This window comes from Rousettus aegyptiacus, unplaced genomic scaffold (assembly GCF_014176215.1).
Source record: "Rousettus aegyptiacus isolate mRouAeg1 unplaced genomic scaffold, mRouAeg1.p scaffold_m13_p_7, whole genome shotgun sequence".
NCBI lineage: Eukaryota > Metazoa > Chordata > Mammalia > Chiroptera > Pteropodidae > Rousettus > Rousettus aegyptiacus.
Genome location: NW_023416310.1, coordinates 44,061,300 through 44,178,457, shown reverse-complemented (window position 1 = coordinate 44,178,457; position 117,158 = coordinate 44,061,300). Strand labels below are relative to the sequence as shown.

General features: G+C 35.0%; 2 protein-coding genes and 2 pseudogenes across 4 annotated transcripts; 2 read left to right on the top strand and 2 right to left on the bottom strand.

Annotated features, from left to right (window-relative positions):
• Positions 1 to 15,305: 15,305 nt before the first annotated feature.
• Positions 15,306 to 77,680, bottom strand: APLF (aprataxin and PNKP like factor). Of its 2 annotated transcripts, XM_016137871.2 has the most exons (10): positions 77,443 to 77,679; positions 65,314 to 65,385; positions 56,393 to 56,565; positions 53,835 to 53,982; positions 53,371 to 53,503; positions 48,386 to 48,567; positions 40,665 to 41,017; positions 35,420 to 35,545; positions 21,223 to 21,269; positions 15,306 to 17,234 (listed from the first exon to the last, which is right to left on the bottom strand). In XM_016137871.2, the coding sequence occupies exons 1-10, from the start codon at positions 77,536 to 77,538 to the stop codon at positions 17,029 to 17,031; spliced, it is 1,536 nt and encodes a 511-aa protein (XP_015993357.2). In that variant the 5' UTR covers positions 77,539 to 77,679; the 3' UTR covers positions 15,306 to 17,028. The 2 variants fall into 2 exon arrangements, with proteins under 2 accessions (XP_015993357.2, XP_015993358.2); XM_016137872.2 differs by lacking the exon at positions 65,314 to 65,385 and having other exon boundaries at positions 77,443 to 77,680.
• On the bottom strand, positions 75,284 to 75,402 carry LOC118606285 (annotated as a pseudogene).
• Positions 77,681 to 77,987: 307 nt separating the features above from the next.
• FBXO48 (F-box protein 48) lies at positions 77,988 to 81,056 on the top strand. Of its 2 annotated transcripts, none has more exons than XM_036225045.1 (4): positions 77,988 to 78,108; positions 78,789 to 78,884; positions 79,923 to 80,261; positions 80,739 to 81,056. In XM_036225045.1, the coding sequence occupies exons 3-4, from the start codon at positions 79,959 to 79,961 to the stop codon at positions 80,949 to 80,951; spliced, it is 516 nt and encodes a 171-aa protein (XP_036080938.1). In that variant the 5' UTR covers positions 77,988 to 78,108; positions 78,789 to 78,884; positions 79,923 to 79,958; the 3' UTR covers positions 80,952 to 81,056. The 2 variants fall into 2 exon arrangements, with proteins under 2 accessions (XP_036080938.1, XP_036080939.1); XM_036225046.1 differs by having other exon boundaries at positions 77,990 to 78,041.
• A 26,150-nt stretch (positions 81,057 to 107,206) lies between these two features.
• LOC107506917 lies at positions 107,207 to 107,907 on the top strand (annotated as a pseudogene).
• The last annotated feature ends 9,251 nt before the right edge of the window (positions 107,908 to 117,158 follow it).

The window sequence follows — 117,158 nt, the reverse complement described above, 5'->3', positions numbered from 1 at the left end:
TGCTCTCTCTCTTTACTCTCTGTTATCAATCAGATTTTAGAAATGTTTATGCCTTTGAAGAATAACTTTGTCGATTAAAGTGCCTAATAATTGTATTAAACTCTTTAAAGAGGTCCTTTAAAATTTAGCTGCATTTTGAGCATAAATAATTTAAAATATTTAATTAAAGTATTCAATCACCACAACAGAGAAACGATTTAAGCTTTAAAGCTTTTAGAAAATTACAATTATTGAAAACAAAGCTTGTAAACAGAGACATTGAAATTTATCCCTATAAATGCTAGAGGATCTGGAAAAACTAAATGAGAGTTCTAACTGATAGTCTCTATAGTACTTTGGAATATCTCCACTTGTGAGAATAATTCATTTTTTTTTAATTGTGGTATAATACATATACTATTTTTCATCTTAACCATTTTAAGTGTACAGTTCAGTAATATTAAGTATTCACATTGTTTTGCAACCAATCTTCAGAACTTTTTTATCTTGCGAAACTGAAACTCTATACTCATAAAACAACAACTTTCCCTGTCTCCACAGCTGCTGGCAACCACCTTTCTAGTTTCTTTCTCTACAAATTTAACTACTACCCCATACAGTATTATCATACAGTAGAATCATATCGTATTTGTCTTTTTGTGACCGGCTTATTTCTCTTAACACAATGTCTTCAAGGTTCATATATATTGCAGCATGTGTCAGAATTTCCTTCTATTTTACTATTATTATATATAATAATATTTCATCGTGTGTGTGTGTGTGTGTGTGTGTGTGTGTGTGTATAAATTTGCTTATCCATTTTTCTGTCAATGGATATTTGGGTTTCTTCCACCATTTTATTATTGTGAATAATACTGCCATGAACATGGGTAACAAATATCTTTTTGAGACCCAGCTTTCAATTCCTTAGGGTATATGCACAGAAGTAAAATTCCTGGATCACATGGTAATCCTGCTTTTAATTTATTTGAGAAACCATGTAATGTTTTCGACAGTGGCTGCACCATTTTACATTCCCACCATCAGTGCACAGGTTTTGATTTCTCCATTACCTAACCAACACTTTTTGTTTGCTTGTTTGTTTGTTAAAAGTAGCCTATCCTAATAGGTATGAGGTGATATTTCATTGCAATTTTGATTTGCATTTCTCTAATGATTAGTAATGTGCAGCACATATGTCTTCTTTGGAAAAACATCTATTCAAGTCCTTTGCACATATTCCAATTGGATTATTTGGTTCGTTATGGAATTGTAGAGGTTTTTTAAATAATCCTGAGTATTAATTCTTTAGTAGGTATGTGATTAACAAATATTTTTCCCATGTTATAGGTTGCCTTTTTATTCTGCTTATGTCCTTTGATATACAGAAGTTTTAAATTTTAATGTAGACAAATTTATCTATTTTTACTTTCATTTCTTATGCTTTGGTGTCATATCCAAGAAAATATTTTCAAATCCAATGTCATGAAGCTTTCCCCTACATTGCATTCTAAGAGTTTTATAGTTTAGGTTTTACGTTTTTAAGTCTTTAATCTACCTTGAGTTAATTTTTTTTGTATAAAATATAAAGTAAGGGTCCAAATTCATTCCTTTGCATGTGGACATTCAGTTTTCCCAACAGCATTTATTGAAAAGATCATCTTTTTCCCTATTGAGCAATCTTGGCACTCTTGTTGAAAATCAAATGACCATTTTGCAAGGGTTTGTTTCTGGGCTCTCAATTATATTCTTTTTATCTATGTATGTCTTGACTTAAGTACTAAAATTATGATTACTATAGCTTTGTAATAGGTTTTGAAATCAGGAGGGTGAGACTTCCAACTTTGTTCTTTTTCAAGGTCATTTTGGTTATTCACGATTCCTTGAAATTCCATATAAATTTTAGAATGTTTTTTTCTATTTCTGAAAAAAATGACATTGAGTTTTCATGGGGATTGCATTAAATCTGTAGATTGCCTTGGGTAGTATTGACATCTTAAGAACATTAAGTTCTAGTCCATGAACATAGGATGTCTTTCCATTTGTTTGTGTTTTCTTTAATTTTTTTTTTTTTTTAGCAACATTTTGTAATTTTCAGTGTAATAGTCTTTCACCTCTTTGGTTAAGTTTATTTCAAAGTATTTTATTCTTTTTGATGCTATTGTGAATGGAATTGTTTTTAATTTCCTTTTCAGATTGTTCATGATAAGTATATAGAAATGTAACTGATTTTTGTATCCTGCAACTTTACTGAATTTGTTTCATTGTTCTAACAGTTCTTTTTTGTGGAATCTTTAAGGTTTTCTGCCTATTAAATCATGGCATCTGCAGGGGAAATTTTGCTTCTTTCTTTCCAACTTGGATGCTATTTTTTTTGCTTGCCTGATCACTGTATCTAGGACTTGCAATTCTATGTTGAAAAGAATTCATCAGTGAAGCCATCTGGTCCTAGGCTTTTTGTTGTTTTTGAGAAGCTTTTCATTACCGATTCAATTTTCTTACTACTTATAGGTCTGCTCAGATTTTCTATTTCTTCATGATTCACTCTTGATAAGTTCTGTATTTCTAGAAATTTCTGTATTTCATCTAGGTTATTCAATTTGTTGCTGTTCAATTTTTTGTAGTAGTCTATTACAATCTTTTTATTTCTACAAAATCAGTTGTAATGTCTTCTTTTTCCCCTTAGTTTTAGTTTTTTTATTAGTTGAATCTCCTCTTTTTCCTCAGTTAATCTAACTAAAAGTTTGTTAATTTTGTTAATTTTTTTTCAAAGAACCAGTTTTTGGTTTTTCTCTATTGTTTTTCTATTATCCATTTCATTTATCTTTGCTCTAGTTTAATTATTTCCTTCTTTCTGCTAACTTTGGGCTTAGTTTTTTCCTCTATTCTCATTCTTTAAGGTATAAAATTAGATTGTTATTTTGCAATCTTTCTTCTTTTTAAATGTATTAATAGCTATAATTTTTACTCAACATTGCTTTGGCTACATCCTATAAGTATGTTTTGTTTTCATTTTCATTTGTGTCAATATATTTTCTAATTTCTCTTTTGGTTTCTTTTTTATCCCATTGGTTGTTTAAGATTATGTTGATTAATTTCCACATATGTGTAGATTTTTTTTTGTTTTCCTTCTATTAATTTCTAGGGTTTTTTCTATTGTGATCAAAAAAGATATTTTTGTATGATATCAATCTCTTTAAATTTATTAATACTTGTTTTGTGGTCTAATATGTGGTCGATGCTAGAAAATGTCCCATGTGTACCTAAGAAAACATGTGTCCTATTATCATTGGGTAAAGTGTTCTGTATATGTCTGTTAGGTCTAATAGGTCCATAGTGTTCTTCAAGTCTTTTAATTTCTTATTTGTCTTCTATCAAGTTGTTCTATCATTTATTAAAAGTGGGATATTAAAGTCTACTACTATTCTGTAGATTGGTCTATTTCTTCTTTCAATTCTATCAGCATTTGTTATATGTATTTAGAAGGTGATTAGTGGTGCTTATAAATTTATAATTTTTATATCCTCTTGATGAATTTACAATTTTATCATTATATACTGTCATTCTTTGTGTCTTATAACAGTATTAGATTTAAAGTCTAGTTTTTCTAATATCAGTACAGTCACCTTTGCTCTCTTTTGGTTACTATTTGCATGTAATACCTTCTTTCCATTCTTTAACTTTCAAACTATGCATGACCTTAGATCTAAAGTTAGTATCTTATAAATAGCATATGGTTGGACCCTGTTTTCTTATCCATTCAGCCAATCTATGTCTTTCAATTAGGGATTTTAACCCATTTATATTTAACATAATTGCTGATAGAGGACTAAAAATTGCCATTTTTAAATAGTTTTCTATATAACATAACTTTTGATCCCTTAGAGAAGAATCTTTTGAGCAACCTGCTATTTCTAATTGAATAGCTTTATATCACGTACTAGAATGGAATAAAATTGAACAGGCCTACAATTTTTTACAGAATCTGAAACACTTTGCTAAAAGACTCAAGGGCTCATAAATAAAGATAACATATATTTGATAAATTTGTCTTGTAAAAACATTGGTTAAAGAAAGAGACTGTAAGTATTTAGATTGACATACTGTTCTATTTCAATACAAAACAGATTTGGGAATAACCTCCATTTAGTGGAGCAAAGCTTATTGTATAAGTCAGCATCTTTAGCTAGAGTATTTCTCTATTAACAATATATTCTAAAGAGAAGGGACAGATGAAAATACAAATAATTTCAAAGCGATTAACCATAATGGCAATTTTAAAGAAGACTGGAGGTGATTTTATTAAAAAATTAAAAATAAGACTACATTGGAAAAAATGTATTCTTCAATAAATTACTAGTGTCACAGAACAAGGCAAAGATGTGGCTAAGAAATTGATTAAAATACAAAAACATGTTTAAAAAATAAATATTCTGCTTCTGCTATTATTTTTTTAATCTATAATGGAATTTAAATTTTTGATTTATTATTGTACATGTCTATTTAAGATTTTTGAAGAATTTTATTTTCGAAAAAGTTTTGAATAAAACTCTTTTGCAGATCTGCCAATGCAATAAGACCAATTTGTTGATTAATAAATATTTCTAAACTGACTTAATTCTAAAACAATTTTAGTGTCCATTTTCACTTTCAGAAGTGTCCCAGTGTGTTGGTAAATTATATGGTCATCTGGCTATATGTAACATGTCTGAATATCCTGTACCCATGCACACACAGGTCTCTGAGTCTTATGGGTTTGTCCTTACTTGTCCTTAAACTCAGTTTGCAAAAGTTCTTATAGAGTCCAACCTTTTGTTTACAGATGCAGTTGCCTCCTTAAAACTAGCTGAGTTCCTGAAGGTGGCATGCAAGGAGAGGACTGGAGGAATTCCAAGGTAGGTACTAACAAGACAAAGAAAGAATCTCGGCATCTTCTGGAATAGCCAAACTGATGCTGGTGAGGAGGGAAAATTTTCTCTCAAGAAACTGATTTTCTTTGAAGGGTTTGAGAAAAAAATATGCTGGGATTTTTTTTTTTTTTTAATAAGAAGAGGGCAATATGTAAAGCCCACACACCAGGAGAAATGAGGATCATTAAGATTATTTTGGATGTATAAGAAAATAACGACAGCCGTTACATGTTTCCAGTGCCTACCACTTGCTGAGCACATTACATACGTGCCTCGCTTCATCCTTTCAACACATCAACAAGATGGGTATTGTTATCCCCATTTTACAGATGAAAATGTGAAGCTCTCCCGTCTGAGGGCTCTTTACTGCTGCACTACCTTATCACCCCAGTAGAGGGCAGTGAAGATCACGCAAGGAAACAAGGAAGAAGCAGGCAAAGAACCTCAAGAAAATGAAGACTACAGCTTGAGAAAACTATCTGTTCATACAAGCCAGCATGAACAAAGACTTTAACAGAATATGAAAAATCTAGAGGTTCAAAATAAATAAATTTTGGAGACTCTGAGGAGATGTGGCCTTTATTCATTAATCAGAAACATTTCCTCTTTTGGGGTGGGGCGCGTGCAGAGAGCCAGAGCCAGGAATTAATTACAGAGCGGCTGCAACTACCAGCCATCCTCTGAAGTTCGCTGTGAAGTGGAATTAGAAATAATCAGGTAATCAGTTCCGTGGGTTGCTGAGGATGATGCAACCCCATTATTTTCCCCAAATTAAAGCACTCTATTCATGTCCAGAGCTCGAAAAATTCATTTCTCAGTAAAGGTCAAGAAAAGCAAACACTGCCTAAATTTAATTATTAAGCCAGCTGTCAGTCACTGACAGTGACAGAGGCAGGAAGAGATTTTGAGTTAGGAAATCAGCTGAAATTAGCATGGCAGGGTATTTGTGTCTTTAATCAGGAACTCTTTCACTTTTAGTGTCTATCACTAAAAGAATGATGCCAAGTTGGCATTTATTTTATTCCTTCATTGATTTATCTCATTCTTTTAAATAGCAAATCTAGCAAACAAGGCTTTAGTTCACTAAGGTGATGGATTTACATTAAGGCTGCTAATTGTATTAATCTGTCATTGATTGTCCACATTCTAAATTAGTGCCCTGAAGCAAATTCAAAGCATGAGATAAAAGTCAGACCTCTTGACACTTTGTTTTGTTTATAAGTTTAGGTGTGAGAAAGTTAGTCCTGGCTTCAAGCGAATCCACCACTACTAACTAAAGGTGCTTTAAAAGACGGAAGGTTCTTGATAGGTTAGAAGGAAGTACTTGAGCTACTGACATAGAATGAATGAGGAAAAGGCCTATAACACCTGCCACCCCCTTTGAACCGCTGGTGCCACTAATTTTTTTCTCTGTAACTTTGAAGGATTCACTTAAACTCTCTAATCCTTAATTTACCAATTGCAAAATGGGAATAGGATACTCAAAACGAAGTAACTAGTGGTGGGGGTGTTTGTGGGTGATTTTATGTTGCGATTTCTGCTTGTCTTTCACTGGTTTTTTAAAAATGACATTTTAAACATATTATAAAATTTCAGTGCACCAACATTTCTTTAAGATTAAGTTATTGCCTAGCTACTGATGAATGTTCTGGTTTTTTTTTTTTTTTTTGATGATCCTTTACACATGGGCCATAACAGAGAAAGCAACCCAAATTATAGCCAACATTTTTACACAGCCCACATTGCTTCTCAATAAATTCTAAAGTTTCTTCCAGCAATAAAATTAAATGGCAATGATACCTTTACTGCTTTCATCCAATACATATTCTCCCTTCATCATGATGAAAGAAATGCCTCTTGAGGTTAATGTCTGACAGGGAGTTAATGAGCTACCTAGAAAAGTTCAGGAATATTAGCTTACCTGTTATCAATTTGAGAAACTGCTTAAAGGGCTTGATTAATCACATTTTCAATATGTTTGTTGGGGTTTTTTTTTTTTCAGCATAATGATGGCCCCAGAGAAGAAAATGACTTTTCTGAGTTACGTTGAATTAGATAGAAATGACATAATTTAAAAAATAAAAGCAAAGTTTCAAATGCACGTCTAACACCAAAGGTCTTATTTTTAAGTTTAATATCTCTTAGATCCATATCAGCACATATGTAATAACACTTATTTCACTAATTTCATTGATTTTTCAAGGCCTTCATAATTTTAATTTAAAGTTTTTTAACTTTTAATAATTCGAATGTGATTTATAGTTATGATAGAAATATTTATAAGAACCTTTGTGTTATATATTATATTTCAGCTGACATGGACTTGGATTCTGTGGGCTCTAGCGTAAGTCACATTCTCTGCTAGATTACTCATTTTCTCAAAGTTACAAGATCTAAATTCAATTGACTGAAACAAACATTGACTGAGAATCAGCTACTTATATGGCACAGGCTAAGTCTTACATGAGAAACAGAGAACATAGTCCACACCCTCATGGAAACTAGACCCACATGACACACCTAGGATGACCTCCTTTTCTCCACTTGGACAGGGTCCTCAGACATAAAGGAGCCCCCAAAGAGCTCTGAATGCCTCTGGTAATACTTTCTCCTCCCCTCCATCAGGACACCACAAGCTCAGCTGCCCATTGAACAATCCAAGTCAGAGGCTGCAATTAGAGCTAATTATTTTCTATTGGATTTATCCCATCATGCCTCACACCCTTGTTTGCCTCAGTCAAGTCCAAGATGCCAGGTCACTTATTCCTCACCTGGTATCTTACAGCTATGTGTTCAACATATGTACAAACCTGATTCAGTTTCTCAACCCTCCCCAATGCCAGTGTTTGCCCTTTGTAACTCACAGTCTGTTATCTGCAAAATCCCCTACATACTCACTTTTCTATGCGGAATTCCACAATCTAGCCCTAGACAATCTGGCTCCTGCCTGCCTCTCATAAGGGGAGAAGTCTCCTACCCTTCCTGTCTCCTACTTCTCCTCTCCACCTTACTCATTCTACCTTAGGCAATTCTTTCTTGATATTTCTGAAACTCCCCAAGCTTCTTCCTGCCCCATGGCCTTTGTACTTGTTATGTCTGTTGAGAATACACTTTTCCTAGATTATCACATTGCCACTGCCTTGTTCCATTCAGGACTCTACTCAAATATCGCTCCTCAGGGATGACTCCTCCAACCACTGATCTAAAATAGCCACCACCACTCATACCCACCGCAAGCCTCTACTCTACACTCTGTCTCCTTTCCCTGCTTTATTCTTACAGCACTGATTACATTGCTATCATTGTCTCTATTTTGTTGGCTTATTTGCTGTTATCTCAATATAAGCTCCATTTGGGAAAAAAACATCGTCATAGTCATCTCTGCATCTTTAGTGCCAAGAATAATGTCTGCCACAGATAGCTACTAAACTACATTTGTTGAACGAAGGAGTGAATGAATGTTACAGAATTTTTAGTATGCTCCCAGAAAAAAAAAATCATGTTTATATAAGTTTCAGAAACAGTAAATATATAAACCCAGTTTGGAAGATTCAGAGTACAAATTTGCTTATGCAAGACTATGACATGTCTCAGAGTGAGAAACCCATTTAAACCGGCATTTTCCAAACTTACATGGTCACTGTACTCCTTTTTGAGTCTCACCTATAAACATCCTGTAGAATCATTATTCCATTTGGGAGAGGCTGCTGTTGGCTATGGAGATCTGTTGAGGAGATGTTAGAAATGGGATGATATCTTTTGACCCCCAGGCAATCCCCTGGTCCCTTTCTAGACCAGAAATAGAACTCCATCCTCAGTAGTTGGGGTAATTGTCATCTGGCCAGCAGATAGTCTGTTTTCTCACGTGAGTCCCAGATGACCAGCAATATGACTCTAAAGTTCATCTGACACAGGCCACAGGGACCTGCAGTACAACAGTATACAATCTTGCACCAGTGCCCGCCTTCTCCCAATACCAAACTGTCCTCCTCTTCATAGGATGTGTATGGGTTAGGGGACATTATTAGGAGAGTGAGGATATATGCTTGCTAACGCAACTTCCTAGTTTCCACACAAGATCGTAGCAGTGTCTGCCCTTGAGCCTCGGTTCTGGGGAGCACTGCAGCCAGAGCCCGAGGGAGCCCTACTGTAGGAGATATCTCGATCACATTACATAGACTCTGAATTTCCACTATGGCAAAGTGAAAGTCTTTGAAGGCAGAGAAATGCAGTCTAAGAGAGTTCCCTCCAACTTCACTTAATATTGGTGCAGCTGCAATTCCAACTTCCAATGTTTAAGTGAGAGCTGAAGAAAACACTTCTAATCCTGACAGAAGCCCCAGCTAACAAACCCCTCCTAACTGATCATTCTGCTTATGTTCTTTCCGCTCATCAAACCTGCATCTGGGTTATTCCATCTGCCTTAGTAGCAGTTCAAAAGTTGACCTGGAAACATAAGACATTGTAGGCACAGAAGTGGTCTCCAAATATTTTTGATTGCACACTGCAGGAACAAGAAGTTTTGAGCATATATATTTCTTTATATATTTACATGCACCACTATATTAATATATCATATGGACTCTAAAACACAAAATAAAAATTTTAACAGAATAAGATCAGCTTGAAATAGTTAATATTTTTAACAAAAATCCTTTTGTTTTCAGATTAACTAAGCCATGCATCACCTTCTTTTATAATTTAAGAAATCGCCCTATGTTTTCTTTTCCTTTATTTTGTTCTAAAATTTTTAAAGAAAATTTTCAAACACATAAAAAAGTAAAAAATAGTATAGTGAATATCTGGATATTCACTACCTAAATTCAACATTAATTAATATTTTTGCCCCATTTGCATTAGCTGTGGGTATGTGTTTTATATAAATGGAACTATTTGAAAATAGATAAAAATATTATTTTACTTCATCTATAAATACGTCAGCTTGTATCTCCTACAATTAAGAAAATCCTCCCTATGAATCAAAATGCTATTATCACAGCCTAGGAAATTGACAATAACTTCCTAATATCAGCTAATATTCAATTCATATTCAAATTTCTCCAATTGTTCTAAGATATCCTTTATAGCTTTCTTTTCAAGGATCTAATCAAGATTCATGTATTGCAGGTGGTAATTATGACCTATTATTCTTTTTAAGTCTAGAGTGGTCCCCATTTATCTTTTTAGAACATCAAAGCACATAATGTCAGTCCAGCTCACTACTGGTGGGTCACATCTGATCTCTCCATTGTAAAGTTACCTTTTCTCATTTGTAAGTTATCTGTGGGATGACACTTTTCAGGGGCTATTGATGGTTGTTCCATGAATTATTACATTGCAAGGATAGAAAATGCTCCAGCTCCAACTCTCCCTGTCTGTCCTTACATTGTACAGATTCCCCAGAAGGAGCACCTTATGGGTCTGACTGGGGTCCCCGCTCACTCGGAATGAGGTCAGAGAGGTAGAATCACGGAGCTGGGACATGGCCCCAGAGGTCCACTCTTGGGCATGTGCTCAGAGAGAGCAAATCATCGTAAAGGGGCAGCCACCACCAAGGAAACTTCAGTTCTTTAAAATGAACTTAGGGTGTCTGTGTTGAGAGGAGATACGGAATTTCACTAACTTTACACTGTCATTCTGATAGGAGTGATATATATTTTGTTAAAGCAAAATGTCTTAGGTGAAATGCTTCCGATTTTTACTGGTTTAGGGGGACTAGAGGCAGGACGTCAGCTTGAAAATATAAGTTTGGGGAGAACAAACATGTATTCTTGACCAGGGAATGTTTACATAAATATCCAGACTGCTAATTCCAGACACTTGCTTATTTCACAGACCAGTAAACCTGCTAAGTCATAAAAGGCTCATCTCTTTATCAGGCTGGGCATGTTTATTATCTAGGCAAGGATGATAGGTGCCATCTTGAGATGTCAGCCATGAATCAGAAATAAGAAGTGCTATATCTAAGAAGAAACAACAGGCAGATTGATCTGTGGCTATTAATTAGACACACCAAACAACATGACTTTATCTTCTGTCAATTAGCACTGAGTTATCAAACCCATCAAAGGGAGGAGAATTTCTCTGGCAAGAGTACCGGGCACGCAGTTTGCTTAATCTCAGTTTTGGAACAATGAATTTCTCTTTCATAACAAAAGGGATGAATTCCAATGCTACACTTTCATTGAGCTAGCATTGACACAATTAGGGAATATTCTGGACTTCCCATCTGAGCACTAGGGTGGGGTAGGGGTTGATCGGAGTAATAATTAGCTCACAGTCTTCAACCTGCATTTGCTTATTCAGGGGGCAGTACCATTGAGTGAAAACCTCCTGGCTTTTCATCTTGTCCTACTATAATACATAAAAACCAACAATCCAAATGTTCACCTGCTGACTTAATTATACTAACACATTGGAGACCTCCAAGCACCAAGACATCTGGGAGAACTGGACCATAAAAACTCCGTATTTATGATGGAGGCTGAATGTCATAGAATGCCAAGGGACTTCAGGAGAAAATGAGAAGATTCCTTCCTGGTAAAGGGTGAAGGTGCAGCACCAAGCTGGTCCATCCTGTCTCCACCTCCTGCTTCCCTAAACTCGCCACACGACACAGCCTTGCAGGGTTATCGTGGAGAGTGCCTGGAATTTGGAGGCAACTGGGAAAGTTCAGTTTCACATTTTTTTTTCTAAAATGTCTCTCTGCATTGGATCTGGACTAGGGCATATTCACTACTTAACCATTACAGCACAGGCTATGCTTTGAATCCATAAAATCTCCTAAATTTCTACCAGTTAAAAGGACTTTATGTTTTATCAAAACCCCAGGGGCCATGAGCATAGGGGGATTACTCCTGGTCACTGAAATAGTTTTTGTTTACAGATATGCTTTTGATAGCATCAGAAATAGTGCAAAGATTGCTTACCAGGTGTCTGAGTGCTGTCTTTTATTGCCGGCCTCGACTGGTGTCCTCAGCAGTGATTCTTTTTCTTTGTGACACAAGTAGCCCCTGAATATATATGTTCTTGTTATAATATTCAGGCAATACATTAGTATGTGGATTGCATTTGACAATCAGCATTTACTCCCCTCACCCTCCCATACATTTCCATTCTCCTAGATAAGTATGGTGAACAGTTATCTGCATCCTGGTCTCTTTCTATTCATATGTAAATAAATATGCAGTGGTACTTCCTTGTATAAATGGAATCATACTGAGCTCGTTATTCAGAGTTCCTTTTTTAAAAAATAGCATTTCTTGGAAAGCTTGTCAGATTGCTACATAAATCAACCTCACTCCATGATATGGCTGCCACATCACTTACTTAACCACCTCCCCATTGTTGGAAATGTAGGTTCTCTCCCTTTTGATTTTTTTTCTTTTTTCTCTAATTACAGACAATGCTACAGTGGACTTCTTGGTGTAGTCAGTCATCTTTATACTCAGACATAAATGTTTCTGTAGGATAGTTTAACAGTAGGAACAAAGGGCATGTGCTTTAAATACTTACAGTAATGGTAAATTGTCTACCAGAAAGATTTGATTAACACTTCCTTGTTATCACTGGAAGATGTCAATATTTTAGATTTAAAAACTTTGATGGTCAAGGACTATTTCGTCATTTTAATTTATACCTATGTATGAGGCTGAACATATTTTCACATACACAGTGGCAAACTGTTTCTCTTCTGTGAACTGCCTGTTAAGTCTCTTGTTCATTTTCTTTTACGTTGTTTGTAGATTTCTATGTGTATACATTACATGTGCTGAAAATATGTATGTTTCTCAGTCTGTTGCTCTATTAAAAGAGTTTTTAAATTTTTGAGTGAAATATGTCCTTTTTTAATTCTGAGGTGTGGGTTTTGTTTAGAAGGGCTTTCCTCAACGTTAGATTAGGGAAATATTTTATGTTTCCTTCCAATATTTTATTTTCCCCAGGTATGTTCTTTATTCCAATGAAATTTTATTTTTCAGAATCTGAGGCAAGTGTATAATTTCATTATTTTTCAACTTTCCCAATGGGTTTAAAATTTTATATTAATTATCATATATATTAAGTTCATATATATCTGGGTCTGTTACTGGAGTCTCTTTTCTGTTTTATTCATCTATTTGTCTTTTCCTGCAGTGATACCATTATTTTTTAAAAAGCATGTGTAGCTCTATTGTTTCGATATACACATTTCAATGAGGTAACCAAGTCTCTCAACTCTTCTTATTCAAAAATTATTGATTTGCCTAATGTATTTTTCTTTAAACTGACTTTTAGAATTGTAAACTTGAAAACTTTAGATTGTAAAACTCTATATAAAGAATCCATCTGAAATTTTAATTGGGATTGCACTGAATTTATAGATTAATTTAGAGAGAATTTATCTTCCTCTTTCTTTTTTGAGGTATGGTTGATAAATACAATTATATATATTTAAGAAATACATTGTGAAATGATTACCACAATGAAGCTACTTAACACGTATTTCAATATTACATTTTTCTATCTAGAAATATGGTGTATATCTCCATTTATGCCAGTCTCTCATGTCTTTTAAAGTTTTAATATATTATCTGTAATACTCAACATCTAGTGCCATACTAGAAGCATATTTTTGAATACTTTCCATTTCCTCTACAGCTTTGATCTATTTAGATTTTCAAAATATATTTTAAAGTAAATTTTGATAAATTATAGTCATACTTATCTAGATTTATAGTTATTGGCGTAAAGTTATACATACTGCTTTACATCTGCATTGATAGCTCAAACTTTTTCATTTCTAGTATTTGTCTTTTTTTGCCAAGTATCTATTTTCTCAAAGATATCAAAGAATCTATTTTTGTATTTTGTTGATCAAGTCTACTGCTTTTAGTTTATTAATGCTATCCTATTTTCCTTGGGTTTACTTTGATGCTTTTGTCTAGCTTCTTGACTAAAATACTTAGTTCACTTATTTGTAATCTTTTCCCTAATATATATGTTTAAGACTATATAGTATTATCCTCCTTCAAGTACATCTTACTTGATATATAACATAACACTCTCACTGTTGCTTATTTCTAAATATTATTTCAAACATTTTTTTTAAGAAGGCGGCTTTTAGTATGTTCTGGTTTACAATTCCATGTTGGTTAGATTTTTATTTCCTATCCTTTGGTCGTTAATTTCTAATTTCCCTAAACCATAGGAAATCTTCGTTTTGGGCTCCAAATACACAATGCTACCCATGGCACCTCATCCGAGAATGTTCCCTGACAGTATATTGTTGGCGCCCTTGTGAGCTGTTAAGCCCACACCTAATGAAGCTTCAAATCTCAAAAATAATGTATGATGCTGGTGGAAGTACTGCACTTATAATTTTATGGTTTCAGAGTGCCAGCTAGTTCCATTTATGAAATTCCATCTTGTGTGCTTCATGAGAAATGGAAGTCTCAGTTTAATCCCAATCTGAATGACTAATTTTCCTTTGGGATGCCTCACATTCTATTTGATTTTCAGTGTTGAAGTTGGACCAACTGCTCATCAGAAATGCATGAAAAGTGGCTATACACTGCCTGCTTTCCCAGAAGCTCTCCTTCAGTAGTATCTCTTCCTCGATACCAGAAAACATAGTGTTTGGGAAGTAGGCAAAGTGGTACCTTTGTTTATTTAAATTGTTTAAATAAACAAAACCACTGTTTTGTTGGTGACAGTCACTCATTTCCAAATAGTCATTTACTCATTCAACAAATATGTATTGTGCACCAGTTATGTTCCAGACACTGTTCACGACACTGAAGATTTAGTAATGACAGAAATGGACCAAAATCCCTGCCCTGATTGAGGTTACATTCTAATGGAATGAGGAGCGGGGGGGGGGGGGGGAATATATATTAAGTATGTTAAGAAACAAGTGTTTCAGAAAAAAAAAATAGAGCTGTGTATGCAAGATCAGGAGTGCATATTTGGAGGGGAGAGGATGGGAGCTGAAATCTTAAATCGGGTGACAGGCCTTAGCTATGTGCTAAAGACTTGAAGGAGGCGAGGGTCTGACCCATGCCAACATCATGGGAAAGAACACCCCAGACAGAGCGGATGGCCAGGGCACAGGCCACAGACAGGAGTGTATGTGAGGAGACCAACAGGGCTGGAGCACAGAAGGTGAGAGGAAGAGTAACGGGATGAGAGACCCTGTTCATGCAGGTCCTGGAAAGGACTTAATAAAGACTCTGATTCCTCTGAGTGACACTGAGGATCACTGGACGGTCTGGGGCAAGGATGTAACATGATTTGACTTAAGTTTTAATAGGATCGCACAAAAATGTCTTCGGGATGATTATCCTTAAAAACCAGCTCCCATGAGCTACCACATTACTACCAAGAATACATTGATATTAAATGCTGTTTTCTTTCTAAAAGACTCATCTCACCTTTTGTATTCTTTTTTGTAAGAGCTTTATTGAAATATATAATTCACATATCATAAAATTCACCGTTTCAAAGTTTACAATTCATTGGGTTTTAGTATATTTACAGAGTTGTGCAACCATTACCACTAATTTTAGAAAACTTGTATCACTTCCTAAAGAAACCCTATACCCATTAGCAGTCACTCTCTGCCTCTGCTTCCTCCAGCTCTCAGCAACCAGTAATCTACTTTCTATCTCTATGGATATGTCTATTATGGATATTTCATATAAATGAGTTCATACAGTATGTGGCTTTCTGTGTCCGACTTCTTTTACTTAGCATATGTTTTCAAGGTTTATCCAAACTATAGCACCTTTCAATTCTTCAGTGGTTGCTTATGGCCAAAATAAGTACTGAAAAGATATACCTTTTTTCAATCCATTTATCAGCTGATGGACATTTAAGTGTTTCTACTTTTTGACTATTATGAATGCTTCTATGACCACTGTGTACAAGTTTTTTATGTGGACACATGTTTTCATTTCCTTTGAGATTTATCAATGAGTTGATTAAGGAAGACTTCAAAGATTAAGTCGGTGCAAAGATGAGAATAAGTTCAAAATTTTTTTCCACTTGTTTGTCAAGCCCCCAAAATTAAAGGGAGACTAGAAGGAAAAAAAGAGTTCCCAAATAACAACAGAGGCAAAGTAAGAATGACAGGTAATGCTACTCTAGGAAAATATTTATCCCATCCTGCTGTAGTTTTTAAGTAAATTTTATTATTATGCAATTACATGAAAATATATTTAAAAACACTAAGAAAACAATTATAAATCTGTGCTCTTTAAGATATAAATGTTGGGGTTCTCCTAGAATAGAAAATATTAGTTTTTAACAAGGACACTTTTGGTTTAGTGATTTATTATTTCAGTACTATACCTACTACAGTGTGTACACACACCCGATTATTAAAGATTCTAAACTATATTTCAAAAATTCTAAGTCACTTAAAATAGTATAACAGGGTCTAAAGTAGTTTAAGAACAGAGATACAGAGATATAGTTCATAAAACTGAATAGGGGTTTCTTCTTGAAATAAAAGGCTAGAATCTTGAATACTGGCACACAACTTGTCACTTTCATCTGAGGACAAAAGAACTAAGGTCATTTTAGAAAATTATGGTTAAAAATCACTTATTCCTAAGGTAAAGACAACACATTGAGAGTTAAAATAAGCAGGGAGGACTTACCTTTGAAAAAGAAACTGTTAAATTCTCTCAGTTTTTCTGCCTTTAATCTCAGACATACAGTAAATTACAGACATGGGTCACAAAATAACATTCCCTGCATGAACATTTCTCTTCTGTAGTCTTATTGAATCTATTTTCAGTATTCCCTTGGAACTAATTTCTCCGAGTTTCAAAGAATAAAAGTAATAAAATTGTAAAGCTTACATCTAGGGTACTAGAAAAATAATAGCTATTATATGATAGCTATCATTTTTTAAAGCCAAATTCTGCTTGAAGAATTACTTCAATAGCAATGAAGAGGTATGCTTTTCTACCCATGACATAATTTACCTGATCATACTTGCCTAGTATTCTATAAAGACAGAATCATTGGAAAAAAGAAAAAAAAAAAGACCAAAGTTTTATGCAACCTATGGCTTTTTACTTTTTATAACCATCACACAATTTTTTCCCATAAAGAAAGAGTAAATGTGAGCCACATATTATTGCAGAAAAAACAGTTACTTTTTTCTTTTCATAAACTTTTTTGCTTCTTTCAAAAGTTCTTCCATATCTTCCTTCTCTTGGTCTTCCTTTCCGGGTTCCCAGTCAGAATCTTCATCTGTTGGCTCATATTCTTCTTCCTCATCATCTAGAGAGCTGTCATTCACATCATGCTCACTGGGTTGCTCAATGTTATCACTGTCTTCATCTGAAATGCTTCTCACTGAAAAACAGACGTTTGATACACAACACATTAGCGGCCACTCGACCTGGGATTACAGATGTCTAACTAAAATTTCTTCATCCATCAAGAAGAATCAGTTTCACTTAAAGCATAAGTAACCACTATAAATTTCTAGAAAGGGGATGAAAATGATCATTTATTTATTATTCTAACTTCTCCTACCATGATAATGAAAAATAACAGCCTTTATTTAGAAAATGAAGCAAACTCTTTAACATGTTTAAAGCATGTTATTAACTATTCGGTATTAAAATGTGGTAATTTCTGACTTTTCTATTTATGCAGAGGAATTTGTAATATCAGAAAGAGAATTCCAAAATTTGTATCTAACATTTCCTTTACAATTTAAAATCTCACTGTCAATTCTTATCCTAAGAACGAAGTCTGAAGAATTACTGATGAGTACACTGCATCACATGCGTGTTGAAAGAAATGCTGATTTTTACATGGAGAAAAGATCTTTCTAAATTACTAGGCTTTCCAGAGAGTTTTCTGATGTTAAGGTCTAAGATGACAGCTGCCTCAGGCAGATTTACAGCTTAACATCGACGATTCCTCAAGTTTTATTTTCCTTTCTTTTCCAGTAAATCTTAGGACTAATTAGGGTATTAATTTTCATTAAGTAAAAAAAAAATTAGCCCAATTTTCTCAAAATGAAAATTTATTATACACTACTAAAATAAACATTTTTTAATGCTTCATAATGCTTCGTTTTACTACTAAAGACTCACTTTCTAGTGTACCAATATATTCATATTTTAGCTTTGGAAAAACAGTTTGTGTAATTCTGATCTACTGTATTATACATGAAGTTTATTTTGTTTTGAAAATACTATTGCACTAGCCTTTTTCAAATTCTAAAATCTGTTTCCCCATGCTAAGCATCAGTTTACAGAATTTCATTTACGTGCCACTAACCTTCCTTAATAGCTTTTTTCTAGATCTTTTGATTTCTTCATCTGAAGAAAAAAATGTATATACATACATATATATGCACATGTGTGCATGCACATAATTGAATAACTAGAGAAATATTAAAATAGCTATCAGTGTAATAATATTCTAAATTTTCAGCCATGAATGGTACTGATCACCTAGAATATGAATATCATATAATAATAACAGCAAGAAGAAATGACTCCAATAATCAGGTGATAATTTCTTTTAAATGCTGTCAACAGATAAGGTAGCTAAGAAAGTACAAAATAAAATTTTCCTGGTGCTAATTATTCTTATGTTCAATACTTTGTGCCAAAACCACAGCACTCAGAAAATGTGTGGAAAGTTAATGAAATTTTAAACTGAGGTATACAAGAAGCTTAACAGATGACAGAAGCCAAACCTACAAAACCAGAACAAACTACATAAATTGTTATATATGTGGAAGAACCTTACAGACTAAAGTGTTTTAGGAGTGCTACAAGTCAGAAATTAAATAATAAAAGTTTAATGCAGTTATTTTATACTATAAAATACTACAGTATTTTGCATATATGGTATATGGTACTAATTATATTGTATTGTCTCATTATGTAATTACGATACCTCACTTTGAATTCAATATTTAAATTAAAATTTAAAAAAACCTACACAGTCCTTCCTTCTGATCTCTATTATGTGTAACTGTCATCACCAGTCTCTTCAAAATACTATATTTCTGAGTCATCCCTATTTGCTTTACCTCATCCCAGCCTTACACCATAACCAACCAGTTGGCAAACCTTACCGATTCTTGCTTCAAAATTCACTTGTACCTAGCTCTGACCCTTCATTCAACTATCTAACTAACCTCCACAAGGCTCCCCCCACTTCCAATTCAGACTGCTCATCCTCACCAGTTTCATTTGGGTAAAATACTAGCTCACCATTATTGGTCAGTGCATCCATACCTTCGGTCTAGGTTTTGAAAGCGTCTATAATCTGGCCTCAACACATCCTTTTGGTATCATCCACAGTAACTACAGAGACTCCGTGCCAGTTAAATATATCCACCTGCTAACTCCAAACACAACTTACCATTTTCTACCTTGATGTCCCCTACTGATCTATTATTCACTTTGTTTGGTATGTCCTATACGCACCCACCACACGCTAAGAAACTAGCAAAAATGACTGAAATCCTACCACTTTAAAGACTAACTTAACTTAAAACTCCCACATCAAGTCTACCCTGATAACCTCCAGGAGGAAGTGCTTCTTCTCTTTCTTGCGAGTTTTAGAGCATCTCACCACAAACATATAGAGCCAAAGCTGGGTCTCACGTCTCTCTGTAACTTTCTGCACTTGTTAGACATATAATAAATGAATAAAGGAGCTTGTGAGTAAATGAATAGTTACATAAATGAGATTAAGATCTTAGGTAATGTTAAACTAAGAATTTGGGTAATAAGAAAAACGAGTATGTCAGAATTCTGTGTCAGATATCATTAAGTTAAAAAATATAATGAAAACCTTAACATTTAATATTTGAAATACTCCAGGTACCTTAATTTAAAGGTTTTAGAGTAGGAAGACATGTTCTGATTATATTGCCACATAACAACCCTTGAAAGTACATTAAAAATATAAAGCAGTTTTAACTGTTGCTTAAAAATATCTATACTTTTTAAAAAACTGTCTTTCCAATGAAAAAAGTTTTTCTTAAAAAAAGCTAATTGTTTTAAAAATATATTCTTCATTCAGAAGATACTTTAATGATAATTCAAAAAGACTTCAAAGAAAATTCAGATATTTTTAACTATACCATATGAGGCATATTGATAGTGTTTAGGAAAACGGTTCCTATTTCAGATATGTCAAATGCTCTTTTATAGAACAATGTTAAATTCAGTCAAGAAAATATAGTCTTAATAAATATTATTGCTTTATTGCTGGAAAAGAAGTTAATTTAGCAACATAAATGCAACATCATTAGACACAGTGCTAGTAAAGAAAGTATAATATGTAACACATAACCTTCATGCCATATTAGCTCAGACAAAATGAATACACTGGTGTGTGAAGTACTAAGGCATTAAAGTGTGTTTCAATCAGAACTATGAAATGAAACTGCCAATGGTAAAATTCATTATTTTTATCACTTGGTTACAAGTTGGTTGTGTTTGTACATATACAAAGCATGTGGGCATAGCCTGAATGGTATGCATTTTATTCTCTCTGTGGGCAAAAATATTGAATGTTGAATTGGCCTCTGCATTACATAAATGATACAAAGAAGCCAGGATTTGTAAAGGGTAAAAGTATCAGAGTTTGTAAGCAGGTAAAACAGATTAATGCAAATAGGACCGATGGACATTTGATAGTTGCTTCTCTGGTGTTTATTTTCCCTCCTTCTCCTTCCCCCATAAAAAAAAATTTAAAAAAGTAAATTTCATGATTTTTTTCTAGGAATAGTGAGAGTTGAAATTGTTCATTCTCTTTCTCTCCTTAGATGTAAACACGGGAGCTTATCATCTCAGATGAACAAGGATGCATATAGTTTCCTGATGGAGACAGAAGCCAGTCTTAGGATAATAAGACTCCTCTAAAGGTAAAATGACAGAAGGAAATTGGGTCACTGGTGGCCTTACTGACATTAATGGGCCAAAGCATAAATCTTATCTAAATCCAGCCCAACTTCTGGACTTTTCAATTATAGAAATCAGTAAGTTCTCTTTACCGTCTGGACCAATCTAAATTTTGTTTTCAGGTGCCTACAAAGAAAAGAATCATAACAGATATAAGAACAAATATATATCATTAGATAATGACTGTAGAAAACATTTGCAGTATAAAAATTTACATTTTTTTAATCTACGAAAAAGCGTCAAAATCAAAATTCAAAAAATTCACAGAGGAGATTTGGGGAACAACACAAAATAACAGCAAACTGTACCTAGGTTTAATAAGAGAGTCATTTGAAGGTTTCATTTTGAGTTTCCTTTTCATTTTGAGTTTTATTTTTGCTTCCTGAAGTAAAATTACTTACCTGGAAGTGTACTGTGTCTATATTCTATCTTGTGCTGGGGATTCTTCCTGAAAAAGAAAAAGAAAAAGAAAAAGAAAAAGAAAAAGAAAGGAAAACAAGAATGAGATCTAGTTTTCCAATCATAAAAAATTAATGAGACTATTTTAATTAAACTAGAACATTCACTATCTTACACATAAAATTAGCTTCTTATTAAGAAGCATCTGCTGTTTTTGTCAACTATAGTCGCCATGCTGTACAAAGTATTTCCTTTTTAATTTCAACATTAACTGGTCACCCTCTCTATTCTAGACATATTTCTAGATGCAAAGATAGAGTGGTGAACCAGACAAAGTTCTTTCCTCAGGATTTATACTCTAGAGAAAGCCAGTAAGAGATAAATAAAATATATTCATTAAAAAAATTTATTTCTTAAATGTCTATATCATATATTACATATATAAAAATATGTAAAATACAGCATAAAATATATAACAAAATACATCTGTTTGTGTATGTCTAAAATGATGCTTTTAAGGCTCTTCTTGAATCCAAAGTTAAAAGCATTTAAGTCATGCCTCTTCAAAGAACACCAATTGTTATGCAAAAACAGAAAAGGTGGTTTGTGTTGAGAAATTTATATAACATATTCCCGTCAAACAAACTGCTGTTTGAATATTTTGAATATATGCACTTATTCATGATCCCTTCTATTATTTAATTATTAAACAAATATTTGGGTACACTGTATATACAAGACATTCTACAGATAATGCAAAACTGCCTAGGTAGCAAAATTCCAAAGCAGTAACTGGTTGATCATGATGGGTCTCTCTCTTAGGATACTGACGAAGGAGTATCCTAATACCGACACCAGATAGCTGCTAAGGTATACAACACACATGAAGCTGTTGTGAGGACGCATGAGGAACACACAATACGTCCTTAGTCTAAGGGCATGGTAAGTGGTAAGTAATTCATGTTAGCCAATGATTCATTAATCACTGATTCAAGAAATAAGTCACGGGGCACTTATTATACGCCAGGCCCTGTGTCAGGTTATCAGTGACATCTCTTACTGCTAATATCTCCTTTTTTATTGGTAACTTTCTCTACAAGATGAGCATTAAATGCAGTACAAGAGTGCAACCACACAGTTAATTAAGGTCATAACTCAACAGTTTTGTAAAGTGGAAAAAAGATTCTATAAAAGATTGTATGTTGGGGTAATTAACCCAAATTGGACCTTTTGATGGAAAAGAAACTTCAAAGTTGAGAGAAATGAACAGGACAACTTAAATGTGATGAAGAGAGGTGCAAATGAACAAAGCTGCAGTGATGACTCAGGGGATGATCCTTCCCTAATGAACATGCTGGCGCGGGTCAGTGGCTTGTTTAGTTCAGTCTTTATTAAAGTACGGTCAGTGCTGGACATTGGAAAAATGAGGAACATTAATACCAAAGGTATTCTTCATTGATAATTTATAAAAGGTTGCTGGGGATTTGAGATTATTTTTGGTGAATTTTTTAAAATCCTTTCCTTTTTTATTGTGGTAAAGTACACTGTTAACCTTTTATTTTGAGAACAATTCAAACCTACTGAAAAGTGACGATAGTACACTGAAATTCCCTACTCCCTCGCAGAGATTCTGCAAGTGCTACCATTCTACACAGATGCTTCATGATGATTACTATATATCTGCATTGGTCATTGTATACCTACATTCACTTGAGATTTAAAGGCTTTTTTTCTCCTTTTTAACATATGTTTGCTTCAGCTACCAAGCAGTCTTATATTTTCCTGCTTTACCCTTAACAGAGCAGAATTCTTGAAAAGTTAAATATGGCCTCGTTTGCTACTGCAATCTCTTTCAAAAGCTGCTTTAGAAACTCTCAGGCAACTAAATGTCAGGCTTTAAAAACAAGTACAGAAATCGAACCATGGCACCTAACGGAGACAAGTACAGTTTATGTACCAAGCAGCAGTTAAATGACTGCTGGCAGTTGCCAGGCTAGAAAGATTAAAAGAGAGAGAAACTTTTTAAAAAGCTGAAATGAAAGATGTGGTAGAAGAAAACAGGGTGAGGGTTGTGAAGGCACAGGTTCAACCTCAAAGTTGCAGAAGGTGTCTCCCTGTTCTCAGTCATCTTGGAACACAACACAACTGCAGTCATCTGCCCCGCTGACATAATCTAACCTCACATACTACCTAGGAAAAGGCAAGCCATTTTGGAATACATAAATGGGAAAGGTTTACATTTGTATGTTCCCTAAAGGAAGAGCAGAAAAGTATATTATGAACTTTTGTCCTCAGAAAAGATTTTTAGATCCATGTGCACATTTTCCTCCACCTTATATGGGGGACATTTACTTCTTTGAGGGTCTGCTAATAGTTTCTATCCTTTCCTTGGAGAACTTGCTAATTTCACAAAAAGGCAAGTGTAAGACTACAATGTGGACCTCAAGAAACTAGTTGAATTGGTGCTTTTCTACATTTAACTCCAAGACCCAGCTTTCAATTTAAAATGATAGTATAAATATCAATAAAATTTTTACTATCTCACTGAAAATGAAGAGAAAATATCCTCTGTGACAGCTTCAAAAGTTTCCTGTTTCATGTATTTTCAAATATATTTTATTTTTTGTTGTTGATAATAAATATTAACACAATAAAAGGACTTTAAAAAATGAGCTGAAACATAAAAGTTAATATTACAACACACAAAAGCCCACACTCAAAATAAAAACAAATTTTGGACATATTTTGTTGACACAGCAATTTAAATGTGAAAGAAATTAAGTATTTTGAATGTTAAATTCTTAAATTATCCTCTCCCTCAGGGTTCCACATAATTTTAGTCCCAACCTTTATTTTCAACCCAATCCTTCATTTCTACTCTCAGGGAGTAGTTTTTGTTTCCTTCTCATTGACAGGTACTTGCTCATACATAGCCTTTTTGCCAAGAATATTATTCTTAATCTACACTGCTCCCTCAGGAAGGCAACTCAGATCATCACTGGGAAAAATCTCCAGAACGTATTGTATTTATCTACTATTTGGTACTTACCACAGAATTTCTAATATTGTCATCTAAATTTCCAACATAAATGTGTGTGTGTGTGTATTATCTCTATCATCTATCAAATGAGCTGCTAGAGGGCATGGGATTTTTCTTAACACTTTTTAATATATTTTATAGCATCTATAAGAGTACCTTTCACAAGGTGGCATTCAACTATATTTTTCATAAATTAATCTATCTACTATATGTAATCATCATTTTCCTTTAAAAAACTTTTCTAAATTAAACTCACACAAATTCTCAAAATGATGAAATACTTTACATTTTTCTACTTAATAGGGAAAAATGATACTTGTTTTTGCTACCTATCATTTCTTAAGAAAATGATTATTGAAAAGAACTGGCAAGAATCATTTGCAATACAAACAAAAGTTTAAAATTCTCATTGGCTGGAGTACAGAGAACAGTTTCTACTTATTTCCAGACTAATAATGAGTTTTCTTGAATTAACATTAAACTTAACCTTTTTTTAGTAAATAGTAATCCATAGATACTGACGTTTCCAGAAGTCTATTCTTTGAAAGGCAGTTTTTCTATTGAAAATATGCAGAGAACACCTTTATCATTAGGTTGAAAAGAATGTCAATTGCCAAAATTGCCTTTGCACTCACACCTATAAATTTAATAATCAAAGTATTCACTGAATCTTTTTACACAGACCTAAGATTAAAATAAATTAAAATTTCCTGCCATTAACAATTCATATTACTTCCCCAGGAAACAATGAAAAACTGAGTCACATTAAGCAGACTCCACTGCAATCAGGTTCCTGAGATACTGACTGCTCAGCATCATAAGACACTTAGCTCCAGTCAATCAGTCACTCGAGTGATTGGAAGGAACACAGAGTCCTTCGCAAATGCTTAAGAGATAGATGCCACTGTGTCTTGGACCTGTTCTTATCCGGCTTGTTAAAATTTAGATCACCGGCATTCAGTTGTGGAAGGGGCTCTGGTTTCCAGACCAGAAGAGCTAAGTCTGAATTCAAAAGACACCATTTACTGATTCTGTGATTCAGGGCAAGTCCTATGAGCCCAGTCTCCATTTCCTCATCTGTAAAGAGAAATAATACTGCCTGCTTCACAGAGGACTATTCCAAGGGGCAAATGAAATAATGTGTATAAACGTTTGTGGTTTATTAAGCATTTTACAAGTGTCAGCCATTTTTATAGAAACAGAAATCAATTTTACTTTAAGATAGCCAACAATGTCTGGGATCTGTGCCCGTAAAAGTAATTGCCAATTAATACTGAATCACTGAATTTGCCTTCAATAATATATACAATTATTATGGTTGAATATTTTCCCAATCATACTTCACACAATTATAGAATATTTTCTAACATTTGCCTATGCATATCCCATTTTCAAAAATCAGTTTTTTCATAACAAGGCAAAATGTCTTTTTCATATAACCCTGGGTTAAGGCTAAGTGGCAATCCTGGATGGATCTTTGGGGGGATATGAGTATTTGAAATAACTTTCAAGGACAATGCCAAATTCCACCCAGGACTTTTTCCAAATAATGAATGGAAATACTCAAAGTTCATTCATAAAAGATTTATATCAACCTCTTTCACAAATGACATTTTCTGTACCTTAGCAAGCCTCAAAATCTTTTCTGGTTTTGGGTTTTTTTGTTTGTTTGTTTGTTTGCATTGTTGTAAATTATTAACAGTTATCTTTGGGTTCTAAACATAGAGCTATACATCCATAACTATGCCAAGTTTGTATGAGCTGTTATATTTTAAAATATTCAATTTCAAAAACATGTCTGATTTTAACGATATAGATATATGAAAAACAATACATATCTGAAGAAAGAACACGTCAAGAAGAGGAAATTTAAAATGTCTCTAAATTTGCTAAGGCACAGGTAGAAATGAGCTAATGTATTTGGAAAACCACTGAAAAGACTTGTATAGCTCATGGGGAATGAGTGAGAAGGAAAGCAGTAAAAAATTAAGTCAGGGAACAACTTGTAAGACAGGGTAAAGAGTTTTATGAGAAGCTATTGGAAGATTATGAGTAAGAAAACAACATGATATCACTTATTTTTAGAGAATTACTATGATTGCTGTGTGGCAAATAAACTACAGAAGGGCAAGAGAAGAAAAAGGGATATCAGTTAAGAAACTGTTGCAGGACTCCAAGAAAGAGATGATGGTGCTTATAAGTAAGGTGAGAGGGGTAGAGGCAGTAAGAAGTGGTTAGGTTCCTAACATAATTTAAAGGATGAAATGGCAAGAACTGCCAATGGATTGAATGAGTGATGCGAAGAAAAGAGAAGAATCAAGCATATGTCTTGGTCTGCTGCCTCAACACTATGAATAAGGTGAGGTCATTGACAAAGGAGGAGAATACTTGGGAAAGAGTTGTTTTCCTGATAAAATTCAATAGTTTTGTTTCAGATGTAATAAATCTCAACTACCGATTTTATAACCAAGTGGAGGCATTTAAACATGTGAGTCTGGAGCCACTAAAGTGAATTAGCTCACCCAGGGATTAAGAACAGAAGAGAGAAGGGAAGAGATCAGAGAGAACTGAGCTCTGTGGCTCTGCGATAACTACAGGCAGGGAAAAAGAAAAGGAGACAGCAGCGAAGGCTAAGGAAGAGTAGCCAGGAATCCAACTGCTCTGACTATGAATATGAACAGATTTCACTCTGCTCTAGATTTCTCCACTACTGGGTGGAGGTCCTTGAGCACAAATGATCCAACCTCTGTTTTCCATGTTTTCATGAGGAACTGAAGCTCAGGAAAATCTAATGACATCCAAAGTAATGCTACATAATTAGCATAATATAACTCGAACTTAAATCTGCTGATTTAAAAACCCATTATCTCTCCACCATAAAGACTTATCTAAAGATTAAGTAGGCAACAGTGTGGGAACAGAATAATTTTTATTTTTGTTTACTTCCAAATATTTGGTAACTTAATACAAAAATTTAACATTAAAAGTTTTAAATGAACCTGAAGTACTGTTTTACATCAGCTTCTAAAATAGTGATTGGCATGTTAGATGTTCAATATTTGCTCAATGAATGAATATGTGATCATACTATATTTTTGTTTTCATTTCAAAATAATTAATCTTGCATTTTTTGAAATTCAATACTTATTTTAAAACTTAAAGCAAAAACATGAATCCTCTGCTACCTAATACCCAAGTCTCAAAATTTAGAAGGAATAAAAAGATATGGTCTTTATTAAATAATGAAAGAGTAAACCAGCATAAAGTAATGGAAAATAGTCAATGTGTTAATTACAAATCATTACAATTTACTACCTATGCCAAAAGACATCTGAAAATTCTTACATATGTGTAATTAACACTAAATATAACAAATAAAAACAAATCTATTATTAAAATGAAGCCATATTCATCAAATAAAGGAGAAAGAAAAACAAAACCACAGAAGGCATCCCAGTATATTTTGTCAACTCTACATGAATATAATTGATGTTGTTACTGCTATTTCTAAATGAAGTCTTAAAAAAAATTATAGCCAATGGGTCAAAAAAGCAAAGGAATTAAGAAGGAAAAAAGAGTAGTAACAAAATAGTCACGGGATAGAGAACATAGTCAATGACACTGTAATAACCATGTATAGTGCCGGGTAGGTACTAGACTAGTCAATCGAAGGGATCACTTTGTAAATTATATAAATGTCTAACCACGATGCTGTGCTAACTTTGTATTACCTGAAACTAACATGAAATAACATTGAATGTCAACAGTAATTGAAAAATAAATAAATTAATTTAATATAGCCAAATCTTACGTAAAACTGTGTAGCAAATGATTGACATTTAGTCTAAGATACTTCCTTCTAAGACCACACTCTTAAACAAGCTTTAAGAGCTGTAAGCATGGCAAGTGATGATAGGTTACTTCCTCTATATGCAGATCCTGTAAAATGCAGTAGGATACTATCAACTTTAATTATTCTTAATTACAAATAAAATCATTGATAGCCTCACATGACTGATTCTGGAAATCGCAACTACTGGACAACTAGGGTTTTTCTATTAAAACTTATTCATTTTCCTCAAAATAATGTAATACGAATTTACACTAAATACGTATTCTTATTATTAAACAGCTTTTAAAAATCAGTATCTTGTAGTTTGAAGTGTATACCTACATATATTATCAATTAAGGTATCGATAACTTGGAACACTTTTCAAAAATAAAAGAGAAAAATAGCAAAAAAAATTAGATCATAGCTATTAATCTGAATCAGCAAATAACAAAAAATAATGAATTTACTTACTATGAAATATACATTTAAAAAATGAATTATGCTTGTGTCAAAACACTGTTTTTTCATACTATACAGATCATGTTGCAGATTCATTACAATGAGAGCACTTAGAGTTGATGACTGACACACTTCTTTACCTCATTCCTCTTAGGTATTATAATTAAAAAAAAAAAAACGAGCATATTGGCTTCTGAAAAAAAAAAGGCATCAATATTTTCATTAACATAATACATGTCTGCCTAAGGTTTTATAAATCCAAGGCAATGTATGAGCTCGACTTTACATTTTTGCACTAAACTTGTTGGAAAGAGAGTCCATTCATTTTAGTGTATATGCATTCTTAGTTTAGTGCTTAATTTAACAAGCACTGCATAAAATCCTATTATGCACAAGAGGAAGCAAATGAGTCAGAAGCAGGCACAGCTATCACTAGGTTATACTGGACATTAAGTATCTAATGTTCTAATTCAGACAAGTACCTTAAGCTAATCAAATGCATTAAATTGAGCTAGTCTTCTGACAGACTGTGGTCAGAAGAATTAAATGAGCAAGATACTTAAAATGACAACATCAACCAGTTTGTTTAAATTAACATTTTTTTCAAGGAGGTTTAATTTTATTAGATTTGAAAAAATATTAATGTCAGAGAAAAGGTTAATAATGCCTGTAGTCTAGAAATAAAATAAAATTTAATAATTAAATATCCTTCTCTAAATATCAACCTCCTATATTATATGGGCTGTGGAAATCTTTAATTTTACTATAGTATGTATTTAATGTGATCCATATCTATTTTTTTCTATGTTACTCATGTTTTACTATGTTTTACTCATGGGATGGAATGGCAAGAAATGAAATATACCCACATATGCACAGTTTTATGTTTTCACAGTTGCTCTACAATAAAAAAACTGACCACAGATGGCGATACTTAGAAATACAATGTCATATAAATTTAGGTAGCTGACATAGTATAAAACTAAGATTATTTAATGTTATACAACATTTAAGATTGCCTAGACATATCAGAAAGATAACCTGACTTGCATACATTTAAGGGATTAGGAGGTAAGAACAGGAAGCAAAAAGATTAAAAATCAACATAGTATTTCACTTGAGAAAATAATTTTTTCACTTGAGAATAATTCTTACCCTGTTTTGTGAAGGGACATTTTTAAAGATAAAAAGCAAACTAAAATGTTTTCATTCATAAATTTCATCTCCCTTCCAAATATGTCAACCATCTTAGAAAACAGGCTTATCATAACTCTACTTCTAGAAAATATATATATATATATAATTTTTTCTGAATATAATAATTTCTAATTTCTGTGCGCTATCTTATGATCTGTGAGACTTCAATATCGTTTTCAGTAGCTATAGAAAAATCCGGCATGCACTTACATAAAAACTTTCTTTTAGGCAAACTATACTAAAGCATTTTATTATTCTGATATAGGAGGCTGATATTCAAACACCTTTGAAATAAATATCTAGGCCCAAGATGGAGCCACTACTGTCTGAGCTGCCACATCAGCAACCAAAAAAAGCCTTCGTGTCCCTGTAAATGCTCTGCTTAACCAGAGAAATACAGTGCATCCACTGTATTTCTATACTTACCTCCCTGGCCCTTCTCACTCAACAAGGTTGACTACTTGGCCCATGCCTATTAGAAATCTTTGGTTTTTCTTTTCTGTTTTTTTATTCCTTATCCTATAGAAGCTTCCTGCCTTCTGCCTCATTTTGCAAATTTCTGAATGAGACTGTCTACTTCATGAAGTGTTAAATAAAATTTGCTTCTATCACTTAGTTTTCTTTAATCATTTTTAATAGCACTGAACAAAATATGGTTAAAAAATAATATATTCTTACAAATCAAGACAGTTAAAGAATAAATTGGTCATAATATAATATCAGTTTTTAGCAATGATACAAAAAAAAATCTACTAGATCATACTTTTTGCCTAACTCAAAATTATAATGCAACAAGAAAGGGCATATAAATATACATTACACTTTTGAAACTAGAGTTTCCATGATCATGTTCATTTGAAAAATTCATGAATTCTTCAGCCAAAGTGCCATATCTGGAGATCTTTTAAACTCTAAAATATTATTTTGCTATTTGGCTAAAAAGACAACCACTATCAGTATGTTAGAAAGCCATGAGTAACAAGATGCAATCAGGCCATTCCACAGAAAAATGCTCCATTGCAGGAAAGAGGAGACTGGGTTTTGATCTCACTAGCTTTGGGGTCCTAGGAAACTCATTTAACTTTTCTTAGTTTCCATTCCCTTATTTGTAAAACAGTAGTCAGAGTAAGTGATCATATCTAACATTCTCTAAGAGTTTTTCTGAACTGTAATTAAAATTAATAAGAAAAAAAATCTTAAAATTATCTCTAAGTAGAACCAGGACACTAAGGAGCTCAACTGATAAATTAGGAAAATATGCAATATGTACATATAAATATATTTAGATATCTATTTGAAAGTTTCTATTACTACATGTGAGTCACTAGCCTTGAAGTAATTTCTCTTCACTACTACCTACTCTGACCTCTTTTAAAGAGATTAATGAAATAAAGGTAGTAATTTTCGACGTTATTCTCAGCAAGGCTTTGTATTTCATTTTTATTGTTCTCAAGAACAGATATATTTGGATTTTGGTTCTAAAAAATGTAGGACATCATGGCAGATCATGGAAGTCTTGTTGTAATAACTAGAAAAATACCTGATAAATTATAAAAATTATTTTTATGAGAGAATTGTGGGAACATGAAAATTTTAGATTGTCTAAAATTCCATAGAGGAAAAATCCCTTCTTAGGTGAGCTGAAAATCACTGGCTCTTTTATTCCTTAGAGGTCTTTGCCAATTTTTGGTATGGGCAGAAGATACAATCTGGACCAAGTTTGAAAAAAGAGAAACTAGTAAAGCTTTTCATGGTCTCATGGGATTGTCATAACAGTTTAGAAACTAAATGAACCCCAATTCAAGGCTGATTTTTCCCAAGAAATATTTGCTGAGTTCTGGAAGGTGTGAGAAGCTTAAGGTCTGGGTCTAAAACTTCAAAATGGCAGAGTGAAACCTCCAATTCATGTACTGTTTTAGAGATAAAGTCACACTACAGGAAAGAGATCTATAACAAATATGTAACTGATTCCCCCTCAAGAAATGTGTCAGAATTTAAGATGCCTGGGTGGTAGACTAATGGGCTGATAAGCTCAAAATCTCTAGAGAGAAGTTTCACAGCTAAGAAGACAGAGACCAGCCTTTCAATCAGAAGTCTAGACATGCCATGTCAAAAGAACAGAGACAAACCAAAGGTAGACCAAGTTTAATTAAAACATCAACCTAGCTATTATCTATCTAAATCTGACTAGACAGAGATGACTATCTCCTCTCTGCCAAAGAGCAGTCACCCTCACTGAGGGAAGCGAATATCTATAATCCTTACAGGTTTTTTTTTTTATTAACTATGTTAGTATTTCAAAAAATTACTTAGACATGAAGAGGCAGAAAAATATGACCAATAACCAAAAGAAACTGATCCAGAAATGTTGGTTAGCAAATAAAAATACCTAAAACAAATATGTTAAAGAATATGTTTTTTTTAAAAAAAAGTGAGAAAAAGGGGAATGTGAGTGAAAAGATAGAGAAAATTGCCAAATTTAGAATCTATAAAAAATGAATATTCTAGAATTGAAAAATGCATTTTCTGAGATTATGAATTCTTTAGATAAATTTAAGAGCAGACTACCCACAAGAGAAGAGAGGATTAGTAAACTCCAAGATAAGTCAATAACAAATATCCATTTTGAAGCATGGGGGGTGGGGCAGTCTGAAAGAACAAAAGAATGTAGAAAAGACATGGGGGACATGGCCAAACGTTCGACATATGTTTAACTGGAGTAAAAAAGAGAAGAGATGGAATGGGGAAGAAGCAATATCCGATGAGATAATAACCAAGCAATTTCCCTAAACTAACAAGAAAACCAACCACCTGCAAAAAACCTCAGCAAACCCAAAATGAAAGGAATACAAAGAAAAAAATACCTGAACACATGTTAAACTACTGAAAGTAAAAGCAATGATAAAATTCTTAAAAGTGGCCAGAGGCAAGGCACATTAGTTACAAAAGCACAATAAGGCAGATAATGTACTTCCAACATAAACTAGGAAGGCAAGAGTCAGTGAAATGACATCTTTAAAGTGATGAAAGGAAACAAGACTTGTCAAGCTAGAATTCTACACTGAATTAAAATATCGTTAAAAAAAAAAATCTACGAAGACCATTTTCAGACACACAAAAGCTAAAAGAACTTTTTTCCAGCAAATTTTCATAACATGAAATACTAAAAGAAGATGTAACTAAAAGAAAATGATCCCAGATGAAAGAATAAAATTGCGGGGGAAAATGACAGATACCCAAAATGATAAATATTCTAGTTAAAAATAAAAGAATGCTGATGATTAACATTTAAGAAATTAATAATAATGCCTTATAAGTTAACATGTGTAGAGGTCAAAATATATAATGACAATAGTGTTTTAAAAAGGCAGAATAAGTAAATGGAGTTAAATTGATATAAGATTATCACACTAGGAAATGGTAAAAGCAGTAACTGTAAGGTAGATCGTAATAAGTCAGTGATGCCTATTAAAATCTAATATAACTAATGAAAAAATACATATAACTAAAATGTTAATGAAGGAGAAAACAGTAGAATGAAAAACAGTTGGCTAATTCAAAAAAAGTCAGGAAAAGAAAAATACAGGAACAAAGAACGTGTGGGACAAATAGAAAATAAATAACAAAAGGCAAAATTAAACTCAAATATATCAGTAACTATATTAAATGTAATCAGATTAAGCACTCCACCTAAAAGGCAGAGACTGTCTGACTGGATTAAAACTAAGACCAAGGAACCAATTACATGCTATTTGTAAGAGACATGCTTTAAATTTAAGGACAAAGGTTAAAAGCTTAAGGATGAAAAATGTAACACAAACACTAACCAACAAAAGCTGGAGCAGCTATATTATATGACACAAAGTAAGAGTTCTGCTTCTAGTAATGACAGGAGACATTGTATCAGACCAAACATCCCATAGGTAACAACTATACCCTGGAAAAAAATATTAAAACAATAATCTTAAGGCAATGGATAAGCTACCAAAAGCAGGCAGAAGCCAGAGCAAAGCCAACATGTGAAAAAGGGGAACAGCTCTGAATGAGTTTCCCATTTCTATAGCTTTTCCACGGAGGACAGACTGCAGTGAGTTCATTAAGAAAAACTGACAGGATTAAGGGAAGAAATATTACTGTCTCATTTCTGATATCAGAAAGAAAAATTTTAATATCTTACTTTTAATATGATGTTTGCTATAAGCTTTTGCAGATATTCTGTATGATATTTAAAAAGTTTCCTTCTATTCCCACTTTGAAATGAGTTTTGATCATAAATTCATAAATGAATGAATTTTGCCAGTTTTTTAATCATTTATTGAAATGATTATATAATTTTCTACTTATTCTGATACATGGTGAATTATATTATTTTTAAATACTAAACAAAATAGCATTCCTTGAACAAACCTAATTTGGTCATGTTATATTTTCCTTTTTTAATTGCTTGATTCACTTAACCTTTTTTTTTTTTTTTAAAGAATATTCACAGCTAAGTTCAAAAGTAATTTGTCTTAGATTTTTCATTCTTGTATTATTCTTGCTGGGTTTTAGTATCGAGGCTATTCTGGTCTCATAAAATGAATTAAGGAATATATCCCCTTTTGCTTTTTTTTATATAAAAATTGAGTGTTTCTTCTTTAAGTATTTGGTAGAATTAGCTGATAAAGCCAAAAAGAATTCAAATTTCTTTGATGGAAGGCTTTTATTTATGCATTCAATTTCATTACTGTAGGATTGTTTCATTTTCAATTTTTTTTTGTTTCTAAAAGTTATATTTTGTAGAAATTTATTCATTTGTCCTAAATATTCAAGTTTATTGACATAGCTGATGAAAATATCTTCTAATTAATATTGGCATGATGTTGCACTGGAATAGAACACTTATTTTTCAAATAATAAGGCATAATAAGTTTTTTAATTTTTCTTTCTCACTTAAGAAGCTTATTATGCCTCTTTATTAAAAACCACAATTATAGGAACAAAAAGTCCAGAAGGTTCAGGAAATTGTATCACAAATTATATCTGAAAGATGGCTCTCTGGAATTAAAGCTAAGACTAGAATCACTACTTCTTTCTTTGGTGGTTTGACTTATTTCAAATTCATTATTTTATTAAATGAAGCTGCAGATAGAGGATAAAAATGTCCATGCAGTCTAGAAACTTGCTGCCTGAAGGAGGAGACATTCCAGTAAAGAAACAAACATAACCTCACAAGGTAAATTCAACTCTGCATGATACAGACAGGCACAACATGCTAAAGAAGCAGAGAGAAGTACTTTTACTTTTCTTTTAGGATTCAGTATGTGTTGGCAAGAATGGTAGGAGTTGCAGGAGGCAGAGATAAATAACATCCTGATGTGAAATATGTCATACTAAGGAGTCTGGATAAAGTATATGATATGGTGCATTGACAGCTTTTAAATTGTATGATTTGCATTTTAGAAAGTTAGAAATAAGGAACAATTTCAGGTTTTTATAAGGTTAATAATGTCAACAATTTAGAATTATCTAAAAGAATAGAATCCTACCTATTAACAAAATGAAAACCTATTATCTAGAGGTTTAAAACTAGATGTTAAAGGCTTGAGATGAGAAACTGCAGGCATAAATGAATAAATAACAGAAATTAAGGAGGAAAGAAGCACAACCAAATGTTTCAGATTTACATACCTATAACAAGATGATCCATAAGGACATTCAGGCCGGTCATCAGCCTCATCTTGACACATAACTTGTACACATCCATAATCACTATCGCCAGGGTGACTGAAATGTTGAAAATGGACAGGATTCTTCCTATAAGGGTGACAAATGTACTGTCAGATAAAACAATTAATAGGATACATAAGATTTCTAGATATACTAAAAAAATAATTAATAGGATTCGGCAGGAAACCAAGAAAACATACCTGATTATTCCAGAATGTGAACTAATGTGATACATTGTTAAAAACAAAGTTCACAGCATTGTAAAGAATTCTCATGGTAACAAAATTAATTTTTGGTGATATATATGGTAGGTCATGAATGTCAATGGATAATTTGCAACAAATAGTTTATATATAAAAGCATACATAGCTTTTAAAGACTTTTAATAACATGAACCTATGTATCCTCTACTAAGATAAAAAACAGGCCATTACGAACATTCTAGAGTCTCCACAGGTCTCCTTCCAATCATTAAAGCCATTTTACTACACAAACGTCCCCACTATCCTGTCATAGAAAATAATGTTTCTCAGACTTTCTGACCTCTCGAAAAAATTACTAAAACTCCAGAGAGCTTTTGTCTATATGCATTATTTAATCTATTAGAAATGAAAAATGAGAAAATTTAAAAATTTACATATTATCATAAATAACATGTCTTAACACAAATAACTTCATCTTCCAAAAAATTTACAGAGACATTGTTTTAAACTTTGGAAATTTCTTTAATATCTGGCTTAAGAGAGGATATGTGGATTCTCATATCTGCTTCTGCATTCAATCATTAACAATAATGCAGATCATATAGCCTCTGGGAAACTCTACTGTACACTTGTGAGAGAATAAGAGTGAAAATAGCACATAAAGTCTTAGTAGTATTATGAAAATAGTTTTGACTTAACAGATTTTCTAAAAGCTTCCTGGGGACCTGAACTTCTCAGGGGTCTCTGGACTATACTTTGCAAAGCAAATGTTATAAAGCAACATATTAGTTTTGTTTGGAAATATATAGGATTCTTTGAGAATAATTTTTTATGTTTGTATGATTAGCCCATATTGTTATATGTAGCAACAGTATATCTTCATTACTGTGTAACATTCCATTGTATGAAACTGTTACAATTTGTTCCATCCATTCTTCTATTCATAGACCTTTGGGTTCATTCAGATTATTGGCTTTTGTAAATAATACTGCTAAGAACATTCTACTTTTGATGTACATGTCGATGTATTTTCTACATATGCAGAAAACTAAAGGTTCCACACAAAAAAAGCCAAAAGTAATACACTAATTCAGCAAAGTTGCATTTTACAAAATTAAAATGCAAAAAGCAGTTGTTTCTATACACGTAAAATAAAAAAATGCCAAAAGAAAAAAATTTTAAATATAATTCCATTTAAAATAACATTTAGAGGGTGGTTCCACAGAGTAGTGATTAGCACATCTGCTTTACATGCAGAAGGTCCTGGGTTCAAGCCTCAGTGGAACCATGGCCTATATCCCAGGTGCACCAGACCCCTCTGGTACGCCAGGCCCTGGGTACACCAGTCCCCAGGTGTGCACCGTGAGCGTGTAGGAGGACACACCCCTTCTTCGGAGATCCAGTTCTTAAGGCGATATGGCAATATCCGTAGGTAAGAGGTAGAAGTTGTGGGGGGCGGGGATTTAAAAAAATAAAAATAAAATAAAATAACTTAGAAAATAAAATATTTGGGAATAAACGTAATCAAGGAGGTGAAAGATGTGTACACTGGTTTAAGTCCTATTAAAGAAGATACCAATAAATGGAAAGATATGCTATGTTCATGAAATGGAAGACTTAAGATTATTAAGATGTCAATACTACGCAAAGCAAGCTAAAGATTTAATGCAATCCCTATCAAGATGCTAATGGCATTTTTTGCAGAAATAAAAAAAAATCCATAATAAAATTCATATGGAATCTCAAGGGACCCCAAATAGCCAAAACAATCTTGAAAAAAAACAAAAACAAAATTGAAGGTCCCACACTTCCTGATTTCAAAACCTATTACAAAACTGCAGTTAACAAAATAATGAGGTACACATAAAGACAAGCATATGGACAAATGGAAAAGAATAGAGAGCCCAGAAATAAACTCTCACCTACATGGTCAAATGATTTTCAACAATGGTGCCAAGACCATTCAATGACAGAAAGGACAGATTTTTTCCAACAAATAGTGTTGGGAAAATTAGACGTTTACATAAAAAGAATAAGGCTGGAGCCTTCCCCTTCACTGTATTCAAAATTAACTCAAATGGATTTCACAAAAATTCTTTCCAAATGCAAAGGCAACAAAAGTAAAAATAGATAAATTGGACTACATCAGAATTAAAGTGACCAAGATATGGAAACAGCCAAAGTTTCCTTTGACAGATAACTAAATAAGGAAGGTATGGTACAAATATACAATGGAATACTACTCAGCCATGAGAAAAGATCCATTTGTGACAACATGAATGGATCTTGAGAATATCATACTAAGTAAAATCAGATGGAAAAGTCAAGAACCATATGATTTCACTCATATGTGAAATATAAAATTTGTATAACAAGTGAACAAATAAGACAAACAAATAAACAAAACCTCATAGACACAGACAACAGTACAGTGGTTACCAAAAGGAAATGGGGATTTTGGGGAAATAGAAGAGGGTAAAAGGGATCAAATATATGGTGACATAAGGAGACCTGACTTTGAGTGGTGGACACACAATGCAATATGCAGGTGATGTATTATAGAACTGTACATTTGAAACCTATATGATTTTATTAAATAATTATCACATCGATAAATTTAATAAAGTTTATTTTTTTAAAAACTTTAAATTTCTATGCATCGACGCCACAATTAACAGAGCGGAAAGGTAATCTAAAGAATAGGAGAAAACATCTGTAAATCGTGTATCGAATAAGGGGTTTATATCAGAATTCCTCCAACTCAATGACCAGAAAACAAATAACACAATTCGAGAATGAGAACAGAGCTTGAAAAGACAATTTTCCAAAGAAAATATACAAATGGCCAACAATCACATGAAAGACGCTCAACATTACAAATCATAAGAGAAATGCAAATCAAAACCACAATAATATATCATACTTCATATTAATTAAGATGGCTACCACTAAAAAACAAACAAAAAACGGAAAATAACAAGTCTGGTGAGGATGTGGAGAAATTGGAACCTTTGTACATGTTGGCAGATATGTAAAATAGTGCAGACACAATGGAAAACAATAAGGTGGTTCCTCAAAAAAGTTAATAATAGAATTACCATATTATCTAGCAATTCTACTTCTCCATATATGGCTAAAAAATTTCAAAGCAAGATCTCAAAGAGTTATTTGCACACCCATGTCATAGTAGCATTATTCATAATACCCAAGAGACAGAAGAAACCTAAGTGTCCACTGACAGATGAATGGATAAACAAAATGTAGTATATACATATGATGGAATATTTTTCAGCCTTAAAAAGGAAGGAAATCCTGACACATGCTACAATATGAATGAACCTTGAGGACATTTTGCTAAGTGAAATCAGTCACAAAATAACAAATACTGTATGAATCAATTTACATAATGTTATCCAAAGTAGTCAAAATTTTACTTGCTTTAATCCCCAAATACCTCTGTGCTATTTTCATATATTTTAATTTTGCATGTATTTTATATAACACAAAAATTATTATTGCTTTACATAGTCAATATTCATTTGTACTTATGCTTATACTTTCCATCTTGAATGTCTATATAGGCCTGCTGGCAAACATTGAACCCCATTTTTGTTGCTTAACTCCCATGAGACTGCTCAAAATTCTTTTTGGCCTCTTAGCCCTCAGCCTGAAACACAAAAAAAACTGACAAATGTTACAAAGCAAAAAAAAAAAAAAAAGCTCTAATTTCTAATGCGACTATATTTAGAGACAGGGCCTTTAGAGATAATTCAGATTAAATAAGGTCATAAGGGCAGGACCTTAATTCAATATGACTGGTGCCTTTATAAAATGATGAGACACCAGAGATGTGCATGTACAGAGAAAAGGCCATGTGAGGACACACTGAGGAGGAGGCCATCTGCAAGCCAAGGAGAGAGGGCTCGGGAGAAACTAAACCTGCCAACCCTCTGATCTTTGATTTTCAGCCTCCAGAACTGAGAAATAATAAATTTCTGTTATTTAAGCCACCCAATCCATGGTATTGTGTTATGGCAGCCCTAACAGGATTTTTCAAAAATCCAAACTCAAAGGTTTATATACTCTTATTCTACAAGTTTACAAATTATGTTCCACATGTGGAACTAAGCCCATTGTAAATAGATAAAATTGTGAGTAAATGCATACATCATAACTGTTGAAACTGAAAAATATTGTTATTCAAGTGCTAAAATAGCAAGGCATTTTAAAAAGAGATAATATGAATGTGAAGTTAACAGAATATGTGATATAAATACGCTATTGCATAGAAGACTACAAACTCCACTGGGATGTATTAGTAAGATATTTGGTTTCGAAAGTCAGAACAGCAAAGAACTAGGACTGCGTAATTATAAACATTCTAGTTTATTTATAATTTATATTATAAATAAAACAATAGCCTAAAACTGAAGGATTATAATTTGAATTCACAAAATATGAAATTAGAATATATAGTACAATGTAATCAAATGAAGTAAGTACAGAAGTAACCAATCAAGCCAGGAAATAAACATTCAGTTGTTTTAGAAGGCACCATGGTGATTCAAAAGCACCATTACAAAAATATAAAGGAAAATGCACAAGTATAATAAGATGCCTAAATAGAACCTAAAATTCTCTTGATAATTATAATCTATACAACAATAATTTATGAACTTTTCTAATATCTAAATAAGACATTAAATAAGCAGGTATTTAGGTCTGAGTGATTAAATTTTCAAGTCTGGAATCCCAAATTCAGATCCTTGCATTAATCAGCATGTCTACATATAAAACATTGAAGTCTTATAAGCCTCTAGCAGTATTTGCAGGAATGCATACCTAGAGGGTGCAAATCAGCAGACACATGATAAAGCTCCTAACCTTTAGGCTAATGTGTTTTATTAGGCTTTTTACCCACCATAGGATCTATCTACATAGCTATGTGCTATTGAAATAATGTAAATAATGTAAAAAATAGGCTACCTGTAATTTTATTTTACCTGTAGCAGTTTGCCCCATACATGCAGGATGTCCTCTTGACCTTGTTTTCTTCAGAACCTTGTAGAACTGAATGAGTGGCCTTTGCATGCAAAGCTCCAGGACTGGAGGAAGCAGAACTGGACTCAGGTTGAGATCCCTGAGGCTTATCATGGAAAGATTTGCCTTGGGTGCTTGAACAACTCTCAGAATGGCTCACTGCCTCGTCTTTATTTGGAGTTCCTTTAGTGATGGTTTGAAGTTCAGAAAATTCACCGAGTTCCTCTATTGGGATTTCATTTCTCTGTGCATTAGTCTTCATACTGTTCACCTCTGTGTTACTTAATGTAAATGCAGAATATGATTGTGGCACTTCCTGTAAGACAAATCAGAAGAAAAAAATAGAAATAAATGAAATGTGTTTTGAAAGAAATATGTACATTTAAGTATAAAAGCATGAAAACTATAAGATTTGTATAATATGCATATTTTTAAAACTTTAATATTTACATTTTACTTATTAAATATCATTTTAATGTCTCTAGTTTAATAACTTTAAAACAATATATAGTTACTATAAAAGGAACTTACAATCATATCAAACCTTTATAATCATGTCAAACATTCAGTGAAAAATAACCAGAGAAATACAAATAAAACATAACACAACATTTGCTTTCATTTGAATATAATCTTTCCCCCAAAACCTACTCAGCTCTTAAATTTCCTGTTCAACAATGTGCACGCTCTTAACATGTGCTGTCCTTATAACTCATTAGAAGTTACTGCCATACTTTATTTCTATCTTCTAAATTTAATCATGACTTTTTTCCTATAGCTGAATGGTAAAATTGCTCGTCGCTCACATTTACATGAAGCTATGTTATGACCAATTCAGAAAATAAACATGATTCCTTTCACATGGTCTGAATAAAGTTTCAGTTTAACTAATTAGAGGTGTTTTGAACCAAGTAAATATGCTCACTAGCTGTGCAGAACCTTTTAGTTTGTATTTATCACCAGCACAAAGAGTACCCCTTGTTTTATTCTATTAAGAATGACCTCTTAATTATTTATACTTTCTGTGGAATGGAAACGTTGCTCAGATAAACCCCAGTTCTCGTGGTAACCATTTCTAGGAAGTGAGGACAACATACCAGATCCATGTGAATGCTCACCATTTATAACTAAGGACTCGGATGGCTGCCTGCCGACTGAGAAAAGCTGATTTTAATATTACTTAATATTCAAGAGCTGTAATTTCTTGAGCAGGTATTAACATGACCTCTTTTGAATTAATTACTTAAGTGTTTTGATATTTTTTTCTTAAGAACACAGTATGTAACTTTAAAATACTATCCAAGCTGACTAAAGACCTTACAAAAGACACCCGGGTCTTAGGGTATTTCTTGTATAGTAATAAATAACCTAGAGGAAAAGCAATCATTAGGCTGCCTCTTGGAGCTGACCCTCAGCTGGTAACATTTATGCTGCATTCCTCTAAGACAGCGGTCCCCACCCTTTTTGGCACCAGGGGCCGATGCTCCTATGAGAATCTAATGCCTGATGATCTGAGGTGGAGCCGAGGCAGTGATGCTAGTGCTGGGGAGCAGCTGCAAATACAGATGAAGCTTCTCTCTCTGGCCTGCCACTTACCTTCTTTCTGCTGTGTGGCCCGGATCCTAACATGCCATGGACAGTACCAGTCCATGGCTGGGGAACTGGGGATCCCTGCTCTACAATACACTCTTTTCTCTCAAGCTGCTCAACCACACCCCAATCTCATCTCCCTCTGCAACGGGACCAACTGGCACATACCAGAGATGGGAACTCTGGGGTGGGAATGGGGCAATCTTGACCCACCTCCCCACTTGGCAGTCCCCAACTGGGTCAACTCTCACCAGTTTTTTTTTTTTTCCTCTGTTTAGATACTAACAGAGTAGGTCAGCAAATCCACTGGCTAAGCAGATGTCCAAATAAATGCCAGTCTCACAAGTAATTCTCTTAGAATCCGTCTCTTCTCTTGATTTGAGAAAGGGAGAAAATAACTTCAACCCACAAACATAGCACTCCCTCACATCTTAAAACCCTCCTGTCCCTCAGCTCTCTCTGTATAAATTCTGGGGGTGGGACACTGAACACTTCTCATACGTTTTGATAAGCACTACAGGACAAGGTCTGGCTCTCACTGGTGGGGCTCCTTTTAAACATGACATTTATGCATAGTACTTTTTTCCCCTGTTTTGGGCCTTAGCAACAGTTTGGAGACAAAAGAGCCCACTCGACATGGCTAGGGAAGTAGTTAAATAAATTAGAATATATTCTTACCATGAAACACCATGCAGAGGTTGAAAGGAAAGAAGTAGATCTCTCTATATATATCTAAGGATTTTTTAAATTAAATAAGAACAATATACATAATATAATTCCATTTATTTTTTAAAGAAAATGTCCTAAGTGGGAACTTACTCGTGTAAATCCAAATGAAAAGGTTTAGAAGGGTGCGAATCTAAGTATTGGTAGGACGACGGGGCTGAAGGACGAGGGAAATTAAGATTTTCATTTTTTACTCCACATGCTTCTGAATATTTCTGACAATAAGCATGCATTATTTGCCACTTAAAATAAAAACAAACCAAAGAAAATGAGATGAAATATAAGATATGAAACACTTGATACCTTATTTCAACTCCCTCTACTTCCATGAAATGCAAAGGATTTGGGTTTTTTTTTTTTAATATCATCACAAAGAGTACGTTTAACATGCTAATTTATTCTAAAAAAGAATGATAAAGTCACAAATATCAATATATGGATCAGGAGCGCTCAAATATATTTTAAGAGTCACAAAAGCTGGAATTCATAATGCTCTTTATGGAACTCCATGAAATATTGATATTCAGTAGACCCTTGGCATTCAAGAATCTAACATTCGTGGTTTCAATTATTTATAAATGATCCCAAAATCCATTACATGCAGTAATTTGTAAGTTTGCTGAGATATAAATTTGTACTGTGCCAATTACAAAGCTCAAGAGCCAGAGCAAGTCACTGAACTGGCAAGAGAGGGGACGGGAAAGATGAAAGGTGCACTGTACTTGGAAGAAGTACGGGAAAGGCAAGAGTTTCATATTTTATGAGTACCTACATTGCTTAGATTAGATGAAAACGTGAAGAAAGAAGTGTCGGAGGCTAGAGATTCATTATAGAGAGACCAGATCCCCTACACTGTAGAAATACATGTAAGAGACCTCAGGGATCGAGGAGCATGAATCTAGTGGAAGGTGACCTTGGTGCTTCGAAGTGGCTAGAATGTACCATTATTAAAGCTATTGAAATAGCCCAACGCTAGCCCTTCCCCATCTTTCAACCATCTGAGGTTTACATGTACTACAAGGGACAGGATAAAGAACTTCCCTGAATATGAGTCAACGAGGTCATGTGTTGTTTCCAACCTGTCCTTGGAATGGATATCTTGTGTTAATAAGACACCTTAGAAGCCCTGCATCAATCCTATGACCACCTGCATGCTAAAGACCAAAATATCCTAAACTCCACCTTCAAATACACTCTTGAAATTCAAACTCATATATTCAACCACTAGCTAGATATTTCTTCCCAAATACCCCATGAACCTCAACTCAAAATGTCAAACCTGAAATCCTTCTTCTGTGTTCTGAACCATAGTTTCGGCCAACATGATTTATCCATTCATTCTAGCCGGAACCTTGGAGGTCTATCTTCCCTCATTCTTTCCCTCCTTTCCCTCACCTTCCCCATATCCAAGCAACAAGTCCTACAGCTTTGCTTCCTAAATATTTCTCTAACCCAATGCCTTTGCATCACCCTTAATGTCACTGCCCTGAGTCAAATTTTCTCTATTTCTTGGCTATGTTGATGCCTCAATCTCCTCCCTCATCCCTCTGTCCTTTATCTTGTTCTCTTTCAATCTGTCCTCTGAAGAGCTGCTGGGATTCTCTCTGTGGCTGAAAACATTTCAAGGTTCTCCCTCTAGGAACCAGTTCCCAATGCTGGCTCCCCCTCATCTCACACTGCCGCCTACTCCATGCCAAGACTTCTAAGAACAGTAGTTCCTGGCCCACTATTTGTATTCCCTTTGCTCTTATACCAGCTGTGCCACCTACCTGGGATGGACTCCTAGCTCTACCTCTTCTGCACCTAGGCCATGCCTACGATTCTTCTTTTGAGATTCAGCTCAGATCACTTCTTTTAGAAACCCTTCCCTAGGGATCCTCACAGCTTCCAAAAAAGTCAGTGTGGTCACATTATTTTATGATTTGAATCATGTCTCCCACAAGACTATGAAATCCTTATTAACAAGACAATGAGCTCGTTATTATCTTATAATCCCAGACCTTAGCACACTGCTTTATATATAACAGAAAGACTGTTTAGTGTAATGATTACTAGAATAATCTTTGAAGTAAAAATTAGCATTGCCATCTCTTAACCTTCGACCTTAAACAAGTTGATTTAAATTCTCAGAACCTCAGGTTTCCTGATCTATGAACCAGGATATTATCAACATACTTCCCAAGATTTTCTAAAAATTAAATGAAATAATTATATCTAAGTGCTGGGTCTAGCCCAGAATAAGAATTCACTAAATGGTCATTTTTTTTTTAGTTGTTACTATTAATAGCATAATTAATGTCACTATATTGCTATTTGCTTATTGACTGAATGAGTGAATAACAAATAAAAAAATGTTTCTATGGGACTGATGAGAGCTATGCTATAAATGGTACTAACTCAAATATCCAATCAGGAAGGAGCAAAGGGTATAAGATTCCTTGAGATAGTAAACTAATACTGAGGAGCCCTGGAGGATACAGTCTTTCTTAAGAAATAGCTGTGTAGAGTTATAGTCTTCATCTCCACTGTTATGTCCATGATGAAAAATGACTAAGATTCCACAGGAGGCATCTGTATGCAGAGAAATTAGATACCTAATAGCCAGCTTATTTGCTTCAGCAATTACCTCCACAGGACAGAGCTGACAGTGTAACTGGAAATGGCTCTCACTGCCAAAGCATCCAACTGAATATACTCTCCTACACTCTGAATGAAATGTTTGCAAGTTTGCTTCCAAATTATATGGCTACAACAGAACTCTCTAGCCATGATTTTTATCTTCCATGTGAGACCAACTTTCATCTCTATTAGACAGCTTTCACAGATATGCCTCCATTGCCTCAAACCAAACAAGCCCTCCCCTTCCCTTTCCCAACTGCCACATCTACTGCTTCCCTACTCCACCCACCCTCGCCGAGGCACCACTCATGTGTATGAAGCCACCTTGGGTGCTCCAGCCTCAGCTAAGTTCCCAGCTGAATACAGCCCAGCTGACACAAAACTGTCACAAAAGAAGTGCCTAGCTGAGCCCAGCCAGCCCACAGAATTATAAGAAATAATAAATCATTGATTTCTATGTGGAGTCACTAAGTGTTAGGGTAGCCTGTTTCCCAGCAATGGCCTGTCGATACACTTCATGATGCTATTTTGCTTAAGTTATTTCAGTTAGATTTCCTTCTCTCATTTACAACTGAGTCCTAATTAGATTGTGTACAGGACAGAGCATCCTTTTCTTTAAAGTTAACAGATTCAAACACTCTCACTTTCACTCTCAAATTAGACAATTACATAATTGGTAAGGAGCTGCAGAAAGACAAAAGAGAACTGATGAAAAATGGACTCTTTTAGAGCAATTATCTGCATTATCAGAAGTTACCAGAGACAAAATTCTTGAAGAGTCTAATACGTACGGTAAAAAAATCCATTGTGCCCAAATGAGAAGCTCTACGTTTGAGGCCCAAGGTCTTTAGCAATGTGATCTAGGCCTCAGTTTCCTCTAAAGTGTTGAACAATGGTCTATTAGCAGCTCTCAATTTTGAGGGCATATTGAGAGAATTTATTTAAAATCATACTAATGAACTGGCTGCACAGACCAAATGAGTCAGAATCTCAAGAGCAGGGCCCTGTAGGGGGAAGGTGATTTCTGCCCATTCTATCCACTTCTTTTCTTACTCTTTCCCAGGAGAATGTGATTTGACCCTTTCCAAGTAAACTGACCCCAGCCTATTCTGCAGGCCTGGCCAAACTGTTCTTAGTCCCTTATAACTGCCAATCTCCCACCATTAGGCTAAATAGGTGGGCCTAGCTTATTGTTGTCACTCATTTTTAACTTTCCCTCCCACCTGCTCCGCACTTAGATACCCCTTCAGGACCAGCTGCAAGACAGTGTTAAGACAAACTGGGCAGGGACAGAGGGTGGGGCTTGGAAAGGCCTGCTGGGTCTCAGCCTAAGTCATCTTCTCTGGCCCAGCTTTACCTGAGAGCCCTGCATAAAGGGTTATGAAAAAGTTATGAAATCTTGAGCTGTTTCTCCTGTGCTGTGAGAGGCAAACCTCCCTTGGAAACCTTAAGATACAGAGTGACTGCCGAAGCAGAGCTCAGGCATTCCTGGGACCTGGCTGAATACTCCCTTGATGTCTTCAAAATCTCTAAATACCTCGAATATTTTGGATCTGTTTACTGCTCCTCTCTATACTCTTATCAATCATGAAAATGTTTCTGAAAGTTTTACTTGTGATTACCAAACTTTATGGGTTGACATTAACATAGTAAAACATGTATACTAGATTTCCTTCTGAAAAAAATAAGAAAAAAATAATTTCTTGGAAAAAGAGGCAGTCATATTAACATGTTCAGAGAGTAGGACATGTTAGCACTCAAAGAAAACAAGTTTTATTTTAATAAGGTTTTATGGCCACTATATGTGAGTCAGAAAACGTTTTGTTTTCAGTTATTAAATTTGACTCTATATGTAAGCAAAGGAGTTGAGCCCATGGTGATTAGACCCCACTTCTCTAGCTGGAAGAAAGAATCCAGTGAGAAGCTAGATCTGCTCTAATGGGAGAGGCAGCAAGAGAGAGGGGAGGATGGTAAACAGCCTGACCCTCTGAAATGCTGCTGGCCTTTCTACCATTCCAGGGCACACTATTCTAAAAGCAATCCTACTCCTTTGGCTCTCATTGAGACTAAAAAGATGGGGACACAGATTGCTCGGCCACAGGTCTACTCGATCACCTAAAGCAACCCCTCTACTGAAAGGAAGAATACCTGACCTTTCTGCCCAGGGGCCATCTCTTTTATTTTCTTTTCTCTCTCTTTTTAAATGCATTCGACATAGGTTACATTTTCTGTAAGTACCCAGTGTTAAAAGAATACTTAAGTCAGCCAAACCATTTTAGTGAGTTAGTAAAAACTAAAAGAGAAGGTTTATAAAGACTGTAAGTTAGCCCAGAAGTAATCCTTCAACGGGCTCATAAGAATGAGCCCATTAGTTGTTCTCCTCTTCACAATTATCTTATAAGTTGGTTACATGCATTTGAGAATGACCAATAAAATAGGAGAAACCAGGTTTTCAGAATAGAGGTACCAACTGTAACTAGAGTCAAGTGGTCTCTACTTGTTTCCCAGTCTGAAAATTTCTAAATTAAATGGCTTTGTTTTCAACAATGCAAATTCTCTTATTAAAGATTAGTTTCAATAAACAGACCCCCCCAAAAAAAAAAATCTGGGCTAGTTTTTGTCTTTACAAATGTCACAAATTCATTAATTAAAAAAGCAATCTTGGTTTTTCCTTGCTATATACAACATACAATCCATTCCTCTCTTGATAAAGAAAACAATTGAACAATAAATTCTTTAAAAAAATCACCTTGGGTGAAATGATAGATTTTTCCTGATCGGCATTTTTGCACTTTTTTCCTGTGTCTTGCTCTGGTGATGTACTTTCTGAGGGTCCTGGTGAACTCAATCGCTTTCTTCCTTGGTGTGTTATGTTTACTTGGGTTTCATCTTTGCAGGTTCCTTCTCCTGGACTTTCCTGGGTTACATTATCTTAAACACACAAAAGCACACAAACATAAAGAAAAAGGAGAAGAAAATTATCTCCTACATCTTCAAATACCAATAATCCACACCAAAAAAAAAAAAAAAGGAAAAAGATAAATGGGCAAGTAAATCAGAGTTCCATTTATATTAACACAAACTTGAAAACACTTATTTGCAAATCTCAAAATGCGTTAAGTAGAACAACGGCCAAGAGCTTCCGCCCTGGTGGCAGCCAGGCCAAGATGCCAGTGTGGGCAGGCTCCACCCTTTAACCATTTCACCTCTGTGAACTTTGGTTTCATCATCTGGAAAAAGGGAATTATAATTATAAACTGTCTAGGAGAGCACCTGCTATATGTTAACCATCATAGTATATTTTTTATTTTAGCACTGAATTTTTCTAACAGAAAATCTGACATATAGCTATCTGATGAATTTTACATGTACTTATTGAGCCCCTAACTTCCACAGTGAGGAATTCAACTTAAGTTATATGAAATACATATTAAGAACCCAAAATGACCCAAAAGGGAGAGTGACCTCTACGAACTTCACCAATGAAGAAAATCAGTATAAATAACAATGAACACTGTATCCTATGTCACACTTCCCAAGGTTCAGTCCGGTCAGGAACTATCTAATCAGTTAACAAATTCATGAACTATCTAATCAGAAAAGAAGAAAGATCTACCTCTTTTAAGAGGAAAATCTTCATGGTTAGTTGTTATCTTCTCTACCCTCAAATGATAGATAGCTTCATAAGGACAGGGACTTTGTGTACCTTGTTCACTGTTTCACCTCTGTGTCTCCAGTACCCAGAACCGTGCCCAGAACGAAAGTGGTGCTCAGTAAACATGTTTGACTAAATAAATTTTGAACATAAACAGAATCTGTCCAAAGATTCCCCCTGAGAACCTGGATATAGGTATGTAAGGCCATCCATAGTCTAATGTTGTAAAGTAAAAGTTTTCTGCAAAACGCCAGAGAGTAAATATTTTAAGTTCTGTGGGCCAGATGGTATCTTTTACAACTACCTAACTCTGCCTTTGTAGGGTGAAAGTAGCCGCAGATAATACATACATGCATGAGCATGGCTGTATTATAATAAAATTTTATTTACAGAAACAGGCAGTGGGCTAGATTTGGCTCATGGGCTATAGTTTGCTCAGAGCTGTTCTAAAGGATATTCAAGTAGCCTGAAAAAATACTCCATTAAGTTCAGAAAATAAATATTAATCGAGTATGTACTGTCCATATTATTAAACAGCTAAATCAGTTAAACCAAAATAAAAAAAATGCATTTACCAAAAGAAACTTATGAATAAATTAATAACTAAACTTTACCTAAATTATTTAAATATTTGTTTTGAATCTAAATTAGGAAGCATTCCACATCATTTTAGAAACTGTCAGAAATAGGACAGGACTGTACAGCTTGGTGAAATGAATGATAGGTCAAAAGAGTCAAAAGTATCATAATTCTGTAGATATGATTATACAGCTAGAAAATCCAAGAGGCTAAAAACCTATTGATTAAATCTTTTAGTAGCATTGCTGGAAATAAATATATAGAATAACTAGCATTTTAAGTAAATTTTGAATTACACTTAAACAAAGTCAGTTCAATATTTATAATCTACACTGAGTTGTCATACAAAAAATATTCAGAATACAAAATGAAATGCAAACTGAATGGTCTGGGGACTATTTACTACTTCGATCTTTATCAGCACATGCTACTTTTCATGACTCCAGGTTGGAGAGTTAGAAGATGGGGAAAGAAAAGTACTACGGAGTAACATAATACCAGTGAAAATATAAAAGCTCCTTTTTCAATCTAGCAAGAATGTCATAACCTAGGAGTTATGATTTGTCCTGGGGCCTAATAGCGGAGGCTCTGACAGCCTTTGCCCAAACATATTCACTTCCCAATCTCAGGCCTGAGAAACTCATGATAACGTCCAAAAGCTGAGGACTCGGAAAATAAAATGAACTACACCAGTTGAAACTGAAAGGATAGCCTGATCACAGCAAACGTGTACATACATATCAGGACTAAACCAGGAGTTAAACTGAGAAAAGATCCAGGTGAGAACACAAGAGCATATTCCAAAAGAAGAAAAAAAGAACATAGAGAAGGGTAAATTTAGGTGGCTGTATAGTGACGCAGTTCAGAGCATGCATGGGCTTTCGAGTCAGGCAGAGCTAGGTCTCAATTACAGCTCTGGCATTTGTTAAGTGATCTTGGATAAGTCGTTTAACATCAATTAACATTATCTGACCTACATACTGAATGACCCAGAAGATTCCAAAAAAAAATATCAAGATGGTTTCAGATCATCTAAATAAATATTAATGAACACAGTACAGTACAAAGGCTGCAAAAGACAGAAGTAACCTACATCTAAAGGATGCTAAAATGCATCCCAGAAATTGATTTTTAAAAATCACTAGCATTGGTCTATTGAGCTAGGTGATATTTAAACAAATAAAATAACAATAAAATAAGAACTACATAGCAGAAAAAGTCCAATTATTCCAATTTTTAATTAGCTGGTTTCAAGTACTAATTTACTTCTAAATCTTCCTGTCTTTAAAGAAATTAAGCAACCTACCTTTGCTTAATTACAAGTACTCCTCCAAAGTCTAACTTTATAATAAGATATATCTGAATCCAAAAGCTTTTCTATCTTATTTTGAAGCTTTTGCATGTTAAGTACATTTTTACTATATAATATTCCTGTCCAAATCAATGTCAAATTACTCTCTTTTGTATGTTCAAAGTGAAGGCCCAAAAAATGTGTTTCATATTTTATGTAGTATATCGATCAAGGGAAAGTTATTAGCTATTTATAATTTGAAGCAAAATATATTTTGGATTGTTGTAAGTAACATAGTGGTAGCATAGAGGCAATTACAGTTTAAAACAACTGCGAAAGAAAGGACTTTTTTGTAGGGAGGCAGTTTACATTGGTCCAATTTTGGTCAAGTTATTCTTTCTATACTAAAGAAATCATTCCACTGAGGAAAAGTGGCTTCCCCCACCCCACTACCATCCTCATTCACCATTATCTTCAGGCAAGTTAAGAATTTGCACATTTCATGAGAAATATTACTAATAAAAATATATAGGTAATGATGAGGGAGGAAATTAAAAACTCTATAATGGAAAAAAACTCTTTCTAGAAAATTTTAGGTTTAGATACAAAAAAATCTCCAGATTAAATCACGTTTACTTCAACATATAATATACAACCTATTTTTCCCATGAGATCATTCTTATCCCGCTATAATCCAAACTAGCATTACATGAGGACTATCCAGTCCATAACATCCTTGATCAAAAACTTTAGATGGGAGACCACCTAGGAAGACCAGGTGCTGTAGGCATAAAAAATTTAAAAATAATAATAAGGGATTGTAAGCTGACAAGGTCTTTGCAATCTGTGAGGTCTCCTAAAAAAATAAAAATCAATCAATCAATCAACCAATCAAACTTTAGAAGACTTCTGTGACCGCTATGCTGAATATTAGAAACGATAAGAGTAGTAATATCAACTAAAATATATATTCAATTGTGCTGTTAATTTATAAAAGATAATGTTCAGGGTAAAATGAAAGAGTAGCTTGAATAAACTAATCATCCTAAAGAAAACCATTATAAATTTTGGGGAAAAAAAAAAACTTGCAGGCACTGGAGAATGACCCAAAAGGCAGAACTAGAGAAGAGTCTAAGCTTGAAAAACTAACTACGACCTGTGAGGTTTGTAAATTTGTGGCTTTTTTCCTGAAGGCATCCCCCAAATCACAGGTAACAGAAAGCTGCAGCCTACTGGCTTAACTGGACAGGGGACAGAATTTGAGGTCCATGGAGTAGGTAGAACGTTAGGAATAAAATCCTGGAAGAAAGAAAGATTCAGAGAGCCAAGAACCAAAATTTTTCCATAAAATCAATACAACTCTTTGGCTGATGACTGGCGTGGGAGAAGCCCCAGAATCCAGAGAAAAGAATAAGCTGAAAGAAATAAGCAGAGACTGCAGCTGCCATCCACACAGGGGAAACAGAGTTTAGGCCTGAATTATTTGTCTATTAGAAGAAAATCACCTATAGGCTAAAGTAATTACTTATTAGAACAAAAATATGTATTCAGAAGAGCATAAAATCAAGAGTCTCTACAATATATCACTTATGGCATCCAGCATCCAATAGAAAGTCACTAAATAAGAGCATAAACAGGAAACTGTAACACCTAGAAAACAAGCAGTCAATAGAAACTGAACCTGAGATGACTGAAAAGTTGCAAATAAAACGCTGAGTAAACAAGACAATGCATAAAACATTTTAATATAATCTTGAACCAATGGGAATGTCCAGAAGATGAAATAAGTCATTGTCAAATCTGCCATGACAGAGAGCTATACTAGCACGGGGGTCACCTCTTCTTTAAATTCTCCAGCACATAATGTTGAGTGCCTGGTACTTTTTTATTTTATTAAATTAATTTATAAAGCCCTACTGTGCTGGCCTTTTATCTTAGACACGACACCAACAGGTTTGTTTGAAAAGCTATGGTAATATGATTAAGTCTAGCACATAAGATAAAAAGGATGTGTTAAATCAAAAAATAATAGCAGGATGTTTGATAAGTGGCATAGAATAATAGCTTTTGTTTTAAATAAGACTTCATGTACATATCTAAAAAAATGGTAGGCTAAGTTATACACTTAAATATTTACTATCTACGCTATCTCCTTTTGTTCAGAAAAACTTTCAAATTCCGCTTAATGTTTCCTTGAAATAAAACCTACTTCCACTGATGACGGGTGCTGAAAGGTTTCGATCGCTAAGATTTCCTCTTAACATCCACGCTGGAAGGATTCTTTTCCTCTCAGCAGTGTTGGACTGCTGCTTACTGAAGTCTGTACATTCACCTAGGAAAGACTACAAAGGCACCTAATTTTATTATTTATTAAAAATAATCATGCATCCTTAACGAAATTTAAAATTATTTACTTTGCAGCAAACCACCATGAAAAAAATCTATCTGCAACTGTGGACCAAGTTAGTCAAAGTTCTCAAAGAAAGAAATTTATTATCTTTGTTAGCTGAAGTGTTGGTCTAGTGTGATATTCTCTAGAACTTCACTTAAAAACGGCAAAAGCAGATCGGTGCTAGAGGTATTGTCATGATATGTCTAATTTCAGTTGTCTTTTTTCTCCTCGAAATAACTGAAGGAACATGTTACAAATGGATGAGATTTTAAATTTCTCACCACACTATTTGAGGGAAAAGTCTGAGCCGTCGCTATTTCTCTACTTCTTTCCAGCTGTGGGGCACCAGTTGCCTCGTCAGGCAAATTAGCCAAGGAAGATTTTGGTGTCCCATTCAGTATATCATCTTCATCAAACGTTTGACTATTTCTATAAAATAAAATCAAAATTTGTTTATTAATCATTTACATTTAAAATACTTTTGTTGCCTACAATGTTATTATAAATGTGATTCTCTCAATTGCATCTAATGAGTTATGTTCCTCTTTTCATACTTAGAACAAAAAATAGCATAATAGAATAAAACATGTTCTTCATCTTCTGCCCATGGTATCATAAAATACATTAATATTTCCAAATTGTAGGCCTAAAAACCACAGCTATTTATGAGATGAGGAGCAACTATCTCTCTCAAGGCATAAGAGATATTTACTTATTCAGTATTTGTCCAGATAGTCCATAAAAGTGAAGATCACCACTCAGCATCCAAAGAGAAAATGCAAACTGCAAGAACACCAGTTAAACTAGTCAGGCTCCTGAAGAAAAACAAAATCCTGATGTCAAGTTCACACATAGCTGCTACTGGGGTTCTGGCCAGTACAGTCACTTGTAAAATCTCCCCAAACTTGTGAATGGAAGCTAAATGTTCTGACACAGAAGCATTCATGGTCACATGTGGAGCAAACTAAAACACACAATCATATCATCTGCAAATAAAGTTTTACTTTTTTTCCAATATGATCCATTTTATTTATTTTTCTTGCTTTACTGGACTGGCTAGGACCTCCAATAAATGATGAATAAAAGTTGTGCAAACAGGTATCTTTGTTTTGTTCCCAATCTTAGGGGGAGAAGTTTCAATATTTTACTATTAATTATGCTTTTTTTATAGGAGGGAAGTTTCCTTCTTTTCCTGGTTTTCTCAAAGGTGTATTTAAATCATAAACAGGTGTTGAATTTTGTCAAAGTTATTATTATACATCTACTAAAGTGATAATTCTTTAATCTGTTAGAGTGAATTGCATTGATTGATTTTTATGTCATAAATTGACCTTGCATTTTTTGGACAGATTCCACTTGGTCAAAGCATATTATCCTTTCCACATATTGCTGGATTTGACATGTAAATATTTTGTTATAAGGAATATGGGTCTGTATTTTCTTTTCTTGCAATATTCTTGTCTGATTTTGGTACCAGGATTATGAAAGCTTCATAAATGAGTAAGGAAGTATAGCCTCTTCTATTTTGGGCAAAAACATCTAATACTGATAGTCTTCCTTGAAAGTTTAAGAGAATTCACTAGTGAAGTTCTTTGTGGAAAATTCTTAAATTGTGAACTCAATTTCTTTAATAGATATAGGACTCACCAGATTTTTCTTTCTCCCTGAATCAGATTTATTAAGCTGTATTTTTCAAGAAATGTATGTATTTATTTAGGTTGCCAAATTTACTGGCATTCAGTTTTAAATATTTCTCATTATTCTTTTAAGGCTGCAGGTTCAGTAGTGATAGTCCCTCTTCCATTCCAGATACTGATAATTTGTGTTTTCTAGCTTTCTTTTTCCTCGGTAAGCCTTGATAAGGTTTTCCCAATTTTATTAATCTTTTCAAAGAACTAACTTTTGGTTTTGTTAATCTTATTTGTCTATTTTATACTTCATTGATTTCTAGTCTCATTCTTATTATTTCCTTTATTCTATCTACTATAAGATTAATTTGCTCCAGTTTGTCTATCTTCTTAAGGTAGAAGCATAGATCACTGGTTTTATAGCTTTCTTACTTTCGAATACAGTCATGTATTATAAATTATCCTCTAAGGAAAATTTGCATCTCACAAATTTTTATGTTGTTTTTTCAGTATCATTCTCTTCAAAATGTTTTCTAATTGTTCTTGTGATTTCCCTTGGGCCCATAGTTACTTATGAATGTGTTTTTAACTTCAAAATATTTGAAGATTTTTCTACTTTATTATTATTGATTTTTAATTTAACATAATATCAGTGCAATTAGAGAACATATGTATAATTTTGTCTATCTACTTCTACAGGTCCAGTTTATGTATTCTATAGTTTAAAAGCTGAAATGAAGGCAAATAATCTGCTAATGACTGCCTCAACAGAACTAACATATTACTTTTAACTTTACTCCAGATGCTTATTGTAATAATTCATTTTCTCAGTTTCCCTATTCTATATTTTCTGTTATTTTTATGAGAAGTTATACAACTGTAGTCTAAGCCAGAGGTTAATATCTTAATAGAATTTTAAAAACTAAAGAGAAGATTAAGAAAATATCAGTTTCAAATGAACTATTCTGGTTATTTTTAGATGGAAAATATATTCTGAGCACAATGAAAAGACACCACATGTGGGAACAATCACTACTGAGGCATAAGTTTCCAAAGTCAAATGTTTTTTTAGAAACACACATACACCATGTAACTCCTATATCACCAATACAGTTTAACACTAAAATGGTTTCTACTGAAACATTTGTGGATGCCTGAGGCATTAGATTATAAATATCATTATTTAATCTTGTTTCATCAGGCACTCTTACCTTAAGGTACATTCCAATTCCATTTCAGAATACGTAGAGAAAACATGGAAAATGTATTTGTCAACTAACAAAGAAAAACTATCTCCAGGATTCAACCAATGCCATACATTTGTCTTCAATGGTAAGAGCTGGTTCTTCTCAGAAGACTGATAAAAACATGGATTTGTGTGTATCTAAAATAAAGGAAGAATACAGTGATGTTGTAACTCGAAATTATGACAAAAATCAACTAAATATGAACTGATACAAAATTTTAATATAAAAATAACAGGTATAAATGAGACTTGAAATAATAACTACTGTAATTATTACCAGTACATAAAAAAAGGGAAAATGCTGTAATATACCTCCCATTTCTCTAGGAATCGAAGAAAAGAGCAAAATTATCAATTACCTGGTTAAAAGATAGTTCTGTTTTACTTGAGATGACTGGACTTTATAAAGAGAAATGTAAAAAATAATTCTCTGTATGGAAACTAAGTCCCCAACGTGAATATCCAAAATTCACTAATCCCCTGGAAATGGCTAGCTTCTTTTCCACTTATTTCCCCCTAATAATTTCTTACTATGATGAAAAAATGAAAAACTATAAGAAGGGAGATTTTGATCTAATCTCTCCAGCAAACAACATAGTTTTTTTTTCACAGTGCCTCACAGAGGAATCTTATTTTGTCTGAATGAAAACTCCCACTATGACGATCATCATCCATATTCAAACTGCAAGTAGTAAACATATCAACCTCAAAACTGTTACAATATCCACTATTTTGCATTATGTTTGCCACCGACTGCTTCCATGTTAAAGATAATGAAGGTGCCTCCATAACTAAGAGCTATTGAAAGACACCTTAAAAATTCCAACTAAGATCAAGCAGAAAGTGGCCACTTCCAAAGATGAAATTTTTGTCCTCAACATGATAGTTAAAATAAATAAGCTTTAGTGTACAACAAAGCAACCTACATTAATACAGCTCTTGGGTTTTTAACAGAATCTTACATGCCGCGACTCCCGCAACCACCGGCCCATCTACTTCATCAGTTTAAATAAGACTTTCTAGAAACATCAACAACCTCCATGGCACAGCAAGGTAATTACCACCCTGGGACTGGACAGCTGCTGCACACCTGCAGTTTTCCTATTTACATTTCATTAAAATGTCTTAAGATATAACTATATTTTCATACATTAAAACTTTTTCTCCTCTCAACCACTGAAAATAACTGTTAGGTGTTAAGGTATGTTTTATTCACCTTGAGTTTAAACAGACTGGAATTCAGTATAAATACAGTAGGTAAAAACTTCTATTCCTACTGTAAAAAAAATTCATTAGGGATAAATTAAGGATATTTATATAACCCTATTTTTAATGTATTTTGAAATTCTAAAAATGTATCAGCACTTTTTTTCTTTTTAACCCTCAACAAATTTCTCTTAATTAGGAAACTTGGTTAAAATTTGTATTAAATACACTCACTTTCATTTTTAAAAAATCATAAGCTTTTATATAACTAAACTAAGTAAAATATGAACAAGTCTAGAATATTGTTATAAAACATGAAGAAAATAATATTATTAATTTTGGTAGGCTACGTTGCATTATATTTTTCAGTTGTTTTTATTAGTTTTAGAAGATGAAAGTGATTGTTGTTAAAAAATTTAGTTTGTTTACATTTTACAAAAGCATTTCTACAGAAAAACAAACAGGGTTTTCAGGGGTAAATACAAAATATTTTCTGATTTAATTTCTATTACATATTAAAACACACCGAAATATTCACAAACCCTTACTGAATATCTACAATGTTCTCCCACTCTATCCGAAAGTCAAGTCCCAGATCATTTATTTACCTCTGAACTATCTCTACCATTTGCACAGTCACTCCCTAGTGACTTATATCCACCAACTGCATCTCTTGCTTGGCCTAACATCACATCAAGGCTTCCGGTCATTCACCTCATTGCTTCCCAAGGTATTCTTTACATTTTTCTGTGTAAGCCGCTATTGAGTCCCCAATATAAACAAAGCACAGTGGTGAAGGCTCTTCATAAACCTACAGTGGTTTCCAACCTCATCTCTCACCTTCATACTCCCAAATCTTCACACATACAACTTTTGATTGAATCATGAAGGTCTACTCAAAATACTCTTTGATTTACTTCCATCTGAGATGTATGATCCCACCACACTTCTGTTTGAACTGGTGTATCTGCAATTGAACCAGTCCCTATCAGTTCAAAGATTACCTATAATTATCCAATAAATCACCACTAAACTGTCAGGTCCGTGGGTACAGATAACTGTACCTAATGCAGAAGCCTCCAATAGCAGGAAGAATCAATGATATTTCAACTGTTAGTCAATAGTGAATAATCTCAGGAATGGTTCCAAACAGTTTACTGTAAGAAGTGGGGCTTAAAATTTAATGCATTTACTAAAAATGCTACCTGTTGAGTGACTTAAATAGATTCACCCCCAAAATCATTTCAATTCCATTCTCTATAAGATATGGGTTGCACAATTCTTTAAATATTATGTATATAATCTATACAAGTAAGCAAACTAAATTTTTAAACAACTACTTTCATCTTCTAAAACTCTCCTGATAGCAAGGAGCTTGGTACAAGAGCTTACTGGCTTTCAAAATTCACCCCTCCCACCCCCCCCCCCCAAAATTACACAAGTAACTTTGTCACTTATCATGACTTCATTTCATCAAATATCATAACATTAGACTTTTAAACTTTCCAAAGAACCATGAATTTGGGGAAGGGAACCTAGAAACTATTTGGCTCAATTTGTAAAGACAATAACTACATTTTAGAAGCCAAATTGTCCAAACCATGTTTAACCAAATAGTGGGGGAGAGGGAATATTAATACAGAATGCAGGCATTAAAGCCAAGGCTGCCAGAAAAATAAGCATTGTTACCTACGTGCCCTTTTGACTGTTTGTTTTTAAAGACAACTTTAAAAGCTGGAATGAATATAATCTGCCCAGTCCTGGCAATTTAATTTCACGAGGATCTGGCCACAAGTCCTTCCTGAGGTATCTGCAATTGAAAACATTTCTATTTCTTTTAAATCTGTATTAAAAGAAAACAGTAAACTTGGGAGATAAAGGTAGAAGTAAAAATTTAAAAGAGGCTATACAACTTTGGTAGGCAATTATTTTATTCGTCAATCATTTTACAAATTATATGCAAAGCTACATGAGAATAGAGATGTAGTGCCACATATTCTAAAAAGAGTTGTGAATGTTTGATTTTTTTTAAATCAAGTTATACTCTAAACTTAGTGTTTAGAAACCTTTCGTCATGCTATCAGTCACCCCTCATCTATCTCCCAAAGTGGTTCTCTGGCTCAGGTCTAGAGCTTTTGAGTGCAACAAAGCATGACGAACCACCAGGTTCTGAGCTTAAGCACACTGCTGGGCTTGGAAATCTTACTCCTCAGCCTTTCCAGTGAGGCCTCCCCCTTCCTTGAGTATTCATTCCACAGTCACCAGAGTCAGGAATGTTGAGTAGTGGGAGGGACAAGAATCAAAACAGGAATGTACATTAACTTCTGCCAGAACCCTGAATAGTCTTTAAATGAGATTTGCTTCTTATAAACTAATATAAGACCATGTTCTTATTCATGAGCATTTTGAAATTCAGATGAATCTCTAAACAACATTAAATAATGGTATAGTCCTAAATTTACAAAGGCTAAGACGTAAAATATAAGACATTAAACTCTAAGAGTAGAAAAAGTAAAATACTTTTAAAAAGGAAATTAACTATATTTCTTTAAAAAGGCATCACCAAGTGAAACATTTAAAAAGGTAAACCCAAGTCAAACATTCAAGTATATTTTCTTCAGGTGAAAGCACTTAACATTTAAATTTTGGGTGGTTAAACATCAAGCTTAGCAAATCCAGCCACAAAGAAAGCAGACCAATGTGTGTGGCCTATGATCATTTTTTTTTTCTTTTCCTAAAATTATTCATAGTGGAGATCCAAGAACTACGAGCAAAAATGATATTCTAAGAAATCTAATGTTTGATCCTATAACTTATACCTAAATATTACTTATTGAACCAGTATTTTTTTTTAATTATGAGAATGTGTTAAAGTTTTTTTTTTATTAGTTTCAAGTATACAGTATATTGCATAGACATTAACATAGTTTATAAAATGATCCCCCTAATTGCTCTCTTTCTCCTCTGGCTCTCCACCTGGCCATTACATTAATGCTGAATGCATTCCCTATGTCATGCTCTCCATCTCCATGATCATCTATCAACTACTAACTTGTAATCTGTACATCTTTAACCTTCACCTCATTTTCCCAGCTCACCAACTAGCCCTCCCGTCTGGCCATCACCAGATTGTCCTCTATATTTGAGTCTGTTTTTGATTAGTTTCTTCTTTTTGTGCCTTGCTTCCACATATAAGTGAAGTCATATGGTATTTATCTTTCTTTATCTGACTTAGTTCATTCAGCATAATAACCTCTAGGTCCATCCATGTCATTGCAAATGGTAGGATTTCATTTTCTTGATGGCTGAGTAATATTCCATTGTATATATGAACCATAACTTCTTTATCCAATCGTCCATTGATGGGCATTTAGGTTGTGAATCAGTTTTTTAAAATCTATGCCAAACTATATACACTCCAACTGAAAAGCCACACACACACAAAGTTTTTTTTTTTAATTATAAAGTAGACCAAAATCTAGCAATATTAATAAACAAAAAGGGAGAAGACATGTACACAAAAAAATTTTAGAATAAAAATAGTGGCATAATTACACATAAAACAGAACTTATGGAAAGTAGTAGAATACCATAAATACTTCATGCAAATAGACTTGTATAGTCAAAACTGAAAATAATGCACATAAACATTTGTGGCTTGCTTAAAAAGTATTTAATTATAAAAAGAAGATTGAATTTGACCTATATTTTAAAAATATAATCAATAATTAAAAATCTTTCTAATCTCTCCCCAAACCAGAATCAAATGGATTTAAAGATTTTCCTAAATATTCAAACTCTTCTGAGATGAAAATGATGGAAGTCTGTCTCTCAAATTCCTTCAATGAGACTAGTTTAACTTTGACTCTAAAAAGCAGACAAGGGCAGGCAAAATACTGGCAAATGCGAACCAGAGCGAATAAAAGATATGAACTGCCCATATGAGAGACATATCACTGGTGTGTGCCTTTTAACATATCTATGGGATTATAAATGTAAATCTAAATAGATTGTGCTATTATTTTAGAAATAGTGCAAAGAAAGCATTATCCCTGAAGAAGTGGAACTAAAATACGAATCAATTTTCTATAGCTTTCTCTTGGAATTATCATTAAATATTAAAGAAAGATGATGTGTACCCAAAAAAAGAGATTGCTCAGATTTTCAGTTTTTTTTTTTTTAAATTTAGAAAGCATTCTCTCTCTCTCTCTCTTTTTTACAAAAGTTGTAGAAAAGCTATTGTAGTTTATAACTATTATACAAGTACACTCATAATTTCATGGGAAGAAAAACCATTGCAATTCAGGAATTTTATTGTGCAATAGAAAAAACACAATCATCTAAAGACATATATTTTGAGGATCAATACCAAATGAATTAAAAAAATCTTTTACGATCTATATGGATTTATAGAACTGCTCCATCACCAAGAACCAAAAAGAATAAGATTTTATTAAAATTAAATAAAAGTACTGATAGTTATGAATTTAACCTTAGGACGTAACTAACCACTGGAGATACAGTCATTTGCAGAGAATATTATCATTTCCCTTCAAAATGCATTTTCTCCCTGCTGATACCAGACTGCAGATTAAATTTAAATGACACAAAAAAGCTAACATTATCTCCTCATGCAACATTTCCAAGAACTACTAAAAGCTAGAGACTTTTTAAAGGGAAATATTAGAGGAAAAAAAGACAAATTCATCCATTTTTAAAGTACAAATTAGTAACTGCCCTAATTGCATTCGTCTATCACAGTCAAAGCTACTTTTTTATTTGATTAGCTTTCTAAATTGAAGCAGAAAAAATATTTAATGACTTAAACATAATTTGGCGTGTATAGCATACAGAAGGGATCATCGTAATAAAACATTTACTCTATTCATTTATATAATTTTACACGTCTAAGCTAAAATGTCTCTTGACACTTTATTACAGTTGTATATATAACTTCAGCACATCAAATAAATTGTTCATCCCACTCTCATTATTTTCAAGATCTTAAAACTTCTATTAACAATTAGTCAGTTTTAGAAGTTCTCTAAATTTCTCTAAATTGTATTTTGTAGGTGCAGGTGATAAATAAATCTATTTCAAGGGAACAGGTATTTTATTGAACCTATATTAATATAAACAAGAACTCAAGCATTACAAGGAACAAGAGACCTGTATATACACCAACCCCAAGAAGCAGCTTTCCTTCAACTAGTATAATGTAAATGTAATAATTATTGAAATAAAATTCAAAACCCAATTAAATATTTTCTAAAACAGCATACAAATTCTAGTACTAGGGTTGTACATTTCCTTAAAAGAAAATACAGTTTCCATTTCTTCCAACGTTTGGTAATTTGGCATTACAGAAGTAACTGCTGTACACTTTTTCACGTCATAAATGTCCTATAATAATTTTTGTAAGACATAATACATGTCACATATTATATATGATCCCTCTGCCTAATTTAAGGAAAAGAATATTACCACTGCCTTTGATGTCACCTGTGAGTCTTTCACTATCCTATTCTCTTCTCAGTCCCCTCAGAGGTAATTATTACCTTGATTTTTGTGTTTATCACTTCCTTTTTTTTTATGGTTTTACCATTCATGTTTATAACCCTGAATATACTATTTATTTTGTAAGTAGAACCATATTGTATGTATTCTGCCAGTGCTTGCTTGCATCATTCAGTATTATGTTTCTGATTTTAAGCCATGTTTTTACATGCTTTCACTATAATTTAGCTTCACTGTTGTAGTATATTTCATTAAATAAATACATCACAATATATTTATCAATTCTACTGTTGATGAAAATTTATTTTGCTTTTGGTTTTTTGCTATTATGTAAACAATTTTGCATTTCATGTTCTTGTACAAATTTCTTGGGAGTGTGTGTTTGGTCTGTCTTGTAGGGAATGCATGCCTTCATCTTTAGGAAATAATGTCAAGTTATTTCCAAAAGCGACAGTATCATTTGCTCCCACCCAGAGTTTATAACTATTTTCTGTGATAACTGCAAATACACAGGATCTGAATACTAACAATACAAATCTAGAAAAGTCTATAAACCTATTGCAGGAGCTGACACGCTCTGCTTAGGTATAAAAAATAACTAGAAAACAAGTACTACTTAAATGTTATACTTGTCAAAAAATTAAGTACTCACTATAAGCTCTTCACTTCATTAACATGAATTACATAGCAGTAAATCTAAATAATGTAGAAAGGAAGTATTAAGTCATGAGTCTTCCACTTAAGGAGCCAGGTGTACTATTTGCCATAACTGTTATTTTGAAAAAAAGGTAAATATATACTAATGATATGCTCAATCAGAAAAGGCAGGATAAAAATTTAGGGATCCCTATATTCTTTACTTTTATGTGCTTCAGTAACCATGAAATCAAACTTCTTTATTTTAGGCTATAGTAGTTCATTGAAAAGATGTTAACAATTACGTATTGGAAAATATAATAATTTTGTAATAATCTATGATATCCCCACTCCCAGAAATGCCACAAATAGTTCTCACTGCAGCATTTACTCAAGCATTCTACAAATGTTAATTAAGTATCTACTGTGTGCCAGGCATTACACTAGATACTAGAGATCTGAAGATGAGTCAGTGTTTCTATGATGGATGAGCTTATTACAGTCTAGCCTCATCATGAAAAATAAGATTGTTGGAGAGGATTCAGAGATGAATAACTGATGGTAAAGAGACTCCCACAGGAGTGCTACAAATATTAGTACTTTTCAAGACACCAAGACAATGCAGTATGAGATACAAACCTTTTTAAAAAGTATTTACGGAAGGCTGAGATGGTATGAATTCAGCTTTAGTAAAAAATTTTCCCAATACTAGAATTAAAAGGCATACATCTCAAATTTGGAAACTATTCAACACAGGATAATACAAGTACTATCTATATAAAAGAAAGAACTAATAATACAACAAGAAGTTGCACATTCAAGCTGAAAATACATATAGGTTTTAAAATATGTTAAAAATTAATGAATTTCATTCCATAATAATTTTACCACCACAGTATCAAGTCCAAAATAAATGGACTCTCATATACATATTTCATTCTCTCACACACTAGATTCTACAAATGAAAATTATAATCACATAGCATATTCTCAGACACTAATGTCCCTACGATACATAAGTGCTTAAACTACAAAGAGAACAAATGACATCCTAGCCCTTAACAGGAACTTTCACATTAAAATTATTTTTAAAATCCTCAAGTTGAACAAGGTCTATATTTTAGAAATATTCAACTCTACACACAGAAGTATAGAAATCTGTTAAAATACAACTTTATAACACTTAAATGACTTTAGTCACTACCCCAGAAAAATAGCCATTACAAAGTTATAGGCTTTTTACAGGATCTTATTTATAATATCCAATCATGAACAAAATCATAAGGTATACAGGAACTGGCAGTCATTTTGCACTGAAATTCTAACTATATAAATATAACATTGCCTCATGGAAAAAAAGTAGTTTAAATAGTTTGATCTTTAACTCCCAATCATCCTCTAGCAATAAGAAGGATACGTTTTCACATTAATTCCCTATTTCCATAACCTCAGAAAATAAGCCCCTCTAATCAGGAGCTGGAAAAAGGTGAGAGACAAAAAGTTAAAATAAATCATTAACATATTTACCGGTTTGATTCGAAGCTGACCACCCACCACCTCAAGAATGGCATGTTTTCTGGACACTCTCTTGTCTGTTATCTATAGTGGAAAAAAATAAAAATTTCAAACAGCCATTCCACTAAAAAAATAACAATAACAACCGCCCTCCCTCAAAACCATAACAATGTTTCCAAAATTCCTAGGCTAGATATCAAATATATTATGCATTCACCAATTGCATATTAAAATGACTGTCCTCCAAATAAAGAGACTCATGGAACATTGGACTATAGACTAGTGGTTACCAGAGAGTAGGGGTAGCAGGGAGGTAGATGGGGTAAAAGGGGTCAAATATGTGGTGAAAGCAAGAAACTTAACTATGGGTGGTGAACACACAATACTAGATAGATAGATAGATAGATAGATAGATAGATAGATAGATAGATAGATATGCCTTCTGTTGAATTGTACACCTGAAACTCACTGGATTTCATTAACTAATGTCACCAAAGTCATAGAAAAATAAATGGCAGAACAGAGATTCAAGCTTGGAATCTAACAGATCCCAAACCTTACATGATGGTTTCCATTCAAGACATATTTAGTGGCGATTCTTAACAATAAAATTCATAAAATTAAAAAAAAAACCTATATAATATGTTCTTACTAGAAAACATTTAGGTTATAATGACAAAAGAGTTTAAAAAGCAACAGTGTGGTAAATGTAAAGCTTTAGGGTCAGGCAGACCTAGGTCAGGAAGACACACATTTGAGCTCTGGATCCATCAGCACTACTTAAGACAACAGGAAGGTAGGAGAGATAGTAGTGAAAATCAAATATTTACAGTGAAGAAGAGATGATCATCTATTATATATATTATATGTATACATTAGCTTCCTGTGTTTGAGCCAACAGTGTTCTACTTATGCTCACAACTATTTCTACATATAAGTTAAAACATTGTTTGCACTTTAAATGCTAAAAATGCCAATCGGGCCCTCAGTGCATGGCTATAAAGACAAGAGTTAAGATTACCTTCATAATTTGTATCTGATACATAACACAAACGTTTTGAGCATCAATTTAACACCAAAATTATTTGGTCTATCTTATGGTTACGTTAGTATCTATCGCTTCAACTTTGATATTACCAAAATTATAAATAAAAGCAGACTACAGCAATGCCTAAATTCAAACCCATTAGTTATGCAAAACCATGCAAAAATGTTAAGCTGCCAAAAATCAATACTCATTTTTTTAAAATCAGAGAGCAGTTCCACACTTAAGGCTGTGACTAAATAAAAACAGTAACATCGAGCATCACAGTGGAATGAACTTTCCACACAGCTACAGGTTATTATTTGGGATATTTTCTAAAATAAAATATCTTAAAGGTAGCCATTTAAAATATATCCACTATTAATTAGCCACAATGGCAACTTCAGAAAAGTAAATATAAACTCACCATCTATTCTATCAGAAAAGAGGAGAGACACTTAGAGGTTCCAAAAATCTTTCCCATAATGTGCCTTAGTGGACCCAAATCAATAGCTATTATTTCATAACCTACCTCATCATTTGTGTAGATATAATCGTTTGCACAGAATTCTCACTTAAATGTTGAGATTTACCATGATACCGTTACAGCTATTATTCACATTTTACATATTTGGAGATTGAAAGTCCAGAGAATTTAAGCAACCTGTGCAAGCTACTCTTTGAATAGGTAGTACTCCAAATCTATTCTTTTATTAATAAAAACAAATGTGTGAAAAATATTCATATGACTCTACACCTACATGTAATCATTCAATTGTAGTTTCAAGATATGCAAATTATTTTATTGCGGGAGTAAGAAGTTTCTATTCCTAACTTGGGTGCTAAGATCTCATTGTTAACTTCAATAATACAAAATGATTTTCTAACCAACAGAGTAATAAACTGCCAAATCTAAATCCATGACCTATTATGATGGTTCCTGTAATAGTCCAGTGTGGTTTTTTTTTTTTTCAAGCTATATTTTTGCAGGAAGCAATAATGGATTACTCTTTCTTTGAAGTAAGCTTCACAGGCACTAGCAAGAAAAAGATTTTTAAATAATATAAAAGTATAATGTGACCTCTAGTGGTCACACGATTCCACAGCAGTATAATTGCATAGAAAGCGACGTATCTCTAGAGTACCAAAAAAGTGTTTTTAAGCGTCTTTGAAATTAACATCACTCAGGTACTTAGCTATAACTATCCCTTTTCCATACCTCTAAATAATGAGTAAGCTAACAAATAAAATAAAATAATTTATGCTCTCAATGGAAAGCTTAAATTTTTAACAAATATTTTCATTTTAACATGGGTTGAGGAGGGTGGGTGGTAAGTGGAAGGTAGGTCACAAATAGATTATCCTAAAGATCTCATGACTTAGTCCATATAACAGCTGATCACTGATTACTGCTCCTTGTACAAAGTATCCATACATCCTTAATAACAAGTAACTGTAAGAGCAATTCTTTATCAAGACCAAGGTACTGTTCTACACTTATGTAATTCTTTTTTAAACTTCGCAAAATCTATTAGGAAGATACTATTATCTTCACTTTTATAGGTAAGAAATAGCAGTGCAAAGAGGTTAAGCAACTACCTGAAGTTACAGAGCCAATTAGCAGCAGAACCAGATTTGAATCCACAGGATCTGATTCCAGAGACACCTTTGCTCTTAATACTGCACTGCTTCCCTCGTTATCAATATGTAAAACATTATCTTTTGGAATATTTGCCAGCAGCTTAATTGTCCAAACTAGAACATACTAAAGAACTGGAAATAAAGCAGAATGGCTATTTAATAAGCAAGCAGACATTCTGAGAAAATTCAAGCTCTAAGTAAAGCTCCAAGAGGCCCTCAGACTTTCACTTGGTCCTGTTTACTCTAACATCATACCCAAGTCTAACAAGATGTGTTACCTAAATTTCCAATTCTGTATTCACAGTAGAGAATGAAGTGGACAGGGTTTAGTAAGCAATGCATTGTCAATGGGGGCTGGGCAGAAATGACTGATGTTGGTCTGTTAGCGGAAAGAGAAAGGCTATAGAAAAGAGGTAACAGAAAAGCAAAGGAATCCAAGGATCTGAAAAGAGCATATCAACTGAGGCTAATGAGAGTAGGGACAAATGACATAACATCCTTCAAAAGATAAGAAAGGCTTACCCAAGTTTGCTTATTGATTACCATGAGTCAACAGGTTTAAATGAAAACGTCATTTGAAAATCAGACATGTTGCATCTTAGCCATAAAAACAGTTAAAATCGAGGAATTTGTTTCATACAGAATAACCGTAGCCACCAAAATCCTAATCACACCACACATCATCCAAAAATTCAGAGATCGATAAATTCAGCAAATAACACCACCTATACCCTACATCTAAAGCACTAGGAAATGGAGATTACCACAAATCTTAGATGTAAAAGGAGAAAGAAACATCAAATGCAGATGAAGCTTCAGGACCTATGCTGGAACAGAAAGTCAAGTGGCAACAGGGAGGAAAAGGAGAGAGGGAGGAAGAACCTAGCGGTGGTGGGACACAGACACTACCACTGCCAGAGAAAAAAGCCGTACCTTGAGTGGGAAATGCTGAAAACATGTCTCACAACCAGCAGTTCAAAGGTCCAGCAAAACTGGGAACAATTTGGGCATCAACATGAATCATGGTAACGGAATACGGAACACCGAATACAAACATAACCCATGAGTTGACACTGAACTCAAGCAAGGGGCTGGGGGGATGAGACTAGACTTTCTTTATAAAACAATGCCAGCTAACATAGAGGAAATGATGGAACCAGAACATCACTATTTTGTGACTACCAAAGTAATAACTGACTCAGTAAAGGCTCAACGGGTGTTAACTTTCAGGTGAAAACTTGATGGGAAACAATATTCGTGAAGTTTCAAACCATTCCACAGATCACTCACAAAAGAAATGACATCTTCACTGGAAGAGGTCTGGCCAACATCACCTTCCCCAAACAATCATACTAATAACATCACCAGCAACAGGACAAACTGATAACTGGGCCTCCTGATATGCTGCTCTGGTTCACATCACCTATAGAATACTCTTGTCCAAAATGTTTAACCTGAATCTAATTATACAGAAGCAATCAGGCAAATCAAAATTATGGGCATTCTATGAAACGGGCCTGGATCCCTGAAAGCATTAGCTCCATGAAAGATAGAACAGGTCCAGATTTAAAGATAATATTTGATTGGATCCTAATTTTTTTTAAATGCTGAAAAGAACACTGTTGGAAAAGTTGGGTAAAACTGAGTAAGAAATACTAAAATTTACTGCAGTTACAAATTTCTCAAGAGCGATGAGTATTTTGTGTGCATGTCTGTACTTATTTACTATTTATGCAGAAACGTCCTTGTTCTTAGGTGATATGTGTTGACATATTTAGGAATAAAGTGCCATAATGCATGCTGTATACTTTCAAATGAGTGTGGGGGGGGGGAGAGAAAATATGGTAAAATTCTAACTATCAGTTAATCTAAGTTAAGGATATATATATATATGTTTATTGTACTATTCTTTGAACTTTTCTGCAAGTCTGAAATCTTTCAAAATGAAAAGTTCAGGGGGGAAAATTTAAAATTTCAAAAATATTGGTACTTTAAAAAGTTATCATCAAGTTATCTAGAAAACATAGTATACATGATTACTAAGTGACACGATAAATGAAGTATAATTCTATTTATAGTCTCTTCAATTAAACCTCTATTTAGTTATATATAATTTTTAAAATTTTTTTCCTTGATTTAGACTAGGCAGCACAAACTAATAGCTAACAGGCCACAAATACTGTGTTTTAATTTTACTTTGATCGGTGTATAGGCCCTCCACCTCACCCAGCATTCCCAACTATCTTCCACTGAGCCATTTCACCCTTTATTGAACACCTGGTCTCTACAGGCATTTGAATTTGCAACTCATGATTAAACTACACGTATACTTTTTAGATGCTAATTATTCACATGTGACACTGTACTAAATACTACTCATTGCTTAATATCTACTTATTTCTTCTTCAGTACCAATCGTATTCCAATTTGTTAGGGTAACAATGTGCTCAGTTTAAAAATATCCAAATGCCTATAATTCCTTTACTATGGATGGACAAGTAACATAGTTCTGGCAAAATACATAAGAAGGACTGTAACCATATTTTCTAGTGTCTGTATCTGCTGCTTTGGAATCTGGGGCATTGCACACTAGGAAATGACTACCCTTCCCAGGGCTATTAGTTTCCTGGAGACAGTAAATCACTTACCAGCAAGTGCACCTTTCACATGCAAACTAACCAGTCCCAGACCTTACTCCCAATCTCCAGACTTTACCTGACTCTGACACTGCCTTAATCACCCAAGGGCGAGGCATCAGCCAACTAGGACAGCCCCTAGGACCAAAGCCCAATAAAATTATTCAAATTAGACCAAACTAAACCTGCTTACCCTGCCTTGCCAGAGGGTAAGAGCAAACCACAGTAAAGGCTTTTCCACCAGTTTCCCTACATAGGTTGAAGGATGGTGCAGAAATCACTCTTTGTTAGTTAGCAACAGCTAAAATAGCAGGGTTTTTTTTTTTTTTCAGATAGTATAGAAAAATATCTTTTTACTTGAATTCACATTGTTTTCTGAATGGGAACAGGACTCTGTTTTTATATCACTTTTGTATTGATACAATGTAGGCCCCTTATCATTGATTTTCTGGTGTTGAATTGAATGTTTCACACATTATGATATATGTACCAATCCTTTCTCCATTTTTTAAGACCTGATGTTTGTGTCCAAAGATAAAGACATGAAAATATAAAAAAACTGTTTGTGATTTGTTTGGCAATTTTGGGGTTTTTTGTTTTGGGGTTTTTGTTTGTTTGTTTGTTTGTTTTTCGGCATTTACTGAAGTAAAACAAAATGAAGATTTTATTCTGCTACCAGCAGAAATGCTTAGAGGTTTTGGATCAAGGTCTCTAACCTGTTTATTTCCAAAATTCTAAAAATAAAAAACTTGAATAAAGTAAAAGAAGAAGAGCTACTAGATCCTAAAATAGAATAGAATGGTACTTTTCACTTTTGCCTATATATATTTACTGAAAAACCAATACCATTTAATTTTTCTTAAGATCTTTTCCTAGAAAAATTTCTGAATATCATAGATAGGTATAATATATCTCATGAATTTAATGTTCCCTACTGCAGAGAAGAATTAAGATTTGTTTGTTTTTAAATATAAACTATATGACACATCAAGGGCTAAGATAATACAAATTTTCTTGTACAATACTTGGTAATTTACAATGCTTTCACACAAGAGTATCTAGTTTGCTCTATTGACAGCAAATAAAAATAAACAAATTTCAACTTTCACAGTAGAGACAAAAATAAAATGATCTGGTATGGGATTTGAGGCTATATTATGAGAAAATGCACAACCTGAAGAAGCATGGGATCTACTTTAGGCATCATTTGCATAAAATTCTTCCCTCCAACTCTGTGTGTGCAAGTGTGTAAAGCAAATAAAATCTAAAATTAAGACCTGCTAACCAGTAGACAAACCATAAAATACATTTTTTAATTTTCTTATTTAGAGTGCTTCCCAATATCAAGTCCAGCATATACTCCAAAGCTCAATCACCAACACTGAGAATCTGCCATAACATTAGATATTATGAGGATCTTATTCCTCAACAGAGCAAAACTCAGTTGATACAAGATGTTTATTATTAAACATGGAATAGTCTAACTTCTGATATTAAGAAAAAATAAAGTTGAGGAAATAGACTTTATTTTGGCCAGAGGCTCTCTAGACAGACTCCAATTTACAAATAAGCTCTCTTTAAAAGATTATTAATATACTGGATGTGAAGTAGTTTTTGAAATTTGTGAATATACTTTCCCACAAGAATGACAGTGTAAATGATACTAAGATTATAAGGCTACCTCACAGACACCTATTTAATCCACCATACTGATGAAATATGGATTATTTAGATTTTTAAAAGTAAAACTCAGTACTTTCTCAGCTCCTAATTCAAGGTTGCTGAACTGTTAGGCTGTATGATGGACCTGTGCTGACTTGATGTCACTGAAATTTCAACTCACTCAACCTGTTTTTGGCTCTCAGTGCTGCTTGCGAGCCAAACACCACCAAATGAGAACACCCTATCATTAATATATTATGATTGGCCCAAACCCAAAACACTGACAATACCAAATACTGACAAAGATTTGGAGCAGGAACTCTCATTCGTTGAGGTGGGAATACAAAATGGTACAGACACTTTGGAAGGCAGTTGACGGTTTTTATAAAACTAAACAAATTCTTGTCATACAGTCCAACAATTGAGTTCTGTATTTACCCAAACCGAAAATTTATGTCCACAAAAAAACCTGCACATGGATGTATATAACAGCTTTATTCATAACTGCCAAACTTGGAAGTAACCAAGATGTCCTTCAGTAGGTAAATAAACTGTGGAATATCCAGACAATGGAACATCATTAAAAAGCCATGAAAAGACATGGAAACTTAAGTACATATTACTAAGTGCATGTAGCTAATCTGAAAAGTCTACATATGCATACTGTATGAGTCCCACTATATATTATTCTGGAAAAGGTAGAACTATGGAGACAGTAAAAAGTTCAGCAGTTGCCAGGGGTTGGAAGGGAAAGGAAGGATGAATAGAGCACAGAGGATTTTTAGGGCAGTGAAACTATTCTGTGTGATACTACAGTGGGGGGTATATGTCATTATACATTTGTCAAAACCCATAGAATGTACACCAAGAGTAAACGCTGGAATAAACTATGGACTTTGGGCAATAATGACATGATAATAGAAATTCATAGCATATACCACTGTGGTACGGGATGTCGACGATGGAGGAGGTTGCACATGTGTAAGGGTAGATGGGTATATAGAGTATGCTCTCTGTACTTTCCACTCAATTCTGCTATGAAGCTAAAACTGCTCAATAAAATTAAGCCTATTTTTAAAAAACTAATAAATACTGTAAAAGCAATGTCTGTAAAAGTTAAACAGGACCACTGATGTAATGTGATCATCCCACACGTCTAGTGATCACTTATCCAATTATCCAATATACCTATATTTTCAAATCTTAGATCTTAAATCATACATTCATTTAGTCTGAAAGGACCTTTCCTTCCTACCACCCACTCTCCACCAACCTAACTTCTAACTTTTAACATTTCATAGCTCAACACATCACTGACATATCGAAGCAGTTATCATTTATGACAATGCTATCATTTATCATTGTCTTTTTGTGTTGTTTTTCTTACTCCTTCCCACTTCACTCACTCAAGCTGCCTGCCTGCCTCCAGTCCCACTTGAGGCTATAACCCATTTAGTCACCTGCTTCTATGTCTCTCATAGCTACTGAACTATAAATTTCGCAAGAACAAGGAGTTGTTTCTTTCATTCCTCCCATCTGACTACAGTATTTATTCATCAACTATTCTCTAAATTTATTAAAATATTAGTCAACAAAATAGAAAAAATGTTAACATTTAATCCATAAAAAATGTTGTTCCTTAAGCTTTAGCGGTAGGTAGTACTGCTTTTTACTCTCAAAATTCACTTCCAAACTCTATATCCTTTTTACACTGAAATCACAAGTAGATTCTTTTTGAGGACTGGAAGAGTAAGAGGCTGAAATGCAAAAAAGGAAGGAAAGGCCTATTATGTGCCAGGCATTATACTGGGCTCAATAATTAAGTGAGAGAGGGGCAAAACCCAGCAGCTAAGAGTGCCTGGCACATCCCTAGGGACAAACATTGTTGGACCAAGGACTAGTACTCTGGGACAGCCTGTGAGATTCTGCAACAAGCAGGAATAATACAGAGTTGCCAGAATGGAGAGCAGTTACTTTGTGTAAACTTTGTGAGATACTTACAGCATTCTTAGAAGTAGTGACCTGATGCCACCTGAAGAGTCTATATAAAAGCCCATGACATCTGGCCAATTACATCTGCTTTTAGGAAGTCTCACTAGATAGATACCTGGTACTGTTCAATTTCCTTAGAAAAAAATAAATCATAAGGGAATGTTCTATAATCCCTGCTATCAAAACAGAATAAGGAAGATATGAAATCAGAAACAGCAGTTTTCATTTAACAGTGTAATGACAGCTCTAATTAAAGAAAAACCACAAAGCAAATAGTTTGGCCTAAAGGTATTCTGTTGCTTGAGATGCTATACTGTAAAACCTTTTTTTTAATTAATTTTTTTATTTAAGATAATGGTAGATTCACATGTGGTTGATATATATATATATAATACAGAAAGATCTCTCATACCATTCACCCAGTTTACCCCAGCAGTAACATCTTGGAAAACTATAGTCACTATCACAATCAGATTTTGATACTGATAAGGTTTTGATATAAACGTTTCCATTACCACCAACATCCCTCCTGCTGCTGTTCATACCCACCAAATTCCCTCCTGTTGTCCTACCCCTTTCTTTATCCCTGGCAACTACTAACCTGTCCTCAAATTTAATAAGTTTGTCATTTCAATAATGTTGTATAAATGAAATAATATACAACCTTTGGGATTGGCTATTGTCACCCAGGATAAATCCCTAGAAATTCACGTTGCTGTAAACCACTTTTATTTGTACAGATAATGAAACAATTACAACCTAGTAAGTAAACAAAGACTTTGGGTTTGCTGATGACTCACACTAAAGCAAAGAGCACAATAAAATTAACTTTCACTCTGCTCTGTTCTCTGTTCTTGCCACTCTAAAGACAAAAAGAAATTCTCGTTTTCAAATAGTTGCACCACAAAGACTGTTTTACAAGTTGAAATTATTTATTTATTTTTATTTTTTAGGTGAGGCAACCCTTGGCTGACTTCACACATTGCAAGGACCTTTTCAGTTTATAATCTCTTATTTTTATTTTTTACACCTATAGCACCTGGTCTTCCTAGGTGGTCTCCCATCTGAGCACTAACCAGGCCCGACCCTGCTTAGCTTCCAACATCAGACAGGATAAGGCTTGTTCAGGGTGGCATGGCTGTAGGTTACAAGTTAAAATTATAAACCTTTATGCTTGTATGCCCATAAAGTTTTGTGAAATTTGTCTCCAAAGAACATGGCTAGTTAAGTAAGGGAGTTCAAAAATCATTCTTATTATTAATCATTTCAGATGGATATGAATTTACAACGAATTCCCAGAGTTTTCCCACTTAGAACCAAGTCTGCTCTCTCACATTACCAAAACAAAACAAAACACACCTGACTAAATTTCGTGTCATTTGAAAAAGTAGCACTCATGTTGCATTTTCACCACTGCAGATGCATCTGTCAGCATCAAAACCTTAAAAACCACAAGATAATCTGTGTTCCTCAAATTTTTCCTTTCATGCATTTAGGATATTGTTCATAACCACTTCTAATACCTGCCAACCTTGGCAATAGAATCTCATTGCTGAATGATTATTTGAAAAAGAAAAGCAATAGTCAATCCAGATAATTGACTTTCTACACCTTACCATTTTCAAAAACAGAAACCAAATAGGCTCATCTCACAAGAACAAACCTGTAACACAAAAGATCAAGCTCTAAATAATAAAAGGGTCTGCAACCTCTTGGCATGTTTAAAAGAACACAGGCCTAAAATTCACCCATCTTTTAATCAGGTCTGCAGTACTCCACTGGTGATACAATTTGTTATGAAAATCGAAATTCTTCAGTTACCAGTCAAAAGACTTCTAGATGAAGCACATATTCTTTTACGTTTCTAACTTATAAACAGATATAGAGATAGAGATGGAGATGGAGATGGAGATAGAGATGGAGATATGAGGAAGAGGGAGAGGGAGAGGAAGAGGGAGTAAAGGAGTGGGATAGAAGGACAGAGATGGGAAAGGGAGGAGAGAAAAGGGGAGCGAGAAGGCAAACGTCCCAGGCAGTGCCTTCGAATGTTTGTATACCTGAATAAACTGTGGAGAAAAGTAACAATGTTATTGAAACATTTAAGTAATTACTTTCCCAATAAAAAAATAAACAGCAGGTGCACTTCAACTTTAATTAACTTTACTACACACACATATGTACACACCCCTTTAGGACGGACTTCCTTATTACAACTTTGAATTATTACTCCTTTTCCTGCTTGGAGAAGGGTCCATTTAGACAATGTAGGTTAACCAGGATAACAGTCCACACTCCTTATTCTCTGATATTAACTCACTGACACCCGTTTGTCCACAGAGTCCAAGAGAAAAGTCCTATCATGTAGCAACCTGTCCCTCGTTCATATTTGTATGACCTACAGTGCTAGGGTCTACAAAATGTGCTGCACAAAGTGAGCACTAAAAAGGAAATGCTAACTGTTAAGAAAACCATATAAATGTACATATTTAGAGAGAGATCTACAAAATCTCAGAATGCAGCAGGCCACTATGTATCCAAAAGCTTATGTGTACCCTTTAAATAACAAATTTGTAGCTCATTTTTCTCATCTGAACACTGAGGATAATAAGAGCACCTAACTCATGGTTTTTACCACACACTACACAAAGGTTAACCATTGATATTACTGAAAAAGATTGTTACAGTTAAAGTAAGGCCACAGTCCCACAAAAGAGGCCGAGAGTTTATAAGAAATTATTCTAGAAGAGATAAAAGCAGAGGTTGGCAAACGTTTTCTGTAAATATTGAACCTGTCAAACCAAGGGGCAGTATCCACAACCCTTGAAACAATTATTATCCCAGGAAGGCTAATAGGGTTTTTGTTTGTTTACACTTCACATTTTAAAACTCCAGAACCATTGTTTGTACAGGCTGTACAGGCTGGATTTGGACCCAGAGCCAGTTTGCCGACTCCTGCATAAGATTACAAAGATGGTAAGACAAATCGGTGCTTTTTAAAGGCAACCAAAGGAAACGTTTGTGAGTTGATTAAAGTAGAGTGAATAACGTGCTGCCCCCAAACTTCTAAACACTAGACAGGGCTGGCGTGGTGGAGGGAATCGGGCCAGGACGCGGAGCGAGGCCTTAAGAGCCAGCGAGGACCCTGCACGGCTCTCCGGGGCCAGCCGAGCCCCCCGCCACACTTACTCCCAGCAGCGGCCCGCGGCCGATCACCGTCTCCCCGGGCGCCAGGGCCACCCGGGGGCCGCCGTCCTGAGGCTGCAGCTCAAAGCCCCCGGACATGGCGGCGAGGATCAGGCCCCTTCAAAGGAGACGGTCCCCGCAGCCGTTTCCGCCTTTCAGGGACACGCGCGGGGCCTGCGGAGGCCGCGGCAAAGCGCGGGGGGAGGGGCGCATCGGCTCCGCTCGGGCGCGTCTAGTTCTAGTGCGGCGGGAGCCCAGCGACGGGTCCCGAGCCCCGCCCCGCCCTCGGGTCAGTGACGCACACAGGGATTCCCTCCCGTCACACAACCTCAAACTGTTTAAAAACCCCGGTTTAACTCACTCCCCCACCCCTTCTCACCGCCCCCCCGTCTTGGGGGACGCCGGACCTTGTAGTCCGCGGCAGCTTCGCTGCCCTGCCTTGCAGAGCCGAGACGCGCCGGGAAAACTACCAATCCCCAGAGAAAATGCGCGCCCCCTCTGCGCCTGCGCGAACCCCGAGTGGGCAGAGCCAGAGGGATTTCTGGAAGGATTCAAAGCCCGGGGATTTCAATCTTAGGAAGAGATCGCGCCGCGCAGGGCAGGTGAGGCGTTTTCCCACGGACAGCGGTCAGCGGCTCAGCAGCTCAGCGGCGCGTGGCTGCAGTGACAGTCGGTGTTCGGAGTTGTTATTGTCCATTTGTCGGTGCCCTGGCTTCTTCGAGCTCCGACAGCTGCGATCTGCTTGGGACCCTCAAGGAGGGTGACTCAGATGGGACGGAGAGTCATTCCTTCCGACCTGCGGGGTCTGGGCAGGTGGGGGCTCCCCGAAAGCCAGGAGGTGCCCGTCACCTGATGTGCGCTGCCTCCGGATCCCTCCCTCTGTGTGACACTTGAAAGGGGGCGAGCTCTTCTCTAACTAGAAAAGTAATTTGGCAAAGTTTGATTTGTAAAAAAGATGCAGAAGAGCGTAAGTTTGCAGGCATCCAGGCAAAACTGGATTTAGAAGAGGAAAGATGCCTGGTGGAATTTTAGGAACCTCGCCAAGGCACCCGTCACCCTCACCGCCCCCTACCCCGACTGTTGAATTCAAAAGCTTTCCTCTGCCTCCTGTGGAGTAACTAGCGGGAGGACGCAATTTATTCCTCAGTGAGATCTTGGGAGTAGAAACAAACAGTAACGTTCTCCTCATATGAGATTCTTTTCAAGAATATAGTAGTTTGGCTTTGGTTTGTATTGATGGTGAGAGGATGGAGGTGTGTGGCAATACTTGCGACACGCCTTGCGATAAACTTGGTTGAGTCATGACCTCCTTGTTTTTACCAGTTTGTTTTCTTTCCCAAACCCTCAAGAGGAAGTCCTCCGTTGAACACGGACATTAAAATTCTAAGCAGCACAATTAATTTGGATCATAAACAACCAAGTGACTGGGAACAACTGTGGTTTCGGTAAGTCCAGGAACGTTTGGTGAGTAGCTCATCTAGAAAGGGGACTTGTCATAAGCTAAGTTAAAAGAAGTATTTGGCTGTACTTCAAACCGCTCCTCCAACGCCACCGATTGAAAGGGAAGTGCAAAATGTAATAAACTGATTTTAAATAGAAGCTGTCTTCATATACAATAATAGCTTCTTGCTTTTCAGCTGATTTCAGAAGTCTACACCAGGTACCTTTGGTAAATTAGCTGAAACTAGACTTTAAAATCTTTAATCACATGCTATACTTAGCTAAATTATAAATATTGTTTATAGTGGTGAGCACCACTGTTGTTTGATGGCCTCAGTGACTATTATCCTTGGTTCGTAATTAATTATGATGTAGGATAGCTTCAAGAGGCCATCTATAAAACTTTATCTTATAAACTGAATTGAATATTTGAGACTTTGTGTCATTATAATCCTAACCTCAACCTCTTGTCTATTGTCAAATATGAGCACCTACCCATTAGATACAAATAGATAAACAATTCTTATATAAACTACTAAATATCCATCAGGTTTGTGATAGAGTCACAAATTCTAGATGGAGAAGTTAATGACAAGGCATCAGTTCCCACAGACAACAAGTATCCAGGAGTCGAATAGCATTGAGTCATACAAATTTTCAAAGATGTTTTTAATAAATATTTTGGAATTAAATGTGTTCTCACAATAGTTATTTCTACTAAATGCAATAAATTTTAGTCTGTGAAGACTCATCTTTTTTAGATAATGTTCTTTGGTAGCAGAAAGACATGTTTAGAAACAACTGCATTTACTAAAAATATTAAAAAGAAGTAATATTTGTTGAGTGCCTCCAATGTGCAATTCAGATGTGAAGCTAGATGATTTACACATCATCCCTGTTAATCCTTGCAAGAACGCACACAAGAGGAGTTTTACAAACTGAGAAGCTCAAGTAGAGAAAGTTAAAGTTCTTTAAATCATTCCCCAGAAAGGATCTATAGTTTGATCTGAAGAGACTGAATATGTTTAAACTCTGCCTTTTAGATTACCTGCGAGCTTAAGTTACTAAAACATCAAGCTATGCAGGAAGACTCTGAGAAGAGCAGTACAAGAGTTTCTGACACAGAATTGAACTCTTTGGATGCTGAGAAGGAAAACAAGGAGAGTCAAAATAACTTTTTGGAACTGCTGCCTATAGAAATTTCTTTACAAATTTTCAGTCAGCTGGATGTTCAGAGTCTGTGCCGGGCTTCAATGACATGCAGGAGCTGGAATCACATAATAAAAGAAAGTGACTCATTATGGGAACCTCATTGCTTGGCTCTAAAAGATGTGTTCAAGAGAGAAGTAGATAATGATCGAAAAAGTGGTTATTCCTGGATGGTAAGTTTAATTTTGGGGGTCTGCAGTGTTCTGAAAATATGGTGGTAGGTTTGAACTAATTCTACCTTCTGCTTGAAGGAGGTAGGATTTTATATACAGAGTGACATAAAGAGTGTGTTGGCTTTTGGGCTTAAAGCTGAATTTTTATTCTTGCAGACCGTACTGTCTCCCATCCCTTCTTACATTTTTAAAATCCTAAATTCGGGCATTTTCTTCTGTTAACTGAAAAGAAAGTGGCTACTTCTTTTCACTCCGCATTATTCAAAACTCCCAGCAAACTCTATGGTTTGCCAGGCTAGCTCGCTTGCTCCCTCCCTCCCTCTCTGCGGGGTCTCTTCCCTCTCTTCCTCCACACACCCACTTATTAGCATATGTAAATACTTATCTTTTCAGCACTGTCAATCAGTTTCTCTGGTTTCAGACAAATTCACTAACCAACCAACTTCTACATTGATGATGTTGATTTACTTCTTTCAGGACACGCTACAGAGGAATTACCAGAAGAGTAAAATGAAACGAGATTGGCTAAGTGGCAGATACAGCAACTTAAGTTCTCCTCTTAGCCTGCCAGAAAAAATGTACTCGATGGATGCAGACACATGGGGAGAAATTCTAGAAGAAGAGCTGAAAAGAGATGCAAAAAAAATCACAAACAGATCTCATAACTTGGAGAAGTTAAAATTAAAATGACTCTTAGAGTACAAAAGGTATAGTTTTACTTACTTTTTATTCACCTTTTTGAATATTTCATATCTAAACTAAGTAGAAAATATTATAAAAGTAAAGCTTTGTTTTTATTTGGCACTTTAGTAAAAAAAAATATTTTTCTAATTTTACTGTAATGTGAAAAAATCGTGAAATGTTATTTATATAAGAAATACTGTACTAATAGTGATACTAACATGAATTGTTTCATATATTTGTGTTAATATAGTACTTTAATAAGAGAGTTTGATTGATAGTTTCTGCTTAATCGATAACTCAAAAGTATTATAAAAGTAAAGCTTTGTTTTTATTTGTCACTTTAGTAAAAAAAATATTTTTCTAATTTTACTGTACTGTGAAAAAATCGTGAAATGTTATTTATATAAGAAATACTGTACTAATAGAGTGATACTAACATGTATTGTTTCATATATTAGTGTTAATATAGTATAGTACTTTAATAAGAGAGTTTGATTGATAGTTTCTGCTTAATTGATAACCCAAAAATTCAGGAAACCATTTGAAGAGATTGACTTAGAGATTTATTAAGTGGTAGGCATAACTAGGTTCATGAGAAGACTCCTAAATGAAATTAATAGCAATATGTTTAAATATATAATACATTTATATTTCAATAACTAAAATTTCAATTTTAGTAGAATCAGATTGAATTATCAAATATTAAAACCATTTTAAAATGTGCTAAATTTGTGGCTTACCTTCAAATTTATCTGACCATAGGACTAAAACCTATGAGGCTAAGGCTCTCATTACTTGCCTACATATCTGGAATTCCTCTCAGGGACTGAAAATATATGGAAAGTTTTCAGAACACTTAACTACCATCAGAATTGCCTTAGTATTTTTTCTACTAAAACTTTTTCTTTCTGACAGCTTTATAGCACCATCTAGTGTACTACTCATAGATTACCAAGATAACCAAGATAAACTTTTTGTTTTTTACACATTTAAAAGAAAGAAAAATATCATTTTAGAGAACCCTAAATACCTGACTGTGTTAAAGTTTATCGCTTTCCAGGAAGCTTTAACTTTTGTTCTCTTTTTCTTAAAAGTAGATGATATAGTATTTACTATACCAAATTGTTCATTCTGAATCTGTGGTCAGAAATAGAAAATGTCTACAAAACATTTTAGTTAGGATGGGGTTTTCTTAAATTGTGCTCTATAGCACAAAATAAGAATCTAGGAAACCAGTGTTTAACGAATAGGCAAATGTCAGAAAGGTGCCTCGCTCTCTACAAATTCCCGTTGTTGGATCAAGCAGGTGATTGATTGCCTCACTATTTTAGAGTTGGAAGGAGCCTTAAAGTTCAGACAGTCCAGTCTTTAGGACTGTTCCGCAGTCCCCTCTATAAGAACTCTCGTCCTCTCACCCACCATTAATTCTTTTCTTGGTAATCTCTTTCGTAAATCTTGACCTGGAAACCATATCTAACTAACATGGTTCTCAAAGCTGTCATACTACATTAAATTGACTATTTTATTTATCTGTATGCCCCTTTAGACTGTGAGCTTCTTACTGACAGGGACCATTTATTTGTTTTTGTGTTTATGGAATAGTAGGTATTCCATAAAGATTTATTAAATTATATCAGCATTATTTATTTTAGTTCTATGTAGAAAATATAATAAGAAATAATTTATAGTAAATGGACAGGTTGTAATGAAGTGCAATGTAAGATATATGAGATACTTAATGCTAATGTATGAATAATTGTTCTAATCTTTTCAAAAACTGTAAGAGGAAAATAGAAATGTTTTGTTTTATATTTTGAATAAGCACTTGAAAATACACTTGATCCTAAAGTATCACTTATTGCTTGGAATCACTAAGGTCTAAAGTTGTTAAGAATTACTTTTGCAAGTTATATAAATAATCTTTAGTTTGGTTTTTGTGGTACTATTGCATTAAAATAATTCTTTGTATAAGTTATGAACAGTGATCACAGTCTAAACTGAAAAGAAAGTTTTGGAACTCAATGATAAATTTTATGGTATGGGCTTCGAATGAACTACACATTTATCAGACCGAGCCATTAGCATCTGAGACCATGAATTGGTGGCGTAACATGGAAGGAGTGCTCTTACTCATAGATAAAATAGCATGTTAAATATACACAGTTCGTAAAAGAGGAAGGATATTAAGATAGAGCATTAGGGAATTTCCAGTGTTTTTAAATATTTAATCAGTTCAAGATCTTATATTTTAAAAAATAAATTTAGAAACTTGTAAAAATTGCTTTAGTTTATAATCCAATCTTAGACCAGGACATAATCACAATAAAATCTATCTGAATATGTACTCTTGATCTTAGAATAGTCACATCTATACATACCTAATTTGAAAAAATATAACATTCTTCTAACCACTTTCATATCATCTCTTTAAAACTTCAAATGCCCTAATAATATTAACAAAAACAAGGTGAGTAGTAACATCAGGATATGGACTGGAAAGAATACATAAGATGGAAGATCACACATCTTTATTTAAAGTAGAGTTGAAAGACCAAAAACATCAAATGGATGGAAGTAGATCAACAATAGACAAAGTTGATTTATTATAATAGCCAGCATTTATTGAGTGCCTACTCTGCACCAAGCACTAGCTTATGTGTAGGTGCTATTATTCTATCTCCATGTTATGAATGAGGAAGCAAAGTTAGAAGATGTGCTTATCTAATTCATCACTACTCCCCAGTATATACTACTTAGTAATTGGTAAGTAAATTTTTACTGAATGAAAAATTTAACCTGAGAATGAATAACTCAAATGGAAGAGCCAAGAGTGTTCCTCCAACTTTTTATTTTGAAAATTTCAAACCCACATAAAAGTAAAATTATATAACAAAAATTCTTTTACATATACCCTTCACCTAAGTATACCAGTTGTTAACATTTCCACATTTGTTTATTTATTTTTGCTGAAGAGTTTGAAAATAAGTTGTAGAATGATATTTCACCCCCAGGTATTTCAGCATGCATCTTCTAAGAATAAGTACATCCTATTTGCAATATCATTATCACATCTAAAATTTTACAATAATTCAATAATATCTAATTCACAACCCATATTTAAATTTCTTCAGTGGCTCCAAAGCCATTTTTTATAGATTTTTTTTCCAATTCAGGATCCAAACAAGGTTTATACATGCATATTTTTTATGCCCCTTTAATCTCTTTTAACCAAAAGCATCCCTGCCTTTGGTTTTCTTTTTCAGGATATTGACTTGTTGTTTTTTTTTTTTTTTTTTTTAAGAATTCAGGCTAGTTATCTTGTACAATGTTCTGTAATTGATTTGTCTGATTGTCTCTTCATGATTTGATTCAATTATAATTAGCAATTATATATGTGATATAATATACTTCTTACTGCATCACATTAAGAAGCACAAAATGTCTGACCTACTGTGTTGGAGGGTAAATCTGATCATTTGATTGAGGTGGCAATCATCAACTCCACTAAAAAGGATATTTTTTCCATATAGCCAAGATTTTTTTTCAACAACCTATTTCTAGAGTACTCCCCTATGGCTAATCTGGTGCTAAATGCTTTATAAACATTATCTTATTTCTCTTCACAATTAATTATACTTTCAAAGAACAAAGAATTTGGAGATGATTTTCTCCAAATTCTATTCCAGACTATGTAAAAAGTAAAAAGATGTTAAGCCACAATTTAAACCCAAATCTCTTTGGCTTCAGAAACCAAGCTTTTAACCAGTATAGTGCTATTTATAATTTAAATGGTCAGTCCTTACATTGAGGCAACATGAAGGACTAAGACTAACTCGGTACATCTCCCATTACAAATATCTAGAAAATCTGAGGGAATTAATATTAAATACTTAGAACTTAACATTTCTGCTAATGGCAGAGCAGATAATTCTCACAGCCTTCCTTCTTAGGACAACTTGAATACCCTCAGAAAAATAATCTTAAAAGTATCAGAGGGCTAACAAGATAGTCGAGAAATATTGGACCAGGTTCTGGGGAAAGAAAGAGAACCAGAGAGGTAAGCCTATGACTGAAGTTAACTGTGCCATGGAGGCATTTGCCAGTTTCTATGAGAGAGTAAATAGATGTCGAAACCCTCTCAAGGCTACAAGGACAGGGAGTGGAATCTAGGACCCACTAAAATAAGGGGAATTAGTAACCTTAGCCATCTCTTTTTTTGTGGTTTGGGACCCAGACTGCAACCTAGGAATTGGAGTGACCTAGAAAAACATAGGACCTCACAAAAAAAAAAAAAAAAAAAAAAAAAGACCACTTCAAAATATCTCAGTCTTTGATATTGGATTGAAAGGATCCCAGAATAATAATGCCCTAGACATCTGCCAGAAGCAAAAAAAAACAAAGTCCTTCCTGAGGAAAAATATCAACATTTTAGGCTTTACATTATCTCTGCGAACATACTTTAAAATCAATGTCTGAAATACACACACACACAAAGGAGGTATGATAATATGAATAAAAACAAACAGAAAAACAGATGATAGAAAAGATCCACAATTTGAGTTATTAGATCAAGCCTCCAAAATAACAAAGTTTAAGGTAATCAATGCAATGAAAGGCATGTTGAGAACTTCAACAGAGAACTGAAATAATAAAGAGCCAAATGGAAATTTTACAACTAAAAAATAAAATGAGAAGGTCTGATGTATGAGTAATTAGAGTAAGAAGACAAGGAGGGACACAATGAGGCAAAAGCAATTGTGAAGCAATAGTGATTAAAATTTTCCAAAACTGATAAAAGAACTCAAGTTACAGATTGAAGAAGCCACACAATCTGCAAACATGATAAATAAAGATATGCTCACACCTCCACCAACAATTAATCTTCAAAAAGACCAAAAATAAGATAGCAAGGATATATAAGAGAAATGCTACTGCTTCAAACAAATAGAAAAAGAAAAACATAAAACAAAATATCTGCTTAAGGGCAGTGGACAGCTGCCGAGGCAACCATGGCCAGAGGGACCAAGGTTCTGAGAAAGATGGACCTGGAGAGGTGAGCTGATATTCTGTAGTTTTCAACTATGGTGAACAAATCTCTCCACCTCACAGAGGGCAGAGGCTTTATCACCTCTAGAGGGAGATAACACCACCTGGAGCCTCTGCAGTTTTTCATATACGATGTCTGCATGCAATAAAAAATCACCAGGCATGCTAAAAGACAGAATTAAATGATCGAAAGTCAAAAGAAAAAATAAGTCCATAGATATTTCGTTAGTGGAGTTTTGCCGATGACTTCAAAATAACTATGATTAATATGTCCAAGTACATGGAGGAAAAGATAAGGAAAAAATTAAAATGGAGAGTTTTACCAGAAAATTAGAGAATAAAAATTAACTATGTGGAATTCTAGAACTGAAAGGTGCAATAACAGGAACGAAAACTCAATACAGAGGTTTAAGCAGATCAGAACACTACAGAAAAGAGTATTCGTGAGCTGGGAAATAGAAAAATGCTTGAGCTGCAGCACAGAAAAAAAAAGAATCTTTAAAAAAGGTTTTAGAGACTACTACACAGAATACAGACATACCTTGAAGATATTGCAGGTTTTGTTCCAGATCACGGGTGGAGGGTCCTGCCTTCAATTTGTAAAAAAAATGCAACATCTGTGAAGCATGATAAAGCAAAGTACAATAAAACTGCCTGTGTGAAGGTTTAATATATTTATATTTATAACTGGACTTCTAGAAGGGATGGAAAGAGAGGTAACCTTCAAGCTCCCCTCAGCTTGGTGAGACATGAAGGCGATCTGAAAAAATTTCCATGCCCTTTGAGAGAGCTATAGAAGAAGTTGAGACATAAGGTAACAGGACCTCAAAGCAGAAGCCATGAGATCAACAGCCAAAACCAGGAGAGATGCAGAGGATGCCGCAGTGTCCTCAGAGCAATCCAGTCAGTGAGACTTGAGGTGGGCCAGAGCCCTCAGTGGAAGCTCCCCATCCCCTGAGTTCTGATCTTGCCAAGAGAACAGATTGCAGATTACAGGGACAAAGGACGCAGTGAGAGAAGAGGCTACTGCCAGAAGTGGAAAGAGGCCTCTCAGGAAAGCCTGACAGGAGTAAAAGACAGCGTACAGATTTCAGGCTTCTCCTGTGATGCCACACTCACTTAAGCTTCCTGCTCTCCCTACTCTGCCAGGAAAGGGGAAGGAAAGAGGAAAAAGGAGGAAGAAACTCCAAATAGAATTGTCAGATTTAGCAAATAAAAATACAGGATACCCACTTAAATTTGAATTTTAGATAAACAATAAATCATAGTTTTTGTATAAGTATGTCCCAAATATTGCAGGGGACATACTTATACTACAAAAAAAAAAAGTTTATTTTTTTATCTGAAATTCAAATTTACATAGCAACCCTAACCCCAAAAGACCAAGTAATGGGCTGAGCCTGAGTTGATCTGAGAGCTACCGGAGTGCTTTTAATGGGCAAGATTAAGTCTTACAGTATGTCCCATTCCCCCTCCTAACTCCACACTCCTCATGGACCAGAAGGTGGTTGCTGACTGAGTGGTGACCTTGTGAGGTAACTCAGTCTCTTCTTGGGACCACTGCACATCCATTTCTACTCTGCTGCAATTACCTCGTGCTGTTTTAGGGCTTCCTTCTCCCAGATTCCAGGAGGAACAAAAAATGTTTTGCCACAAAACCCTCCCAGGTGTCTGGAGTGCGGGTGGGGGTGTGGTTTCAACTCTCAAGGAAGGTAAGGGCAGAACCCTCTCAGAGGCGCCGTATGTAACCCTCCCTTAGTCTTCTTTGATTCTCTTTTTTCCATCAAGTGGCAAGCATCTCTCTCCCTTTTTGGGTGGGAATGGTGTACTTTAGTCACATCTTGCATCCTTTCTAGATTACTAAAGTGAATCTTCAGGAATTCAGAAGACCTGTTTCTTTCTCAGGTGCTTAGATCTTTGCATTGAAAGCCTTCCTGTGAAAACTTGTTTCTTCTAAGTCTTTTAAAATTGAAAGCTGAGCTCTGATTCCTTTATTCTTAGCTGTATTCATCCTCCCCACAGAGCTCTGGATGCCTGCTTTCACAGGTGCAGTTTCAGAGAAACAAAAATTGCTGGGGATGGCAAGTACAGTGAAAAGTGTTTCAAAAATATCAACCCATTCAATTATCGCTCTGCACAATAAAACAGTGCTGGAAAAAGAAGAAAAATGAGGACTATAAAGTAGCAGAAACTGAATGAGTCCAAAGGAGATCATAGTGCAAAGCAAGGGCTGCAAGTCAGGTCTGGTAAAAGCAAGCATCCTTATCATTTAACTTTACCTTAATAAAACCCACTTTCTTAGTAAACCTATTTTGCCTTTTCTAACACCTCCTAGTCCCTGACTAGTCAGGACATGATGGATGATAAAATAAGATAAAACTGGAGCTTTGCAAACCATACCAGTTGTGTTATGTTACCATAATCATTAACTTAAGAAAAATTTTTTAGTAACCACTTTCTGAGGCCTCATTCTCAGGTATGGGTCTGCTGAGCCCTGTAGGGAAGAAACCAACTGCTGGTTCCCAGTTTTCTCATTTTGCTTCAGTTTTAATATGAATTTATTTAGTATGAAGTATTTAGTTTTAATATAAAATTATCTGTCTGATCATCACACAGTGCAAGCCAGGGAGAAAGTATATAAGATTATAAAAGAAGCTATCTAAAAATTACATTTGAAAATCTCTCACCTTAATGTGGTGGCTGTGTTTTTGTTGCCAATAAACAGACTAGGTAGAATTTTCTATCTTTTCTTTATTCCCATAAGTTAATAATAATTTTTTTAAAAGACCTTCCATTATTGTTTTTTCCAGGCATGGCATATTGTTTTATCAATTTATCTTCTTTTGTCTCTCCTAGGCTCCTTTTATTATATATTTTTAATTTGCTTCTTTGCTAAATGTTTTGTCTTGAAAAATTTCAAACATATAGAAAAGTTGAAAGAATAGTATAATTATATAATCACCTAGATTACCCAATTGTTGACTTTAGCCATGTTTGCTCTTTTGCTATCTGTTTATATCAGATTTTTAAACCTTGGCACTACTGACATTTTGAGTTGTCTAAGGGGCTGCTCTGTACTTTGTAGGATACTTAAAAGCATCTCTGACCTCTACTAATTAGATGCCAATAGCACCCCATCCCAAGTTGTGACAACCAAAAATGTCTCTAGACACTGACAAATGTCTTCAATTAAAAAACACTGATCTAAAGGATGCCCACTTTCACCACTCCTCTTCAACATTGTATTGGAAGTTTTAGCTACAGAAATATAAGAACGAGAAATAAAAGGCATCTGAATTGGAAAGGAAGAAATAAAACTCTTGTTATTTGTCGATGATATGATACTATATATAGAGAACCCTAAAGATTCCACAAAAAAACTGTTAGAACTGATTGATGAATTCAGTAAAGTAGCAGTTTACAAAATAAATATTCAGAAGTCAGTGGCATTTTTATATAACAATGATGAACTTTTATAAAGAGAAATTAAGAAAACAATCCCATTTACAGTTGCATCAAAAACTTTAAAATATCTAGGAATCAACCAAGAAGGTAAAAGACCTATTTTCAGAAAATTATGTCATTGAAAAAGAAATTGAGGAAGATACAAATAAATGGAAGCTTATACCATGTTCATGGGCAGGAAGAATCAACATTGTTAAAATGGCCATACTACCCAAAGCAATCTATAGAATCAATGCAATCCCTAGCAAAATACCAATGACATTTTTCAGAGAGCTAGAACAAATAATCCTAAAATTTATATGGAACCATAAAAAACCCCAAATAGCCATGGCAATCTTAAGAAAGAAGAACAAAGTTGAAGGTATCACACTACCTGATATCAAACTATACTACAAGTCTAAGGTAATCAAAACAGCATGGTACTGGCATAAAAACAGATACACTGATCAATGGGACAGAATAGAGAGCCCGGAAATAAATCCACGCCTATACGCTCACTTAATATATAACAAAGAGTTAAGAATATACAATGGGGTAAAGACAGCCTCTTCAATAAATGGTGTTGGAAAATTAGACGGATATATGCAAAAAAAAAAAAAAAAAAGCTGGAACACCTCACACCATATACAAGAATGGACTCAAAATGGATTAAAGACTTAAATGTAAGACCCAAAGCCATAAAACTTCTAGAAGAACACATAGGCGGCAACTCTCTAATATTACTAACAGGATTTTATTTTCAGATATATCACCTCGGGCAAGGGAAACAAAAGAAGAAATAAACAAATGGAACTACATCAAACTAAAAAGTTTGTACAGCAAAGGAAACCATCAACAAAACAAAAAGACAACTGACTGAGAGAAACTATTGAAAATATTCGCTAATAATACATCTGATAAGGGGGCTAATATCCAAAATTTATAAAGAACTTATATGACTCAACAACAAAAAACCAATCCCATTAAAAAATGGCATAAGAGCTGAACAGATACTTCTCCAAAGAGGAAATACAGATGGCTAATAGACATATGAAAAGATGCTCAAGGTCGCTAATCATCAGAGAAATGCAAATTGAAATGACAATGAGACGACACCTCATACCTGTCAGAATGGCTATCATCAATAAATCAAAAAACAACAAGTTTTGGCGAGGATGCAGAGAAAAGGGAACCCTCATACATTGTTGGTGGGATTGCAAATTGGTACAGCTGCTATGGAAAATTGTATGGAGGTTTCTCAAAAAATTAAAAATGGATATACCTTTTGACCTAGCAATTGCACTTCTGCATATTTATCCAAAGAAAACCAAAATAATAATTCATAAAGATCTATGCACTCCAATATTCATGGCAGCACAATTTACAATAGCCAAGATATGGAAGTAACCTAAATGCCCATCAACAGACAATTGGATAAATTATGGTTCATATATATGATGGAATATTACTCAGCCATTAAAAAAAATGAAATCCTACCATTTGCAATGACATAGATGGGCCTAGAGGTTATTATGCTGAGTGAAATAAGTCAGATAGAGAAAGATAAATACCATGTGATTTCACATATATGCAGAATCTTAGGAACAAAAAGAAGAAACTAATCAGAAACAGACTCACAAATATAGTGGACAATTTGGTTATGGGCAGAGGGGAGGGGTGTTGGGGAGCTGGGAGAATGGGGTGAAAGGTTAAAGAAATACGAATTAGTAGTTGATAGATGGTCGTGGGGATGGGGAGCATGATGGAATGCAGTTAGCAAGTTATTTTTAGGTGAGACAACCCTTGGTTGACCTCACAGATTGCAAGAACCTTGTCATCTTACAATCCTTAATTTATTATTATTATTATTATTATTATTATTATTATTATTATTATTACTTTTACACCTACAGCACCTGGTCTTTCTAAATGGTCTCCCATCCAAGTACTAACCAGAATCGACCCTGCTTAGCTTCTGAGATCAGAAAGGATTGGGCTTGTTCAGGGTATAGCCACAGACTGCAGTTAACATTAATATGATGGCTAGGTGGAGGGCCAGGGGAAAGAGAGAGAAACTGAAGGGATTGTTTTATGAACTATATAGATGTCTAACCAATGTACCGTATATGTGAAACTAATTTAAATAAATAAATAAATAAATAAACAAACAAACAAACAAACAAACAAATAAATAAATAAAACAGTGGTCTAGGCCTTTTGAGCCATGCTTCTCTTGCTCAAGCCCAGTTTCATGTCTGGAAGTATAGTTTTTCTTCTAATAAAGCTTTTCTTTTCTACTGTTAAAAAAAAATTACTGATCTATAATAAAAATACACACCGCTTTTGTTGAGTTGAAGTATTTGAAAGTAGGTTTCCAGGCCTCATGATATTTTACCCATAAATACCATAGTATATATATTTCATAAGGACATGCACACACTTCTACATAATCACAACCCCACAATCACACCGAAGAAATTTATCTTTAATTACAATAATAATATGGCCTATTACCCAACTCAGATTCAAATTCCAGTTAGTTGATCACAGACAAATGTATTTTCATATTTTTGAATGCTTGCCAATCTGATAGTGAGAAATATCATAATGGAGCGTTTCCCAATGATTTATTATGAACTTTTCAAATATATAGTAAAGTGAAAGAACTTTCTCATTGTAGATTTAATCTGCATTTCTCTTGACAATGACGTATTTCTTACGTTTAAAGGTACTTATAGTTTTGGTGTGTACGAATCTTTGCTTTTCTTAATTTTTGAGTGATTTGTAAATAGTCGAGTCTATCTACAACATATGTTGCAATTATATTTCTCCCAGTTTGTCACTGGTCTTTTAAGTTTACTTATAACGTTTTTTGTGCAAAGATTGTTTTTATTAATATAGCCAAATTCATTGATCTTTTTTGTTATTGCTTCTGGATGATGAACATATTTTAAAAGGTCTCCCACAGAAAGATTATAAACAAATTCACTTAGGTTTTCTTCTAGCACTTGTGTAGCTCATTTTTTTTCCATTTGGAGTTTCTCCTAGAGTATCATGTATGTTATGGATCCCAAATTATTGTTTTCAAATAGCCGTGCAGTTGTACTAACACCATTTATTAACATGTTTGTCTTTGCCCAGTGAATTGAGATACCACTTTATTCATTAATACATTTTCTTTTTACATAGTCCTATTTCTGAATATTCTGTTATGTTTTAGATCTGTTCATCTATTCAAACCACACTGTTTTAATTGTAGAGGATTTAAAGTTTAGTGGTACTTAATAGGATTATCTCTCCTCAATGATCCTCTTTCATCCCAGATTTTCCTAAATATGCCTGTATGATTATTTTCCCATGTGCACTTTAGAATGAATTTGTCTGGTTTCAGAAAAAATACCCATTGAAATTCTATTAGAGTACTGTTAAGTTGGGGATAATATACATCTTTATGAAGTCAAGTTATTGCATCTAAGACCAAGGAATATTTCCATTTGTCTTTGAATATTGCTTTATAGTATGCTCTATAACAATAGCTTCTTAGATTGACATAATGTATGTATGTTTTCTCAGATCTAGAAAACCAACAATATTGAAGATCATATTTTACAACCTTGAAAATTTGAACACACTAGCTTTCTTTCTCAAAAGTGTCTTATAATAATAATATCTTCAATTGATTAAGTACCTTTTATGTAATCATTTAACTCATCAAGCGGTCTCAAAAGGTAGTTTTTTAACATTAATATTTTATAGATGCAAAAACAGAGACTCACAGAAACAAAATAACCTGAGCAAGGTCAAACAGTTTGTACCTTGAGGAGACTCTGACTCTCAACAGAAAGCGGTTTCTGCCACACTATCCTTAAGACCTGATGAATGCTAACCAGCTGCCAGCAGAGGGAGCAATATTTCTGTTGAAACCCAGATCTGTCCAAGAGCTTGAGGGTGAGACAGTCCTCAGTCCAGTCCCCTTTGCTGATTGGAAAAACTCAGAAGTCAGAATTTGCCTGAACTCTTTTAGTTGCAAATGACAGAACTGAAATTAGTCAGCTTTACTTCCAGGTGAGAGGGTTGGACTGAGAGTGGGGTGGGCTTTCCCATAAAAGAACATAGGATATAACCCCAAAATGACAAGCACTCTACACCTAGCAGTTTAAAATGTCAGGGGACATAACATTCCAATGCAGAAAATTCCTATCCCACAATGCCCATCAGTCCTGACCTGACTGCCCAATAGGTTTCTACCTTAATGTCCAAAGGCGCAATTAGAAATGTGTGAATTCAATCTTGCACCTTTGTCCAAAAACAATTCAATTTTTCACCTTTGTCCAATCATTCTGTGTAGGTGTTTTTCCATAGGGACATTATTTCATTTTCCATGGATTTGTCCTCTAAATCTTTATCCTGATGTCTCTGCTGATTCTGTAGTTCTATTATATTGGGCTCTAAGTGTGAGTATATTGTACTGAAGTAACGGATGTGAGCCCCAAGTTTGTTGTTTCCAAAAGCTTAGAATAAGGCATTTATGGTTTAACAGTTTTTACATGAAAAGAAATTTCTCACCCTTTTACTAACATTGTGAATAAATTCTATTTCCTGATATGAAAAGACTATAAAAGGAATTCACCCAGGGGTGAAAACACTTCTAGAATTATGTTTTTATTCTTTCCCTTTGAAACATGGTTAAGCAGAAAGAGTGAGCCAGGGGTCTTAAGAGTTGAGCAGGGTAATCAAAATTCACATGCAAGATTCCATTTCATTTAAAAATAAACCTGTCACATGTAAATTTTGAAATCCATCTCTTAGGTTACGCACTTTATTATGTGTACAATATCCACATCTCAAAGTGGAAAACAAACTGTGCCCAAGTATGATGTATAGTTTTATCTCAATATGACTTAATTTTTTATTCTTCTGTCATGACCCTGCCTAAAGCACAGCATATTGTGATAAGAAAGTTACTACTCAAGATCTATGTCTCTAGATAATAATAGCAACCATAATGTAAGTGCTAACTATGTAAAAGGTATCCTACCAGCAACACTTAGAAATATCCCATTCCTGCAACTTCCCCTTATTAACTGTGGGGGCTTGTTATCTGTGACTCGAATTTTCATCTGCAAAATGATTACAAAAGAATGTACCTTATGGAACTGTTATTAGTAGTCATATCCCATCTCCCCATCACCCTACCACTGCCTCGGCCATTATTAACCTACTTTCTATCTCCATAGATTTACCTATTTTGAACATTTTGAGTTAAGTTTTGCATTCGGTGTGAGGTAGGAACCTTCATTCTTTTGCATGTGACTCTCCAATTGTCCCAGAACCATTTATTGAAAAAACTGTTCTTTCTGCAGTGAATGATCTTGGCACCCTTGTTAAAAATCACTTAACCATAGATATATGGGTTCATTTCTGGCTTCTCAATGCTATTTCATTGATCTATCTATCCTTATGGCAGTACTCCCATGTCTTGATCACTGTAGCTTAAATCAAGTGTTGAAATCAGGAAGTGAGAGTCCTCCAACTTGTTCTTTTTAAAACATTTTTTTGACTATTTTGAGTCCCAAGAGGATGATTTATTAACCTTACCATAGCTCGGGAAGTGTTTCATAAGAGAGAGAAAACTATCCCAGAGGAAGCTTTCTGAGTGATTGGGCTGTCTTCTCTACCAATCTCAGCCTCAAGTATATATCTCTCTGGTAGCTAAGGTTGCAGGAGGCAATAATGATATATTCATACTCAAGAAATACAATTCCTTAGGTATTTTCTGCATTACACAGTTTTCTGCAGTAACAAATAGGAACAGAGGTTGGGCTGTAGAATTATTAGCACTAGTTAGCAGTGATGCTCCAAGCTAATTACTTGCTGTTAACCCATAAGCCTGCTACTGGCATTAAAAAGTACTTGAGACACTATACCCTGATAGTTCAGGCCATCTCTGACCTCAAGAAGTTCTCTGGAGACCTCCAACCCATGGGAATTACTTCAGTCCAGGAGTTGCTCTTAGTAATTCATTTGACTTGTCAGCTTTATTTCTTTTTGAATTAGAGCTTATTTTTCCAGACCCTCATTCCACAAATACTTGAAGATTTGGAGTTTAATTTTAACAGATTTTAACATTTTGATTTCGTACACTTCCTCCTTTGTCTTTTGTCACCTCTCTATTTTTGTTCTCTATATTTATCTTTTAACTTATTTTAGCTTTACCAGATTTTACTCTTTTAAATCTTGGGGTCTAGAGTTTTTCACCCTATCTATTCTTGACTTTACAATGTATATTTTATTCTTTTTATATCCTTTTTTATTTAGCCCTAATTTTTCCCTTAATCCACGTGTCTTTAACTTTTTAGTTATGTCTCTTTTAAACTTCTCTTTTTTTTTTTTTAACCAAATCTATAACTTTAATTTTGGGGATCATTTTTGGCTCAGTCCTTTTATTTACAGTTCCTTTTCAATTTTTTTAACTTAAATTTCTGTTCACAGTTTTCTTTTTAAATATATAATTTTTGGTCCATTATAATTTTAAAAAAAGAAATTTTTTTAAATGCCCAGGCTATAATGGTAGGCAGGATTTATGGGTCCGGAAGTAACACAGCTGTGGGGAGGCCCATACCACAAACAAGAACGCTGGATACTGTTTCCCTCCTAGCCATCTCTGTGCTCACCTTTCTGGCTCTGCTTGGTGGATCATCTATCTCCATCAGTGTTTTTCTCTAAAACTAAATATTAACTGGGTCATATCAGAGACTCAGGAATGACAACTCTTTTGCATAGCTCTAAGCTTCTTACTTATGTAGCTGCATATTTGAAATTCTGGAATGAGTGCCCTTTATAAGAAATTACTTGTTCTAAAATTTTTGGTCTCTGACATATATCACTAGTCTATTTAAGGGGTGGAGATTTCGGCAGAAAGTACCTCTCCTTCCTTCGGTTTCCTCCACTGCAGTAAACCATGTATCCAGCTGCTTAAACCAGAACCTTGTGAAACATTCATCAGCAAGCTCTGTCCTTTCTGCTTCCATATTTGACCCCTTCGTTGCTCACCTGGGCTACTGTCCTATCATTCCAACTTTGCTTCTAATCTTGACCCTCTCTCTTCTTTTTCCATATAGCAGCCAAACTGATATTAAAATGTCAAATCGTATCACACCCTACACAAAACCTGTAAATATCTTTCCATTGCACCTCAAATAAATCAGAACTTTACCAGAGCCTCCACTTAATGACTGCTCCCTGTCTAACTCTTGTTCCTCACCTGTTCCTGGAGCTTCCTTTTGGACTGCCCTCGACCACGGCAAGCTCCTTCCCACCTCAGAGCCTTTCCACATGAATTCCGTCTCCCAGAGGTACCCAATCGCAAAGCTGGTTCTTTCTCATTATTCAAGTAGGGTGACCAACCATCATGGCTTCCTTGGGACTGAAGGGTTTTCAGGGTGGCAGGACTTTTGGTTTTAAAACAAGGAAATTCCTGAGCAAACTGGGTCAAACTGATTACCTACTTTCAAGTCTTGGATTTCAAGTATCCTCAGTAAAGCTTTTCTTGCCCGTGATATCCAAAGCAAGTTCCCCACCCAATTGTCCATTTGTCCTCATTTTAACATCATGTATCTTTAATAAAGAGGACTGACTGCACTTTGCAATTATTTTACCTTATCTGTGTCTTTACCTCTGTTTTCCTTTGTGTCTTTGTCTCTTTCGCTAAGTCTAAGCATCATGGATACCATCATGCCTGTCTTATTTCCTGTCATATCCCCACTGCCTAGCACTGAACCTGGCACACATCTGTTGAACAAAGAAAAGAAAAAGGAAGGATCAAAGGTTTTTTTAGAAAGAAAGAAAGAAAGAAAGAAAGAAAGAAAGAAAGAAAGAAAGAAAGAAAGAAAGAAAGAAAGGAAGGAAGGAAGAAAGAAAAGAAGAAAGCAAAGAGAGGAAGAAAAAGGGAGTACCCTTAACTTTAACATTTAGCCTTTTATAAGGAACCACAAAGGGTTTAATCTTCCCCCAAACTCCTGTGGAATGAAACAAACCTATTCTTTACAAACATACTTTCATGTTTTTAAATTTGAATTTGTGTCCATTTTTCATGGATACCAGAAGATCCTTTTAGTGTGTGATTTAGTGTGTGAGTTTTCTTTACTCTCCTCCCTTTGTGTTCTCCTTGGAGCTCCTGAAGAGTCATTTAATTTCCTTAATACAGAAATGCATAAACCCCAAATGCCTTCAGGGGCCAAGTCAGCAATGCACAGGAATGAAGCAAGCTGAATATAAGAAAAGTCAACTGAGGAAAACATAATCAAACTTGCCTTATTTTTACTAAACTATGGCTTAAACACATCTATATAATGTTGGAAGTTTTATTTTAAATATGAAATGGCCTACAAATTGAAAAATAAACATTTAATTATCTTGAATGTTGTCACATGTTTTGTACACAGTTAACTTATATACACATAGAAAAGTATTTTTCCTCTGTTTAGCTGATTTAACTAATCAAGTGTTCCTTGCAAGTCCCCAACCTCTGGGTTCCAGCAGGAAAAAAGATTTAATGTTCAATCCATTGTAAACCTTAGACCAATCCAATAATATATTATTGAATATTGGATTTTTAAGAAAAATGCTTATTACCTTGTATTTCTGCTGCTTGATACCGTATTCTCATTCAAAATGGTGAAGAGCACCTGGAGGCAGTGGGATTCACATGACTTTGCACCAGAGGAAGTCATATGACATCTATTTTTTTTTTTTTTATCATCATCTGGTTTTATGGCTGCTGAAGCATAGTTGGCTGCTTCCGTCCTGGGACTTTCAACTAGCATCGACTTCTGACTTACATCTGATGTATACATGATCTTTTCCATGCTAATCAAGCTGACCCTTAGCTAGTACTTGGCTGTAGACCTGAATCTCTTCCAGGTCCTCCTTGCAGTCTCATAGCCAGTCAGTCTCAACGTCTGCTGTGGGGCAACCTGCTCCTACCAACAGCAGGCATGAGGACGAGCCCTGTGGCTCTCGGTATGCAAAGGTATGCAACCGAGAGAGGCTTGGTGTCTAAATTAAAGCCGCTCGCTTCCTGGCCATGCCCCAACGGTTCTCTAATCTGTATTGGTGCACTACATACTGACACGAAGCCTCTAAACAGGAGTCTCCTCCAGAATCTCAAACTGAGAAAGCTAGCATCCCTTCAGTGTATCTGACACTTCCCACTCTTCACGCCAAGACCCAAAGATGGAAAATGATGACACACTTCTATCCCTCCTGATTCTTTTTCTCTGCCTTTCCCCACAACCCTATAACTCAAATGGGGAGGCGGGAGGTTCCGTCGCCATCGCTGCCATCCCAGCAGGGGTCTTTTCTTTACATTATCTCTATGATCTCAGTTTTCAGAACTTAAACAAAAAAAAACCTTTCTCTTTCACCATTAACTGGATTTTAAGCCTATTGTCTTGCTGAAAATCTCGAAAAATGTCAAAAAAGAAATATTACCTGATTCTCACTCTCACATTGCTTTTGTAACATCCAAATCTCCCCAAGGGCTACCTAACCAGAGAGATGGTCATATACTCAGAAAGGCACAATTATACTTTTCTCTAAATATCACTTCTGTTAAATTATAGTTTTATTTTTTAATTGTTTCTCCTTTAATTTGGAACTAAAATCTCATGCATTTTCTTCCTCACTAAGCTGTCACTGTCATGTTGTGTTTCTCACTATCGTGCGCAATGCAAAATTAAGCCTTAAATTTTTAAAGTAAGAGAAGTATTTATTTTTATTCAAGTGAAACCAGCTGCTCAGAAATACAAGTACTTCTGAATATGGATACAATCTTTACACCCTGGTTTTTATATCAACTAATCACTCTTACAATATTTGTAAAATTCTGCTCTTCTGAAAGCACTTTCTTTGTTATGGTTTTGTTTAACTGCAGTTTAGTGACTTCCCTTGATAGCAATTTTCCACACTATCAATATTCAGTTAGATGGTAAAAATAATAATCTTAGCTCATTTCCATAAAGTCCGAAATCAGGAAACTTTTTGAAATTTACTTCTTAGCTTCACAATTACACTTCATGTCATAATTTCTATTTTTGGAAACTGACTTCAGTGTAGCAAAGTGGGTCAGATTATATTTGCAGTTGAATTTCCTCAAGACACAATTTCACTAGAAAGGAATAGATTACATAATATATTTATGTCACAAGTAGGGTTATGTTCAGTGTGATGAGTTGAAATGTTAAACAAATGACCAAGTCTTTGATCCAATCTTGTGGTTATCTAAAGCAGGGATTTTTTTTTAATGACTTAAAACAAGTTGGTTGTTTTGTTTTGCTTCGTTTTATTTTTACATTTCAAGCAATCTCAAAGATTTTGCAGAACTAAGTCATTAAATTGCTGCTAGCACACTGCAGCCAGTATTAAGCATAGAATAATCTGTGTATTAAGCAGTGGAACCATATTTAGTTCATCATAATACATCCATAGGGTTTTCCATACTTTATTTTAAGAATATTCTTGGTAACTCTATAATGAACACTTGCGTGTATTTTAACCTTACGAAATATTTTCTCTTTGAATTTAAGTTTTGTAACAAGTCCAGCTTTAACATCAGTTATCACAACACAATGTTAAGTAGATAAAGAGTTCCCAGGGTTGAGACCTAAGACACTACATCATTCAGAAGAAGAAGATAAAGAGAAGCCAGCCAAAGAAACTGAGACATGAAGTAGAGGGAAAACTAGGAAGTAAGTGAAACGCTTTGAGGCAAGAGGGATTAATGATGTCAGGAGCCACCGATAGATCAAATATTAGGACTACTGGGGCCATTGGTTTTAACAATGTGGAGATTATTTATGTGTCTAGTAAATTGACAGGTACAGTTTATTGCATATATAAAACTAATTGGAAAAATTTTTGCTCAGGAGTTGAGAAAATGCCTGAGAACTTATAGGACACATTGCACAGAGATTTTTACTTATTTGTGGCATTTCCTTAAATGAACCTATGGGATCTGGACTTCACTGCTGCGTGGGTCTTACCTTCAGGACCTTCCCCCGCGCCCCCTACTTCCCACTCATGTTTTGCTTTTGCCGTGCTGACATCCTCGATGTTCCTCAAGCACACACTCACCTCAGGGCCTGTGCACGTGTTGTTTTCTCTCTCTGCTTTTCTCCCAAGATATCCATAAAGCTCACTCTCTTCCTTTAGATGTCTGCTCCAATGTCACCTTATTGGGGAGGACTTCCCTGACTACCCTTGCTAAAAAACACCACTAGCCTCGACTTTTTCTTCCTATTATCATTTATTATTATTATTATTACTATTTTTTAGGCAAGGCAACCCTTGGTTGACATCACAGATTGTAAGGGCCTTGTCAGCTTACAATCCCTTACTTTTTTATTTTTTTACACCTACGGTACCTGGTCTTCCTAGGTGGTCTTCCATCCGAGTACTAACCAGGCCCGACCCTGCTTAGCTTCCGAGATCAGACAGGATCAGCTTGTTCAGGGTATCATAGCCATAAACTTTATTATCTAACTTTTTATGTAATAATTATCACTACATTATAAGTTATCCATTTAACAAGAATATAAATTCGACAAGGTCAGCAGCTAAAACAATGCCTGCAACATAGTGATAAATCAATAAGTATTTTGATTAAGTATTAAATAAACAAATGAAATGAACAAAAAACAACTGGTCAGGATATTTTCACAGTAACTAGAAACAGCATGATTATTAATCTCCTAAGAAGGATGAAAACCCCAACTTAGACGAAAGGACATAGTTTTCGAATCTATAAGGTAAATGTCTTGAAAACAACCCCCATACACACACTTTTACCTAACAAGACATAAAAGACTATCTGTTCTTCAAAGCTCTAGTGTAAATTCTTTCCTAGTCTCTAAATACCCTACAGTAACAAATGTTCCTGGAGTTTCTGACTTTATTTGAATGAATTAAAAAATACATGTCGTATAAGCTTTTGTCTGCACACTAATAGAAGACTCACAATAATAACAATGCCAATATATTACTTTAAATTTTTTCCATTTTAAATAATAATTTGTCTAAGTTAATTCTTTAATAAACTATATATTCCAAATTTTGAAGCTTCACTTTTTAACTAACCCTTTTATTGATTTTAGAAATTTCAGCTTTAAAAATCCCTCAGGCTTTGTAAGAGGAAATGTACAAAGCATTTAACCAATTAGCATTTGTAGCTCACATCTGGATGTCCAGATGGAGCAGAGAAGATAGATGCCTTTACATGTAGGCACCATATGCACAGACACCATGGACTTTAGAACAGCCTCCCGGCACCTTTTTTCAGTGTGACATTGAAACACATGAAACAAGTTAAATAGGGAACAGTTACATCTTTGCTGACTCACTTGACAAAGACAAGAAATTCATAGGCAAATGCAAATAAAGAGTGGGGATAGAATGTGGGGAGGAATTGATTGCAAAGGTATTTTTCAATTTCTGATGCCCTGAAGAAGCATCTCTAAGAGAGAGAACACTTAGAACAGATGAACGCATAATGCTTTCAGTGAATGTATAATGGTAGCCACATGAATGTGTGTAAAATGTAGAGGTAACAGGATAGTGTTAACAATCCTAATGTGCCTTATTCTTTTGCTTTCCTGAGAATAAAAACCTAACTTTATCATCTACCTGCACAGAAAGAATAAGATGGAGTTAGAACTGCCAATAAGTTGTAATAAAGACCTTTAGAGGCTCACTTTTGTTTTACTGTCTTAGCCTTGCTGGGAGTAGACAATAAGTAGCTATTGAAAGACTAAATTAATGAATAAAACATGGAAAAATACTTTCATTTTAAGGGAGCAGGGAAAAGGCCTTTATATATCTAATTGCAGATTACCCCAAAACAATGAGAAGAAAAAAAAACCCAGCAATGTAAATTGTATATTCAATATGACTAGGAGATATGTAACTAAAACACAGTATGAAAATAGAAAGTGGATGGAGGAGTGGGGAATCGTTTAGTAGAGGAAGAGGAAGATCAATTATAGTGCATGCAGGGGAAGATATCAAAAATATTCCAAGTGAAGCATATTGTGGAAACCCAGAATGGTCAGGAATTGAAGGAGCAATACCTTAAGGAAGACAAATATAGAATTCCAGATCAAGAATATTACCCAGTTTTGAAGGTATTGATCTATTATCTTCTAGTTTTGATGCTGCTATTGAAGAGTCCAACTTTCTCATTTCTAGTTCCCTATGTGAGCCCCATTTTTGTTTCTCTTTTTTCTCTGATGTTCTTAAATCTCATGATAATATGCCTGGACAAATCAATATTACATTCTGTGCTTGAAAGCCTCCATTTGTATATCATAAGCGCTTTTCCTTTTTAAAGAAGTCAAATCCAAGCTTATTATTTTTTCACCCTTCATCCGACTTCCTTATTCGTAATAAAACTTCAGGTTGGTTTTCTACCCATAATTTGCATAGGATTACAAAATTACCAGGTAGTTTAATGCTCTATCAACTCCAGTGTCAAAATTGCAGTGCTTCACCTAGGGCACATAAGGGAACATACCTCACAGTTAACAGAATGAGGATTTACCAAGCAACCTTGTTTAAAATTAAAAGCAGTATAAACCACCTTAATTGTGTGCCTTGTCCTATCCAGAAATGGTTTTTTACAAGTGTTGTCTAGAAATTTGGGATACATCCAGGATACACTGGGTCATTAACACTGAATAATACTTGCTGAACTATCTCACCAGGAGAATGACATAACAGGCAAAGTGCAGAATCTACTAACAATAGAGCCAGCCTTTGGGATTGGTCAAGTAGGCCAATGTGGAGGAAGTGTGTGCTTGTTGCTCCTTCTCCATCAAAGAGAAACTATGTGAGGGGTGAGCTGACTTACTTTTTCCTGAGAAGATAGTTACAACTGGTCTTTTTTCTCCCCTCATTTGCTGTGCATTTTGATATTTTTTTTTTCTACAAAAATCTGTTTCATATCCCTTATAGCTAAATTATCCTTTGTATTTTAGAGAATGGCCAGCATAGGAGGTTGGATCATAAATATGTGAGCATTAGAATAACAGGTAAAGGATCCTTTTATCCAGGAACAATTGGTACTAGGGAAAGCCCATTATGGGAGATGCTGCTTGAAAATGGGATCAAAATTTTATTATTAATCATTTTTTAAAAATTTGGTTGAGACTTTATCTTGAAAACTTTAATTATAAATTAAGAACTATAACAGAATAAAAAATTGTGGTATGCAGAATAATGCCCTTTCACCCCCTTCCATCCTCCCCCCAAAAAAGATGATAAGGATTACATACATCCTAATCCCTGTAGCCTGTAAATATGTTAGATAAGAGGGAATAAAGGCTGCTAATCACAGAGTTTAAAATAGGGAGATTACACTGGGTTATTCAGGTGAGCCCAGTGCAAACACCAGGGTACTGAAATGGGGGAGAAGAAAGTAGAGGAGTCAGAACCAGAGATATGGCATCAACAGGTTGGCCACTGTTAACTTTGCAAATGCAAGGGTATCTAGGCCAAAGAATGCGGGAAAATCTCTAGAAGCTCAAAAAGCAAAACAAAACAAAACACTGGTTTTCCTCTCTCAAGCTTCCAGCAAAGAATACCACCCTTCCAATACCTTGATTTTAGCACAAAAGAATGAGACCCATTTTGGACTTCTAACCTCCAGAATTATAAGATAATAAATATGTGCTGTTTTAAGCCACCGAATTTATGGCAATTAATTACAATAGCAATAGGAAACTAACAATAAAATTTTGTTGAAAGACAATATACAATTAAATTCAAAAAGCACATTAATCTTAAATGTACAGATCAAAAATTTGTCTTCCATATAACACACAACTCCCGAATCGAGTTGTAGAACATTCCAGCGTCCTGTAAGATTCCCTCCTGCAATTTCCCATATTCTATAACATACCCCCAAAAGTAATCAATATTCTGACTTTATAAACATTAATTTTGCCTGATCTTAAACTGCACACAAATGGAATCATACAGTATATTCTTTAGGGGCTGGTTTCTTTCATTCAATATAATATCTATGAAATTAATCCAGGCAGGGTAATAATTTGAAACATGATCAGAAGTACTTTTTATTCCAAGCAATTTTCATTACTCCTTTAGCCTCTCCAGCAGGGTGAGTAGAACTCAAATACAAAAAAAAAGAAAGAAAGAAAAAAGGAGGAAAATAAATTGTTCAGTTTTTAGTTCCAAATGAGGCTTTTGATACCCATTTTAGAGATAACAGTTATGAAAGCTAATGTTTCCATTAACAAGTACTAAGTTTTATTGGGAGAAGAAAGAATTTTTATGTTCGATTGAACTAAAGACGCAGGACTAGGTAGAGTTCATTTAAAAGTTAACTAGACACTAAGGAAATATAAGGGTACACATATAAGGACATTTTCTAAAGTAGAAAAAAAGCTTTTTCGAAAATCCATACAGACCAAATATTTCCCCCCAACTGTTATGATGTTACATAAACACCGCATTCTCCTTCCACAATCAGATATCACCTTGGGGAGGAGGCAGAAGAACAGCCCTGAGTTTGAACCTTGAATACTGACGAAAATCACTCATGTGACATGAGGCCATTGACACTGGTATTAAGGGAGGGATGTTTGAGAAGGGCATAATTTACTAAACAATCTTCTCTTCAGTAAAATGTGTGTGCTTTATTGGTTCTGTTTCCAACACAACCTTCTGGATTTAGGGATTGAAATAACCAGGGTTTGACTAACGAGGACAGCATATGGTTCACTAGTGTTTATCACAGAGTTTAGTTACAGGAACAGTTAGGCTGAGATTTGGAAGACAGGCAGAATTAAATCTTCAAGAGTCCTTCATCCCACGTGGAGACGTTTAGAGTTACAACAATTGATTCTGTGGATACAGAAAATAGTTTGAAGGGGCTAATAATTAGATAGAAAAACCAGTTAGGAAGCTCTTGAAAGATTATTATTAGGCAAGCTAAGGACAGAATTATGAAGATGGAAAAAGGAGAATGGCTTCATTACGGACTTGGTGACTAATTGGACTAGAGACAGGCTCAAGAAAGACAAAAGGGATTGAGGGATATGTCAATTATCAGTTTGTTCCCTCAGCTCCAAATTCACCTTTTATTGCCTTCTCTGTGAATATGGAATGGTCCCTTTAAATACTTTTTCTATGCCAGCTGGTATGATGCTAAGCTGGGGACTTAAGAGTCCTTTGTGCTCCCTCTGCAGATTCCTGCGTCATGTGCCCTGTCTCCAGCACCAGTCTCCTGAACGGCATGACAATCAGCAGTACCCTATGGCCAGCATCTTCCCCTGATTATCACCCCGTGGTCTTTCCCTAGCGAAATCCTTCCTCCCTATGAGCAGCTTTCCCCAGCACCCTGGAAGATGGATTTCCAGAAAGTTCCACTAATGGAGCACTTAAGTGACTCCATCCAATGAATCACAGCCACGACCTCCCAAACAAGGTCTGGATCTCAGCCCTGAGGGTGTTCTAGCTCAGCCTCAGGGATAGTGGCTGCTCCTTATCCATACTATTCCCGTTGGCATTATGCATAGCCTCTGTCTCTGCCACTGTGACACTCTATTCATGTGCCTGTTGTTCTGTAGTGACTACAGACAAGGACTAACATTAACTGGGTAACTAATATGAGGATGAATGCTTTTGGAGGGTGTTAACATATGATACAGACATCTTCAAACTTAGGTCTACTTCTCTATATGACTATATACTACCATCCCAGACCTGGTCTGATCTTCCCTTACAGGACCCTGACTACTTATACAGGCCATTTGGCAGTGTATGAGTCTCTCTGTCTCTCTCTTTACACACACACACACACACACACACACACACACATTAAAATTTATATACATAAAATTTATATATGTAAAATATATAAAATTTATAGATATGCGAAATGTGTGTGTGTGTGTGTGTGTGTGTGTGTGTGTGTGTGTGTGTGTGTAAAATTACTTTGGGCCACTTATTGTTCCACACAGATCTCAAAGCTCTGTCCATTGGGAAGATTACCCTTTGCCCTTGTCAGATTCGCATTGCAGTCTAAAGGCTTTCTCTGTCCTATTCAGCTCCCTTCTTATTCTATCTTTCATGAGATTACCCCCTACCCTTTCTAATAAATCTCTTCAACTCCTAATTCTGTCTCCATATCTGCTTTCCAGAGAACCCAGCAGTTGTAGTATGCCTTCAGAAGAGTAGTATGTGGGGTAAAGGAGGAGGAGGAGCTGTGTGTATGTGCAGGATGAGGCTGTATGTAGAGAGTGAACAGTAACTGCTTTATGTTACGGGGACAACTAAGATAGGTGAAAGGATTCAAAATGAGAAAGGATGGAAGAAAGTAAGTCTTCTATCCTTCAGAATTTTTTGGAAACATTGTGATGTTTCTAGATTTCTCACAGAAAATAACACAGGATTGAAGTTATTTTAATTGGATCCTAAAAGAAAGGGTAACCTGTCTTCCACTGCTATTTTAAATTCAGCTCCATACAACGCTCTGCCTCACACCTGTAAGAATAGCTATTATCAACAAGACAAGTAATAACAAGTGTTGGAGAGGTTGTGGATAAAAAGGAACCCTCATACACTGCCGGTGGGGATGGAAATTGGTACAGCCACTACGGAAAACCATACGGAGGTTCCTCAAAAAACTAAGAATAGAATTACCCTATTACCCAGCAATCCCCTTTCTGAGTATCTACCCAAAAAACTTAAACCAGCAGAATAACGGTAAAATGTTTATTGGAGACTTGAGATGGGATACAAGCAAGAAAGATCTGACTGAATAGCTCGATTTGTGAATGTCTTAGACTGCATAATTAAAACAGATCCAGTCACCAGAAGATCAAGTGGATTTGGATTTGTGCTTTTCAAAGATGTTGTTAATGTTGATAATGTTTGGGAGCTAAGGAACACAAAGCAGATGGCAAATTGATAGACTTCAAAAAAGCCAAAGCTTTAAATGCGAAGGAACCTCCAAAAAGGTTTTTGTGGGTGGATTGAGCCCAGATACTACTGAAGAACAAATTAAAGAATATTTCGGAGCCTTTGGAGACAGAAAATACTGAACTTCCCATGGATACAAAAACAAATAAAAGAAAAGAGTTTTTGTTTTATCACATATACAGACGAAGAGCCAGTAAAGAAATTTTTAGAAAGCAAATATTATCATATCGGTTCTGGGAAGTGTGAAATCAAAGTTGCACAACTCAGAGAAGTGTATAGACAGCAACAGCAACAACGAAAAGGAGGAAGAGGTGCTGGAGCTGGTGGACAAGGTGGTACTGGGGGTCATGGCCGAGGTCAGGGCCAAAATTGGGACCAATAATTTAATAACTATTATGATCGAGGCTATGGAAATTATAATAGTGCCTCTGGTATGATCAAAACTATAGTGGCTATGGCAGCTATGATTACATAGGGTGTAACTATGGCAACTGTGGATATGGACAAGAATATGCAGACTGCAATAGCCCACACAGCACTTAACTGGCAAGGCCACACTCTAGGGGGTAGCAATCACCAAAACAATTATCTGCCATGTTAAAGAAGGACATCGAGGAGAAAACAGGAGGAGAAGGCTGAAGCAACCCATCTCAGCAGAACACTGAAGACTGGTCTTCCACTGATCTAAGATGATTATTTAGTATAAGACTTTTTACTGTACAAAACTGTGTCCAACTATATATAGCCACCAACTAGTCTTCTTTGTTTATATTTTGTCTTTTGCTCTTTTGCTCAATGTGGATTTGTGTTGACATAAATTTTATCTGTACGATTTCATGTTAAACCTGAAGTAAATGCTTTCTTATGTTATTGCTGGAAGGAAGAGAGAGAGAGAGAGAGAGACAGACAGAGACAGAGACAGAGACAGAGAGACAGAGAGAGAGAGAGAGAGAGAGAGAGAAATCCTAGAAGGCTGGAGAATTTCTGCTATAATAGATACTAAATATAGCAATGGATTTGGATGACACACTCAGGAAGAGTGTCAGAATCAAGAAGAGAAAAGGTAACATTGGTTAAAAATGCCAAATATGGGTTTAAAGTCCATCTCTGCTATCTAGTGATGTAACCTTGGCCAATTTACTTCACCCTTCTGAGCCTGTGTCCTCAACTGTAAAATGGGGATAATAAAAGAAACTACATCAGACAGGTAGGGCGAGGCTGAAATAAAATAACGCTTACTGGCCCAGGCCATATATTCTGTAAATGATTGTTATTTTATTAAATCCTAAGAAATTCCAATATTACTTGTGTCACTCTTCAAGGAATAAATGATAATGTGTATTTTTCCTCAGAACTGTAAATATGTGGTTAAAACCATGCCCAACTGAATTATATCATCTTTGCACTTGCAAACAAATCTACCAGTCCACAAATTTCAATTCCCATTCATCCCCAAAGGAAGACAAAGGCTATTAAAGAAGGAAAACCAGGGTTTTTCATTACTCTCTCAGATACCGCAGATACAGTATTACTATATAGTTCAAGCAGAACCTGTAGTGAGAGGAATTTTCAAAGAGCACACTTAATAAATGCATTAGGAATTATGGATTCTTTCTACCCTACATGTAGCACATGGCAAATTAAACACTGCATATAACCTTACACATTGTTAAGCTGAACACTTATAGTGTTTCATCAGTGCTCATTTAAATTTACTGACAAGCCACAATCAGAAAGTGGGAGATTCCCACATTGCTTAACCCCTAGCCGGCGGCACTCGAAGGCAGCTCACATGTTTATTTCCTGGCTTTTATGGTTTCAGCTTGCGGCTGCATTACTGCAAAAGCAATTGCATTGCTGCTGTGGACTTACATAACAAAGAAAAAAAGTATAACACCAAAAGTGGAAGAGGAGACTTGTACTCCATCTCAGGACCTGGGCTTTTGCTCTGTTGCTTCTAATTGCCCTTGTCAAAGTCTCCACCTCTTGTGTCCCTTAGCCTAGACCTTAGCTTCCATTTCCTGACCAGATTAGGGGTGTATCTTGCCTCCTCAGTCCTCCAGGGTTCTCCCCTCTGAACTGTCATGCCTGGTGAGTACCTTCAACACAATAGTTTATACCTGAAGAGGCTCAAAAACCTCCAAGCTGGAGCAGCTGTGACATTGTGTTAAGTTTGCTTTGCTTAGTGATTTCTTACCCTGATACAGCCATACTATATAATAATAATAATTTTTGAGCTTTTATTATGTGCCAGAAACTGCTCTAAGTTATTTATATAAACTTTTAATGTGACTCTAACATTAGACCTATATACTATTATTTGCACATCCATTTTGCTGATAAGAAAACGGAGGCGAGGTGAAATAACTGGCTGAAGTTCATCTCACCAGGAAGTAACTGCTCTGCTGCTGAGCTGCTTCCCAGTGGTCTGTCCCTGGAAGAAGCTAAACTTCTGGGACACTCACATAGTCATTACTTTGTTCCTTCTGATATTGTAAGAGGCCTTAAGAACGTGGCTGGACAGTAGTTTCTTCTTCATACATGTCCTTATTTTCCACTTCTAAAACCAGTGTACCTTCTTTCTTTAAATCAGGAAAACATAAAGATATATCAAAAAGATATATTAAACCAGTCTATAAGTAAAATCCTCTGATCTTCAGCAGAAATACACAGTTTTCATTTTTTAAAGTTCTAACTTTTGAAAGCCTCATTCCCTATAGCCATTCATTACAAATTTTAACATGCATAGCACATCACTTGGGGTTCTAATTAAAATGCACACCCTGATCAGAGATTTGGGTTGGAACCCCAGCTTCTGTATTTCGAACAGACTCCTAAGGGACTGATGCTGCTGGGCTGGGACCACACTTTAAGCAGCACCTTCATATCTCTGTGCTGCAGCAGACACACCCAGCATCTTGCCTACCCAAGAACCTAACTTCTTAGCCCCACTCAGTACACTAAGGCCCTTCCGTATCCCACACATGCCCTTAACCTCATCTAACAACACAACCTTAACCTTAATCTACTGCTAGTCTTCATCCAACCTGTGTGCCCAAGACATTCCCATTGGATTCTTCGTTCTTGCTTTTGAACACTAAGGAATTCTAAAGATGTCAAGGGCTTTTCTCACTCCTTGCACTATATTGAGATTGATGCTCTCTACTCTCAACTGAGTCTCCAAAACATCTATCCCTCTCTCCTTAAGCTCCCAATTATTCCTCTCACTCAAATCTCCATCAGCAGGTGACTTTATCTCTTACTTTAGTTGGCAGAGGGTATTCAGCATGAGCTCTACCCTCTTTTCTCCTCTCAACATCTAAGCAATTCTATTTCTACATCTGTCTTTATTGTTATTTTCCATCAGTAGAGTCCCTCCTGCTTTCCATACCAATCCTCTGGATCCAATCCTTTATTTCCCTCATACCCTCCTTCCACTATTTTCTCCTTTCTTCTATTCCTATGCTCAATCTTCAATTCACAAATATTCAGTTGCCATTACGAGAAAAATATTTCACTGGTTCTGACTACTCCTCTGAATGCCTCCCGCACCCCCGCCACTTGGATGACTCAAAACATGTCAAGCATGAGCAAAATGAAACCCCTGGTTGCTACCACCCTACCACACCCCACATCTGTATCTCCCTCAGTCTTATAGCAGCAAATGGTGTCAGTGTTTATCCTGGCACTTAGATCAAAAACCTGAGTCATCCTTCACTAGTCTTTCTCCCTTATCCCCAACATCGTTCAGCAGGTCCTAATTGATGATTCTATCACCAAAACAAATCTTAAGTCTGACCCTTTCTCTCCATTTTCAGTGCTACCAGTCTGGTCTAAGCCACCCTATCCCTCACATGAATTATTCAGCAACTTCTCACCATGTGTCCAAGCTTCAGCCCTTGCCCTCTGTAATCCATTCTTCACAATGAAGCCAAAGAGAATTCAGAAGTTGTAAATCCAATCATGTTACTTCTCTAAAATCCACCAGCGGTGTCCTCTTACCCTTGGAAGAAAACCCAGACTCCTCTGTCTCTCTGTCATCTTCTATCACTATCCCTTTAGTTTGTCAAGCACCAGACACAACAGTCTTTTTTGTTCCTTGCACATGAGTCACTCAGTCCTATCTCAGGATCTATGTGCTTTCTCTTTCCATCCACAGACCAGAATGTGTTCATTTTGTGCCTTACCTTATTTTTATCAATAGCACTTTCAACATCTGAAGTTGTCTTCACGGTTTACTGACTGTCCCGCCACACTAGAAAGCAAACTCCAGAACAGTGGGGGTCTGGCCTGCCTTTTCCCACCAGCAGTGAACAAGCACCTAGTGGGCTGATAAATATGGGTCTACCGAACAAGTAAATGAGTGAGTTACCTTATTATTCCTGGAAGCTATACACAAATCCTCTGTAATTCACTGTAACAAACTTCTAGAATAAATCGTCTACAACCACTATAAGCCCTTTTCACTGCACCTATCATTTTCTCTGTGATGTGACTTTTCCTCTCGCCATCCTACTGATACTCCCTTGAAAGTCACCATGGTCATTTAATGACCAAACCCAACTGCTTTTCTAAGGCCTCAGCCTCCTAATATCTATGTATTTGACACTGTCGACGACTTGTCTTTCCTTGCAAAATGAATCTTCTCCCCAGGCTTCTGAGATTGTTCTCCTGTAGACCACATCTTTACCAACCCCTTTGCTGGCTTCTCATCCTGCTCCTGATCTCCATTCTTGGGTCTTCCCTGTTGTCCGACATAAAGCTGTGTCAGTTTCGTAATTCTATACATTCTCCTTTGGTGAACACACCTCCTAGGACTTCAGCTCTTACTTCTTTGCTCATCCGGGATTTAAAGAAGATCCCAGATCCCCACTCTCTCTCCTTAGCTTCAAACATATGTTCCAAACCCACCTTCACTCTATGACTCTTTTTTCTGTTGATATTCTTAGAAGATCAAGATATTAGAGTCTTCTCTAAGAACCTCTTAACTCTCACCATCTTATTCGGTCAGTACCATCTGTAGATCTTTCCTTCGAAATCATTGCGTTCATCCTTATTTTCACTACCTACACTCTATTACCTCCTATACAGGTAGACTACAATAGTCCACTAACTGATTTCCCTGTCCCTTTAGTCACTTTCCTCAAAGCTACCGGGCTCTAGGACCCCATTAACAAATAGCCATTGCCTACAGGGAAAAAAGAAATACTCAAATTCTCGGTTATTCATTCAGCACAAGGAGAGAGCCTCGAGCCAATTTTCTGGACTGTCCTCAACATTTCAACTTTCTTATTTTCTAAGGCATTTTCTAGAAATGGAAGTATAATCTTATCATCCGGTCGCCTGTTCAGTTCACTGGCATCAATCTTTATAAGCAAATGCTAAGCACTAGAGAGCATTTTTGGGTCTTGGCTTTTCTGCACCTGCATAATACCTGGCTCCAGAGATGGCCAATTAAAGTTTGTCTAATCAATTTCTTTTGAAGCAAAAGTCTTCTAAGTTCATTATTTGCAAAGCAGAAGAATTAGATAATAGGAAAGAAGTGAATGATTACATTAATAGATATGATTGAAATCTCTGCAAATTTTAACAATATTAGCAGCAATATGTACAATCAACTGAAATTCTTAAAAAGAGTTATAGTTCTCTCATTAACAAAAATATATTTTTTCAAATACAGGTGAAATTCAAACAAATTTTCGACTCCAGGAAGTCTCTCTTATCCTTAAAAAGTGTTCTTTTAAATTTATTTTATTTTATTTTTGTTAATTTCAGGTATATGGCACATTGGTTAGACATTTATATAGTTTATGAAGTGATCACCCTGATTACTCTATCACAATAGCCAAGATATAGTTGATATATACAATGGAATATTAGTCAGCCATGAAAAAATGAAATTCTACCATTTTCAATGACATGAATGGACCTAGAGGTTATTATGTTAAGTCAAAAAGTGTTCTTTTGGTTTCCCATTTCACCTAGTTATCAGCCATTTATCTCTTTCCTCGCACGATCAAGTTTCTTGAGAGAAGAGTCACGCTTCTGTTTGTCTTTCAAGTATATACTTACCCAGGTTGATCTCTCTTCAATTACCCCATAGTGAGCCCTCAGTACATACTGAATGCATGAGTGAATGAATACATCGACTCTTGTTCTCTCTTGGCATTCTCATCTATTATTACAGCTTCAAATACCAACTAACAAACTCATGACTCTGAAATCTAAAACTCCACTTTGACCTTTCTTTTTTGCTTTGGTCCTGGAACCCTAACTGCTACAGGGCAGTCCCTTCTAGGCTCCTAACTAGAACTTTAAATTTAGTGTTTGTTTGTTTGTTTTTAATCTAAATGCAACATCTTTTCCACTATTGTTTTTGTTTTTCTTATACTTGTCCATGAAATAACCATTGTCCAATACGCTGTCTAAATTGGAAATCATCTTAGATTCCCTTTTCTCTCATTGATTCTTAAGGATCTTTCAAATCTGTCCCCTATCCTCTTTGTCTGGTAAATCCTATCCATCTTTAAAGCCTTCGCTTGGTTATCTCTAGGAAGCCTTTTAAACTGCTCTCCTTCTTTATCTGCCCATCATAGCACTCAGTAATCACAGGGTGTTGAAACATCAGTTGAGAGGTTCTTTGAGGGCAGAGAGTAAGACTTAGCTACTTCTCATCCTAGCACAACATCTGACATATGATAGACCTTCTGTAAATATTTGTTCAATTGTTGACTAAAAAAACTCTCATTTGCCTCACCCGCGCTGTTATGATTTTCTCATCTCTCACCTGGATTACAATAGGCTTGGCTGCCACTGTTCTCCCAGGGATGCCCAGATCCAAATACTGTCCACACTGAGATCAGAATTGGCTTGTAAAATGCTAATTCAGACACTTTGTCGAGAGGCTCAGAGAGCAAGAGAAACAGAAAGGGAGGCATAACAGAAAAAAAATGGGCTGTTTATACAATTGGGTCACTCACTGTGACAGAAAACGAATGACTAAACTGGGGCAGTGAGTCTTCTGGCCTTATGGCGACATCATTTGCTAACCCAAAGACAAGAAAATCAGAACGTTATCTTCCTGTGTGTTAAGATACTGACCAAAAAAAAAAAAAAAAAAAAAAAAAAAAATCCACACAGTGGTATTGGATTAGCCATTCTGTTGAACTACTACCAGACCACAGTTCATTTAGGAAGACAAAGAAAATTGTAAAAGGTTCCAACATGTCTGGTTGTGTATCAGTGAGATGAGGAACCTAAAGAAGAAAAATAGATATCGATGGAGATTTCAGATGATAAGATAGTCAGAAATTTTACCTCTGATGCTTTTCTTCTTCCATGTTAACCCCGTCAAGATAGTTAAGGATTAATGCTGCAATAACAAGTGACTCCAAACCCTAATGGCTTAAAAGAGCAAACATTTATTTCTCGCTCATATTTCACATCCATCGTGGGTTGGGTATTGGATTTGCTCCATATTTTTTACATCCTCACTTTGGGAACCATCCAGACTGATAAAGAAACTACTATCTAGAACCACATTATCCAATAAAAATGTAGTGCCAGCCACAAATGCAAATCACATGCCTAATTTTAAATTTTCTAATAGCCTTTTTAAATAGTAAAAAGAAACAGATAAATTACTTTTAATAATATCTTTTATTCAACCTACTATATTCAAAGTAGTATCTTTTCAACAAGTAGTAAATATTTCCCCAAAGGCTAACGATGTTGAATATCTTTTCATGTGCTTATTTGCCATACATACATCTTCTTCAGTCAAGTATCCCCCCCTTTATAATGTTGTTTATTTTCTTATTATTGACAAAGCATGACCTTTGATCACATACATTTTTTTCCTGTGCATGCACCCAGCGATATCAGTAAAGTCGGGTTTAAAAATTTTTAAGTATATATACAAGTATACACACACATATATAGATAAACACAAATCGGATAAGGAAAATGCTTTGAAACATATAATGTTAGAAAATAAAATTTTCAGAAGCCTCAAAACAAATGTCAGCAGGGCAGAGCTCTTTCCATAGCTATATCTAATCATAGGGGTTTTCCTTTAACCAAAGTAGGGCCTAGAGCCCAGTATGATAGCTGGCTGTGGCCTAATAGGAAATGTTGCTGCAGCTGATAGGGCTTGATTAGTGGATGCAGTAAGCAGGATGTTCCCATGGCAACAAGATAGATAGCCAAAAGGTGGTAAGAACCAAATATATCCAGGACAGAGCTCAGCGCTTAAGCATATGATTCAGAAGCCAGGCAGATCTGGGCTTGAATATCCTTGGGCTACTGGCTCAGGGCTCTTGGGTAGTGTTATTAATTTCATTTTCTTCATTTGAAAAATGGGGATGAAGCTGCCTGGAATGACCGTTGTAGAAATTAAGTGAAAAATCTTTGTGGTGTGTAGCAAAGTTACTGGCACTCATAGTGGGTACATAAACTCATCTCTTATTTTGAAGGGGAGATTTAAAGTGAGGTTGGAGAGCATGAACTTTGGGGCCAGCAAGACTGGGCTAGAATCCTGAGTCTGACAAGTCCTAGCTGCTTGACCTTCGACAAATCACTTTACCTCTCCATGCCACAATTTCTTCATCCACAAAATGGGAATAATATGGTATAAATCTCCTAAGGTTGTTGTGAACATTAACTGAGTTTATATCAGCAGAGTACTTAGAAAGGTGGTAGCAGACAGGAATTGTTTGCTATTACAGCTGAAGTGCTTTCCCTAAGCTCAGGTCAGTGTGTAAGGAGCCTCCTGTCTATGACTAGTAATTCCTTCATTCACATTACTCAACTAATAGCTATTTATAGAACACCTACTATGTGCAAGCGCTGACCTAGATGTCAGGAGGGATTGAAATATTGTAGAACACAGACACTTTTCTAACTCTAAAGAACACAAGCCCTAAAACAGGAAGCCTGATCGATAACTTCGACCAACATAGTATGTGGCTATTGCTTAATAAATGATAGAGAAATTTAGAGGCTTAAAGTCTGCCATGAAAATAGAGGGAATTACAAAGAGACAGTGGATAGCTAAGTCATTAAGCTGGAACTTGAAGAAGGAATAAGAATGAGAGAGCAAAAGAGAGAACAGAGAATATTCTACACCCTGGGGATGCATGAGCAAGAGCAGGTTCCAGAAGCGTGCTGGTTTTCCCAAGGACCAGTTAGATGAGTGTATGTCTGGAGCAGAAGGTGAGCAAGAAGGAAATCAGTTAGGAAAGGCAGTTGGGGGCTGGTTTGCAAAAAGCCTTAAATGCTAGACTATTACTTCATTGTCTAAACTGTAGGCAGAGGGGATGCAAGCAATTTATTAATAGTTTTTAATTTTAATGTTGATAAAAATTACTCATCTATTTTTTTTTTTTAAAGTTGAAGTGCAGACATAAAGGTCCCATGGCACATTGATGAAATCAGTGGCCCAGAAGTAGAGGCCCAGGCATATATGTTCAGTGAAAGAATTCCACAGGCCATCCTGATGGAGACCAAAGTTGAACTCCCTGCCACAGAGCCCTTAAAACCTGGATTACCACAAATGGTTTCTAAGACAGAGGCGTCAGAAGAAAGATAACTGGGATTTGTTGAGTGCCCACACATGCCAGGTGACTTACAGGTAGTGTTTCATTTAGTCCTAACAAGAGCCCTGTGACGGGTACATTATTATTCTCATTTAAGGTATAAAGAAGCAGATACTCCTACATGTTGCAA

Bases quoted from the DNA above. Each gene is read 5' to 3' on its own strand.
- APLF (XM_016137871.2), bottom strand. From the start codon at position 77,538: ATGTCCGGGGGCTTTGAGCTGCAGCCTCAGGACGGCGGCCCCCGGGTG. The intron at 41,018-48,385 runs GTGATTTTTTTA...TTTGTCTTACAG, and splicing joins AATCTATCATTTCACCCAAG to GAAGTGCCACAATCATATTC. The intron at 21,270-35,419 runs GTATGTAAATCT...TTTCTTTTTCAG, and splicing joins TATGGATCATCTTGTTATAG to GAAGAATCCCCAGCACAAGA.
- FBXO48 (XM_036225045.1), top strand. From the start codon at position 79,959: ATGCAGGAAGACTCTGAGAAGAGCAGTACAAGAGTTTCTGACACAGAA. The intron at 80,262-80,738 runs GTAAGTTTAATT...TACTTCTTTCAG, and splicing joins AAAGTGGTTATTCCTGGATG to GACACGCTACAGAGGAATTA.